Here is a 114977-nt window from a genome sequence, read left to right on the forward strand (position 1 = left end):
GGTATTCCAGATAAAAAGCCTCATCTCTGCCAGGAATATTTTGTAAAATTGGAGTGATTAAAACAGCTCGAAGGTCGCGGTAAAATGAGCAGTAAAATAGGACATGGCCTACAGTCTCTACAGCCCCCTCACAGGGGCACACCCAATCAGTCTAAGGAATTTTTTTAAACCTGCCATCCGACAGTGCCGAAGGTAAGATGTTAAACTTGGCTAGCGTAAACGCTTTCCTAGATTTAGGGATGGTCAGGGTGTCTAAGTAATGGGCGGGAACAAATGGCCTTGTATTACACTTTACAATGCTGTTTGTAAACATCTTGGGATGGAGACACCACTTCATTTCCACTCTGTGAATACTCTGTAGCTTCCTGCTAAAATTCCATAACTTTTTATACCACAAATGTTCCGTTGTTGTTGTTGATTTGTCCCACTATTGTTGTGCTATACTGCAAGAGTGCTCCTTCTGAGTGGCAATAATATAATAACACTGGGAAAGCATCTAGGGATGGGGACAAAATTTGATTCATTTAAAGCCGAATTTGTCAAATCCGCATGAGAACCAAAATTCAGCCATCCTTCAAAATTTGCATTTATCCGAATTTTGTGATGCAGTTCTCCAACTAAGCAATGTTTGCAAAGATGCATATATTAGGGGAAAGTGTGTATAAAAATGTATGTATTTGTGAAAATAGCATACAAAGATGCATTACATTAGGAGAAACTGCTTGCAAAAATGTGTAGATTAGTCAAAACTGCATAGAAAAATGAGTTTAGTAGGAGAAATTCTCACGAAAATGCTGGAGAATTTTCATGAGGATTTTTAGAAAAAGAAATTAACAAATTATTGCAGAAATGTGGAGAACTGAATTTAAGTTTCAAAAAATGAGAAGCTGAGAGAATTGAAATTGACAGATACTTCCATCCCTAGAAGCATCACAGAATGGAATGATGGGTGGGCAGTTCAGTATACATTCACCACCAATGCACTATTATTGTGTCAATTAACATGTTGCAGAATACACCTGCAAAACACACACACACACACACAGAGAGAGAGAGAGAGAGAGAGAGAGTCTGTCTGGAGGGACCCTCAGAGACTTGCATCTGTGCGGCAAGAGTTGTACATTGGAATCATTGTAAAAACTCAGGGAAAGGGTTGTTTCTGACTACATCATACTTGAGGTAGGAGCATCGAAACCAGTGCTTGTGGGCTCCCCATGGGCACCTGGTTGGCTACTGCGAGAGCGGGATGCTGGACTAGATGGGCCATTGGCTTGATCCAGCAGCCAGACTCTTCTTACGTTCTTATCACTTGTTCATGATAATGACCTTGATTCCAGAGATTTCAATAGGCCTATTTTGAGTTTGACTTAGGGCTCATCTACACAGGGAGTTTACTGTGTGTCTGGTGCTACTTGCATCCCCTTTAAATTCACATGGTTCACATGACGTTACTGGCATACAGAAGCTATCACATAGTTTCCCCCCTGTAAATTCATCCTAACCCAATTCTCTGGTCATCCAAAAAGGGAAGGAAAAAATGTCTTCACTCTGTATTTCTAGGGCTTGCAAATGCTGTGCTCCGATGCTTTTAGGTGGGTGTGTCAATCGTTCTCTCCACACCCACTTTCTCCTCCTCCCTTCATTCATTTCATTTCCTGTGGGCTAAAGAGAAACCTTCGCTGCTCTCACGTTTTGTAAGCCTTTTTTATGTTGCTGCAAATGGTGCCTTTCTTTTCTTTTCCCCTCTAACTTGTGTGCAAAATGTACATTAAAACAAAACATCTTTAAAAACATTTCCTAAAAAAGCATTAAAAACATCTTTTTTTAAAAAAAAAATTTAAAACATTTTTTTAAAAAAGATTTAAGAACATATTAAAAGGCAATTCCAACGCAAACGCAGACTGGGATAAGGCCTCAATGGAAAAAAGCTTGTTGAAAGAGGAAGGTCTTCAACATGCGCCAAAAAGATAACAGAGATGGCACCTGTCTAATATTTAAGGGGAGGGAATTCCACAGGGTCTGTTTCCTATGTTGTGCAGAACAGACCTCCTGATGAGATAGTATCTGCAGGAGGCCCTCACCTGCAGAGTGCAGTGATCAACTGGGCATATAAGGGATAAGACGGTCTTTCAGGTATCCTGGTCCCAAGCTGCATAGGGCTTTGTAAACCAAAACTAGAACCTTGAACGTGAATTTATGCTCCCATGTGGATAAGTCCTTAGATACAACTCAAAGAAAGCAGGCAGGAGACTCATTTTCATGACAGTACTGAGAGAGGCATAACAATGTGGATGGTGTTTTTAAAAATAATAATGGGAGAATCTACGTAAGATTTAAAACAATATTTTGGCAGAGCTCTTGTGCCTTTGTTTGTTTGTTTATTACACCTGTATTCCCCCTTTCCTTCAAGGAGCTCAAGGTGGGTCTTCCCCTCCCCACTTTAATCCTCGCAGCAACCCAGTAAGGTAGGTTAGGCTGAGAGACAGCAACCAGCCCACTGACAGAAATTCAACAGTTGCAGACTTCCTACTCACTGCCCTTCTATCTGTTGAATTTTGACAGTTATTACTGTTAAATGTACACAAGATCTTCTGGGAAGTGGGTTATGATCAACAGTGTGAAAAAAATCCTGATCTGTCCCTTTTCCATGGAGAGTGCAATAGTTTCCAACACTAGAGTCAAAGAAAGCTTCTAATCCTGTGGGGTTTTTTACATTAATTCTTCTTTAATTCCATCTCTTGTTCCTTGCACATTTTAGATCTAAGGTCTTTGACCAGGAATCAAAGATGTGGCTGTGTGACATTTGTATGTCTTTGGATCCAATTAACATTCTAAGGACTCTTCCAGATGTACCTTTTCTAAGCACTATCCTTACTATTTTGGGGTGTGAAACTGCAATGGACTTCCTGCACTATCATAATTTTTGTAAACCACCCAGAGAGCTTTGGCTATGGGGCAGTATATAAATGTAATAACTAAATAAATAAAATAATCATTTCATTATTTTTAGAGTGTTGTGCTTTTTCCCTTCCACACAATGACTGGATGAGTCTGGAATGGGGATGGGTGAGAATTTCCATTCAGTTTGCATTTCAAGCCACAGCTGTCTTACTCTTAGCTAGGGATGGAGGAGAAATTTGATTCAGTTAACATTTAAAGTCAAGTTCATCAAATTTGCACTTTCCAAAACAATATGGGAACCAAAACCCAGCCATCCTTTGAAATTTTCACTTATTCAGATTTTGTGATGCAGTTCTCCAAGCAAACAATGTTTTTAAAAATGCATGTATTAGGGGAGAGTATGTATAAAAATGAATATACAAGTGAAAATCACATACAAAAATGCATTATATGATGAGAAATGTTTACATTCATCAAAACTGCCTACAAAAAACATGTTTATTAGGAGGTATACATACAAAAATGCTGGAGAATTTTCATGAGGTTTTTTAAAATAAAAATGACACGCTGCTTCAGAAATGTGGAGAACTGAATTTAAGATTGGAAAAATGCGAAACCAAAAGAACCAAAATTGACAATCTTTCCATCTGTAGTCTGGAATGAGGCTCCTTTCATCATCCCTCTGTCTCCCCCCCCCCCCGCCGCCGCTCATTTGCTCCCACTAGTGAAATTCAGCTTTAGGAATATGCACATACAGGTTATTGACAGCTCTTCGTGCCTTTTAAATATATATATAAATCAGAGCTTGGAAAAGTTACTTTTTTGAACTACCATCAGCCCAATCCAGTGCCCATGCTGGCTGGGGCTGATGGGAGCTGTGGTTCAAAAAAGTAACTTTTGCAAGCTCTGATATAAACCCCCACGTGCTAAAGCCTCTGCTGCTGCACTGCCGTGCCTCTCAGCTGATCGCGATCGCGCCTCCCAGCTGATTTGTGTACCTTAAGTGAAGGTACGAATAGCGGGGTATTCCTGTAAGTGGTTTGCTAGAACATCGCGCTGCATTTCTGGAGAAATAAGTGGAATTGCCAGCCATGTGTATCTCCAGAAACGTAAATATGCGTAAAAGTGGAAACGCATACAGTCAATTTTGCGAAATACCGCAAATACAAACTAACAGAAATACAGGTATTATTGGCATATACAGGCATACCCCGCTTTAACGTTCGCAATGGGACCAGAGAGTATGCTTTAAGTGAAAATCTACTTTAAGTGAAGCAATTGTCTTCACTTGTACTGCACACAATCACCACTAGATGGCAGCAGCATCATGCCAATAAAATGTACGTTATTGCAAAGCGCGCGAACGTTAAGCGGGGTATGGGGACGTATGCAGCATGTACATTATAGCGAGGCAACGTTAAGTGAAGCAACGTTAAGTGGGGTATGCCTGTAAGTGGGTTGCACATTTCTTTTATCAGTGGGAACACCGCAAAGCCTGTGCTGGCCGCTTCAGCGCAGCTTTGCACGGCAGCACTCGGGGCTCTTTTCTGCAATTTTTATATGGATTTATGGGTGGGGGCAGCGAGTTGTGTAACTAGGGCGCCCTCATCATCTGCAGGGATGCTTTGAGCCGCCCTCGCATGAAACTGACTAGCCTGTTCCCTGCTCTCTTGTCAATTTCAGAGGGGAGATTTTTTTGTTTTAAAAAAATCCTTTTTAAAAATCAGCACGTTAACCCCACACAGTCAACATGACAATGGCTTGCCCCATTCTCTCTCTAACCCCCCCAATACCTCGCAGAATTGCCTGGATCTCTCAGGCTTTGCACAGCAGCGTGCAGGGCTCTTTGCCCACATTCCCTGCCCGAGCCAAGAGCGGCCACCCATGGGGGGGTGCTTGCTTCCCTCGGGGGCAGCATTCCTGGGGAGGAGATGGGAGCCACAGCCGAGCGCTGCACTGTAGAAAAGCTCAGCAAAAACACATACATTCGAAAATACAAGAGTGGCGAGTGGCAAGGAACTCCATTACTGACACAGGAAATTCAAACTTTCGCGCTCTTACGTTCACGTGCATGCATGTTGCTGAATGTGGGTGAATGGGCGGAGGAGCACACGTCAGATTTTGCGCACCAATTGGCTGGTAGTGGGTTGTGTCGGAGGCAGAGCTGGGAAAGAGCAAAAAGAATGTGGGGGTTCTCCTGCTGCATGTGCGGGCGAGAAAAAAGCAGTTTTTTTACATCAGGAAAGAGTGAATAACCAGGTGAGTAGGGACTGTCAGATGACAAGGTGGATATGAAAAACTTGGATTATCCTGCTCTGTTTGGATGAGCCCTAAGTTGGAGATGCAATGCCCAGGCTTCGACATTGCCCTCAAGCTTCAGGAGAGAGAACAAAGAGAAAGATGTCTGGTCTCTGTCAGCTGGTCTGAGGAGAAGAAGAACAACAAGAAGAATGGAAGTGAGGTCTGCTACTTGAGAGTATCAGTTTACAACAAAAGGAAGACAGGTAGGGATAGGCAGTCTAGCCAGCTGGAGGACCCTCTCTCTATTTCCCCTTAGGTATGCAAAGAGAACTAATCAGTTGCTCAGGCAACAGCTTGAGCTCCAGGAAGACTCCCAGCTCTGGGCCCCGCCTACCCATCCCTCCTGCTCCTACTCCTCTTCAGATGGCTCACTGGGAAATACTGTTTCGCTGAATACACCTGGAGCAAAGAGGATCCCTCACTGTCCTTCGCTTTTAAGTGCCTGATTACTTGTTCATTTGTTTTGAACCAGTTACTACTTTGGGGTGTGTGTTTAACAGATCAGTTCTGGCTCAAGGAAATCAAGAGATTTTCAGGTTTGACTCCAGTTTAATTTGCTAAAACAAACCACCAACTCCCACACCTCACAAAACTGGTCTTGGGATTTCTATTCAGGCTCAGTTTGACTTCCTGGTCGTTCATGTTATCATGTAACACAGAGAATGCTGCCCCAAGCCGTGTGAAATTTGAAACAAAAGCTCTTGTTACACTTGAGGAAGAGGCGGCCATGGCAACGAGGAGTCCTATGACAGAGTTCTGTGAAGAAGCAACTTGTTCCATCTGCCTGGACTACTTCAAAGATCCAGTGACTATCGACTGTGGGCACAATTTCTGCCAGACCTGCCTTACCCAGTATTGGGGGGAGTCCGACACAGACCCTTCCTGTCCTCAGTGTAGGGGAACGGTTCAGCAACGGATCTTCAGGACAAACCGGCAACTGGCAAACCTTGTTGAGCTTGTCAAGAAGCTTCAGGAGGGGAGAAAAGAAGAAGTCAAGAGGGGAGTATGTGGGAGGCACCAGGAGCCCCTGAAGCTCTTCTGCAAGGACGATCAAGACCCCATCTGTGTAGTGTGTGATAGATCCAAGGAACACAGAGACCACATTGTCTTTCCTATGGAAGAAGCTTCCCAAGAGTACAAGGTAGAAAAGCACCACCGTGGGATGCTCTCCCCAGAGAGGCCTACCCGGCGCCAACCTTGTCATCATTTCAGAGCCAGGCAAAGGCATTTTTGTTTTCCTGGGCATTTGGGCAGCACTAATCATATTATATTGTTAAATCTGTTTTTAATATATTTTTGTAATATTGTTGTATTTTTTCTTATTTACTTGTAAATTTGCTTCAGGCCTTTTTGGTGGGAAGTGATATACGCATTTAATAAACCTTAACCTGATAGAGATTAATCTCCCCAATGTTTCATCACACTACAACATGACCAACATCGGGCAATATGGATGGAGGAGCAGGCATGGGGTCACCAGGAGCAGGTTCTGCCCCCAGGCCAATAATGGTACTTCACAGGACCCACAGAGGTACACTGCACCCCCACAGGGTGTTGCAATATTCAAACCTTTCTATAACATTGATGGGGATTTGGGAGGATGAGAAATAACATGGGTTTCTTTTGGAAGGCTCTGTGTACATTGACAGTTCCTCAGACTCCTATTGTGCATGCATGACGATTTGTGCTCATGATGGCATCATGTATGTAATCCCACTTTCAATATGCTTTGTGCCTGCAGAAATTTTGGGGCAAACACACTGCTTTGCTTCCAATTACTGCACATCCCATAACTTCCTGATGAAATCTGGTAATTTTTTATACCACAGATATTTCAGTTAATTTTTGTCATATTTTTATTGCACAAGAATGTCCCTCCAGTCAACAATAATGCAATAACACTGAGGGAGCGTCAAAGAACAATTTAACAAATGGAACAATGTGTGGACAGTACAGTATAAGTCCACCACCAATGCAGTATTAATGTGTCAATGATTGTATTAATTTGTCGATGTTAAAGAATACACCCACAAAAAACATCAGATTGGGGAGTCCATAGGAGTTTCTGTTGTATAATGTTCCCGGAGACCAATGAACTACATCTGATCCCCCAAGGAAGATTACCAGCTTCCTCCCCAAAATTGTCAACTAGGGATGGGATCCTTTGACCAGTGCCGCTTCAAAAACATTCTGTTGACCTGACAGGTGGTATTGATTTGAGTTCATTCTTTGTTCACTCCATTGCTTTTACTGGTCTGATTTTTTCTCTCCCCAAAATATCAATATTCATATCAATATTTTCAAAGGAACTGTCGATATTTTGAAAGGAACTATTGATAAATGAAAGAAAATATCAATAAAGGAAAGGAAAGCAGCTTTCGTCTCCTCCTCCTCTGCTCTGACTGAGACTGGTCAGTTTTCACATTAGCAAGCAGAAATTGGCTGTTTTCCTTTTGGAAAGGAAAGGAGGAAATCTGCTTTCAGTGCCCCCCTCCCCCACTTCCTCCTCAGCAAGCCTAGAGTACTTAACATAGGCGAGACTCTCTAGCCTCTAGGCTTGCCTTTTAAACATTTAACAGGTTAACACTACAGAGATTAAAAGGCAAACCTAGCCCTAGAGAGTTACTACAGAGTCCTTAACTCTCTTGCCCTTAACATGGGCAAGACTCTGTAAGACTAGGCTTGGCTTTTAATCTCTGTTAGGCTTGGCTTGCCTTTTAATCTCTATTAGGCTTGGCTTGCTTGCTTGCCGCTGGGAGCTTAGGCTATTCAAGTAGAGGGGGGTGGCACAGAGAGAGAGAGAGACAAACAGAGAGAAATGTGTACTGCTGTGCTGTGAGTAAAATCAATTAAAAGACAATACATTCAAGGGAAATTTGAGGGGGGGGGAATCAATGTCAGGGGAAAGCCCTGAAGTTTGGAGCAAGCCAGATCACTCTGCAAAGATGGAGAATGTGTGGACCACTGAAAAATCTAGTGCTAAATCTGAATCAGCTACATTCTCACCAATCCCTATTGTCAACCTCAAGACCAAATAAATATATCAAGGGAGCAGTGGCTGTGGCCATGGAACTTGCTAGCAGTCTTCTCTGGGGAGTATAGCTGGGGTCCTTTAAACCACCAAGCTTTATCCCTTCACCCATATTTGTGCTACAGGGAAATTACTTACTGAACAAGTGTGTAGGAGGACAAATTATCATCAAGTCAAGAGAGGCTGGGGGAAAGAGTCACATAGGAGCATGGTGGTTCTCCTTTTGCAAATTACAGGACACCTTGGAAATAGAAAGTGCCTTTCTTCCTTACATTACCAAAAGCAGACAAGGCTTTTTAAGAAAATTCCTGAGGCATCTGATAGGCTGAACCAGGATAGCAGCCTTTTTTGTTCTTGCAGGAGAAAATCCAGGCCCAGCTGAAGTCTCTGGAGAAGGAGAGAGAAAGGCTTGTGGACTGGAAAATGGCGGAAGAGCAGGGAAGCCAGAAGTGCCTGGTAGGTGGCTCTTGTTATTCTAAAATGATGAGGCTGGGTTTTACGTCATAGATTTTGGGCTTTGATCAACCAGTGAAGCTACAGATATCCCAGTAGCGAGATTGATTGATTGATTGATTGATTGATTGCATTTGTATACCTCCCCATAGCCAAAGCTCTCTGGGCAGTTTACAACATATGGGTTTTCTGGATACATTTTCAGTGTTCTAAATTAAATGTGGGGAACTTTTGGCCCTTTCCAGATGTCCTAAGACTACAACTCCTATCATCCCTGAACTTTGCACATGTTGGTTGAGGCAGATGGGAGTTGGAATCCAGCAACATCTGGAGGGCCATAGACAGGGATGGACAAATCTGTCAGCTTTGGTTTCTCTCCATTCCTCATTATTTCTAATCTTAAGATCAATTTGTCCTATATCCACATCAGTTTGCAAACTTTATAAAAAAAGTCCACATGAAAATTCACATGCATTTTTTGTATTTTACCTAAAACACAGTTTGCAAGCAATTCCACCAATATAATGTATTTTATACATTATTTTCACCAATATATGCATTTTTGTACACACTTGTCCCTAACATTTACTTTTTTGTAATAAAACGAAACTCTCTCCTTTGGGAGAAGCTGTGACTGTTTAAAGTGGGATAATACTGCTTTAAATATAGAGAGCAGATGGGGGCCTCTCTCTCTCTTTCCTTTCTAATGCTTCTTCATCTTTCAACCACGCTTGGAGGACTGTCTTCTGTAAAGCAGGACACATGGCCATCCTACACTGAAATCCATTCAGCAATGCATACACATCCCTCTCAGAATGATCACAGTTTAGAATCCTGTGTGGAACATTCCCTCTCTTAGGGTCATAGAACATAAGGCCATCGAGTCCAACCCGCTGCCCAATGCAAGAATCCAAATTAAAGCATATCCGACAAGTGGCTGTCCAGCTGCCTGTTGAATGCCTCCAGTGCTGGAGAGCTCACCACATTCCTAGGTAATTGGTTCCATTGTCGTACCACTCTAACAGTTAGGACGTTTTTCCTGATGTTCAGTTGAAATCTGGCATCCTGCAACTTGAGCCCATTATTATGTGTTCTGCTCTCTGGGACGATGGAGAAGAGGTCCTGGCCCTCCTCTGTGTGGCAACCTTTAAAATAATAAATAATAAATACTTTAAAAGTGCTCTCGCATCTTCCCTCAGTCTTCTCTTCTCAAGGCTAAACATGCCCAGTTCTTTCAGTCTCTCCTCATAGGGCTTTGTTTCTAGTCCCCTGATCATCCTCATTGCCCTTCTCTGAACCCGTTCCAGTTTGTCTGCATCCTTCTTAAAGTGTGGTGTCCAGAACTCAAGATGAGGCCTAACCAGTGATGAATAAACGGGAACAAATATTTCACATGATTGGGAAACTATACTTTTGTTAATGCAGCCTAAAATAGCACTTGCCTTTTTTGCAGCCACATCACACTATTGGCTCATATTCAGCTTGTGATCAACAACAATCCCAAGATATTTCTTGTATGTAGTATTGCTGAGCCATCTTATAACTGTGCATTTGGTTTCTTTTTCCTAGGTGTAGAACTTTGCACTTATTCCTGTTCACTTTCATTCTGTTGTTTTCAACCTATGAAGATCCCTTTGAATTTTGTATCTGTCTTTCAAGGTATTAGCTATCCCTCTCAATTTTGTATCATCTGCAAATTTGATAAGCATTCCCTGCACCTCCTCATCCAAGTCATTAATAAAAATGTTGAACAGCACCGGGCCCAGCACCGGGCCCAGGACCGAGCCCTGCAGTACCCCCCTCATTACCTCCCCACAGTTTGAGAATAAACCGTTAATAAGCACTCTTTGATCACGATTTTGTAGCCAACTGTGGATCCACCTGATAGTTGTTCCATCCAGTCCACATTTAGCTAGCTTGCTAATCAGAATATCATGGGGCACTTTGTCGAAAGCTTTTCTGAAGCTGAGATATATTATGTCCACAGCATTCCCACAGTCTACCAGGGAGGTTACCTGAAAAAACAAGATAAGATTAGTGTGGCAGGATTTGTTCTTGATAAATCTATGTTGGCTTCTAGTAATCTGCATTGTTTTTGATGTGCTTACAGATTGACCGCTTTATAATCTGCTCCAGAATTTTCCCAGAGATCAATGTCAGGCTGACTGGTCGATAGTTCCCACGTTCCTTCTTTTTGCCCTTTTTGAAGATCGGGACATTAGCCCTCCTCCAGTCATCTGGCACTTCACCCATCCTCCAAGATTTCAAAAAGATAATAGCGGTTCTGAGAGTTCTTCAGATAGTTCCTTCAATGCTCTAGGATGCGGTTCATCGAACCCTAGAGATTTGAGTACCCATTAGACATAATCAATCATTAAAGGGCCATTACAATTCTTTGTTGATGTTAGAGAACTTTCACTGATCCCTTTTTACAAATCCTGAAAGGATCTGCCCTCCCATTCCCAACGTCTGTGTATTTTCCCCCAGACAAAGCTAGAAGAAGAGAAGCAGAAGATCAGATCTGCTTTTGAGCGAATGCAGAAATTTCTTGAGGAAACAAAAGTGCTTTTGGCTGGCCCTCCTAGGTGATCTGGAAAGATTGAGAAAAGACAGGAAGAAAATGCCACCAGACTCTCAGAGATTTTCAGCGTCAGTAGTCTGATTGCAGAAATGGAGAGGAAATGCCAACAGCCCGCCAGTGAATTCCTGCAGGTAAGAAGATTAATATCCCTCCTTGCTCCCTGTATTGTGAACTGCCCTGGAACAGACCTTATGAACGTTGGGAGTAAAGCACCAATGCATGCTATAAGTAACCTGAGCTGGGAGGGGGAGGCAATAAGCAGAAAAGCAATCTATTATCCCCTCTGCTGATTCCTCCTCTAAAGTGTTTGTTGTTTTTACAGGCTTTGCTCCTCCCCTTCCTCCCTTCTCTTCCTGTCTTTGTTCTCAGTCAGTTAGTAATGGCTCCATGAATGGAAGCTGCATGGCTGTTTCAACATCTATGACTTTTTCTTTTAATAAACCTCAAGTTTCTTTATTCTTTCAATTACTAGTCTTAAGAGACCAATCATGTCTGCACTCTACTGCAATAGATATACCAAAAACTCTAACAATGAAGAGTGTTACAGAAGTGCCTTACATACATACAAACACAGAGAGAGAGAAACATGCAAGCTTCCCCTTTGGCCAGATCTTTGGCCTGATCCAGCAGGGCTCTTCTCAAACTTCTCTGAATCCTAACATTTGAAATAAAGAAGATACATTCTTGGATTGGTTTTCACAGAAGGGACAAATTATTTCAGTCTGTACAGCCAGAGCCGGCACTAGCCTGCCCTGGGCCCTGGCACCCACCTGCACACTACACCTACCTTTCCCTTGAAGTTAATGCTGGCCGCACTGTGCGCGCATGCCTGCCATCAATTAAGATGGCAGCTGAGGCTTCCCTAAGGGGCTGATGTGCTACATGTGCGCAGGCCTGCCATCAACCAAGATGGTGGCAGGGGCATCAGCCCCTTACAGTAGCCTCGGCCACCATCTTGGTTGATGGCAGGCATGTGCCCACAGCACAGCCAGTATTTACGTCAAAGGAAAGGCAGGTGAGACATGCAGGCAGGTGTCAACAGCCTGCATGGTAGTAGGGGGATGCTTGAGAGCTCCATCTCTGCAATCCGCAGCAGGGTCAGGAGCCGACACTGCCGCAGATCACAGAAGGGAGTGCTACCCATCCAGCTTAAAGAGGGGCCCTCAACCAGGGCCCAAACTGGCCGCCCTCTGGTGCTGGCCCTGTGTACAGCTAAGACCAACCTTGTTTGTTCTCTCTTTCAGGACATCAGAACCACCTTGAGCAGGTATGTGACTCTTTTTCCCCCAACTACTGTGGAAGAGTTTTGGTCCAGTTTCTTTAAAACACATTTTACAGATTAGAGTCATGAACCCTGCTGGATAACTATTTTTACAGGAGGATTGTTATTCCAGAAGACAATACAAAGGATTCTGAAATTATATTTCCCATGCAGGCTGGGAGCAAGTGCTACTTCCTTAGGGTATGAATCCTTCCGATTTGATAGGAAGATTAGAGGACTTTTACTGCAGCAGTTAAGACTGTGTCATTCTATCTTTATCAGAAATCAAGCACTTTACCTTGTGAAAAATCTGAACAGAGGAAATTACCTTGTACTGTCCATCACACTCCAGGCCCATCTAGCCCAGGACTGTTTACTCCAAGTGGTGACAGCTCTGCAGTGCCAGGGACCGAACATGAGACATTCTATATTAGTCTTGTTCAACCTGGTACCCTCCAGAGAGGCTATTAGAGTACTACTGCTCCCATCATATTCAGTCACAAGTTGAATATGCTTGTGATTGGGCTGCTGTTCCATTGCCTCCCTTGTGACCAAAACTATGAAAGATATCTTTGCCTGGGATTGTGCTGCTGCACTGGTTGAACAAGTCCCTCCCCAAAGAGAGTATGGCAACTACCACGGGGCTAAGGTTCAACAGCCATTTCTGATATTTTGAATTATTGTGAATTTCTATTGAACTATATTAATGGTTTGCTGAATTTGTTTGTTTTCATCCGATTTATATTGTTGCATGTATCCCAATCTCCAAGTGGTGTGAGACTTCCAGGGGTATTTGTGTGCGTTTACCAGGGTTTGGGTTCCTTGGAAAGAAGGTCAGCGGAGACTGTGGTGTCTTTATTATATGTGGTTTATTTTCAGCATTAAGAGTCAATCTTGCTTCCCCATCAGGCTTCCAGGTAGGTTCCCCAGAGACATGGCTTGGGATTCAATACACAGAGCAAGACTCCATTTCCTCTTTAAAGTTCCCAGCTTTTTCTCAGACTGACTCACACACAGAGACTATACCTCTTGGCCCCAGGATGGGGGGGGGGGCTCCAGCCAAGTGTAGGGGAGGAATCACCCTTCTGCCATTGTTCTTATAGCAACAGGATCTTCTCTTAGCCAAGTCCCAACACGTGTTAACACGTGTTAATGGGGGCACTTGACAGACTTTGCTGAATGTATTGGCTTATGAAAGGAACTTGTTTCTGCAGAGCGGGTTTCTTTGCTACAACGCCACTGTACAGCACAGTTGAACAGGAATGTTTGTATCTTGTAGCGGAACGTTTAAAAATGCTGGTTGATTTCAATGGGTCTACTCTGAGTATGACAAACACTGAATACCACTCTAGAACTATTTCATGGCCAAATTTAATGTATATTTGGTGAATTCTTGATTTTGTCTTATTTGATTTTATAGACATGCTTTGTAACAAAATGTTGTATTTTCATACGTTTTTTATTGAGAGTCATTATGACCACAGTCCACTGTGGGAAAAGCAGCATATAAATAAACTAAATTAAACTTTATCCAATTCCAGGTACATAACCTTTCCCCCCTTCCAGGTATGAAAAAGCGCTAGGGAGGCAGCTGATGGAACTTTGTCCTGGACTGGAGGAGACTCTCAGAATTTGTACTCAGAAAAATTCTGCTCTAGAAAAGGCTATTGAAAAATGTGAAGGTATTGGAGACAGCTTGGCAATAAAGAGGAAAAGTCAGTTCCTGTTAAAGAAAAATGACTTTCTCTTCAAGGTCCTTGAGGTGCCTGAACTACGAAAGGGAAAGAACCAACACTTAAACAAAATTCCTCAAAAGACCTCAAGGGTGGGCTTAGCCCAATGCATTTCAAGTCATAAAGTTCTTGTTCAAGTGCCACTAACTGAGAATGCAATCCTATACATGTCTACTCAGAATCAAGTCCCATTGAGTTCAATTGGGCTTATTCCCAGGTACGTTTGTACAGGATTGCAGTCTGTATCTCTTCAAAGAATAGTGAGAACAATCTGGCTTGCTATCTCAGAATTACTTATGACACACAAGATTGTTCTAGCTATGCCCTGAAGATATTTAGCCAGTTGATATCTATCTATCTATCTATCTATCTATCTATCTATCTATCTATCTATCTATCTATCTATCTATCTATCTATCATCTATCTATCATCTATCTATCATCTATCTATCATCTATCTATCTATCTATCTATCATTTATGAATCATTGCTTATGAAATATCCTGAAACATTAACAATAAAAACATATATAAAAACAATGTCTAATCCAGTACAAACACAGCCAGGGATTAAAACATCCACTTAAAAGGCTTGTTGAAAAGAAAGGTCTTCAGTAGGCACCAAAAAGACAATAGAGACAGGGGTGCTTGTCTGATATGTAACAAGAAGGAGTTCCAAAGGGTACCACACTAAAGAACTGATTACTACATCTTATTGAACGGACCTCCTAGTGAGATGGTATCTGCAGGATCCCCCCCCTCTTGCAGACCATAGTGATGGGGGATATAATGGGTTCCTTCCAATTTGCTTCCCTTTCTGATTAAAGCCTTTACTGAAAACATGGATTCCAGATAATAATAATAATAATAATAATAATAATAATAATAATAATAATAATAATAATAATAATAATAATAATAATAATAATATGCTGGTATTCATGAGGAGTTTCATGTAAGCGTAGATGTAATAGCTGCATTGCTACATGTGTGACACACTAAGTAACTAGTCAACCTTTTCTTCCTGTAACAGAGTCTCTGGAACAAGCATTGCACAAAGGTAAATATCTGCAAGGAACTAAAGGAGATGGAAAACATCTGGTGGGAGAGACAGAGAATGAACCGCAGCTTCTCATTCAAGTATTTAATGCGAGTTCATTATGTTGAAAACTGAAACACCTGTTCATTTTATTCACCCAGGAAGTCAGGCACTAACTTGATCTAAGCAGGAGAAAGTTAGTTGGATGATGTGTGGGTGAGAGCTGGTTTAACATACAGAGAATTCCCTTGACTCAAATCACACTTTTGTTGCCAGCTCACAAAGTCCCTCTGAGCAAACCTTTCCCTTTCTCAGCCTCACACAGAATTGCTTCTGCAATGATGGGGATAATAACACTACTCTACTCGGCATGGCAGACACAAAGATTTCCAACATCTAATGCATGATGGGGAAGAAATTCAACTCCGTTTGCATTTCAAGGCCAACCTACTGAATTCACACTTTCCAAAACAATACATATTCTGAAACACAGCCACTCTTTGATATTTGCACTTCTCCGAATTTTGCAATGCAGTTCTCCAGGAAAACAATGTGTACAAAAATGCACATTTTGGTGTAAAGTTATGTGCATATATTAGTGAAAATAACATACAAAAATCCATTATATTTGGAGAAATTGCTTTGCAAATATGTGATGAGGCAAAATAGTATTAAAAAATGTAAACGTTGGGATAAATTTGCACAAAAATGCTGATGAATTTTCATTAAGACTTTCTTTTAAGTGAACTGATGTGGAAATGTGGAGAATTTAAGACTGTAAAAATGAGAAACCAAGATTCGCCCATCTCTGTGGAGACCAAATGCTTTGTACCCATTAGAACACTAAGTAAATGCCTGATGCTGTTATGCCAATCCTATCTTTAAGCAGGAAGTTGAACTCTGTGGCTTTTGCCCCATCCTGAGCAGTCCTAGAATGGTAGAAGGAGCTTCCTCTGGGAGGAAGGGCAGGATATAAATTTAATAAACAGTAATCATAATTTCTGCCAGATTAGGAAGCTGGATATTAATTTGTTTATTATAGTATTTGTAAACTGATCTTCACCAACTGATACCAGGGTGGGAGTACAACCACAATACAACAAACAAATCAATAAAATACTAACCATATATTTGTTGTTGTTATGTGCCTTCAAGTCGATTACGACTTATGGTGACCCTATGAATCAGCGACCTCCAAGAGCATCTGTCACCACCCTGTTCAGATCTTGTAAGTTCAAGTAACCATATATACATAATGGAAAAAAATTAAACATCCCTTTTAAAAAGAGAGCACAATATCAACTAGCAGCAGACAAACAATTTCAAACTGAGTAGTTCGTGACAGTTCTTGGTTCTCACCCCTTTCCAAATATCTGGCAAGCAGGAACATCTTCATCGATTGACCAAAAGGCAGCAGCACCGGTACAAGATGTACCGCTGAGGAAAAGTCATTCCAGAGACAGGGTGCTGCCAGAGAAGGCCCTTTTTTCACATAAGAACTTAAGAAAAATCTGCTGGATCAGGCCAATGGCCCATGCAGTCCAGCATCCTGTTCTCACAGTGGCTAACCAGATGCCCATGGGAAGCCCACAAGCAGGACCTGAGGGCAAGAGCACTCTCCCCTCCTGCAATTCCCATCAACTGGTTCTCAGAAGCATACTTCCTCTGACTATGGTGCCAGAGCACAGCCATCATGGCTAGTAGCCATTGCTAGCCTTATCCTCCATGAATTTGTCTAATCCTCTTTTAAAGCCATCCAAGTTGATGGCCCTCATTGCCTCTTGTGGGAGCGAATTCTTAACTATGGACTGGGTGAAGAATTGCTTTCTTTTGTCTGTCCTGAATCTTCCAACATTCAGCTTCATTGAATGTCCATGAGTTCTAGGTGTTATATGGGAGGGAGAAAAACTTTATTTATTTATTTTTATTTATTTATTTCATTTTTAAACCGCCCATAGCGAATAGCTCTCTGGGCGGTGAACAAAACATGTGCTTTCTCCATGTCATACATAATTTTATACACTTCTATCATGTTGCCTCTGGTCTCCAAAACTGCAGCCAGCAATAGGGACCACAAATAAGGCCTTCCCAATACCTAGGGTTGCCAGGTTCTTGGCCTGAGATTGATCCTGTATCTTTAGGAGAAGAGAAAGTCAGCCAAGTGCAGGTGTTCTTGCAACTCTGCTATGGGAAAAACCACAAGGTGGAATTCTCCCTTCCCCCTGCACAACTTTTGAAGATACAGAAGACCTCTTGGTTGCCAGGCCTGGACTCCAAGAGGTCTTCTGTATCTGACCAAGAGAGGAGGAGGAGCTCTGGTGAGGCTTGGCGGCGCTCTCTGCGAGGGAGAAGGGACTCGGGATTCCTGTCCCTGAAAGACCTGAGAGACTTGGGAGGCAGCTGACCAAGAGAGGAGGAGGAGCTCTGGTGAGGTAAGCAGCTCACCTACATACTTTCTTTCCCACCAGGCTCGGGGGCGCTCTCTGCGAGGGAGAAGGGACAGGTGGATTCACAACTGGTTGGAAAACCGTACTCAAAGAGTGGTCGTCGGTGGCTCTGCTTCAGACTGGAAGGAGGTTTCGAGTGGAGTGCCACAGGGTTCAGTCCTGGGGCTGATACTCTTCAACATTTTTATCAATGACTTAGATGATGGGGTGGAGGGAAGCCTTATGAAGTTTGCGGATGATATGAAACTGGGAGGGATAGCTAACACAATGGAAGACAGGAATAAAATCCAAAGGGACCTGGATAGACTAGGAAATTGGGCTGAAATTAATATAATGACATTCAATAAAGACAAATGCAGGATTCTGCATTTAGGCCACAAAAACAAAATGCACGGGTACAGGATGGGAAATACCCGGCTTAGCAGTAGTGCGTGTGAGAAGGACCTTGGAATTGTAGTGGATCGCAAGTTGAACATGACCCAGCAGTGTGATGCTGCGGCAAAAAAGGCAAACGCGGTTTGGGGCTGCATAAACAGAGCTATAGCTTCCAGGTCGAGGGAAGTAATAGTCCCACTAAATTCTGCATTAGTCAGGCCTCATCTGGAATACTGCGTTCAGTTCTGGGCGCCTCATTTTAAGAAAGATATAGACAAGTTAGAGCGGGTTCAGAAGAGGGCGACGAGGATGATAGCTGGTATGGAGAACAAGTCTTATGAGGAAAGGTTGAAGGAACTTGGCATGTTCAGTCTGGTGAAGAGAAGGCTGAGGGGCGACATGATTGCACTCTTTAAGTACCTGAAGGGCTGTCACATAGAGGAGGGTACAGATTTGTTCTCTGCTGCCCCAGAGGGTAGGACTAGGTCTAATGGTTTTAAATTGCAGGAGCATAGATTCAGATTGGACATTAGAAGGAACTTCTTGACAGTAAGGGCAGTTCGGCAATGGAACCGACTGCCTAAGGAGGTGGTGGGATCCCCTTCGCTGGATGTCTTCAAGCAGAGGCTGGACAGCTATCTGCGGGAGATGCTCTAGCTGTGGATTTCCTGCTGTGAGCAGGGGGTTGGACTCGATGGCCTACAAGGCCCCTTCCAACTCTATGATTCTATGATTTAAAAGTTGTGCAGGGAGAAGGGAGAATTCCACCTTGTGGTTTTTCCCATTACAGGGTGGCAAGAACACCTGCACTTGGCTGACCTTCCCTTCTCCTAAAGATACAGGATCAGTCTCAGGCCATGGACCTGGGAACCCTAACTATCCCAACGAGGCCCTGAGTTCCTCTTGAATCCAATACTGTCCTTAAGGTGTCTCTGAGTGAGGCAGTATCTGCCCTCTCTGTTTTGTTTCCTGGACCTCCTGCCCAGGGGAAACTAGGCCAAAGGAGGTTTTGGGGAGTCACTCCCCAGCAGTCAAGGCTGATCATTTCCCCTGACACCTCCCACCACACAGCGTTTTCCTTCTCACTCTGTCCTGTCCTGCACAGCGAATGTGACCTTGTATCCAGACACAACGCATCCCAATCTCATTCTGTCTGAGGATCTGAAGAGCATCGGATGGGTAGACCAATGCCAGGACCTTCCTGACAACCCTGAGAGATTTGATAAGGAGGCATGTGTGCTGGGCCGTGAGAGATTTACTTCAGGAAAACATTGGTGGGAAGTGGAAGGAGAATGGGCTGAGTGGGCCGTGGGTGTTGCAAGAGAATCTGTCAAGAGGGATGCCAAGATCAATCCTGGTGAGGGGTTCTGGGCTCTGCAGAAGACAATGATTGATACCTTTGGATCGTTCTCAGATTGGCAGCTATCAGCTTTGACGTCCCCTAAGCTGACCATTGTGTACTCAAGAAATGAACTCAGGAAGATCCAAGTGTCCCTGGACTATGAAGAGGGCCATGTGGAATTTTTCGATGGTGACACAAACAACTTGATCTTCACTTTCCTTTCAGCCTTGTTCTCGGGAGAGAGAATTAGCCCTTTTTTCAGTTTGAAGTGGGGAGGCAAACTGAAATGTTGAATCTTAAGGACTATCCCCACCATTTCAAAACTCCTGAAAATGAGGTCACCCTGTAACACTTTCTCTCTAGCCATAAGAGTGCTGGGAAAGGGGCTTCAGTCTGACAGTTTTTAGCAGCACCTCCAGTTCTCAAATGCCCATCTTAGGATCAAAGGTGTGGTATTAAGGATGTTATTGTCCGTTGTCTGTTATTTACTAAGCAACAGGCATTCATGGGAGTGGGGAATCCAGATTGGAACTTCATCTGGGGCAAAAAATCCCCACATGCCCCGGTTCCAGTTTGGATTCTGCTCTTCACATGTGGTAGCTATTTAGTAAATAAGAGCCAAGCACATGACGAGCTAATCACATGCTTAATTCATCTAATTTGGCCCTTAGAATGTTTCACCTCTTAGGTAAAAGTGGTGGAAGTAAACACAACTAGCATAAAAAAAAAAGAATGATCCTATTCCTGTGTTTTGAAATAATCACGCCCTCACCTGGAAAATGTAAAACGGAGTTGGAGAAAAGCATTTTTGGTAGGTCTCTTGTGCCGTTAACCCAGGCATAGGTACTTGTGGCCCTCTGGACGTTGTTGGAATCCTCATCGTGACCATCTTCCATCTGGAAACCTACATCCTCACTGTGGGAGGCTGTGTGGATCCAAAATTGGCCTCCACAGTCACTTACGGACCCACCGTTAAAGACCTTATCTTGGAAGGCAATCTTACTCGGCCACGAGCGATCGCCCATGATGGCCATACCAATAATAGAGCTGCTTTGCGCTTGTGGAACTCTCTTCCAAGGATCATCAGGCATGTCCCGCCTACTTTGTTTCAGATGTTGTATTGAAGTGTTTTTTTCCTTTTACACACAAGCGTTTGCTTATCGAACAATTACAAGTTTTGCCAGTACCTGATACTACTCTGTGATGGAGTTTTTTAGCCGTTATACTTTTTATTTTTCTATGTGCTTTTATACACTTTTGTTCACCACATCAATATTTTATGATCAAGGAGCTTATAAATTTTCATTTAAAAAATAAACACAACATGAAGCCCCAGCTGTGCTTCACAGGCTTCCTCTATTCTGTCCATGTCTTCAGGCTTCTTTCTAGTTCCCCTGAACAAGACTAACTCTGTTATCATTTGGAGCATTCTCAATTTTCTTAAAAAAAGGTGACTGCAGAGGAAATAGCTTGATCTCTTAACCAGAGTCTCCTGTTTTAATGGGATTGTTTCGTTGGACATTTAATTATGGATGTTTGTATGTTAATGTTTGTGTCATTTTTTTATATCCTTCAAAACCTATTTTGGCATTAAGCTATATAATAGGAATTTTAAATTATCGGAGGTGAGGAGGAAGTGGATAGAGAGTTCTTCCTCTCATATGATACCAAATCTTAGGTCACCCAATGAAGATGAATGGTGGGGCAACTCTAAATACAGAGAAGTCAAATGACTTCTCCAAACATCTCACAGTTAATATACAGAATTCACACCACAAAATATGGCAATGCCTGCTGGCTTAGATCGGCTTTTAGAAAGGGAAATGGCCAAATTTATGAAGAGAGACATATGAATGGCTACTAGTCATAATGGCAGTACGCAACCTGAAGGATCAGAGACAGGACAAAGAACAGCTGTCGATTGCCTGCTTGTGAGCTTACCAAAGATATCAGGTTGGCCAGTGTTGAAAATAGGATACTGGATTAGATGGGCCTTGATCTGATGCAGCAAGACTCTTTTCACGCCCAGGGCTCTGGGAGAAATAGTAACACAACAATCCCTACATGTTCACCGCCCAGAGAGCTATTGCTAGTCGGGCGGTATAATAGTCTAATAAATAATAAAATAATAATAATAAAAATGTTTCTCTCTGGCCCAATACAAACTCATGCTTGATCTGTAGTTGTTAAAGACGCTACTGACCATCCCACTCTTCCAGCTCTCTGGTCCAAATGTAGGTGAGGAAAAACATGTATTATGTAAATCAAACTTTATTAAAATGCTGTGTCTTGGCTCCAGCACAAACGGAGCGGCCCTTCTAGGCTGCAGGGGAAAGTTTTTCACTCCCACAGGATAGTCAGCTCAAAACCCTCATTGCTGACTCTCCTGAGGAAGTCATCGTAGTCCGTCTCATGGATGGCCATGCAGCTGTGCAAATCGAGGAAGCTCAGCTGATTGTCTGCAGATAACAGCAGATGGATGGTGCTGCTGGACACTTGGACTTGGAGCAGTGAGAGTCTGCGGAGGTGTACCAAGGCCGTGCCCTGAGGTTTCAGCACCTCCTCAAACACCCCATCCAAGGAGAAAGGCAGGCAGCAGAGACGCAAGATTTCCAGGCATGGTGAATGTTTCAGCAGGGACACAAGGCTTGCTGTAAATACCATCTCTTGCCGAGAAGATATGGGATCAAACCAGTCAGAGTATACCAGGTACACATCAGAAAGGTAGGGAAATTCATGAGGAGCAGAGCTGTTGTCCCACTCCAAGGCCTCAACTACTGGTTTCCCATCCGAGGCGCAGTTTGCTGGGGGAAGGAGGTCAGCCCAGAATTTCTGGAGATTCAAGCAGTGGCCCAGCAAGGTGCAGAAGGACTGCTCATCTTCGTAAGTGAAGCCACTGAATGCAAGGGACTGAAGCTGGGCCTTGAGGCTTGCTACCACCGGCAGGAGCTCCGTCAGGTTCCTGCCACTGCAACAGTCTATAGACAGATGGGCGAGGCTGCGCCACGACACAAAGCTTTGGACTAAGGCAGGCCCACCTCCAAGTAATACAGACACAGTTGCCAACTGTGGGCACACAGCACAAGCCACGGGCAACAAGGAAAACGTCACATGATGCATTTGCTTGAGGGCCAGCCTCACTCTACAGCTCCTTGCCTCCTCTGTGTGGGTGGGGATCCTGCATCTTGCCAGCTCCTCCAGGGAGGGAAACCCAGGGGCAAGCGGGGCAATGCCAAACTGCTGTGCATGAATCAGATATACAGCCTCTGGGACAAAATCAACCTCCAGGAATGTCAGGCTGGGCAAGGCCAGCAGCACAAAGACCACGGGCCAAACCAGGTCTTGGCTGAGAGGCCTGGAATTCACTGCAAGGACTTTCAGCACCTGCAATGCCGGGCAGCAGAGGGAGTCTGTGGCTTGGTCATAGGCCAGGTGGAGGAGGGAACCCGGGGACACCCTGTGGCAGAAAGAGATATCCAGCTCACGAAGCCGCTGGCAGCAGGAGCCCACGGCAGATAACACTTGTGCATTGCACCGGGTCTTCAAGAGGCTCAGTTTTGTGAGACATGGCAAAGCTTTCATCAGGTCAACCAGGGCACCTACAGAAATCCGGCTGCAGCCTTGGAGATCCAACGAGGACAGAATCTACCATGTGGGGGAGGGAGGGAAAAGAACGCACACGATTTGTTTTAGTTTGCATACGACAGTTTTTGCCAACCTGGTGCCCTTCATGTTTTGGACTACAAACCCCATTAACCCCATCCAGCACAGAGGAGGGCACCAAGCTGGCACAGGTCTTTATGCACCTCATCAATTAGAATCTAGCCCACAAAGCATGCCACAATCACCCCAGCAGTGAGAAATCCTTCTCAGCCTGTGGGCCACATTCCTTTCTGGGCAACCTTTCAAGGGCCAGATGTCAGCGGTGGGCAAGGCCAGAGGAAAATTGGGTGATGCAATGCACATAATTTTTACCTTGGTACAGAAGGCTCACTTCCACACATGCACTCAGAAACCCCTCTCTGTCCTCCACCCACACAAGCAAGAGGTATTAGCAGAGCTTAAGGATACATTCCAGCCAGCCAAAATCCTGGGGTGCTAAGCAGGGCCAGTGACAGGGAGGCCTAGAGGGACAAATTTTACCCCCATGTTCTCACCCTGAGATAGTCATTCAGGTGCCATAAACTGGCACAGATTATACAAATTCACTGTAAATAAGGTTGTCAATGCAGGCTTCCCATAGGCCAGTGCAAGAACACAGTGCTAGAGTACATGTGCCATTCAGAGCCGACATCCATTAGGCACAGTGCCTAGGGCCCATAGTACTTTTAGGGGCCCACAAAAATATTTTAATTTCTTTTGAAATCAGAAGAAAAAAAATAGGGTCGAAGAAAATGTTTTTTTTCTCACATCAGAAAAAAATGAAACTTTTAGGGCCCATGAAAATCTATTAAATTTTGCCTAAAACAGAAAAAAATGTTGAAGTATTTAAAGTTATATCAAAAATAATTTTTAATATTGATATTGTTATGGTGGAAGGGGCCCACGAAGACAAAAGTGCCTAGGGCCCATGAAAGTCATAATGCAGCCCCGGGGCCATTGGCCTTATCCAGTAGGCTTTTCTTATGTTCTTACCTTGCAGCGCACCTTGATGATCTGGGCGATGGCCTTGTTGACCACTCTTTTGCACCTCCCTAAGTTCAGCACTGTCAGCTGCGGCACAAGGAGCAAGCGTAGAACAGGGCGGCTCAAGCGCTTCCTTTCCCCTAACAACTGTAGCAGTTCCTCAACAACAACACCAGCTGGGTGGGAAGAAAATACCCAGATATTGACACAAAGCTTTGCATGACTTTCGGCATGTACTCTCAGGCTGTTCAGGGCTGGGAGCCAACTGTGTGCAGGGGGGGGGAATAAAAAACACACCAAGACCATTAGCCAGCCACTTGCATGTTTTCCAGCCAGCTTGAGAAGCCCCCGGCAAGCATGCAACAGTAGTCAGGAATTGTGGAAGTTGTAATGAAACAACATCTGAAAGGCTATACATTCCTCACTCCTGACTAAACGCATGCACATTTTACCTATCCTCCACGGATCTCGAAGGGGAGTACAATGTTGTCACCTGCCGTGCACACACAACTTTATCCTCAGTAACTCTAATGAGGGAGATTAGGCTGGGAGAGGATGACTGGGCCAAGGCCACCCAGTGAGCTTCATAGCAAAGTGGCAATTTTAACCTGGCTTTCCTCCAGTCCTATTCAGAGATTGTAACCACTGCACCTCACTGGGGCAGCTGCGCTTCACAGACTAGGTGCCAATGTCAGGCAGCTTCTGGGTCATTTCTGGCCCTAGAAGCACTGCCTGGATCAGGCCAGTGGCCCATCTAGTCCAGCATCCTATTCTCACAGTAGCCAACCCGATGCCCCAATGGGAAACCTACAAGCAGGACCTGAGCACAAATAGCTCTTTTCCTTCCTGCAGTTTCCAGCAACTAGTAATTGGAAGCAGGCTGCCTCAGACTAAGGAGGCAGAGCATAGCTATCATGGCTAGCAGCCACTGATAGCCTTATCTTTCATGAATTTGTCTAATCCTCTTTTAAAGCTCTCCAAGTTGGTGGTCAACACTACCTCTTGTGGGAGCCAATTCCACAGTTTAACTATGTGCTGTGAGAAGTACTTTCTTTTGTCTGTCCTGAACCTTCCAACATCCAGCCTCTTTGGATGTCCTTGAGTTCTAGCATTGTGAGAGAGAGAAACGTCTCTATCTGCTTTCCCCATACCACGGCCATCCACATTTTTTACACTTCTACCACGTTACCTCTTACTCACCTTGTCTCTAAACTAAAGAGCCCCAAATGCTGCAATCTTTATTTATTTTTATTTATTTTATTTAATTTATATACCGCCCTAAGCCAAAAAGGCCCTCTGGGCAGTGTACATAAAAGATAAAACAAGCAAGATATATAAATACAGTAAATATAACAGAATCAAAAATCAAAACAACAAGCAACAAAAACCAAGCAACATCAAAATATAACAATAATAAGATACTGTTTAAAATAACTATAAAAACAATTATTAAAATACATTTTAAAATGCCTGGGAGAATAAAAAGGTTTTCACCTGGGGCCGAGAAGATAGCAGCGTCGGCGCCAGGCGTACCTCATCGGGGAGACTATTCCACAATTCGGGGGCCACCACCGAGAAGGCCCTGGTTCTGGTCACCACCCTCCGAGCTTCTCGATGGGATGGGACTCGGAGGAGGGCCTTAGATGTCGAGCACAGTGTACGGGTAGGTTCGTATTGGGAGAGGCGTTCCACCGGGTATTGCGGTCCCATGCCGTGTAGGGCTTTATAGGTCAAAACCAGCACTTTGAATTTAGCCCAGAAACAAATAGGAAGCCAGTGCAGACGGGCCAGAACAGGTGTTATATGAGCAGACCTTCTGGTCCGCGTCAGTAGTCTGGCTGCTGCATTCTGGACTAGCTGTAGTTTCCGAACTGTCTTCAAGGGCAGCCCAACGTAGAGCGCATTGCAGTAGTCCAACCTAGAAGTTACCAGAGCGTGAACAACTGAGGCAAGGTCATCACTGTCCAGATAGGGACGTAGCTGGGCTACCAGTCGAAGATGGTAAAAAGCGTTCCGTGCCACCGAGGCCACCTGGGCCTCCAGAGACAAGGAAGGATCGAAAAGAACTCCCAAGCTACGAACCTGTTCCTTCAAGGGGAGTGTAACCCAATCAAGAACAGGATGAACATCCTCCATCTGGGCAGTGAAGGCACTCACCAACAGCGTCTCGGTCTTGTCTGGATTGAGCTTCAGTTTGTTAGCCCCCATCCAGTCCATTATCACGGTCAGGCAACGGTTTAGCACGTTAACAGCCTCACCTGAAGAGGATGAAAAGGAGAAATAGAGTTGCGTGTCATCAGCATACTGATGACAACGCACCCCAAAACTCCTGATGACTGCACCCAGCGGCTGCATGTAGATGTTGAAAAGCATGGGGGACAGTACCGATCCCTGCGGGACTCCACAATGGAGAGTCCAGGGTGTCAAGCAATGTTCCCCAAGCACTACCTTCTGGTGACGACCCACCAAGTAGGAGCGGAGCCACTGCCAAGCAGTACCCCCAACTCCCAACTCCGTGAGTCTCCCCAGAAGGATACCATGGTCGATGGTATCAAAAGCAGCTGAGAGATCAAGGAGAATCAACAGAGTCACACTCCCCCTGTCCCTCTCCCGACAAAGGTCATCATACAGGGCGACCAAGGCTGTTTCGGTGCCAAAACCGGGCCTGAAACCGGATTGAAACGGATCCAGATAACCAGTGTCATCCAAGAGCCCCTGGAGCTTTCTTCATAGGGGAGTCACGTTATCCCCTTGATCATTTTGGTTGCCCTTTTCTGACCCTCTTTTCCTTCTTGAGAGAGTGGTGATGAAAGAAGGTTGCATGAGGTGGGATAGGATAGGAAAGGATAGAAGAGATTGTGCAAAAGGGCACATGGAAACAACTCCCTGCCCTTGCATGCCTCCCACTTTCCACCCACTCCAATGACGAAGCAGCCTAAAACTGGAGTCAGCCAGTGACAGGGGATCCTCTTCTGCTGGTTCACTTCCCTATTCCTCTCCCAGCCTAACCAATCAAAGCTGTGGCTCAGTGGCAAAGCATCTGCTTTGCAGGCAGAAGGTCCCAGGTTCAATTCCAAGCATCTCCAGGTAGGGCTGGGAAAGGTCCTTGACTGAAAACCTGCAGAGCTGCTGCCAGTCAGTGTAGACAATACTGATCTAGATAGATCAATATAACACAGCTTCCTGCGTCCCATACGTTTCCTGCACTGTGGAAAGGAGCAGAGGAAATAGCATTGGCAATCCACAGGGGGAAGGCAGGCTTAGTCCACTCAGTATTCAAAACAGCCTGCCGGTGCAAACATTGGCTGACCAATAGTTCTCAAAGACGTGGGTTTGTTTTTGTATAAAATCTGGATAACCTAGAGATTGTCTGCACAAGTAATTGCATGCACTAAGCTCCTAAGAGCAGCACTGGGGAACCTGGTACCCTCCAGAACTTTCATCACCATTTGGCCATGCTGGCCGGGGCTGATGAGATTGGGAAAGACCGTAGCTCAGGGGCAGAGCATCTGCTTTACATGCAGAAGGTCCCACGTTCAATCCCTGGAATCTCCAGGGAAGACTGGGAGAGACTGCTGTCTGAAATCCTGGAGAGCCGCTGCCAGTCAGTGTAGACAATACTGAGCAAGATGGACTAATGGCCTGACTCAGGATGAGTTGGGAGTCCAACAACACTTGGAGAGCAACTGATTCCCCCAATCCTGCCTTTAAGAAAGGCCTTCCCACCCACCCACCCACCCACCCACTTGGTTTTCCCAGCCAGGTGAGACTGACTGTAAGTTTAACAGACCACCTGCATGGGATGCTATGAGGCACATGGATGAACGCTGCCAATGTCCACATGGCAAACCAGCCACCTGATTGTTTCACAACTTGTCCAGATTGACTTTTGCACTGCAAACAATGCAGTAATGAGCTGGCTACTTCACCACAGCTCCAGGTGCAGCACACACACACACACACACACACACACACACACATGGCTTGGCACCAGTATGTTTTTCTTGTCAGTATATCCTCTGCCTCCCACTTGTCTTATGCCTCTTACGCAGCTCACTGAAGGGCCCCGTAACAGAGTGAAAGTTGTGCTCCTCAGGGTGGTTTTCCACGTAAGCCTTGACCCAGATCTGGTGCATATGCCCAGCCACATTCTCCAGGCACAGCCTTTGCAGCGAGCGGACCCTCGTTTTCTTGGGCATGGAACTCCTGAAGACTGAGAGAAGGATAAGAAAAAGGAATTGACGGGATTCTCATTTATGCTTGAAGATGCTCCTTTGCAAGATATGTTTTCAAGTCAGAATTACAGACATGACCAACAGGTTAAGATCTTTCCAAGCCCTTGTAACTCTTTCCTTTCTCATGACATCCATATGCAAGACCTCACCCCCCTTCAGGCAGGCTCATTTGGTGCTGATGTAATTTCAGAGCCAGATGAACTGGTGCATCTAATTTTATTTGATGTTTAATTTTTTTCTAATCCATTTATTTTGTTGTTTTTAGTGCAACCTTTGTAAGTTTATCTGTTAATGTTTTTGATGGGGAGGAGTACAAACCCGTAAAATGATTTCTAACTCAGCTGCGATTGCCTTCGTTTTTCTTTGGGTTTGAACCTTCATCAATCTTTTCAAAATCTCCATGTGAGCCCACGATTACCCAAATATTCCAAGGGTGAGCAAAAACATAAATCTATTGGTCAATCTCTGGCTGACTTGTCATAGATCAGCAAACGTTTCTGACTTCCAAATGTTTTAATAATAGCAAAAACTATACATGTGTGTATATATATGTCTCACATAACTGAAACAAATAAAACATTGGGGCAGAAGAGACAAGACTTAGGCCACATTCATACCATACATTTATTGCACTACTATAAACAGTTGTGGCTTCTTCCAAAGAATCATGGGAAGTGTAGTTTGTGAAGTGTGCTGAGAGTTGTTAGGAGGCAGAGTGAAATGACATCAGCACCAGATGCCAGTGTGGTGTAGCCGTTAAGAGTGTTGGACTAAGCCCTGGGAGACCAGAGTTCAAATCCCCATTCAGCCATGAAGCTTGTTGGGTGACCTTGGGCCAGTCACATTGTCTCAGCCTAACCTACTTCACAGGGTTGTTGTGAGGATAAAATGGAGGAGGAGAACTATGCATGTTACCCTGACCTTGTTCAAGGAAAGGTAGGATATAAGTGTAATAAATAAATAAATCTTCACCTTAGTGATCTGTAGTAATAATTGAATTTAATGGACACAGAATTTGACCCATCAGCCAAGATAAATTGTATCCTGCATTGAGCAGGGACTCAATGGCCTCACAGCCCCGTCCAACTCTAAGATTCTATGAGTGGTTTAACACAGTGCATCTTCCCAGAGTATTCTGGGGACTGTAACTATGAGGGGAACACAGATCTCCTAACCCTCTCAGCACCCTTCACAAGCTATATTTCTCAGGATTCTTTCAGAAATGCCATGACTGTTTAAAGTGGAATAAATGTGGTCCATGACTAGATTTTTGTGTGAAAAGGCAGCACTGCAAAGCTGGCTTATTTGTAATCGCACTTTCAAGTGTTTTCAGAGTCTTATAAACCACCTAAAGGGGACAGTGTGCAACCTGAAAGGTAGATCAATTTTTTTTAAAATGGGTAAATCCATGGTTTTGCAAATATGTTCACCTGCCTTTAATTTCATTTATTTATTACAAATACGTATAACCCACCCTTCACCACGTGTTCCCAGGGTGGGGGGCATACATAGAGAATCAACATAAACAAATTAAAACAACGGAGCACAAGTCTAACTAAATACCCGAGCCGCTATGCAAACACTGGCCTCCAGTTGGTAGATCTTACAGATCTAAAGGAGGCGCAGAGAGAGAGACCCCGCATACTGGCTACAGAATCACAGTAGCTCGTTGAAGTCATCCCCAGGAATCCAGAAAGGAGAGACGGGGCGTGGAAAGTAGAAAAGGGGCGCGGCTGTTCGGGGAGGCCCACAACCATCTCCCCTACAAGGGCCATTTACAAATGAAACGAGAGCCGTACAAGTGTCTGGGCCGACCCCAGAACCGACACACGCCCCGCGGCCAGAAAACGTACGAGGCGGTTCTTGCGTGGCCACGCTCAGCACTGGATGTGAAGTACTGCACCGAGGGCCGTCAGGGGCCTTCCTCTAACACACCACAGCTTGAAAATACATTCAAAGCGCATTCTTCTCCCCCCCATGCATGAATCCTGGGAACTGTAGTTTATACCTCCCAGAGGTACATTCCCAGCACCTTTAACGAACAACTCCTGCGCAGACAGCCTTAAATCCAAGAAAAACTAAAACACCTCGCCCGTCCAGGGAGGCTTAGAGCCGGGAAGGAGGCAGTTCCGACAAGCAGGGCAAGGACCCCCAAGCTCCCGGCAAAGGGACACCAAACCCTTCTCTCCCTTCCCGGGAGACGCTCTGGAGGACCTCCTGTTCCCGCTCGAGGGCACCAGTTGGCTACCTGTTAACCCTATTGACGGGGGGGGGGTGAAGAGATCTCCTTTCTAAAGCGAGTCTACAGCGTCGAGCTTTCGACGGGGAGGCGGGGGAAGCGGCAACAACCAAAGAGGCGCCCCAGTCATCGCACCCGGCTCCAGCTCCCTCCAGCGAGCGTCTGACTCTGCCTCCCCCAACTCCCCCAGAGTGAACGGCGTCAGGTGCACCCCCCACGCCCTCTCTCTCAGCTCCGCCAGCAGGCCAAGCGGCTGCTTCCAGCCAGCGTCATCCGTGGGAACGAGCCACGCCTACCGCCTGATTTCTTATGCCCCACACCTTCTCCTTCTGCATTGAAATCGGCAATGCGGAGCTTATCCCACAAGCTGTACTATGCAGTGCAAAGCCCCTGTCTGGCCGCTCTCTGCTCTCGTCTGGCCGCTCTCTGCTCTCGCCTGCCCTGCCCCACTGCTTTCAGAGACAGAGCAACCCCAACCCACTCCTTCGCTCCGGAGCCTTGCCTTGCCGCTGCAGCAACTAGGGAAAGCCGACGCAGCAGCCTTTGCAAAACGCCAAAACCCACGTGGCGGTCGAGCACCAAAACACTCCAACAGCAGCTGAGGAGGCGGGGCCCTCTTCAAGGCTCTGCACTCACAAGCCACGCCCCCTCTAGGGTGCGCCCTTTCCCTTGCCGGGTGTAGTTCGGACTTCACCGCCACTGTTAAGCCTGTGCGGTACCGCCTAGTCCACAGGTGTGAACGCTCGCTTAACAGGGTGTGTCAAAGGTGGTAGGTGATGTCTTATCAACTTCTAGAACTCGCGCGCCGGGACTCACTTCGCGTTTGACTCACTTCGCGTGCCCACGTTTTCAGAAAAGAGACGTGGAGGCGTGTTGGAACCAGCGGAATTGTGAGTGTGTTTTTATTGCTAGGGACGGGGAGAGGCGGTTCTGGGATTCTCTATGCTTCGAATGTCAAAATAACGTGGCTGGCATTGATTGCTATAGATTTGCGGTGTTTTTGTGTTACGAATGTGAGATGATGATGATTCTAGGAGATTTTAGTTTTTCTTCTTTTACGTATTTGTAAAGTGCCCTAATGTTGCACGTGAGGAAGGGAGGTTTAAAGTAATATAAGTTCCTTTAAAACTTGAATTGCTTTTCCACATTTTAAGAACTGATTACATTACTGGAAGAACAATGTGCAGTCTGTTTTGGTAAGAAATATAGATTCCAATCTAGGTAATAACTTTGCATGGTCAGAGGCATATTGCTTCTGAATACCAATTGCTGGAAACTGTAGGAGTGCTCTTGCACTCAGGTCCCGCCTGTGGGCTTCCCACAAGCATCTGTTTGGCTACTGTGAGAACAGGATGCTGGAGTAGGTGGGCCATTGGCCTGATCCAGCAGGCTATTTTTATGTTTTCAAATGCATATACAGTATAACCTTCAGGATGATTTGTGCTAGACATATTTAATCTCAGTTGCTGATACTTTTCAAAAAATTGTGAAGTGTCTGCTGATAATTTTTTGGAAATAAATTTTGGTTAAATGTTGAGGTCTTCATTGCATGTATGATATCATATGATCATGCATCTGTACTGTTTTGTCATTTGGTGGTGGTGGTGAACAGTTTTAGCAAATGATTTAGAATTAGCTAATGCATGCTGCCCTGGGCTCCTTCTGAGAGGAAGGGTGGGATATACATTGAGTGAATGAATGCAGTTAGCCCCAGAGTGAAATTCCTCCAGTCACGCATGTTCCTGAAAAAGTTAGCCCTGAGGTGGGGATCCTGTGACCCTCTGCACGTTGTTGGACACCCACCACCCATTAGCTCAGGGGTGGGGAAAGCTTTGACCCTCCACATGTTGCTGAATTACAACACCCTGTAGCCCTAGCTAGCATAACCAGTGCCTGCAAGGGAAGAGGACCATCACTGCCCAGGGAGGGAGAGCCATCTGCCTGCTTTGCTGCTGCTGCTGCTTGGTCAACATCTCTGCTCTCTCCTTCTTGGGCTCCTGCTCTGCACTTGGGCACCTTGCAGGACCAGGCTCCAGGTACTCAGCCAGCTGTGCCTGATACTGTTCCACCTGTCCCTTCTCTGGAGGGGATATATAAGCCGGCTGACTGAGGGGGCTTGGGAGATCCAGTGCCTGCAAGGGAAGAGGACCATCACCGCCCAGGGAGGGAGAGCCATCTGCCTGCTTTGTTGCTGCTGCTTTGCTGGCGTCTTTGCTCTCTCCTTCTTGGGCTCCTGCTCTGCACTTGGGCACCTTGCAGGACCAGGCCCCAGGTGGCGTTTTACGTGGGAAGAAGAACGGTCTTAGAGCTGGCGTTTGGGCGCACAGAATACGGGACTGTGTCTTCTGTGTGGGTTTGAAGTGGATGAATGGGTGTTATATGAGTGTATGTTGTGAGTGAATGTGTATTTTTATGTTTGAGTTTTTTGTATTTATAGTTTATCATGTGCCTCGGGAAGGGATTTTATCATCAAGAGGGGAGACCTGAGGGGGCCCCAATTGCCGTAGTGACGGGTAGAGGGAGGTATGGTGATATGAGAGGGACGTGCTAGGTAAGGAGAACGCAGCCCAGACATGTAGTGGCTGTGCCGCGTTCTGGTCCTTCTCATACCCGCAGGGTTGTTGGTTGTCCTATCAGCCAACTCTCAGATCTCCAGTTGCTGCTTTTAATGCCAGATCGGTACATAATAAAACCTCCCTCGTCCATGATTTGATTGTGGACGAGGTGGCCGATCTGGCATGTATAACCGAGACCTGGGTTGGCGAACAGGGAGGAGTTAGTCTGTCCCAGCTCTGCCCACCGGGGTATCTGGTTCAGCATCATGGTAGATCTGAGGGTCGGGGAGGGGGGGTCGCTGTGGTCTATAAGAGTTCCATCTCACTCACCAAGCACCATGTCCATGCAATCACTGGTCTGGAGTGTTTGCACCTTGTGCTGGGCCAGAGGTACAGACTGGGAATCCTTTTGGTGTACCGCCCACCTTGCTGCCCAATGGCTTCCCTAACTGAGCTGACAGAAGTGGTCTCGGAGATACTGTTGAGATCCCCCAGACTATTAGTACTGGGAGATCTCAACATTCATGCTGAGGCTACTTTGTCTGGGGCAGCTCAGGACTTCATGGCCGCCATGACAACCATGGGGCTGTCTCAATATGTTAGTGGCCCAACACATACATCGGGGCATACTCTTGACCTGGTCTTTGCTACTGGACATGGGGATAGTGATCTGGATGTGGGGAGTTTTACATCTCTCCCGTTGTCATGGACAGATCATTGCTTGCTGAAGTTTAGACTTTCAGTAGCCTTTTCCCTCTGCAAGGGTGGGGGACCTATTAAATTGGTCCGCCCCTGGAGGCTAATGAATTCTGAAGGTTTTCAAAAGGCTCTGGGGGTTTTTCCGGCTGATAAGACTGGCGCTCCTGTCGAAGCCCTGGTCGATCTGTGGAATACAGAGATGACCCGGGCTGTTGACACGATCGCTCCTGCGCGCCCTCTCCTGTGTAGAGCTCATACAGCTCCTTGGTATACTCCGGAGCTGAGAGCGATGAAACAAGACAGGAGGCGGCTTGAGCGGAGATGGAGACGAACTCCCGACGAATGCAATTATGAGCTGGTTCGTGCTTCTACTAAGCTCTATGTAGGAGCGGTGAGGGCGGCAAAAAAACAACATTTCGCCGCCACTATTCAGTCATCTCTCTCACGCCCACAGGAGCTTTTTAAAGTGGTTCGTGGCCTACTTCATCCAGGCCTACAAGATACGGCAGATACATCGGTAGCTCGATGTAATAAATTTGCTGAACACTTCCAGCATAAGATCTCATGCATTCGCCGGGACTTAGACTCCTATTTAATAGCAGTTAATCCTACTGAGGTGTCCAGAGCACAGTCTTGTCATGTTTTGTTGGATGAGTTTCAGTTGGTTCAGCTCGAGGACGTGGACAAGGTGCTTGGACAGGTTCGTGAGACCACTTCGGTACTGGATCCTTGCCCCTCTTGGCTAATTAAAACTAGCAAGGAAGGAACAGTTGGCTGGGCCAAGGAAGTGATTAATGCCTCTTTACGAGAGGGAGTGGTCACTGGCTGTCTGAAGAGGCGGCAGTGAGACCACTCCTGAAAAAACCTTCCTTGGACCCAGAGGATGTCAGCAGCTACAGACCAGTAGCCAATGTTCCGTTCCTGGGCAAGATCCTGGAACGTGTGGTTGCTGACCAGCTCCAGGCGCTATTGGATGAAACCGATTATCTAGATCCATTTCAATCGGGGTTCAGGCCTGGTTTTGGCACTGAGACTGCCTTGGTCGCCCTGTTTGATGACCTATGTCGGGAGAGAGACAGAGGGAGTGTAACTCTGTTGATTCTCCTTGACCTCTCAGCGGCTTTTGACACCATTGACCATGGTATCCTTCTGGAGAGGCTTGCGGAATTGGGAGTTGGAGGCACTGCTTGGCAGTGGTTCCGCTCCTACTTAGCGGGTCGTCTCCAGAAGATAGTGCTTGGGGAACATTGCTCAACACCGTGGGTTCTCCAATGTGGGGTCCCGCAGGGTTCGGTTCTGTCTCCCATGCTTTTTAACATTTATATGAAGCCACTGGGGGCGGTCATCAGGAGTTTTGGAGTGCGTTGTCATCAGTATGCTGATGACACGCAGCTCTACTTCTCCTTTACATCTTCTTCAGGTGAGGCAGTCGACGTGCTGAACCGTTGCCTGGCTGCGACAATGGACTGGATGAGAACTAACAAACTGAGACTCAATCCTGACAAGACTGAGATGCTGTTGGTGGATGGTTTCTCTGATCGGATGGTGGATATATACCCTGTCCTGGATGGGGTTACACTCCCCCTAAAGGAACAGGTGCGTAGTCTGGGAGTCATCTTAGACTCTTCCCTCACACTTGAGGCTCATGTAGCCTCGGTGGCCCGGAATGCGTTCTACCAACTTCGGTTGGTAGCCCAGCTACGTCCCTATCTGAGTAAGGAGGACCTCTCATTAGTGGTACATGCTATGGTAACCTCGCGTCTGGACTACTGCAATGCGCTTTACGTAGGGCTACCTTTGAAGACGATTCGGAAGCTACAGCTAGTGCAAAATGCGGCGGCCAGACTGCTAACAAGAACTAAGCGGTCTGAGCATATAACACCTGTGCTAGCCCGTTTGCACTGGCTTCCAATATGCTTCCGGGCCAGATTCAAAGTGTTGGTACTTACCTATAAAGCCTTGTACGGCGCGGGACCACGATATCTGTCGGAACGCCTCTCCCGATATGAACCGGCCCGTACACTACAGTCTACTACGAAGGCCCTCCTCCGGGTTCCGACTCATAGGGAAGCCCGGAGAGTGGTGACAAGATCTAGGGCCTTCTCAGTGGTGGCCCCCGAACTATGGAATGGTCTCCCTGAGGAGGTGCGCCTGGCGCCGACACTATCATCTTTTCGGCACCAGGTTAAAACCTTTCTCTTCTCTGAGGCATTTTAATTCCTGTTAATTGTAAATTATTATATTTTGATTTTAGACTGTACAGTTTTGTGTACAGTTTTGTGTTATTTTTATTGTATTTTTAATGTTCACCGCCCAGAGAGCTGTTGCTAGTCGGGCGGTATATAAGCTTAATTAAATAAAATAAATAAATAAATAACCAATGGCTAGGGATGGTGGGAGTTGTAGTTCAGCACATCTACAGGGTACCAGGATGATAAAAGCTGCTTTGTAACATCAACTGGTCAGTATTCATAGACAGTTTCTTTGATTCATTACAATTGGAGGAAACTGATTTGAGTGAACTGCCTTGGTATTTATTATAAAAGTTAAAGGCAGTATATATATCATTTTAATAAAACAAAAACAGATGAGGCAAGTCCCTGGTACATTGTCATGCTCAGGATGGAACAGATTACACAGGCACCGCTTGCTTTTGAGGAGAATCCAGGCTTGCGCCTTCTTCAATACTGCCAGGTGGTCTTCATGGCTCAGGAATGCAAGTTAGTCACTATACATTTCTCTTGCTTGCATCCCATCATGCGAACTACAAGAACCACCAGTCTTTTATCCAAGCCAGAAAAAAGTCATAGCTACATATATACCACACCAGTGCAGCCTTTAGCGTGGCTGCACTGTTGTCATGGAACTCTCTTCCACTGATCATCAGGCATCTGCTTTCTACTTAAAGTTTTAGACACTGAAGATCTTTGTTTGTGTTTACATAGGCTTTTACTAATTGAATGGTTATTAGTTTTGCCTGTGACTGACATATTGCGATGCAAGGAAGTTTTTTTTTTAATGCAGTTGTAATACTGCTTTGTTATTGTTTTTCAGTGTCCCAGGAGGGCTTGTCAGGACCCTTCCCCATAATAAGCCCAAGGAAAGTGGAGCAAGAAATATGCCCAAGACTCGCCTCCCAAGAAGGAGGCAAGCTGGGAAGGAGCCAGCTCCGAATGAAAAGGCAAAGCTCTGAGGCTCTCTCCTCCAGGGAGAGGCTCTGAAGACTCATTGAGCTTCATGGTTGAGTGGGGACTCAAACCCAGGTTGCCCCAGTTCAGCACTTAACCACTGACTCCACCACACACACGACAAGCCCAGGGTCTTCAGTGCAGGGTGTACTGAAGGCACCCATGGGCTCACAGGGGCCTACCAGAATGGAGCCTTTGTGGCACAATTGTGCATGGTAATGGCCACTAGCTTCTCTTCTTGGCTCTCCGCTAGCACAGTTTTCTTACCGGGCCATCTCCCATTAAAATTTCTTAGTCCTTTCTATACTGGATGTATTAAGAGCAGTTAAAGGAGGATAACGTGATGGATGATTTTGGATTTGTGATAATGAAAATTATAATTAACACAATTTAATGCATTTTTGTTTGAAATCGGACTGAAAGAGCGTCTAGCTGTTGTGTACAAATCTGTTCTGAAAATTTCATGTTTCTCTTTGATCTCAGAAACATCAGTTGGACAGACAGATGGACGGACAAATGGAATAATTATGCCTCTATTTAAATAAATATGCATAAAGGACATTCAACAGAATTCAGGGACAAAATGTTTCCCATTTTACAAAAGAAATCCCTCAACCTAGATCTGCCCTTGGGGATGGGAACACCAATTGCATTGTTTGCCTCGGGTGCCAGCTGCTAGCATCTCATCTAGGGCCACCCCCGGTCCCAGGTTACTTCTTCCATTCCACAGACTGGGCAAGCAGTTCCACCTATGGGTACCAGCCATGCCTCCTTTCCTTCACCCCTGGCTTTCTCTTGCCCAGGGGCAGGCGAGGTGGAGCTTCTGGTATTGCCCGCTTGTCCAGAAACTGTGCAGTGCCCGGCACGCCAACCCTCTGCTACTCCGCCACTGCATTAGAGGCAGAGCAGTCCTAGCCCGCTCCCTCCCTCTGGAGCCTTGCCACTGCAGTCTAACTTGGAACAGTGAGCACAGCCCTCGCAAAAACCACAAGGTGGATGAGAACCAAAACTATTGCATTTGCTGAGGAGACAGGGCCTCTTCAAGGCTCAGGCATGCACAAACCATGCTCATCTCACATGTGTCCTTTCCCTTAGGGATCCTGAGGAGCACCAGGGGTGAGGCTCTGGACTAGCAACAAGGACTGCAATTGGCTGGGGCTGAAGATTGAAGGACTCTGGCCGGCGCTGAGCTGCTGTGGTCACCTGAGGTGTCTAATTATGGAAATGGACTGCCTTCAAGTCGATCCCAACTTATGGCGACCCTGTGGTGTAGTGGTTAAGGTGTTGGACTATGACCTGGGAGACCAGGGTTCGAATCCCCACACAGCCATGAAGCTCACTGGGTGGCCTTGGGCCAGTCACTGCCTCTCAGCCTCAGAGGAAGGTAATGGTAAAACCACTTCTGAATACCACTTACCATGAAAACCCTATTCATAGGGTCGCCATAAGTCAGAATCGACTTGAAGGCAGTCCACTTCATTTTTTTTGTGAATAGGGATTTCATGGTAAGCTGTATTCAGAGGGGGTTTACCCTTGTCTCCCTCTGAGGCTAGTCCTCCCCAGGCTGGCTAGGGCCTGCTCAGCTTGCCACAGCTGCACAAGCCAGCCCCTTCCTTGTTTGTGTGTTTTTATTGCTAGGAGCGGGGAGAGTTGCTTCTGGAATTTGTGTGCCTCAGGTGTCAAAACTGTAGTGTTACTGCTCTTAATATTTTTTGTAATTCTACTAGCTCTTGTTGCTTGTTTTGTATACTTGTAAACCGCCTTTGGTTCGTACATGCTGAAGTGGTTTAAAGCAATTAAAGTTGGTTTTAAATTAGCATTGTCTTAGCATTCTAAAAAATTATTATGGCTATGGGATCACAATGTTAAAATTCTGGATTGTGTTTTGTTAAGAAAGAAATACTATAGACTTTAACCGCTAGGTATAGATGTTATAAGGAGAGCCTGCTCATCTGTCTGTCTGTGTCTATCTATCTGTATCTATATGTTGTTGTTATGTGCCTTCAAGTCGATTACAACTTATGGCGACCCTATGAATCAGTGACCTCCAACAGCATCTGTCATGAACCACCCTGTTCAGATCTTGTAAGTTCAGGTCTGTGGCTTCCTTTATGGAATCAAACCAACTCTTGTCTGGCCTTCCTCTTTTTCTACTCCCTGTTGTTTTTTCCAGCATTATTGTCTTTTCTAATAATAAATTATATAATAAATAAATTTAATTTCTGTGTCACCTATCTGGCCAATGGCCACTCTAGGCGACGTACAAACAGTTAAAACACAATAAGATAAAATACAATGGTACAATATAAGAACAGTAGAAAAACAATACAGCAGCAGACAATGATATTAAAACAGGGTAGGAGGCAATTCAATCTAGTAATTAACCCTCCCTGGAAATCCCAAAGGCCTGTTGAAAGAGCCAGGTCTTTAAGGCTTTACGAAATGTATTTAGGGAAGAGGCATGCCGGAGATCTTGTGGGAGGGAGTTCCAGAGAGTGGGGGCCGCCACTGAGAATGCCCTCTCTCTAGTACCCGCCAATCTGGCTGTTTTTGTCAGCGGGATTGAGAGAAGGCCCTGTGTGGCTGATCTTGTCGGGCGGCATAATTGGTGGCGTTGAAGGCGCTCCGTAAGATAAACTGGGCCGATTCCGTATAGGGATTTAAAGGTTAATACCAACACCTTGAATTGGGCCCGGAAGACAACTGGAAGCCAGTGTAGATCGAACAACACTGGCGTGATGTGATCCCGGCGGTGACTATTCATAAGTAGTCGAGCCGCCGCATTTTGTATAAGTTGTAGTTTCCGGACCGTTTTCAAGGGTAACCCCACGTAGAGCGCATTACAGTAATCCAAACGAGAGGTGACCAGGGCATGTACTACCAGTGGGAGCTGTTGAACAGGAAGGTAGGGTTGCAGCCTTTGTATGAGGTGTAGTTGATACCAGGCTGCCCGGCTCACTGCTGAAATCTGAGCCTCCATGGACAGCCTGGAATCAAGCACAACCCCAAGGCTGCGGACCTGGTCCTTCAGGGGTAGACTCACCCCATTGAACTTCAGGTCATCATCTCCCAACCTTCTCTTGTCCCTCACGAGTAGCACCTCGGTCTTATCAGGGTTCAGCTTCAGCCTGTTCCTTCCCATCCATCCACTCACGGATTCCAGGCACTTGGACAAGGTCTCCACAGCCGACTCTGGTGAAGATTTAAATGAGAGGTAGAGCTGAGTGTCATCCGCATATTGGTGACACTGCAGCCCAAATCTCCTAATGATTGTCCCCAGCGGCTTCATATAGATATTAAATAGCATGGGAGAGAGGATAGAACCCTGTGGCACACCACAATTGAGAGGCCAAGGGTCTGAAACCTCCTCCCCCAATGCTACCTGTTGAAACCTGTCGGAGAGGAAGGAATGGAACCACTGCAATACAGTACCTCCAATTCCCAATCCCTCCAGGCGATGTAAAAGGATACTGTGGTCGACAGTATCAAAAGCCGCTGAGAGATCGAGGAGGACAAGAAAGGAGAATTCTCCCCTATCTAATGCCCTCCTCAAATCATCTACCAGAGCGACAAAGGCTGTTTCAATTCCGTGACCAGTCCTGAAACCCGATTGGTATGGATCCAAGTAATCCGTTTCATCCAAGTGTGCTGACAACTGGTTGGCCACCACTCGCTCAGTGACCTTGCCCAAAAATGGTAGGTTCGAAATTGGGCGGAAGTTATTAAAAACTTGGGGATCCAAGGAGGGCTTCTTCAAGATGGGCTTTACAATTGCCTCCTTGAAGGCTGATGGCATCACACCCTCTTTCAAGGATGCGTTTACCACCGCTTTGATCCCCTCGCCCAATTTCTCTCTGCAGCTCATAAGGAGCCACGATGGGCAAGGATCAGTTAGACAAGTGGTAGGCTTCACAGTTGTAAGCACCTTGTCCACATCCTCAGAAGGGAGAAGCTGAAACCGATCCCAACCTACCGGCATGCAACCGGCCAACTCTGGTTCATCCACTGTATCCACGGCGCACGGAATCAAGCTCCGTAAGTGTTCGATTTTATCAGCGAAGTGCTTTGCTAATATGTCACAGGAGGCCTTTGACTGTTCCAAGGGTTCCTGAGCAACTGGACCGACCAGGCTTCGGACCACCTGGAACAGCCTCCTGGGACAGCACTCCGCGGACGCAATAGAGGCAGTAAAGAAAGCCTTCTTTCCTGCCTTTATTGCCACCTGGTAGGCAGCTACTGCTGCTCTAACCTGTGTCCGGACATCTTCGGAATGGGATTTCCGCCACCGGCGTTCTAGTCGTCTCACCTCCTGTCTCAGACTACGCAACCGCGGTGTATACCATGGTGCCAGCTGAGTTCTATTCAGGTGGAGAGGATGTTTCGGAGCCACTCGGTCTAATGCCCTGGTGATACCCTCATTCCACTCCTTCACCAGGGTTTCGACCGGGCGACCTTCAGCAGGTTCCAATTCCCCAAGTGCAGTCAGGAATCCATCCGGATCCATCAGGCGCCTGGGGCGTACCATTCTAATAGGTCCTTTACCCCTGCGGAGGGGGCATGGTATCAAGAAGTTCATGTTTACCAGATAGTGATCTGACCATGACACAGGGGTGGAATAAACCACTCCCAACTTCAGACCACTTCTCTCCTCTCCCAGGACAAACACAAGGTCAAGAGTATGACCGGCTACATGGGTGGGCCCAATATTACTAAGGTGCAGTTCCCAGGAAGCCATGGTTTCCAGGAAATCCCGAGGGGCTCCAGTGAGAGTGGTCTCGGCATGCACGTTAAAGTCACCCAGCACTAACAATTCTGGGGACAATGCCCGTACAGCCGAGACCACCTCCAGCACCTCGGCCAGGGAGTCTGCTGTGCAGCGGGGTGGGCGGTACACCAGAAGGATCCCTAAACTGCCCTTCGGGCCCAACCTCCAGTACATACAATCAACGAATTGAGTTCTATGAAGAGGAGGTCTGGCGAAAACTAAGGACTCTCGATAGATGACTGCCACGCCCCCTCCCCGCCTTCCCACCCTCGGCTGCTGTGCATAACGGAAACCTGGTGGACACATGGCCTCAAGAATGGGAGCAGAGGCTTCGTCCAACCAAGTCTCCGTAATGCATGCCAGGTCTGCCCGCCCATCCAAGATCATGTCATGGATGAGTGAGGTCTTCTGCGTTACAGACCTGGCATTACATAGCAGTAGTCGAAGGTCGGTAGGAACCTTGCGTCCCCCAGTTACCATCTGGTTCTGAACAGACCCGGAACATGGGATGGATATAATGCATCTATCCTGTGTTCCCCTATTCCGGCATGGTCTGCCAGCAGCACCCTTTCAGCGCCTGCTGCCCAAACTTTCTATAACTTGGCCCCCCACCTCCCTCCCCGGCTTGCACATGCCTCTATTCCTATCCTAATCAACAGGCCACCCACCCTAGCAAAATTAGTCCAGAGACCCACCTCCGTATCCTATACAGCTGTAATAATTAAAATAAATCAATTTAACTTAAACTAAATCAATATAAATTAATATAAATTACAACCCAATTTCACATTCACATTCACATTCACACATTCATACACACTCCACAAGCCATCCAACTGTGACCAGCCATAATGATGGATCACCCGAACAAACAGTGGCAGTAAAGCTGCGATGACGAGTCCGCAACAGCAAGTGCTTGCTCCGGGTCGTAGCGATGGTATTCCAGACGACACGAGTCGTAACGGTGGTATCCCAGGCGGCATGGGTGGGCATCGGCATCGGCAATGATGACAATGCAGCGGCGGCGGCGACAGCACAAGCTGCACAGACAATGTCCAAGCAGCAGCGCAGCCCGCAACAGTGGGACAACAGCAGCGACGCCCACCCTCCAGAGGGCAAGGGCGACAGCAACAAACAGACAGGTCGCAACGGTGGCCCTCAAGGAACAACCCGTCTGCAACAGCAACGACGGCGCCGGGCCACAGACAGGCGGCAACGATGACGATGACGCAGGGCAGCGGCGCCCGGCAACGGCACACCCAGCAGCGACACAAGGCCCAAGCAGGTAGGGAGCAGCAGCGGCAGCAGAGAAACCAGCCGCAACGGCGAGCCCCGGAAGCGACACGACCCCCAATGGCAGCAGCAAGCAAGCAGGCAGCGATCACAGCGACCCCCAACCACAGCAGCAAGCAACGAGTCGCAGCCCCAGCCCAGGCCGCAGCAGGACCCCGGACTCCAGCAGCCACAGCGCTGGCACAAGCCGGGGGGAGAAACACAACCACAGCGGCAGCAAGAGAGGCACCGGCCACGACGAAAAACGCCAGCCGCAGCAACCCCACCACCAGAGAAAGGTAAGGGCTGTAGGAGATCTTTGTAGAATGGTATCAAAAGGAGGGAGGAAGGCAAAATGCTAGCTCACCTCCTGCACAAGACCAGGGTATTTCAGGATGTTTAGAGATGTTTAGCGATGTTAAGTGATAGATGACGGAGGAGCTTCAATTCCACAACCTCCTACTCCACTGCCATCTTGGTTTTCTAGTGAATCATGTCTTCTCATGATGTGTCCAAAGTATGATAACCTCAGTTTCTTCATTTTAGCTTCTAGTGACAGTTCTGGTTTAATTTGTTCTAACACCCAATTATTTGTCTTTTTTGCGCTTTACAGTAGGCGCAAAGCTCTCCTCCAGCACCACAATTCAAGTGAGCTGATTTTTTTCTTACCTGCTTTTTTCACTGTCCAATTTTCACATCCATACATAGAGATCGGGAATATCATGGTCTGAATGATCCTGACTTTGGTGTTCAGTGATACATCTTTGTATTTGAGGACCTTTAGCTTTACTCTGATTTTCGATACGATCAGTTCATGATCTGTACCGCAGTCTGCTCCTGGTCTTGTTTTTGCAGAAAGTATGGAACTTCTCCATCTTCTGTTTCCAATTATATAATCAATTTGATTCCTATATAGACCATCTGGTGATGTCCACGTGTACAGTCGTCTTTTTGGTTGTTCAAAAAATGTGTTCACAAGAAACAAATCATTGGCTTGACAGAATTCAGTAAGTCTTTCTCTTGCTTCATTTCTGTCACCTAAGCCCCATTTCCCCACAATTCCTAGTTCTTCTCTGTTCCCTACTTTTGCATTCCAGTCCCCCATGATTATCATCATATCTTGTTTTGGTGTGTGATCAATTTCCTCCTGTACTTCTGCGTAAAATCTCTCCGGTTCTTCTGCGTTTGACGTTGGAGCGTAGACTTGGATGATGGTTATGTTAATAGGTTTCCCGTTTAATCTCATTGATATCACTGCTCAGACCTTGCATTGTAGCTCCTAATTGCTTTTGCTACATCACTTCTCACTATTAAAGCAACCTCATTCCTTCTTGATTTCTCATTTCCTGCATAAAATATTTTGTAGTTGTCTGATTGGAAATGTCCCATTCCAGTCCATTTTAATTCACTCATGCCAAGTATTGTAATGTTGATACGCTCCATTTCTTGCTTGACAATTTCTTACTTTTCCTGGTTCATGCTTCTCATATTCCATGTTCCTATTGTGTGCGTTGTACAACTCCGGACTCTCCTTTCGCATCTGTGCTCATCAGCCTCTGGGCTTCCTTTCGGCTTTGACCCAGCTATGTCATTGGGCATAGAGCTGCTCGTACTTGTCCTTTCTTCTTCCCCAGTAGCTCGGTGAGTGCCTTCTGACCTGGGGGGTCTCATCTTCCAGCACTATCTCGTGTTGCATTTTGGATACTCTGTTCATAGGGTTTTCATGGTAAGAGGTATTCAGAGGTGGTTTACCATTGCCTTCCTCTGAGTTTGGATGCATCTTAAGAACATAAGAACATAAGAAGAGCCTGCTGGATCAGGCCAGTGGCCCATCTAGTCCAGCATCCTGTTCTCACAGTGGCCAACCAGGTGCCTGGGGGAAGCCTGCAAGCAGGACCCGAGTGCAAGAACACTCTCCCCTCCTGAGGCTTCCGGCAACTGGTTTTCAGAAGCATGCTGCCTCTGACTAGGGTGGCAGAGCACAGCCATCACGGCTAGTAGCCATTGATAGCCCTGTCCTCCATGAATTTGTCTAATCTTCTTTTAAAGCCATCCAAGCTGGTGGCCATTACTGCATCTTGTGGGAGCAAATTCCATAGTTTAACTATGCGCTGAGTAAAGAAGTACTTCCTTTTGTCTGTCCTGAATCTTCCAACATTCAGCTTCTTTGAATGTCCACGAGTTCTAGTTCTTAGTCTGGTGCCTCAGCTTTGACCATTCCACCTTGGGATACATATATATGTATTGTAGGAGTAGAAAAGGGCAAGGCTGCATCATTTGGCGCTTTTTATTTTAGGGGAAAGGCGAGTAAGAGATGACACGATAGAAGAGTATAAAATTCTGCATGGTGTGGAGAACGTGGCTAGAGAAAAGTTTTTCTCCCTCTCACATACCACTAGAACTCATGGACATCCAATGAAGCTGAAAGTTGGAAGATTCAGGACAGACAAAAGAAAGTCCTTCATACAGCGCAGATTTAAATTAGGGAATTCGAGGCAGTGATGGCCACCAACTTGGATTGCTTTAAAAGAGGATTAGATGAATATATGCAGGATAAAGCTATCAATGACTACTAGCCATGATGGTTATGCTCTGCCTCTATAGTCAGAGGCAGTATGCTTCTGAATACTAGTTTTTGGAAAGTGCAGGTGGGGAGAGTGCTCTTGCACTCAGCTCCTGCTTGCAGGCTTCCCTTGGGCATCTGGTTGGCCACTGAAAACAGGATGCTAGGCTCGTTGGCCACTGGCCTGTTCCAGCAGGCTCTTCTTATGACTGCACAGGGACCAGACAGTGCTCCTCAGGGACCCAGAAATGGCTCAGAGGCTGCCTGTCATTGGCACCTAGTCTGTAAAGCGCAGCTGTCCCAGTGTGGTGTAGTGGTTACAGTCTCTGAATAGGACTTGAGGAAAGCCAGGTTAAAATTGCCACTTTGCTATGAAGCTCACTGGGTGGCCTTGGCCCAGTCATCCTCTCCCAGCCTAACCTCCCTCATAGAGTTATTGTGAGGATAAAATTGTATGTGCACCGCAGGTGGCAACATTGTACTCCCCCTCGAGATCCATGGAGGAAATTTAAAATATGCATGCATTGTCAGGAGTGAGGAATGTATAGCCTTCCAGATGTTGTTGGTGTTTGCTCTGGCAGACATACGCTGGCGTACCCGACCGTAGTCACGCCCTTGCTTTGCACCTTGCCAAGAATAACGCAACTCACGTGTAGAAATATACAGTCTTTTATCAGCAGAATAACATACAGCAGTTCCAGCATCGAATACACGAGTTACACAGTCCGTCTTTCTCCTCTTTACTTCCCCACACACACATCCTTTTCTTTTCCTGTCTTTATAGCCCATCACGGTCATTTAGTCATTAGGTGATTTAGGGTCGGCACCTGTATCGCCTGAGGGTTTTGATTTACTCTTTACTGTCAGTTAACCCTTTCATGGCTGGTTTTCCTTCTTGGTGAAATGTACATGCTAACAGCCCCTCCTCATTTCACACAGAATGAATACATGCACGTCTTATAACGTACATTATACATGCCTAATAGTTGTACAAGTTTGTCATGTTTGTCAGCACACAATGGTTTTGTCAGGACATCTGCTGCCATTTTACCCGTTTCACAATATCGGATATCAACATGGCCTTGTTGTACATAGTCTTTTAGGTGGTGGTATCTAACACTCACATGTTTCGTTTTTCTGGTGCCACCTTCTGCCAACGCCAATCGTATACAGGCTTGATTGTCCTCACACATAACAAATGGTTTCTGTACATTTAGACAGGCATCTCGAAGCAACTGTTCATACCATAATAGTTCATTGCAGGCTGTTGATAGACTTATGTATTCCGCTTCTGTACTTGATATTGCAACAACATTCTGCTTTACGCTACACCAGTCTATCAACGACCCTTGAAACATTATTGCTACTCCTGATGTCAATTTTCTACAAGTCTCATCAGACACATGATCTGCATCGGTATAACATACTATGCCATCCCTTTTGCAGGCGGATAAAAGTAGACACTTGGTGGCGGTGCCTTTTAGATATCTCAGTATTCTTTTTATGCCTTCTCAGTCATGCTGGGTTGGGTGTTCTACCTTTCTGCCTCCCCCTTTACTGTTTTCTTAATTTTATATATCCATTTGCAACCAATGGCTTTCTTATTTGGAGGTAGCTGTGCTAAAGTCCACGTCGCGTTTTTGTTCATGGCGCTTATCTCTTCCTCCATGGCTATTTGCCACTTTTGGGCTTCCTTGGGGGACAGTTTGCTTACATCAGCATAAGAAGAGGGTTCTACCTGAGTACACAACGCTTTTGTCACACCTATTTTAAATCTGTCAGGTGGTTTGCCAAGATTAGCCCTTTCTGACCTCCTCAGCTCTGGTTCTGGGTGAACCTTTTCGTCTGTACCCTCTTGTTCAGACACATCAGCTTCCCCTTCTTCTTCTTCCTGCTTAATGTCAAAACCTTGGTCAGAATCCCTCCCTTTGGGATTGCGTCCACTGTTTCTTGCATTTTGTCACTAAGGGTACTGAGGTTTACGTCTACAAAACGTCCTACGTTCTGCCAATCTTGCTCATGTGTTTTGACACTTCTGCTCACTACCACCCTTCTTTTGGTTGGCAACCACACCCTATAGTAAGCCTTTTCGAATCCTAATAAAATACCCTTTTTTGCTCTGGGTGCTTGCTTTGCTTTTCTTTGTGCTTTTGGCACGTGTACCCAGCACTCAGACCCGAACGCTTTTATGTGCTCTAACCTTGGTTTTACTCCATGGAATCTTTCGAATGGAGTAGACAGCACAGCACTAGAAAACAACCTGTTTTGTATATAATTCGCATAAACAATGCATTCACTCCAAAAAGCCGGAGATAATGGTGAATCATTTAGCATAGCTCTCACCATGTCCTGAATATATCTGTTCCTTCTCTCTGCGGTTCCGTTTTGATGTGGGGAATATGATGCAGTTAACGCATGCTTTATCCCTTTTGTGGTTAGATAGGTTTCAAACTTATGCGAGGTAAACTCGCTTCCTCTATCAGTTAACACCTCGGCTATGCTCGTGTGATATTTTGCCTCAGCTCACCTTACGAAATGCCTGAACTTCTTTTCTGCCTCCCCTTTGTGTTTCAACAAGTACACAAAACAAAAACGGGAATAGTCATCCACGAGCAACATATAAAATCTGGCGCCACCTAGTGTTTTTCGGAATGGACCGGCAAGATCCATATGTACCAGCTCTAAAACTCTTTTAGTGCTGCGTTCACATTTTATGTTGATAGGTGCAACTACTTATTTATGTTCGTGGCATATATCGCAGTCTACAAACGTAGCACAGGGTTTAATCCTTAAATCAGCACTGTATCTCGGCATTTTGCTTATGGTGCTGAAACCTGCATGCCCAAGCCTCCTATGGTATAGATGTATGCATTTATCATGGGGGGGTTTGTTCTCTATAGTGCTTACCACAGCTTCTGAGGTTTGTTTTATAACATATAAAGCATCTTCTAATACGCCTACTGCATATACCTTATCTGCCTTTGTTATTTCACATGTGCCTTTTCTGAACAGTACTGCAAATTCCATTGCATTTAGTGTGGACACAGACATGATGTTATTCTCTAATTGGGGCACAAACAGAATGTTCGTAACAGTTGTTTTTAGGCATTTTACAAATACAGTCCCCTTCCCTTTTACCTCCCTGTGGGTTCCATCAGCAAGTACGACATGTCCACACGTAGGGGACAGTGATTGAAACAACTTCTTGTCTTTTGCTAGAAAATGGGTAGCCCCTGAGTCAACCACCCAGGAAGTTCCAGGTTTCTCCTCTGGTTTCTTAACACTGGCTTTGACTACATGAACAGAGAACGGCTCCTTTCGCTGCCGACCTCTTCCTGCCACATTAAGAGTCCCTCTCATCACTGGGCAATTTTTCTTTATGTGTTTTTCGGACCCACAATGAAAACACCGTCGCGCACCGTATACTCTTGACTCGCCTTTCCTCTGCTTTCCTGGCGTTTCTCCGCTGCGCTACTTGCTTACTGCGGAACAATTCTGCTCTTGTCTTCTATCCCATTCTTGTAAGAGCTTTCCCGTCACATAGTCCAGGGTTAATTCAGTCTCAGTCGTGGCTTCCATTGCGCACACAATAGTGTCCCACGAAGCATCCAAAGAAGACAATATAATATATACCTGCTGCTGGGGCGTATGCTCCACATCTCTTTCCTGCAGTTCTGCGAAAAGCCCTTTCATTGTCTGCAGATGTGCAGGCATAGTTACCCCTTCGCTTAAACGTATTTGATACAGCCGTCTCGCCAAATAAACTCTACTGCCAGCAGTTTTTCTCACGTAAACATTCTTTAGAGCAGACCAGACTTCTTTTGCTGTAACCAGCCCTCTTATCAACAGCAGCTGGTTATTCTCCAAACCCAAAATAATGGTCGCTCTCGCTTTTTCATCTTTGCGAAGCCATTCCAGAGAAGGGGGGTCAGTGGGGGGATCACTTTCGACGGACAACCACAACTCTTCCTGGCATAATAACATCTCCATCTTTACCTTCCAACTCGTATCGTTCATGTCATTCAGCCTTTCCAGTGGCATTGCTGAACTCAGGGATACAGCCATCATGTTCCGGCGTTTACCAAACACGCTGTCCACTTGTGCTTGCCTTGGTCTGGATTCCTCTCTGCACCTCAGCTACTCGCAGTCTGGGCCCATAACCCTTGTTGGTGTTTGCTCTGGCAGACATACGCTGGCATACCCAACCATAGTCACGCCCTTGCTTTGCACCTTGCCAAGAATAACGCAACTCACATGTAGAAATATACAGTCTTTTATCAGCAGAATAACATACAGCAGTTCCAGCATCGAATACGCGAGTTACACAGTCCGTCTTTCTCCTCTTTACTTCCCCACACACACATCCTTTTCTTTTCCTGTCTTTATAGCCCATCACGGTCATTTAGTCATTAGGTGATTTAGGGTCGGCACCTGTATCGCCTGAGGGTTTTGATTTACTCTTTACTGTCAGTTAACCCTTTCATGGCTGGTTTTCCTTCTTGGTGAAATGTACATGCTAACAGATGTTGCTTGAATACAACTTCCACCATTCCTGACTACTGTTGCATGCTTGCTCTGGTTACTCGCACTGAGTTGAACAATGGAATTTGATCCCACAAGAGGCAGTGATGGCCACCAACTGGGCTGGCTTTAAGAGAGGATTAGATAACTGCATGGAGGATGAGGCTATTTATTTTTATTTATTTATTTATTTGTTTGTTTCATTTATAGACCGCCCATAGCGAGTGGCTCTCTGGGCGGTGTACAAAAGATTAAAATACAAAATATCACAATAAAATCAACCTACAAACAATAACACGAGCAGCAACAAAAGAAAATTAAAATTATGACATTAAGCGCGTTAAAATGCCTGGGAGCATAGCCAGGTCTTAACCATGATGGCTGTGTCCTATCTCCACTGCTGGAGGCAGTATCCCTCTGAATACCAGTTGCTGGGGCTTCCCATAGGGCTCCTTTGGGAGGAAGGGTTGGATATAAATTTAATTGTTAATAATAATATTTTTGTTGGTCACTGAGAATAAGATGGAGGACTAAATGGCCCTTTGGTATGATCTGGCAGAACTCTTGTTCATACTTCATACTTTAAACAGACTTTGGAATCATTCTTCTTATCTATGTCATTATTGCTAATAAACATATTTGCAATTGTCTTTTATCAGCAGTGGATGACGTTATGGTACTTTTACCCTTCCAGCTGTATAAAGACTGAGAAATCTCCAGTTGCCAACCAAAGCGGAGACTGCCAAGGACAAGCCAATTGTCAAGACCCCCGGCAGGTAACTCTGAAATTGTGCGCTGGTAGCCTGGCAGTGGACTGAAGACACTGGGATTTAGTAAAGCTAAAATAGTTGGTGCTTTGGGACCTCCACCTTCAATTCTAGTCCTGCTCGGATAGCCTTTCTGCCCCTACATTATGCAACAGAAGCAACAGGGATTGTGTTTTGTGTCTGCATGTGAGAGACCAGAGGGAACAATCTGAGAATTATAATAGGAGTTGGTGGTTTGAGGGGTGCAGGATGTAGAACGGGCTGGGATCTTGGAAGGGGAGAATATTAGTTGCAGTGTAAGACTGGACAAGAATCGGCATGAGTAGCCCCTGAAATGAGTTCTGCGTATGGTGATATTACAAGGAGGAAACAACATATTTGAATCCTAGCTTTATCTGGAGTTTTTTGGAGTTGCAGTATGGTTCTTGGTTGGAAGGGTGCTACTGAAATGTTTCCAGCTGTTATGTTTTATTAGTTTCTTTTATCTTCTATGAACTTTGATATTTTGTTTTGATTTGATTGATGTTCTTTCATATACATGATATTGCCTTTAATGTCACAAGAGATAGAAAGTATATAAATCTTTAAAATAAAATGCTTGTGGAGATATTACAAAGAGTGATTTATCAAGATGATCCTGCAAATACATGTATCATTATGCATAACCAATGTCTGCAGCTCAGTCTCCTTTTGCTGGCAAAAAATGGGCTACTTCTCTGCCCCATGAATTTCCAAGGGGATATTTTGGAATCCAAACCATGTCTGTCCACCACTCATCCCTTTTGGGACTGAGGGTTCTATAAATGAAAATGAATGGACCCATCCTTTCACAAAAGACCTTTGTGCTCTAAGTTCTTACACTAATTTCTTGTTAAAGATTATTCAGTTTACAATCTCTCAAGACCAAATGTATGTTCTTCCTTGCATAACTGCCTCCCAGGTGATCAAAGTTAAACTGCTTTTATTATGCATCCAGAGGAGCTATTTTTATTTATTTAGTTAGACCATTTCTATACTGCTTAATATTTTTTTTAAAAAACCTTAAGCGGTGCACAGAAAACTAAAACATCGACATATGTTACAAAAATACAGTGTTGTGTATACAAATTTGTTCTACACTGCCAAAACACAAAAGCAAAACCCCTTCTGATGTGGAAAGGTCTGGTGAGAACTAAATCTAACAGATCGCGTCATCCTTTGTATTCCCAACTGATCACTGTGCTCTGCAGGAGAGGGCCTCATGCAGATACCATCTCATCAGGAGGTTCATTCCATACCATGTAGGAATTTGCCCTTTAGTGTGTTGATACATGGCACCTACCCTTTGGAACTCCCTCCTGTTACATATTGCTGTGTTGACTGCCTCTTTGGCACCTGCTGAAGAGCTTTCACTTCCAACAAGCCTTTTCAGTGGAGATTTTTATCCCAGTTCTTATTTGTGTTAAGAGTAGAAATTGTTTTTATGCATGTTTTTATTGTTGATGGTTTATTGTTAAATCGCTTCAGGATTTTTAATGGGAAGCGATGAATGAATAAAATAAATGAATAAAATAAAATTAGTTGGTAAGGTAGCTGGGTAAGTCTCTGGTCATATCCACATCATACATTTAAAGCACATGGCTCCTCCCCCACTCCCAAGAATCCTGGGAACTGTAGTTTACCCCTCACAGAGCTACAATTACCAGCACCCTTAACACACTACAGTTCCCAGAATTCTTGGAGGAAAGCCATGTGCTTTAAATGTGCTGTAAGTGTATGCTGTGCATGTGACCTCCCCTGGGAGTGAGTTTCAATAACGGGAAGCCAGGTTACCTTTCTTCCAGGCATATATACAGTTTTGAAAGTAACAAACAGAACTTCACCCAAACTTGCTCTGGATCCCTATAAGGATTCCATTAATCTCCTAAAAATATATAGGTTTTTATTGTACTACCAAAACATTTTGAGTTCCACCTCCATCAGCTGCTAAGAGAGAGAGAGAGAGAGAGAGAGAGAGACTTAGCATTGTTTTCTGGTTTTAAACCTTGTTGATTGTAGTATATTTTACTTTTGTAAGTCACTCTGAGATTGCAGAACGCAACAAGTAAATAAAATAAATAATAACAATCATTAAAAGGTTGGATAATACAGTATATCAGAAACTCTGAAAAGCAGACTTGTGCCCACTGGAATGATTGTGAAATATTTACTGTGTAAGAGTAGACACATTTCATCTCTCTCATTGATTCCCACTCTGGTATAATCCTACAGATTTTGAAGACTACATCTTCTTACAGCAAAATCACAGAGATCCACCTACCATGGCTTCAGCCCCATTATCCGCTGATGTGAGAAAGGAAGCCATGTGCCCCATCTGCACAGAGTATCTGACGGACCCGGTGTCAGTGGACTGTGGCCACAATTTCTGCCGGGACTGCATCACAAAGTACTATGAAATATGGAAAGAAAGTGGGCCAGTGAAATGTCCTCTCTGCAAAGCTAAGATCTGGAAAGGGAATTTCCGGGTAAACTGGCAGCTAAGAAGTATTGCAGAAGCATTCAGACTAGCAAAGGAGAATCTTTGTGTGAAGCATAAGAAGGAACTCAGTCTCTTTTGCAAAGAGGACAGAGAATTAGTGTGCGTAGTCTGTGAACACTCTTCAGAACACAGATCGCATACTACAGTTCTTATAGAAGATGCTCTCCAGGAATATAAGGTAATTAATAATCAACATATTTAACTCTAGATTCCTTGTCCCCTAATATGTCCCAAGGTTCGGCGGCCTACACAACATACATTTAAAGCACATGACTTCCCCCACAGAATGCTGGGAACTGTGGTTTGTTAAGGATGCTGGGAGTTGCAGCTCTGCGAGGGACAAAATGCAGTTCCCAGGGTTCTTTTGAGGAAGCCATGTGCTTTAAGTATATGATATGTAGGTATGCATGCTCAATATAAATCAAATATATGACCTACATTAAAAAATACCTGGGATGGTGGTTGACACCCTTTGGTCACGAACCCATTTTATTCATCCCTAAGGTAGGGACAGCCAATGCAGTACCCTCCAGATGTTGTTGGACTCCATCTCTCAGCCAGCATGTCCAATGATCAAGGACAACGAGGCTGTCGTCTAACACCATCTGGAGGATGTCATATTCAGTTGTCAGTCTTCTTCTATCTCAGTGGTGAAGTAAATGCACTGTGTACCTCCTCAGTGACATCATTCCTACCCCATAGATAAGGAAGTTCCTCTCCTTCCTCCCAGCATAATGATCAGGAGCAAGATCGCTCTCTCTGATTTTCAGACTGATCTCTGAAGAGCAAGGGGGATGAATTCTGTACTATTGTATACTAGGCTGGGCAGAGAGCTTCCTTGCCATCCAGCTCAGCACTACAATACAGAGGAGTTGGATTCCTGCATTGGACTTGATGGCCTTATAGGCCCCTTCCAACTCTACTATTCTATAAGTCTATGAGGAAGATACCCCAGCTCTTCTCTTCCCACATGTGTACTCCCATTGCTGGCAGGTTGGAGCACTCAGGAAACAAGAAGGACTTCCTGTTTCCAGAGAGCGCTCATCTACTAACAGTGGTGGAACGCAATTGGGAGCAGAGCCGCTGTGTTCAGTGCTGTTGTGACCATCTTTGGTTTTACTGCCAACAGTGGTAATTTGGGGGCTGGTGGGCTATGGCCAATGGATTGACAGTACTCATCCGGCTGGAGGGTTCCTTAGTTCTGGTTTAGTCAACAGGAATGCATCCCAAACAACTGAATTGTATCCATGAAGCTCTGATACACTGCAGAGTTTGCCACTATTATAAGCATAATATCTGGGCATTTTGGGTTGGCAAATACGTAGCATAGTTAAGTTGTCATCAGCAAGTCACCCTTGGGCTCCTTGTGGAGCTGACAAACCCATCCTCATTAGAGGAAAGAAGGCATGTATGGAGGAAAATGTCTAGAGGAGTAAATCCCATCTCCCCACTCACCCACCCAATGATCCTGTAGCCCCAAGGATTTTTGGTGGGGGGGTTGGTGGGGGGGTGGGATTTTTCCCATCCCCAGCCATTTTCCTTCATGTACCCCTTCTTGCACGAAGGCAAAGAGCTGCTGAGTTCTGTATCCCCGCTTCACTGAAATTTGGCAACAAAATTTGTGAGTGAGAGAGGTGTGTGTGTGTGTGTGTGTCCAGCTAAATAGATACAAACGTTGGGGGTGGGAATTGGAAAGAGACATCTAAAAGAGATATATTTCATTCTAGATTAGTTGATTCAGATTAGTTTTAATTTGTATTTATTACATCCAAAGTAAATACAGATATTGTCTCTTTCATTTATATTTCACGAATGCACATCTCTAGTGGATACATGGGTGTGATTCAAAGTTCACAGAAAACAGATTACCTTGAGTCACTGAACAAGCCAAGCCCTACATCAGTGGGGACCCATGGTAGTCAATCTGAAAAATTCCACCTTGTTATTCAGTCTTTGAATACCAGTAGCTGGGAAGCACTAGTGGGAAGCGCAGTGTTGCGTTCGTGTCCTGCTTGTGGGTTTCTCATCGGCATCTGCTTGGCCACTGTGAGGACAAGGGTGCTAGATTAGATGGACTGCTCTTGCATTCTTATTCTTGCACATCCCTCATTTCATGAATTGCTCCCAAATCCATTTGTTGCCCTCTGTCCAGGCATCATCCACTGAACTTCAGATGGCAGGAGGACACAGCGATGAGCTGCTGAAGATGGTTGAAAAGTTCAAGCAGGCTCATGTAGAAGATAACCTTTCAGGTACTTTGCTTCCTAGCTATTTAAGGCTTCACAGGTAATTTACCAGCGCCCGTGGGCCTCTTTTAAGAACTGGCGAGATGTGATCCATATAGCTGGTCCTTCATCAGCAGCAGCAGCAGTACTAGTATTTATTAATTGAATTTATATCTTGCCCTTCCTCCCAAAGGAGCCCAGGGCAGCAATGACCTAGTAGCAGTATTTTGTAGTAGCTTGAAGTTTCTGCAAAGGCTTCCCCAAATACAGTGCATTGAAGTACTATAACCAAGAGGTTACTAGTGCATGGATAACTGTGGCCACGCTCTCTCTGTCCAGGAGAGGGACTGCACATGGAGCCTCAGCCTTAAGCTGTTGGATGGCACCAGGTGTCAGAGGCTACTTGAGCCTTCAGTGGCAATGCTGGCTCTGGCAGTACTCCTGGACTTTCATCCTGACCCTTCAGTGGGAGTTTATCCCTATCCAGGACAGGATGATATTTTGGAGCAGCCTCTCAACTGCCTCCTTCAAGGCATGGTACTTCCCACAGACGTGCATTGATGACCTTCAAGACCTAGCCAAGAAATCAATCTCTTTAGCTAGATCAGGAGTAGGGACGGGGGAGAAGTTTAACTCAGCTCGGATTTAAATTGGAATCTATCAAATCTCCAGTTTCCAGAACAATATAACAACAAAAACACAGCCTTCTTTCAAAATTAATACTTATCCGCATTTTGCGATGCAGTTCTCCAACCAAATAATGTTCACAAAAATGCATGTGTTAGGAGAATGCATGCGTGAAAATGAATATGTCAGTGAAAACAACAATACAAAAATGTGTTTATTAGGAGAAATTTGCACTAAAATGCTGGAAAATTTTCATGAGGGTTTTTTTAAAAAAAATCACACATTGCTGCAGAAATGTGGGGAACTGAATTTAAGATTAGAAAAATGTGAAACTGAGGGAACTGAAACTGACTGAAATCAGGAGTGGGGAACCTTTTTGGCTCCACGGGCCAAATCCTTATTTGGATCATCCTTGCAGGCCAAATTAGACAGGTGGGTGGGGACCATCCACCTGTGAATAACACTGTGTCGGTGTAACATCACATGATTGATAGGTGGGCTGTTCCACCCACCTGTCAAAATCCCTTGTGTGGGGTTCCCAAGCACCCAGCAACCAGCTGGCAGCAGCACCAGGGGTGTTGCTAGCTCAGTGCGTTGGGAGATGCTGGTCATAGGCCTGTCTTGAAGCCTGCATTTAAAAAGGCCTTCTTTGGCTGTGCATGCCTGTTCCCTGCTGGGAACAAGCCCACACAGCCAAACTGAGCAGAATTTAACCCCCACTTGTTAGCTGATGTTAGTGGCTAGATGTTAAAAACCCCAAGGGACAAGTGAGAGCAAGTGGTCAGCCACACCCCACAGAACACCTTGTCTGCATCATGAGGCTGCAACAACTGAAATCCATCCAGTAAGATGAGACCGGACAGCACATTGGACCCATTCATACTGGAACAACTGGGATGGAGGCAGTGGAGCCAGCACACTCGTCTCCATTGCTGTCCTCACGAGTTTACTTTTTACTAGAATGTAGAACATTTGAAGGGTGCTTTGGTGTGAGACTGTGTTATTCTCCCCCCCCCAAGTTTTTAAGGATGATCTGATCTTAAATTTGTCGTCATTTCCTCCCTTAGCAGATTCTCTGAAGAATGCAGTGATCAAAGGGGAAAAGGGTAACTATCTAAAAGAAACTTGGTGATGTGGGAGCCTTTTGATGAAGGGTGTCCTCTCCACAGTAGCTTCTCTTTCAATCATAGTCCCAGGCTATGGTCTGAAGGCACATGTGGCCAGTGGGTCAGGTCTGGTCAGTGCCTGGATGGGAGACTGCCTGGGAACCATATGCAAGCCACCTTAGGTTTCAATCATGAAAAAGAAAGGTGGGGTAGAAATGCAATAAATAAATGAATAATCATTTAATCAGGTGGCCAGGCTATGGTGTGAAGGCACATGAGACCCCCACCTTGCTGAAGCTTAGCAGGTCTGGGTCTTGTCAGTGCCTGGATGGGAGTCCACTTGGGAACCACATGTATGCCGCCTTGGGTTCCATGATGAAAGAAAGGTGGGGTATAAATGTCAGAAAATAAATAAATAAGAAAATGACTGAACCAGCCTTCTTTGGGAAAATTTTGTTGATTCCCACCCCACACCCACCACTAAAGACTCAAACAGTAGTGGGGGCTGGAGTGGGACTGGCATGTGAATGAAAGCTGGGGGGTGGGGGTAAGAATGTGAGGTGTTGAATCAAATAAGACCTTTCCCCCAGCTCAGTACAAGCCACTCTGTGTCTTACAGACACACACACACACCCCTCTGTAATATGGGGATAGTGCTGGCCCTCTCTATAGAATTGATGGAAAGATTATTGACATAGGGCTCTATCCAGTATTCTCTGTCAGCTAGTGCAGGGGCTGTTGTGCTGGTGGACAGGTGTTTTAATGTAACACAACCAAGGAATCAAACACAAGAGCTGAATAGGCAGTCATTGGAATTATTCTTCTGTGTTGCTTCTAAAAGGCTCTTTTATGTTGTTGTACACTGCCCCAATGTTTTGTTAGAGGGTGGTATGTAAATACTTTTAAAAATAAATAACAGTTGCGCTAGTGGAAACTTGTTGTGCAACAGATTGTACAACCGATTGTGCAACAAAGTTACCAACAACTTTCTTATGCTTTCTCTTGTGCAACAGTGTTCCACTGGTGTAAAACATTTCAGCAGCAGAACAAGTATGCGAATAAATGACTTTAACTCAGCGCTACATTGCACACACAGCCCAGATTGTATGGATGCAAAGCTGATTGATATCAGGGGTTGTATTCAGCGCAGCCCAAAGGAGATTGTTCCATCAGTGCAAGCATTTGTGCTTGCTGAATGGAATGATCTCCCCTCTTCCGCCTCCCCAGGCACTACTCTGGGAGTTCTCCTGACCCACCAGAGCATATATGTGGAGGGCACAGGGGAATCATAGAATAGTAGAGTTGGAAGGGGCCTATAAGGCCATCAAGTCCAACCCCCTGCTCAATGCAGGAATCCAAATCAAAGCATTCCCGACAGATGGCTGTCAGCTGCCTCTTGAATGCCTCCAGTGTTGGAGAGCCCACTACCTCTCAAGGTAATTGATTCCATTGTCGTATGGCTCTAACAGTTAGGAAGTTTTTCCTGATGTCCAGTTGAAATCTGGCTTCCTGCAACTTGAGCCCATTATTCTGTGTCCTGCACTCTGGGACGATCGAGAAGAGATCCCAGCCCTCCTCTATGTGACAACCTTTCATGTACTTGAAGAGTGCTATTATATCTCCCCTCAGTCTTCTCTTCTCCAGGCTAAACATGCCCAATTCTTTCAGTCTCCCCTCATAGGGCTTTGTTTCTAGTCCCCTGATCATCCTTGTTGCCCTCCTCTGAACCTATTCCAGTTTGTCTGCATCCTTCTTTAAGTGTGAAGACCAGAAGAAGAGGGGAAAGTCCCATTACTTGCCAAAATGGCTTCTAAGTGGTTTTCAAGGTGTAAAACCAATTATGAAAACACAGCCACACATAAAGGCATAAGTAAAATACACAATACAACAGTTTCATTAAAACATTAAAATAACTGTCCACAATTAAAATATACAAGAAAACAAGTCCGTTAAAACAGTGTAACAGTTAAAACAGTTAAAATGCCAATTAAAACAATTTAAGCAGGAGGTTGAAATGGGGAATGGCTGTCAAAATGGGTAGGTCTTCCAGTACCGATAGGGCCTGTCATATTACAGCAGGGAGAGCATTCCACAGCATGGGTACCCCTTCTTGTTATGTTCTTACTACCTTTTTGCACATGGTCTTCAGAGGGCAGTTCTGTCTTGAAAAGTATTTTACGTGCCATTTGAATAAAATGCTGCAATTACTGGGTTGCAATTGCCTTCCTGTCTTGACCTGCTTCTGCTTGAGAGACTGCCTTTGGGCCAGATAGATGCATCTGTGCTTGTTGGACATGCAGTTGCCAGTGTTGGGAGTCAACTGGCAATGGGGTAGGGATGGGTGAGAATTCTGATTCAGTTTGTATTTCAGTCTGAATCTATCAAATTCGCACTTTCCGAAACAGTATGAGACCAAACCCATCCTTTGAAATTTGCACTTACTTGAATTTTGTGATGTGGTTAACAAAAATGCATATATTTGGGGAAAGTGCATAAAAATGAATATATGAGTAAAAATAACATGCAAAAATGCATGATATGATGAGAAATGGCTTGCAAAAATGTGTACCTTTGTCCAAACTGCCTACAAAAATGTGTTTATTAGGAGAAATTTGCAGCAAAATGCTGGAGAACTTTCATGAGGATTTTTTTTAAGCAGATTGCTGCAGAGATGTGTAGAACTAATTTAGGATTAGAAAATTTAGAAACTGGGTGAACCAAAATTGACAGATCTTTCTATCCCTACCATGGTGTTTCCATTTTTTTTTACACATTTGGAGCTTGGCTGCTGCTGCTGCTGCTGTTGTTGTGTGCCTTCAAGTCGACTACGACTTACGGCAACCCTATGAATCAGCGACCTCCAACAGCATCTGTCATGAACCACCCTGTTCAGATCTTATAAGTTCAGGTCTGTGGCTTCCTTTATGGAATCAATCCATCTCTTTTTTGGTCTTCCTCTTTTTCTACTCCTTTCTGTTTTTCCCTTCTGTATAGCATTATTGTCTTTTCTAGTGAATCAGGTCTTCTCATGATGTGTCCAAAGCATGATAACCTCAGTTTCATCATTTTAGCTTCTAGTGACTGTTCTGGTTTAATTTGTTCTAACACCCAATTATTTGTCTTTTTTGCAGTCCATGGTGTGCGCAAAGCTCTCCTCCAACACCACATTTCAAAGGAGTTGATTTTTCTCTTGGCGGGTGATAGCAATATAACTCACTCCTCCCCTGCCTTACTTCCCTCCTCTTAGAAACATAGGAAGCTGCATTATACCAAGTCAGACCCATTATTCCATCTTGCTCTGTATTGTCTACACTAACTGGCAGCAACTCTCCAAGGTTTCAGACAGGGTTCTCTCCCTGCCCAACTTGGAGGTGACTGCTGTAAGACAGTCAGATACACACACACCAGTTGGATCACCTTTATTATCAGAGCCTGTCTGGGAATGAAATTCCTAAAGCAACAGAGCAATATGGTGGCAGATAGGTGCATTTTGCTCCTTTCCCCCTACCATGCATGCCCCTAAATGTAAACCAGGGGTGGGGAACATTTTTCCAACACGAGGGCCACATTTCTTTCTGAACAACCTTCCAGGGGCCACATGCCTGTGGTGGGTGGGGCTAGAGGCAGAGCAATTAGCACAAATTTAACCTTTATGCCATAGGCTAATTTCTACATCCCCTTGCGTACTGTTCTCTGTCCAGGCAAGTAAGAAACATTATGCAAGGACACATTCCAGTCAAGCAAAAGGAAGGTGCAAAGCGGGCCAATGAGGGATGTGGCATGGGGAAAGTCTCAAGGAGCAAACAAAGAGAACCCGAGGGCCGCACTTGGACCCAAGGGCTGAGGTTTCCCATTCCTGATACAAATAAAAACTCCCCTGTTTTATAATCAAACTGATGAGTGTATGTTTAATTAAAGGGTGTACATCATTTTATTTATTTATTTATTGTATTTATATACCACCCCATAGCCGAAGCTCTCTGAGCAGTATACAATAACTAATAACATTAAAAACAAATATACAAAATTAAAAACACATGTTTTAAAAACAATTTAAAATACATGCTAAAATGCATGGGAGAAGAGGAAAGTCTTGACCTGGTGCCGAAAAGATAACAGTGTGGGCGCCAGGCACACCCCATCAGGGAGTTCATTCCATAATTTGGGGGCCACCACCGAGAAGGCCCTCTCCCTTGTTGCCAGACTCTCAGCTTCCTTTGCAGTAGGCACCCGGAGGAGGGCCTTGCACGTTGAGCGTAGTGTACAGGTGGGTTCGTATCGGGAGAGGCGTTCCATCAGGTATTGTGGTCCCAAGCCGTGTAAGGCTTTATAGGTTAAAACCAGCACCTTGACTCTAGCTCAGAAACATACAGTCAGCCAATGCAAGCAGGCCAGAATCGGTTTTATATGTTTGGACCGTCTGGTCCCTGTTACCAATCTGGCCGCTGCATTTTGCACAAGCTGCAGTTTCCGAACCGTCTTCAAAGGTAGCCCCATGTAGAGCGCATTGTAGTAAACTAGCTTGGAGGTTACGAGAGCATGGACAACTGAAGCCAGGTTATCCCTGTCCAGATAGGGCCGCAGCTGGGCCACCAACCGAAGTTGGTAGAAAGCACTTGGTGCCTCAAGTGACAGAGATGGTTCTAGGAGAACCCCCAAGCTACAAACCTGCTCCTTCAGGGGGAGCGCAACCCCATCCAGCACAGGTTGGACATCCACCATCCGGTATAGCTTCTTAGGGTGTGGTGTAATGGTTAGAATGTTGGCCTAAGACCTGTGAGACTAGGGTTCGAATCCCCACACAGCCATGAAGTTGACTGGGTGATCTTGGGCCAGTCACTGCCTCTCACCCTCAGAGGACGGCAATGGTAAACCCCTTCTGCATACTGCTTACCATGAAAACCCTATTGATAGGGTTGCCATAAGTTGGGATCGACTTGAAGGCAGCCCATTTCCATTTCCAGGTTTTTATTACAATGAAAAATACAATCCCTTCTTCCCTCCCTCCACCCCCTTCCCATTTCTGTCATGCCCTTAGGATCAGTCTCACATGCTATGCAGAGTTCAGGTTCATATGCTCAGACAAAGGTCACAACAGATGAACGCCATTGTTTTGCTGGGGTCCTGGATTAACAGCCATTGATCTGGAGGAGTGTCTGCTGTCTAGCCTCTTTCTGCTCTCTGCTGGGTTCCCTGGCTAGATTCAGGTGACACCTGGAAGAAGTGGCTGAGACAGCGATGCTTTCCTGGACCAGCCTCCCTTTTCATTCTCTCCCTCTTGTCTGCCCTGCAGTTAACGTGACTCTGGATCCAGACACGGCACATCCCTGCCTCATACTGTCGGAGGACCTGAAGAGTGTGCGATGGGAACTGAGGAAGCAGGACTTGCCCCCAAGCCCAGAGCGATTTGAAACCAAGCCCTGTGTGCTGGGTCGTGAGCGCTTCACTTCAGGAAGACATTGGTGGGAGGTGGAGGTGGAAGGGAAGGAGACGGCGTGGTGGTCTGTTGGCATTGCTAAAGACACTGTCAGGAGGAAAGGACGTACCAGCTTGAATCCTAGATCAGGGATCTGGGCGGTGGGGAAGGCATTCGGTGACACATCCCCACCATATCAAGTCTTGGTTTTCACTTTGCCTAAGCCAATCAAGTTGAAGTTTCCACATGATCTCAAGAAGATCAGGGTGGTCATGGACTACAAAGAAGGCTGGGTGGATTTTTATGATGCTGATACCGAAAAACGCTTCTACTCTTTTGGTATGGGATCATTTTGTGGGGAAGAAATCCGACCCTTTTTCCAGGTAGGGTGGGATGTCAGTCTGAAGTGCTGAAGCTTGTGGAGAGCCTTCAGTCCTGCTCAAAGCTTGGAAAAGTGACTTTTTTGAACTACAACTCCCATCAGCCCAATCCAGTGGCTATGCTGGCTGGGGCTGATGGGAGTTGTAGTTCAAAAAAGTCACTTTTCCAAGCTCTGGTCCTGCTTTCCTAAAAGAAGGTGACACAACCTTCCTCGAATGCTGGACTCAAGCCCCCGTCATCCCCAGCCAGCGTGGCCAGTGGTCAGAACTGATGGGAGTTGTAGGCACGACTGAACATCCACTAAGGCTGCAAAGGAGCCAGACAAAGGGCTACGTTCTTAAGTTTTCAAGCAGGATTTTCTGGTTGCGGATCTTAGATTCCTCTATTGGCAAAAAATGCAAATAAAGCCGGAAAGGTTAGAAGCTATAGATTGAAGAATTGGGCATGTCAATCCTATGCCTTTAAAGCAGGTATGGGGAACCTTTGGCCCTTCAGAGGTTGCTGTAGTACAACTCCCATCAGCCTCAGCAAGCATGGCCAATAACCAAGGATGATGGGAGCTGTAGTACTGTAACCTCTGGAGGGCAAAGGTTCCCCACACTTTCTTTAAACACATTGCTACCTTAATGATGGGCTGAGCAGCTAATTCCATGCCCTTTTGGTTTTGCTAGCGCTCAGTCATAGGTCCATTCTGTTCATTATATGTTGCTCCATTCCACTGTGCTCATTTTGTGCACACATTTAATATAAAATATGTTGGAAGTGTGACAAGAGCAACTCTTGTTTGGTTCCATTTGCATTCTTAAGGGGAGATAGAGAGAGAGTCCTCTAGCTGGCTAGACTGTCTATCCCTACCTGATTTCCTCTACTGGTCTTTCTTCCATTGTAAACTGATACTCTCAGGGTGCTGACCTCAGTTCCATGCTTTTTTTCCTCCTTCTCAGACCAGGCAAGGAAGAGGAGACATATTCCCTTTGCCTCTCTCCTCTAGCATGGGGGCAATGACTAAGCTTGGCCATTATGCCTCCAACTTGGTTAGTTTGGCAGAACTAGAGCCTTTCCTATCAAGTATATATTTCTATTAATAAAGTCTCATCTTAATCTTGAAACCAAAGCTAAGGCTGTAAACACACTAGTCACTGGAGCAAAGTGTTTCCATTAGCCACACCTCGAGGGGGAACAGGTTGATCTGGTGATCAGTTGCAAAATCTTTTTGAAGCTGCTCCCACAGGTTTTACAGTAAAAAGACAGTTTCGCTAGCTTTGCATGTCCCCATTTTCAGAAGAGAGGTGGAGTCGCACTGGAACTAGCAAAACAGTGAGTCAGTTTCTACCTTAAATCTCAGTGATTCTAAGCAAGGTAAAAGCTTGCTTTCTGTCAGGTGAATTGCACACAGTAACACTGCACAGAACGCTGAGCAAGCTACACTCAGCTAAACTCTGCAAGTGTAATTTAATTTTGCCAATACTCCAAAACAATACAGATTTTTCAATGTTTTTCAATAAATTCACCTGTGAAGTACACGTTATATACTCGTCCTCTGTATAACGTGTATTTTTGTGCATACTTTTTTGCACACCAAAAATGATTTGCAATATCTGAAGAAGTGTGTCATCTGACTGGGTATTACTGTTCTTATCTGCAAGCAATTTCAGGAGCATCGGATCGGGACAGTCCACTGTGAAAAGCAGACCAAATGGATTCCTCCCCCATCCCTAGGCTGCCTGCCTGTGTGAGAGAAATTCAGCAGATTCGGGCTTTGTTATTGCTGCAACCTGTATATGGGTTTTTGTGGAGCCCTAACAGGAAGAAAATAATGCTTATCTACCTTCCTTTTAAATTATTTATAATGAAATGATTCTTTCAAAACTAGTGCTGGGCTGAAACTTGACTGGTCATTTTTGTACCATTTAAAGGGTGGGGTAAACAGTTACGCCAGTTGCTGGAACTGCAAGAGGGGGAGAGTGCTGTTGCACTCAGGTCCTGCTTGCAGACGTGCCAGAAGAGACATCTGGCTGGCCACAGGGAGAACAGGATGTTGAACTAGATGGGCCGCTGGCCTGATCCAACAGGGCCCGTCTATTCTTATTGAGGCCTACTAGCCGTGATATCTATGTTCTACTTCCGCTGTCAGAGACTGAATTCCAGTTCAGTGGGGAGAGCAATCATCCTCTGTGGGTTTGTCTAATCCTCTTTTAAAGCCATCCAAGTTGGTGGCCATCAGTGCCTCCCATGGAAAAAATTTCCATAGTTTCACTCTGTTTTGCATGAGGAAGTACGGTTATCTCTTGAAGCAGAAGGCAGCGCCCGTGAGACGCGAGCTGTGAATATGACATGTGCTAATGCAAGCACCCAAGATATGTCCTAACACACATACTGCAAAGTTGCAGCACCACCCATATCTGTCTGTTGGAGCAAAAATAGCAAAGAGTGGTGGCACCTTTAAGGACATAGAAAGCTGCTAAGTCAGACCATTGGCCCATCAAACGCAGGCTTGACGACATTGACTGGCCGTGGCTCTCCAGGGTTCTCTTCAGGAATCTCTGCCTGGCCTAGAGATGTCTGGGATTGAACCTGGGACCTTCTGCATGCAAACCAGGTGCTTTACCATGCACAAATTTATACTACCACATGCTTTAGTGAAAAAAAAATCATTTCGCTTGCACTTAAAAACAAACCTTAATTCACATATCCTAAAACAATTTTGCAAACTGAAATGAAAGCATCCTTTGAAATTTTGAATTTTGTAACGTGTACAAAAATGCATATATTAGTGAAGATTGCATACGAAAATACATTAGCTTAGTGAAAATGGCTTTGCAAAAATGTATATGCTGGGCAAAATTGCATACAAAAATGTGTATTTTAGGAGAAACTTGCTCTAAAGTGCTGGCAACCTTTCATGAGAAGATAGTTTTTTAAAAATATGCAAACTGCTGCGGAAGTAAGAACTGATGTTAAGATTGGAAAAATGAGACATGGAGAGAAACTGAAATTGACAGATTTGCTCATCCTTAGTTCTCCTGAATCCTTTAAGCAGGGCCAGCACCAGACTGCAGGGGCTCTCAGCGGTGGTGGAAGCACTACTGCCGGGGGCTTAAATAGGCCTGGCTGCGTCATGGATTAGCATGCTGTGTGCACACGTCTGCCATCACCCAAGATAGTGGTGGCATGTCGATGCCCCTGCCATCTTCAGTGATGGGAAGCATGCACGTGCAGTACACTGACACAATACTGTAGTGCCGTAGGAAGTTGCACAGCCGGCCCATGCTGGTAGCAGGGTGGGGATGCCTGGGAGGGTGGCTGCAGCTCCGTGATCTACCTCAGCATTGGGTCACTGGACACGTGCTTAGCGACCTGATGCTAGCACGGACCGCAGAACAGCCCTAGTAGCAGGGACCCCTCTCAGCAGCAGGGGCCCTTGGCCAGTGCCCAACCAGGTTGCCCACTGGAGCTGTGCCTGCCTTTAAGTATCTAGCAACACCCCTGCTTCCAGACCCATTTCAGGACAGAATGATCCTTGGTTGTCTCGTGGTGGTTTTCTTTTCATTGTTGTTGCTGTGTTTATACAATGAATCCATATAAAATGAGATAAAAAGAGCAGGCTGGGGATTAATACAGACAAAGACAACAGAGACAGCATCCTCTTCGCCTTAATGGTACCTTTCCTGATCTGTGGAATACTCCCCAGCTAAGCTTCCAATACTGTGTTTTAAAAGCAACTCCCGAGCATTTTGGAGTGATTTGACCTTCTGGGCTTTGCTTTCCAACTTTCTTTTTACCAATTCCTTCATTTTTGGGTCGTTTCCGCTTTTGAAGTTAAAGTAACTGTGTTGGATTTTCTTGGCAATTGCCTGTTTACATATATGTTTAATTTAATAGAGCAATGGTCACTGCTACCAATCAGTTTGACAAGGCTTACATCTCGTGCCAGGTTCTGGGTGCCACTTAAAATTAAATCCACAGTTGCAGCCCCTCTGGTGTCCTAGGGCACAGTCATTTAGGGTGTCTAGAAATTTTACCTCTTTATCAGACACTCCGGTTCACCCAACTTGGCTCTGAGGCTTCTAGCATTAGCTTGTAAGTTGGATTCCTGCACTGAGCAGGGGGTTGGACTCGGGGGCCTTTTAGGCCCCTTCCAGCTCTACTCTTCTATAAGACATCCCTCTTTTCTGTTTTTCCTGGCCTTGGAGATGGGGGACTGATGCTTTTGTTGAGGAGGAAAGAGAGGAGTTGTGGAAAGCTTTCGGTCATATGTCTCCATTTCTTGGGAAAAGGGGCAGACTTGTGACTCCTTTAAAAGAATCAAAGGAGGGATGGGAAGAGAAGGAACTTCATTGAAAGCAAAAGGAACCATTGCATCGCCCAACCCATAATAAAGACAAAGGTGGGGGAGAACATCATGAACACTGAGCTTTCCTTTGTTGTCCTCAGTGCCATGACTATAGTCTTGTTTGTTCCAAGGTTTACCCTTCCTTGACGCAGAGCCAGGAAAGTAATCTTCCTGTCGTTAAGTGCAATCAAAAACGAAACCAAGGCTGTTGCTTTGCAGAGAGAGAGAGAGAGGCAGCCATGGCAGCTGAGCACCCTGAGAAGGACCTCTGCGAAGAAGTGACTTGTTCCATCTGCCTGGAGTACTTCAGAGATCCAGTGACCACAGACTGCGATCACAATTTCTGCCGAGGCTGCCTGAAGAGATGCTGGGGGAGGGCGAATGGCAGGCTGGCATCTTGCCCTCAGTGCAGAGCGACGATTAAGCATAAGAATCTCAGGCGAAACCAAAAACTGGCAAATATTGTTGAAATAATCAGGAAAATCGAGGAGGAGAAAAATGTTGAAGACAAGGCAGGAGTATGTAGGGAGCCCATGAAACTCTTTTGCAAGGATGATCAGGCCCTCATCTGTGTTGTCTGCAACAGATCCAAGGACCACAGAGATCATGATGTTGTTCCTGTAGAAGAGGCAGCCCGGGAGTATAAGGTAAGGAATCACCACGATTAGAGTGTCCAGGTGGACAGAGAGACTTTTTTCTCCCTCTCTTATCATACTAGAACCCAGGGCCATCCAACAAAGCTGAATGTTAGAAGATTCAGGACAGGCAAAAGGAGTTAAGTTGTTGATCATTTATTTCTTGCATTTCTATCCCACCTTTTCTCCAAGGAGTTCAAGGTGGTGTGCATGCTTCTCCCCACTCCATTTTATCCTCGCAACAACTCTGTGAGGTAGGTTAGGCTGAGAGACAGTGACTGGCCCAAGGTCACCTAGTCAGCCACATGACTGAGTGGGGATTCAAACCCTGGTCTCCCAGCTAACAGTCCAACACTCTAGCCAATACTCCGCAGTGAAATTTGTTCCCACAAGAGGTAGTGATGGCCACCGACTTGGATGGCTTTGAATGAGGATTAGACAAATTCATGGAGGGTAAGGCTGTCAGTGGCTACTGTGTTCTGCTTCCACTATTGAGGGCTGTTTGCCTCTGAACACAAATTGCTGTGAGTCACAAGTGAAAAGAGCCCTGTGCCACTCATGCATGTCCCAGAGGCATGTGGTTGGCCACTGTGAAAACAGGACATTGGATGAGCCTTTGGCCAATTCAGCAAGACTTTTCTTATGTCCTTATGTTATGTTAAGATTATGTTATGTTGAAAGCCAGTGTGGTGTAGTGGTTAAGGTGTTGGACTACGACCTGAGAAACCAGGGTTCAAATCCCCACATAGCCATGAAGCTCACTGGGTGACTTGGGCCAGTCACTGCCTTTCAGCCTCAGAGGAAGGCAGTGGTTCTTCTTGGCGATCACTTGTGATCGAGTAAGATTGTCTTCCAAAATATAGTCTTTAACAATGGATCCGTCTGAATCTGTATCCACCGCTGATGTACCCAGACCATGACTTGGAGCTTCTGGATTTCACAGTCCTGCCCCCGTCGCCATTTGCCAATCGCCATGGGACTTTTGTTATGGAAGACGCCTGTGTGTGAATTTGTTTTATGTGGGGAGATCGGTGCATGACGATCAACACACAATCTTGACAGAAAAAGTCTTTGATCCAATGGCATGGGTACCATGACGATTGGAAGTCCTTTATCTGCTGCAGCCTTCATCTGCCTTCACAGCCGTTGTAACGTACACATTGTTATCCTCCGCCTGTTCTGCCGTTGAGGACTTTCTTGGATCGTTCTTTGTCTGGTTCCTCTCCCTTGACCTTACCACCATGGGTGACCCTGCTGAGAGTACATGACTCCCGACGTCATTGCTCACAGGGTTCATTGGAACACGAAAGCCCACTCACCACTACAAGGTGATGCTTGAATACTGCTTACCATGAAAATTCTATTCATAGGGTTGCCATAAGTCGGAATCGACTTGAAGGCAGTCCATTTTATGTTATGTTCCCTCTGCTGCCCAACTAGTAAAGGTGCAGGGGTCCTGTCCTCTCTTTCATTAGTCCACCCTACCTTCAGCTGAAGTATGTTTGTTTTATACTCTGCTATCACTATGGCAGTGATGTCTCTCCAGGTATAGCAGATGAGTAAGGAATGGAAACAGAAACAAAGGTAAAAGGCTGAATAGGACAGGACCGTGCTCATCAGATAGGGGTTGGGACCACAGACATCTGGGCTTTATTGGGAAAAGGGGCCAAGGCCACCCTGACCATTAAACAGAGTGAAGCAGCTGCCTCAGATGGCAGTGGGCAGGGTGTTGGTAGAACAGGGAGGGGGAGGGGAGGCCTGCCTTGCAGGTTCCTTAAGCTAGCCTGTCGCCCTCGGGTCCAGTGGAGGCTGCTGTCTCATTCCAAGGGTCAAAGTAAGATTCAGCTGCCTTTTCAATTGGCTTTTGTACCTGGAATATACAAGATGGTGATGCCCTCTCGTCCTGTGTCTCAGGCACTAAAATCCCTTGGACCCCAGGCCTAACATGGTTTGACAGATGTGTTCCAACTCACCATTGGTCAGAGAAGAGGCAGGGTCAGCAGGCGTGGCCAGTGTGATGGGGGACAGGGTGAGCGGGTGGGGAGGGCGAGCGAGCGGGTGGGGGAGGGCGAGCGAGCGAGCGGGTGGGGGAGGGCGAGCGAGCGAGCGGGTGGGGGAGGGCGAGCGAGCGAGCGGGTGGGGGAGGGCGAGCGAGCGGGTGGGGGAGGGCGAGCGAGCGAGCGGGTGGGGGAGGGCGAGTGAGCGGGCAGGGGAATGGGCAGGTGGGGAGAGTGATCGAGCGGACAGGCAGCTCCCTCCCTGCGATCCATGGCAGGGAGCCTGCCGTGGAAGAGGAACACTACTCCCCCACCATAACCAGGGGCCCTTCAGGGGGCCCTTTGGGCCGTGGAGCCCTCAGCCAGGGCCCCACCGGGCCATCCTTTGGAGTTGGCCATCTATAGTCCATCCAATCAGATAAAGCTTTCTAGGACCATTGCTGGCAAATGTTGGGTTGGCTGACTTTCTCCTGTTTGTGTAGGAAAAAATCCAGGCCCAAATGCAGCCCTTGCAGAAAAAGAGAGAGAATATTGTGCAACGGAAGCTGGTAGAAGAGCAGAAGAAGCAGAAATGTTTGGTAGGCATTTGCTGTTCTGGAGAAAGAGAATGAACTAGGAGACTCCTGGGGAGACCACAGACATGTTAGTGTTCACTGTGAGCACATCTTGTTCCTTGGTGTCTTACATGCTGGCCCACACAGGCAAGTTCATAACTTGACAGCTCTAGTGCTGAATGATGCCTTGCGAGTGTGGATGAGTGCTAGGGCTACAGAGAATTCATTCAGAATTCATGCATTCATTTGTTTATTTATATACTGCTTTTTGGCCCAAAGGTCCCCATGCCTGAATGAATCCATTCATTCATTCATTCATTCCAAATTCATTTATTCATTCCCTCGCTCACTCACTCACTCACTCATTCACTCTGGTTTATTTATATATCGCTTTTTGGGCCCCATGCAACCCAGCAGTCAGTTCACACATTCAGCAGCAAGTTTTCCATTGCTACCTAACTGTGGTGAGAGATCAAGTGACCTGCAGGCTTGGATTGATTCTCCAAAAGGGCTTATAAAATAATTCTAACATCCAAAGCTCAAAGATACAAAATCTGAAAAGAATAAAATAAGATTTCCTACTAAAGATCCAAGTACTAAAATATTTCATAAGATCATATATAGGAGGTTGTATACCATTGTTGGCATATGCTAATGAAGCAAGACCACAAATACGTTGCCGCAGTTATCAGCTTGCATTTATATTGCACTAAATCACAGCTCGGATAGCAGCAAGTTCCCCTCCCCTTTACTACGTACATGTTTTGAGAGGGAAGAATGGCATTAATCAGGCCAAAGCATGTCCACATTTATGTTCAGATCACTGATCCTGACTGACTCAAGGCCTCGTCTTGAGTACTGCATCCAGTTCTGGACACCGCACTTCAAGAAGGATGCAGACAGACTGGAATAGGTTCAGAGGAGGGCAACAAGGTGTTACGGTTTTGAAAACCTCTTTTCCCACAAAGAGTCAGGATACACGTATCTGTGCTATAAGCAGTCGTTTACTCAGACGTGGCACACAATAAACAGAAGACCAGCAAACAGTGTTGCTAACAAAAACATACAGTCGAAGTCTATTTACAGAATTCTCACAGTAGCCGCCGAGAGATTCTTTGTGCATTCGTCTTACTTTCGTTTTCCCAGCAGCACGACCAGTCCTTATCAGGCTGCGGCATTCATACAGAGCAGTCCGTGGGTGTAGGAAAGAGAGCAGCAGCATTAACACTGTGCTGCTTTATTGCTCCAGCACTCAGGATGACTGAGCGGTTTCTTGCCCTTAATCAAGTACAGCTGTTGTCTTATCTCAGCTTCTGTAGCTATTAACCTTTCAAGTTCCGTTGATGGTCAGGGGACTGGAAACAAAGCCCTATGAGGAGAGGCTGAAAGAACTGGGCATGTTTAGCCTTGAGAAGAGAAGGCTGAGGGAAGATATATCACTGTTCAAGGACTTGAAAGGTTGTCACATGGAGGGCCGGGATCTCCAGTGGATTGCACACTATAGCTGACAGGGATCAGCTGTAGCGTGCGATCAGCTGTAGGGTGGGGAGGTCATGCACTACAGCTGAGTAGGGCCCCACTTTTTGGCAGTTTTCACTTTTCGGCGGGGGCCTGGAATGGAACCTGCTGTATGAGTGGGGCCCTACCATAGAATCAGAACCACTGTAAAACAGTGCCTCCGATACCCATCTCACCAAGTTGACCCAGAAGGATACCAGGGTCAACGGTATCAAAAGCTGCTGAGAGATCAAGTAAGAGTAACAGGGTCACACTCCCCCTGTCCTTTTCCCAATAAAGGTCATCCATCAGGGTGACCAAGGCCAATTCAGTCCCATATTTATTTTATTTATTTATTATTTCAATTTATATACCGCCCTTAGCAGAATAGCTCTCAGGGCGGTGAACAAACAAGATATAATACAATATATCATAGTAAAAAATCACAAAAACATGTACAAACAAACAACAGAAAGCACAACAAAAACAAAATACAACACAAATTAAGAAGGATACATGTTAAAAGTAGAAAGATTAAGAAAATTAAAAGATTAAAATGCCTGGGAGCATAAAAAAGTCTTTACCTGGCGCCGGAAAGATAGAAGTGTAGGCGCCAGGCGTACCTCTTCAGGGAGGCTGTTCCACAACTCAGGGGCCACCACAGAAAAGGCCCTAGATCTAGTAACCACCCTCCGGACTTCCCGATGAGCTGGTACCCGGAGAAGGGCCTTAGATTCTGAACGAAGTGAACGGGTAGGTTCATAGCGAGAGAGGCGTTCCACAAGGTATTGAGGTCCCACGCCGTGTAAGGCTTTATAGGTCAAAACCAGCACCTTGAATCTCGCCCGGAAGCAAATAGGAAGCCAGTGCAGACGCGCCAGAATAGGTGTTATATGCGAAGACCGACTGGTCCTCGTCAATAGTCTGGCAGCCGCGTTCTGCACCAGCTGAAGCTTCCGAACTGTCTTCAAGGGCAGCCCTACGTAGAGCGCATTACAGTAATCCAATCTTGAAGTTACCAGAGCATGAACAACGGAGGCGAGGTCGTCCCTGTCCAGATACGGGCGTAGTTGGGCTACCAGACGAAGATGGTAAAATGCATTCCATGCCACCGAGGCCACTTGGGCCTCGAGAGACAAGGAAGAATCGAAAAGAACCCCCAAACTACGTACCTGTTCTTTCAGGGGGAGTGTAACCCCATCCAGAACAGGGTGAACATCCACCATCTGAGCAGGGAAGGCGTTCACCAGCAGTGTCTCGGTCTTGTCTGGATTGAGTCTCAGTTTATTAGCTCTCATCCAGTCCATTATCGCGGTCAGGCAACGGTTCAGCACATCAACAGACTCACCTGAAGAAGATGAAAAGGAGAAATAGAGCTGTGTGTCATCAGCATATTGATGGCAACGCACTCCAAAACTCCTGATGACCACACCCAGCGGCTGCATGTAGATGTTGAAAAGCATGGGGGACAAGACCGACCCCTGAGGGACTCCACAATGGAGAGTCCATGGTGTCGAGTGATGTTCCCCAAGCACTACCTTCTGGTGACGGTCCGCGAAGTAGGAGCGGAACCACTGCCAAGCAGTGCCCCTGACACCCAACTCCGCGAGTCTCCCCAGAAGGATACCATGGTTGATGGTATCAAACGCCGCTGAGAGATCAAGGAGAATCAACAGAGTCACACTCCCCCTGTCCCTCTCCCGACAAAGGTCATCATACAGGGCGACCAAGGCTGTTTCGGTGCCAAAACCGGGCCTGAAACCGGATTGAAACGGATCTAGATAATCGGTTTCATCCAAGAGCGCCTGGAGCTGGCCGGCAACCAGTTGGCCAAAAACATAACCAGGCCTGAACCCAGACTGGGATGGGTCAAGATGATCTGTTTCATCCAAGAGTACCTGCAATTGCTGTGCCACAACCCTCTCAATCACGTTCCCTAAAAAGGGGGTATTTGCAAACAGTAAGTAATTGTTGCAGACCAATGGGTCCAGGGTGGGCTTTTTCAGGAGCGGTTGGATCACCACCTCTTTCAGGGCAGCTGGAACCATTCCCTCCTGCAATGATGCATTGACCACACCTGGATCCACACCCTTCCCCTAAATGCCTTAGATTTGGGATGGAACAGGCACATGGCCACTTCTCCCCCATGTGAACAGATTGCCACATGAGAAAAGTGTCAGAAATAGGCCCACACACTGAATTCCAGTTGGCCAAAAACAGGTTATCGCATACGCATTCCACGTCACATTCAGAACGTTCCCAAACCTCTTGGTCTTTTCAAATGATTGAATGATTCAGTATGCAAGTCAAAACAAATGGTAGTTTAACTATCATAGATAAATGTTTTTTGGGGGAAAGGGAGCAGGGTGTTGAAGCATGTCCGGCAAACACCTAAGAGAAAAAGTGGGTAAGGATCTTGTGGAAACAGCCCTATCTTCAGTACTCCCAAGAGAAAAAGAAGCATTATGTGCCAAATTCATTCATTGCTGCAGTGACAGGCTCTTGCTGATTTGAATGGGTTGTATCCTTCCTTTCTTCCCCCATGTGCCCCCAAAGTCTGCTTTGGAGGGTTCCTCAACACCTTGGACCAGATTGTGAGGGTAATGAGAGCTGCAGGGGGGCGGAAAGGGAATTTCTGTTCTGCTAAGAGAAGTGTGTTGCACAAGTGGATCAGCACAGCACTGGATAGAATTAGAACCCAATGACGGAGTCTCATGGTTGACTTCTGCCCTTTTCCCAATTTCTTTGGTCCTCCCCCCATCTAGACACAGGTAGGAGCAGAGAAACACGGTGTCAGGTTTGCTTTTAAGCAAATGCAGAAGTTTCTGAAGGAAAATGAGCGCCGTTGGTTGGCCCAGCTAGAAGATCTGCAGAGAGAGATTGAGAAGAGATGGAAAGACAATGTCACCAGCCTCTCAGAGGAGTCTTCCTGTCTGGGTGGGCTGATCGCAGAGATGGAGGGGAAATGTCAGCAGCCAGCTAGTGAATTCCTACAGGTGAGACTTAAGACAATGACAACTCCCAGTTATTTGGGAGTAAAGAAGACATATTTTTAACATGTTTTTAAACCTTTTCTTTTTTTAAAGAAAGATATTTTTAAAGCCTTTTTTAAAATGTTTTAAAGATGTTTTGTTTTAATATATTTTAAAGTCTGTTTTTATTGTGTTTTAAAGTGTTTTTAGTGCTTTTGTTTGCTGCCCTGGGCACCTACTAGGAGGAAGGGTGGGATATAAATCAAATAATAAATAAATATTTCCAATGAGTAATGATTGTTTTCCCCCAGACAAGGAAGGGAAAAGGGAATCCCCAATCGAAGTAGCCCAGCATGTGTTTTGTCTCTGCCCCTGAGAGCCATTTCTGTTTTTCTTTCAGGACATCAAATGCACTTTGAGCAGGTAGGTGGCTCTTTTTCTCTCCCCTTTCTATTTCTCCTGGTTTTCTTTTTCCTGGAAATAAAACTTCAGGAAACTTCAATCCCTTTTGAAACAAACTGCAAAATAGGGCCGCAACATCTGTGCAATCAATCATTAGACCAGGAATGAAGAACTTGTGGTCCTCCGGATATGGCTGGATTAAAACTGCCGTGACCGTTGGCCATGCTGCCTGGGGTTGATGGGAGTTGGGAGTCCAACAACATCTGGAAAGCTGCACATTCCCTAGACCTGCATTAGAAGCTGTTTATTCTGGGGGACAGTATGAAGGAGCCTGAAATTAAATTTCCTGTGCACAGTGGGAACTGCCCAGGCCCTTAACGTCTGATATCCATCAGTTTCTTGAGGAAAGCTAGATGCTAGGACTGTGCACAGTGCCCTCCCCACCCTTGATTCACCCCAGGGCCCTGATCCAATCTCCCCACCCATCAGGCAGACCCAGTCCCAACTGACGCAAGGACCACCCGCTTAACCCCAGATCTGGTCCCGAATTAGTTTGGGGGCAGGTCTGGTGTTTAATTAGGATTCTCTGCAGGGAAGCTGTTTGCAAAGGAGCACCCTGCACCCAACAGAACTGATGCCTCCCCTCAACAGCTGTTGCCCAGAGCCATTGATTCTGCAGGGTGCTGGTTCACAAGCAGCTTCCTTGCAGAGAATCATAATTAATCTTTTGCAGCAAAAACAATAAAGGGTCTTGTGCCGTCTTAAAGGCAAACAAATTTATTACAGCATAAGCTTTCATGGATTGCAGTCTGCTTCATCAGGTGCATGATGTGATAATCATGCGTTTCAGCAACATGCATACATGTTTGAGAGAGGGAGGCAGAATTGTAAATGCTGAGGTCAGAAGGAAAAGAAGTGCAGATTTTTTTAGCAGTACCTGTTTACACAAAAACAAACATCATTTTGGGATTAGAACTTCTGCCCCAAGATGATTGATTAAGGAATCTTTCTATGAGTGAGTAAGTATCCAGCCTGCCATTCCATATTGCAACAGGGATGGGGAACCTGTGCCCCTTCTATTGTTGTTGGACTCCAGCTCCCATCATCTCGGACCGCTGGCCAGGCTGGCTGGGGCTGATGGGAGTTGGAGTCCAACAACATCTGTAGGGCCATAGGTTGGACTGGGGGAGAAATTTGATTCAGTTTGGAATAAAAAACAGTCATCAAATTTGCGCTTTCCAAAACAATATGAGAATCAAAACACAGCATCCTTGAAAGTTTGCCTGTAACTGAATTTTGCAATCCAGTTCTCCAACCAAAGAATATTTACGAAAATGCAACTATTAGGGGAAAATGCGTATGGAAATATTAGTGAAAATAGCATACAAAAATCCATTATATTTGGAGAAATTGCTTCAAAAATATATACGTTAGTCAAAACTACATACAAAAATGTGTTTATTTTAGGAAATTCAGACTAAAATATTCTGGATGATTAAAAAAATGCAAATGTTTTCTTGTAGCGCGATCAGCTGTAGGAATTGAATTTAACGTTGGAAAATTTAGAAAATGAGAGTCTCAAAATTGACATATCCTTCCATCTGTAACCACAGGCTCTCTGTCCCTGCGCTGCAGGTTTTCAGGGGGCTAGGGCATTTTAACCATTCTTGAAACCTATTTTTCCTCATCCTTCCAGGTGTCAGGAGGGGCAACTGAGGAAGGTGGTGGAAATTTTTTCCGGGCCAGAGGAAGGACTCAGAAGCTACTCTCAGAAAAGCCTGGTTCTCAAAAAAGTCATGGAAAAATTTGAAGGTATTTGGGGAACAGCTCTAGGAGGGGGATGGATCCAAGTCTCTGGGAGTATTCCATTTCCAGGTGGGTTGCATGGACAGTGAGTGCCTTGGTAAGGGTGGACCGGCTTTCTCTGCAGTGTTCCTGGAGCTGCCATCCGACTTCGTCCCCTCTGCCCATTTCTACAATGGGGCTCAGGTTGTCTTCGATTTCAGTACCCTCCCTTATCAAAGTTTCCAGTTACGGAGGATCCACCCTACGCCATGGATTCAGCCTACAACCACTCTTTTTCCACTGTGTTCTTCTGCCTGTAAATGGTCTTACCTGTTTTTAATGTTGTAGTTTTACATTGCAGTAACTCGCCCTGGGACCCTATGGTGAAGGGTGGGTAAGAAATAAAATAAATAAATAGATATCTCACGCAGCCTTCCCCCACCCTGGCGCATGGCTTGCTGAGACCAATGGGAGCTGCAGTCCAAAACAGCTGGAAAGCACCAGGTTGGCAACGGCTGTTGTACTGAATCTCTTGTCCTGCCCCTCCTTACCTCCATTCTCTGCCAGTAGGCCTGTTTGTGAGTAAGTGTTCCTTCCAGCTGGGTGCTTCCTCACAAGTAAGGCCCATGCTGCACAGATAAAGCGCCCCTGCTGGCCTCAGCCGTTTGTGTTCAAGTCACTTCCAGATTGGATCCATGCAATTTACCTTACATGAGTCTGCCTGTCAAGACAGTCTGGATACTTCAGCTGGCAAAAAATGTGGCTGCCTGAGTTGTGTCTTAAATCCACAGGTTATACAGATTACACATTGTACGGATTCTTTGTCAACTTCATTGGTTGCTAATCTATCCCCAGGCTCAGTTCACAGTATTAGCTTTGACTGTTAAAGACCTATTTGCTTTTGAGCCGAATTCAAGGTGCTGGTGCTTATGTTTAAAACCCTAAATGGTCTGGGACTAGGGATATAAGGAGGCAGTGATTTCTGTTCCATCCTGGATTAGTCGCAATCAGCACTGTTTCCATTCTGCTACAGCTCAGCTTCTGCCAAAACCTACATTCTTCTTCTTGCTATGCACAGTGGCCAAAATTAATGTAATTAATTAAAATAACTAATTAAATGTTCTTAGCAAATACCATTTGAATTCACTTGTGTGATTTCCATTCCTGGGCTCGAACATGCAAATCATGGCAATTCCTAAAAATTATCTAGCATCCCTATCTGGGACCCAATACCTGAAGGAGGGACCCCTATACCAGGGGTCAACAGTGTGGCACCAGTGAGCTCACCTGTGGCCACTGTTGGCAGAAAAATATGAACACGCAGCTGAGGTACAAACAAGAAATGTTTATGAACAACAATTTTATAACAAAGAGGGGGAAAGAACATAAACATCAAGCTAGCAAGACAGCAACTTAATTGTCATCTTGTAACTGTCACGACCGACTAGCAGATGGAATGTTCAGGTGATCTGGACTAGGAGTGGAAAGATCTGTCAGTTTCCGCTTTTTCCATTTCTCATTTCTCCAGTCTTAAATTCAGTTCTCCACATTTCTTCAGCAATTTGCAATTTTTTTAAAAAAAAACATCCTCATGAAAAAATCCTTGCCTCTTGTTTTAGGACAATCCAGGTTTGAATAAAATTTGCATATGCTAAATTGGGAATAGCCAATGTGGTGCTCTCCAGATGTTGTTGGATTACAGTTCCCATCACCCCTGACCGTTGCCCATGCTCGCTGGGGCTGATGGGAGTTGGACTCTGAAGCAGAACTTGGATGGATTTAAAAGAGGATTAGACAAATTCATGGAGGAAAAGGCTGTCAGTGGTTACTTGCCATGATAGCTATGCTCTGCCCCCATAGGTGGAAGCTTTTTATGAAATATTTGGTTCATGCTTCTGTGGGCTCCCAAAACTGACTAGGCCTCTGGTTCTAGCAAAATAGCAAGATTATTAATAGAACTGCTGAAACTGCTTCTGCAAGGCTCATAAAGGAAGTAAGAACTGCGGTGCTTGCCAAGATGCAGTTAGGAAATGGGGTGTAGGTATTCAGGGAAATGGTTACTTTGTGGGAAAGAAAGTTGTTTTGACATGAGGATGTCTAGATATAGAATTGCTGATGCCAACATTATTCCTATACATATGCCTTTTGTTGTTGGACTGTGTAACAGTTGTGTCATCGATTTACGTCATTAAGGGTATATATACCCCCTGCGTGGAGGCATTCGGGGGACTTACACTGAGACTTTATCTCTGTGTGGTTCTGCAAGCAATTGCTGGTCTTTGAATAAAGAATCTGATTAAAGTGCCAATCCTTGGTCTTGAGAGTATTGATTAGGGCCTCCCAGGATCAGACTTGGCAGGTATATGCCACGTTTTGGCGCCTGCAACAGGGAGAGAGCTCTTTGCACTCAGGTCCTGCTTGTGGGCTTCCCATGGGGGCAACTGATTGGTCACTGTGAGAACAGGATGCTGGACTAGATGGGCCACTGGCCTGATCCAGCAGGCTCTTCTTGTGTTCTTATGGAGGGCACCACATTGGCTACCCCTGTGTGAATTGGTACATATAGGGGCAGTTTTAGAAATGCATGGTTGCTCACTCTGATTAATATGATTTTGTGAATGACATACTGCTGTATGCAGTGTCTGAGTAAATTTATCAATTTTTCTTCCCCTCAACAGAGTCTTTGGAGGAAGCACTGAACAAAGGTAATTTTGTGACACTGAATGGGAAGCAAAACTTTGATGAAGGAAGGTGGGAGGAGCCCTCTTTTAACTCTTGGAAGCCACATTCAACCCCCACCCCCAAAATTAATTAATTCAATATAGCGCTACTTATGTTTGAGGAAGGGCCATAGCTCAGTGGTAAAGCACATGCTTTGCATGCAGAAGCCCACATGTTCAGTCCCCGGCATCTACAGACGGGGACAGGAGAGACTCCTGTTTGAAACCCTGCCAGTCCGGGAGAACCGCTGACAGTCAGTGTCAACAATATTGGGTTAGATGAACTAACAGTTTGATTTGGTACAAGGCTGCTTCCTGTGTTCCTAATTACTGTACTTGTCTCAAACAATATCATATTACATGAGAGCTCCTTTTTTACAACATAAAGTGACATATATGCTACAAGTATGTTGGTCTGGCTTTAAATTTGTCACATTTTCTTCCACATAAACAGGGCCGCTGAAGGAAACGCGGAGCAAAGGTAACTCTTAGCAAGAAACTGAAGGAGATGAGAAACTCTTGATGGGCAAGGAAGGCTCAAATAGCTGGTTGCATCTGGCAGGCGATTCCACACTCCTCTCTTTAATAATAATAATAATAATAATAATAATAATGTAGTAATAGGCTCCTGCTGGGAGGAAAGGTAGGATATAAATCAAATAATAATAATAGTAGTAGTAGTACAATAAGAATTATTTCTTTCCTGCCTTTCCTCCCAAAGAAGACCAGGGTGACAAACACCATAGCAGTAAAAAACCCTTATTTAACATTCAAAAACAACTAAGTACTTCTAAAAACATTAAGAACATTTAAAATTTTAGCAGCCCACAATCACTACTTTCAATTGCAAGTGGAATAGCAACTCTGCTTCCAGACTTCTGGAGTCCAAACCACATTCTGCAGTCACGTGGGTAGTCAGCTCCGAATGTTGTGGAAGGAGCAGTTTTCGTTGGGACCGTGGTGTGTGTGTATGTGGGGGACAGGGTTAAATCCTCCCTCTCTGAACCCCGAACTGTGATTCCTGCTCCCCAGAGGCAATGGGGGTGTGTGTGGGAAGACACTGACATAAAGGCAGTAGTATTGGAAAGGGGAGGATTAAATTGATAGAGCTGATTTCTAGAGAGAAGAGACAGATCATAGAGAAGGGAATGATTAGAGCAAACTAGCAAATGGATGAAACTGAGATTATCCTACTTTGGACACATCATGAGAAGACATGATTCACTAGAAAAGACAATAATGCTGGGAAAAACAGAAGGGAGTAGAAGAAGAGGAAGGCCAAACAAGAGATGGATTGATTCCATAAAGGAAGCCACAGACCTGAACTTACAAGATCTGAACAGGGTGGTTCATGACAGATGCTCTTCGAGGTCACTGATTCATAGGGTCGCCATAAGTCGTAATTGACTTGAATGCACATAACAACAACAAGCAAATGGCTAGCTAGAGCAATTTATACAGGCGAGAATAGCATTGTCACAAGCCATTTACACCTGGGGAAATTGCGCAACAGTTCCATTATGTTTTTAAAGTAATTGGCTTGCTGTTTATTTCAAGAGTCAGTACAAGCTTCTTGTTTTAACTTTTAAAGCTTTACATGATCTGGCTCCTCATTTCTCATTATAGCCGTGCTGGGGATCTCCGCCCCTCAAACTTTGTGCTTCTTACCCATCCCAGGGTGGTTTGCTCTTTAGTTCAACTACATCCATTTTCTCTTGCTGCTCCATATTCCTGGAATTGTCTCCCGGACCACTTGCAAACTGCTCCCTCCGTTTCAGTTTTTAAGTCTTATCTAAAAACCTTGCTTTTTTCCAAAGCTTTGGAATTTTGGTTTAGGTTTTTTATTTTTATCATTTGTATACCTACAGGACATGTATTTGCAGTCCTTGCTTTGTCCTCTATTTGTTTCCCCTCCCATCCTTTGTTGTCCTCATTTTATTTTTAGATTGTCCACCTTTTGGGGCAGACACTGTTGGTGTTTGCGGATGTTTGCGTGATCAGCGCAGCTTACACTTGAGATTGAGACAGTCAAGAAACTCCAGAGGCAAGAGATAGTTTAAGAGTCCTTTACTCGGACATTAAGGAATGAACGCTTACAAAGCAGTTTCACTTTCCTCCTAACAAGAAACACTCAGTAACAGAACTCCACAGAAAGCCGCTTCTTCTCCTTGAGCAAAACCCTCACAGAAATCAAACCCCCACAGAAAGCTGGCAAAAGCTTCTCCAGCCTTTATCTCACACAGTGAGATAAAGGCTGGAGAAGCTTTTTCTTCTTTTTTTATCCTCCAACTCAGCGAATAGACACTTGATTGTTTTATTTTATGTACAGTGCCATGTGCATTTGATAAATTGATGATGATGATAATAAAGCATCTACCATGCATGCAGGAGGCCCCAGACTCAATCCCCAGCATCTCCAGGTAGGACAGGGAAAGATTCCCTGCCCGAAACTCTAGAGAGCTGCTGCCAGTCAGTAAGGCCAATATTGAGCTAGATGGACCAATGACTCAGTATAAGGCAGCTTGCTGTGTTGCTCTTAGGAAGGAACACAAAAGGCTTCTGTAGAGCTCTGCTTCCCACCACCACCACCTTGCTCTGAGAACTTAAAATTTCAACCAAAGTTTAAACAAAACTTCTTGGCTACCTGCTCTGTCAGCCACCTTGCCCAGAATGCATTGCTCTGAGGAACTGTTACTCCCTGGTCCTTTCTCAGTGGGTGGCAGGGAGGAGGGAGAGCTAACGGTCACTGCTGCAGCGCAAAACAGAACAAGAAAAGACCAATGAGGCCGCCACCAGTATCAACGGTGAGGCAAGGGGTGGCAAGGCGGCACCTGCCCTGTGGAATTCCCTCCCCTTTAATATTAGGCAGGCACCATCTCTGCTGTCTTTTTGGTGCCTATTGAAGACCTTCCTCTTTCAACAATCCTTTTAAGGTGAGACCTATCCCAGTCTGCGTCTGTGTTGGAATTGCTGTTTAATATGTTCTTAAGCCTTCTTTTTAAAATGTTTTTAATCTTAGAAGATGTTTTGAAAGCTTTTTTTAAGAAACCTTTTAAAGATGTTTTAATGTGTTTTAAAGTTTGTTTTTATGATGTTTTTAGAGTGTTTTTAGTTTATTTATTTTTTATTTTATTTAATTTATATACCGCCCTAAGCCCGAAGGCTCTCTGGGCGGTGTACATAGAAGATAAAAACAAGTACAATGTATAAATACAATAAATACAATGAATCAAAAACCAAAAACAGACAAACAATACAAAAACCAAACAACGTCAAGAATACAAAATAATGCTAAAATACTGTAAAGTACACTTTAAAATGCATGGGAGTATAAAAAGGTCTTCACCTGGCGCCAAAAAGACAGCAGCGTCGGCGCCAGGCGCACCTCATCAACAACACCATTCCATAGTTCGGGAGCCACAACTGAAAAGGCCCTATTTCTAGTCACCACCCTCCGAGCTTCTCGATGAGATGGTACTCGGAGGAGGGCCTTAGATGTTGAGCGCAGTGTACGGGTAGTTTCATATTGGGAGAGGCGCTCCGCCAGGTATTGCGGTCCCATGCCGTGTAAGGCTTTATAGGTCAAAACCAGCACTTTGAATTTAGCCCGGAAACAAATAGGAAGCCAGTGCAGATGGGCCAGAACAGGTGTTATATGAGCAGACCTTCTGGTCCGCGTCAACAATCTGGCCGCTGCATTCTGGACTAACTGTAGTTTCCGAACTATCTTCAAGGGCAGCCCAACGTAGAGCGCATTGCAGTAGTCCAATCTAGAAGTTACCAGAGCATGAACGACTGAGGTGAGGTCATCACTGTCCAGATAGGGACGTAGCTGGGCTACCAATCGAAGATGGTAAAAAGCATTCCGTGCCACTGAGGCTATCTGAGCCTCGAGAGACAGGGAAGAGTCAAAAAGAACTCCCAAGCTACAAACCTGTTCTTTCAAGGGGAGTGTAACCCCATCCAGAACAGGGTGAACATCCACCATCTGGGCAGAGAAGGCACTCACTAACAGCGTCTCGGTCTTTTCTGGATTAAGCTTCAGTCTGTTAGCTCCCATCCAATCCATTATCGCGGCCAGGCAACGGTTTAGTACGTTAACAGCCTCACCTGAGGAAGATGAAAAGGAGAAATAGAGTTGCGTGTCATCAGCGTACTGGTGACAACGCACTCCAAAACTCCTGATGACCACACCCAGCGGCTTCATATAGATGTTAAAAAGCATGGGGGACAGGACCGATCCCTGTGGGACTCCACAATGGAGAGTCCAGGGTGTCGAGCAGTGTTCCCCAAGCACTACCTTCTGTTGACGACCCACCAAGTAGGAGCGGAGCCACTGCCAAGCAATACCCCCAACTCCGTGAGCCTTCCCAGAAGGATACCATGGTCGATGGTATCAAAAGCAGCTGAGAGATCAAGGAGAATCAACAGGGTCACACTCCCCCTGTCCCTCTCCCGACAAAGGTCATCATACAGGGCGACCAAGGCTGTTTCGGTACCAAACCCAGGCCTAAAACCGGATTGAAACGGATCGAGATAATCAGTGTCATCCAAGAGCCCCTGGAGCTGGCCGGCCACCACCCGTTCCAGAACCTTGCCCAGGAACGGAACATTCGCCACAGGTCTATAATTGTTCAAGTTATCTGGGTCCAAGGAGGTTTTTTTCAGGAGTGGTCTCACCACCACCGCTTTTAGGCAGTCAGGGACCACTCCCTCTTGCAAAGAGGCATTGATTACCTCCTTGGCCCAGCCGGCGGTTCCGGTCCTGCCAGCTTTCACCAGCCAAGAGGGGCAAGGATCCAGCACAGACGTGGTCGCACGCACCAGTCCAAGAATCTTGTCAACATCCTCAAGCTGCACCAACTGAAACTCATCCAATAAAAAAGGACAAGACCGTGATCAGGATGCTTCATTGGATCCAACTGCTGTAATATTGGAATCTAAGTCCCGACGAATGCAAGCGATCTTATTTTGGAAGTGTCCAGCGAACTCATCACAGCGGGCTACAGATGAGTCTATAGTATCCTGAGGGCCAAGATGTAAAAGCCCTCGTACAGTTTTAAAAAGCTCCGCTGGGCGGGAGAGTGATGCCTTAATACTGACAGCAAAATATCTCTTTTTTGCTGCCCTCACCGCTGCTGTATATCGCTTAGAGCAGGCACTTACCAAGGCATAATTGCATTCGTCGGGAGTCCGCCTCCATCTGCACTCAAGCCTCCTCCTCTCTTGCTTCATCGCACTCAGCTCCAAGGTATACCATGGGGCTGTATGAGCTCTACAAAGGAGGGGGCACATGGGAGCGATCGTGTCAACCGCCCGGGTCATCTCCGTATTCCACAATTCAACCAGGGCTTCAACAGGAGCGCCAGTCTTCTCAGTCGGAAAATCCCCCAGAGCCCTTTGGAAACCCTCAGGATCCATTAGTCTCCGGGGGCGGACCAATTTAATAGGTCCCCCACCCTTGCAGAGGGAAAGGGTCGCCGTAAGCCTAAACCTCAGCAAGCGGTGATCTGTCCATGACAATGGGGTAGATGAAAAACACCCCACCACCAGATCACCATCTCCATGTCCAGTGGCGAAGATCAAATCAAGGGTATGTCCCGACACATGCGTCGGGCCAGTAACAAACTGAGACAGCCCCATGGTTGTCATGGACGCCATGAAGTCCTGAGCCGCCCCAGATAAAGCAGTCTCGGCATGGACGATGAAGTCCCCCAGTACCAACAGTCTAGGGGACTGCAACAATACCTCCGAGACTACCTCTGTCAGCTCAGTTAGGGAATTTGTTGAGCAGCAGGGCGGGCGGTACACCAACAAAATTCCCAACCTGTCTTTCTGGCCCAGCACAAGGTGGAGACACTCCAAACCAGTCGTCACCTGTACAGGGTGCTTGGTGAGTGAGAAAGAACTCCTATAGACCACAGCAACCCCACCTCCCCGACCTTCGGCTCTACCATAATGCTGAACCATATACCCAGGTGGGCAAAGCTGGGAAAGGGCAACTCCTCCCATATCACCCACCCAGGTCTCGGTTATGCACGCCAGGTTGGCCGCCTCGTCCACAATTAAATCATGAACAAGGGAGATCTTATGCTGTACCGACCTGGCGTTTAACAACAGCATATGGAGATCCGAAGGCTGACTAGGACAACCAGCAGTCCTGGGGATGTGAGGAGAACCGGAACGGGTCACAGACACTACTTGTCTGGGACGGGTTCCCCTTACCTGGCCTGCTCTCCTCACAACACCATACCTCCCATTACCCGTCACTATGCTAATTGCGGCCCCCGAAGGCCTCCCCGATTGATGTATAATACTCTCTCCCAGGCACATATTAAAACAGATAAAAGCACCAATACACACACACCTGATCACATTCATGCCAAATAATCAACACACTTAATCAATAATACAATACAATAAACATGTACTCATACACTCAAACAATATTAAAACTACAACGCAATTCCAACTAAAGACTCACATACATTAACAGCTCAATCATTCACAAAACATAAAACACATTCAAGCCTATTCATTACATCCAGGTGGCAGCAATGAGTTAAAATGTTGCAATCTCAGTGCCGCAACTATGTTAACAACACTGGCCGTTCTTAAAGAGGCCGTAATAGCAGCAACACACTGATGACACAATGGCGATGGGACAGAAAGAGCAAAACCACAGCAATATCCCAAAATAAGAAAAATTGACATTCGCGTCCCAAAACAAACGGCGGTCCACTCCGTCTCCGATAACAGAACAGCGAAGACAATGATGGTAGAGACGACCAAGCAACCAACAAACAGCAACGATGATCGACAACGCAGCAAGGCGGAGAGCACACGAACGACGACAGGGCAGAGCAGAGCGCAAGCGGCAACAACAGCACCCACAATGACAGCAGCCCGAAGCAGCAACGCCACAGCGACCAAGAGCCAGCGACCCGAAGAAGGAGCAACGACTCCAACGGCGAAAGACGCCCCGCGGCGACAGCAAGCGGCAGCAAGCAGCAACCAGCAAGCGGCGAAACAGCAAGCGGCAGCAAGCAGCAAGCGGCGAAACGGCAGCACCCAAGCCGCCCGAGCGCAACACAACAGCCCGGGCCACAGCACAACGGCAGCGGGGTCAGAGCCGTTCGAAGCCACGGCGTCCCAAGGTGAAGGCCGCAACGTTGGTAGACTAACTCGTACTCGCCCTCCGTCAAGAATAAAAATAACAGTGGTTGTTTGGATACATCAAAATCTATCCAGAGTCCTGGGATAACAGGTAGTGCTTTTGTTTGCCACCTTGGGCTCCTGCCAGGAGGAAGGGGGAGATATGAATCTAATAATAATAATAATAATAATAACAATAATAATAATAATAATAAAGGGGGGAAAGAGAGAGAAATGGGTGGCAGCAGCTCTCTCGTGCCTCGGAAAGTAGACACTTTCACACAGACCCTGGTTTCCTTGCTGCAGCAGCTGAAGCCAATCCTTTAAAAAAAAAAATCCCATTCACCATCTATCTGTTCTTTCTTTCTCTCTCTTTTGTCCTGCAGTGAACGTGATTCTGGATCCTAACACGGCACATCCTTTCATCGTTCTCACTGAGGATCTGACAAGCATGAGATGGGAAGACGGATACCGGGTCCTGCCCGACAACAACCTAAGGAGATTTGATAGGGAATTCTGTGTGCTGGGCTGTGAGAGCTTCACTTCAGGAAGCCATTGGTGGGAGGTGGAGGTGGAAGAGGAGGACGGGGCAATGTGGGCTTTAGGGGTTGCACGAGAGTCTGTCAGGAGGAAGGGAATTTTCAGGTTTAGTCCGAATGAAGGGATCTGGGCTGTGGGGAGGAGAACGCATGATTCATCCTGGCGTCAGATATATGCTTTAACTTCCCCAGAGTGGACCCCTTTGGTCTTGAGCCATAAGCTCAGGAAGATCCAGGTGTCCCTGGACTATGAAGAAGGCCATGTAGAATTTTTTGATGCTGATACAAACGATTTGATCTTCACTTTCTCTTCAGCCTCATTCTCTGGAGAGACAATCCGGCCCTTTTTCCAGGTGGTGTCAGGTGTCAGAATGAATTGCTGAATCTTGAGGAGAATCCTCATCTACGCACCTCTCAGAACAGAGGTGACACCCATTGGAAATATTGGGATGCAACTCAGTTTGTATTGAGAGGCTGGTGGGTTTGCATGGGGAAGGGTGGGTAGAGTCTCTTTGCTTTGTAAACCACAGTTCTTCAACTTTGGGTCCCCAGATGTAGTCAGACTACAACTCCCATCAGCCCGAGCCAGCATAATCCATGGCCAAGGATAATGGGAGTTGTAGTTCAACATCTGAGGACCCACAGCTGAAGAACAAACACTGTCTTGGACTGTTTTTTGACCTAACATCTGCTGATCTTCCATCAGGTGCTTGACTGATACTCTTAGGGGTTGCTGACTTCATTTCCTGCTATTCCCTTCTTCATTATCCCACCTTGGGAGAAGAGAATCTTTCCTTTATCTCTGTCTCCTGAAGAGATGAAAGTGCAAGCATGTCTCTTTGCATCTCCAGCTATAGTTAGCTAGAACTAGGACCTTTCCTATCTGTTATTTCCTATAATAAATGAAAGCTTTATTGTTTTCTTAAAGCCAGAGTCTCAGTGTGATTGTATCCAGGATAAAGTGTGCCTGCTAAAGTTCTCTACAGTGAGGTGGGGAACCTGGAGCCCTTCCAGATGCAGTTGGAGTACAACTCCCATCCTTGTAACACTGGCCATTCAGGTTAGGGCTGATGGGAGTGGGACCAACATCTGGAAGGCCATAGGTTCTCCTCCCCCCAGTTCTATACCTTTCTCAGAACCAGACAAGAGGCTGCAGACTTTGGACCCCTCCAGATCACCTGTTTATTGAGCATTTATCTGCATTTGCTTGTATAATGCTTATATGGATTTTATCCACTTTTTATTTATTCTTTCTGATTTGTTTGTGTGGCAGCTATACAACAATAAACACCTGTTCTATATACATCCTACATTTATGCACATCTTGGTTGGATGGGGAAGAAAAACCCTTGTTAATTAATTATTGTATTTTAACTGATTAACTTGATATTTGTTTTATTTTTGTACTTCAACCTTTTGTTAGTTGCTTTGTGACTTTCTGGCTGTTAAAAATGATGAATGAGTGAATAATAAATAAATTAAAATCCTGAATTACTTGAAGGGTGTTTATACATCTCCCTGTTAATTTATCCCCCACTTTTTCAATGCCTTTCCCTATCATGTTCCAAGCACCAAAAAAGTCCTGTTTTATTTTATATTTTAAAGTGGATTTGTTGTGCAAGGCGGACAGAGCCCTTTAATCCATTTTAAATGTGCAAACATACAGTGCCGGTGTATATGCTTGAATCTCTGCCACAAAAGTGACTGTCTGGAGGCATTCTTGGGGATTTTCAGGTAGGAATCGTCCCCATCCTCTTCACTTGATTTCTAGAAAGGCAACACTGGGACTAAGGAGAAGGAAGCTGACAGCCAAAGCCACTCACTGGACAGGTTGTAAATAACAAGGCAGGCAGGACAAGGACTGAGCAGGCATTGAGCAGGGGGTTGGACTTGATGGCCTTGTTAGGCCCCTTCTAACTCTACTATGATTCTATGACTGTCTGAGGGCAGACTGAGGCTGGCGGCGCAGTGCCCCATTCACTCTAATGGAAAAACCTCCACTGTTGGCCTCCCTGCCTTCCATCCTGCCAGTGTGAATGTGCTTTTTGGCTCTTTCTTGCCAGGGTACTGTACCAGGCTACTGACAACTGCCTGCCTGTCAGTGCTTTGACACCCCAGTACAGCAGCAACAGCTTTTCTACCCACCAGCTTGCCTAGCTGATGTTGTTGATGCTGCACAGATCAGCTGCTGTCAGGCAGCTGACCTGGAGGCAGCACCCCCTTGTGGGTGTGCTAAGTGACACACCAGGTATATTGAATTAATGTGAAGAAAGTGGATAGGGAAATCGTGCCTCCTTGTAATGGTCAAACTTGGAGATCATCCAATGAAACTGATTAGCAAGAGATGAAGGACAGACAAACTTAGTTTACCACACAATGCATACTTAATTTATGGAATTAGCTGCCACAAGATGGGCTCAAGTTGCAGGAAGCCAGATTTAGACTGAACATCAGGAAAAACATCCTAACAGAGTGATGACAATGGAACCAATTCTGTAGTGTGGGCTCCCCAACGCTGGAGGCCTTCAAGAGGCAGCTGGACAGCTACCTGTCAGGTATGCTCTAATTTGGATTCCTGCATTGAGCAGGGGGTTGGACTTCTATAATAAGATGGCTTTAAATGGGAATTGAACAAATACACTGAAGATATGTCTATCAACAGTTATTAGCCATGTTACAGCTTGGGACCAAGATATTTAAAAGAATGTCTTGCCCCTTTTATATACAAGCCATCACTATATTCTGCACAAGTGTGCATCCAGATACTATTTCATCAGTTTCCCCTTTTAAAAGTTGTGGAGGGGGAAGGGAGAATTCCACCTTGTCGTTTTTCTCATTACAGTGTTGCAGAACACCTGCACTTGGCTGACTTTCTCATCTCCTAAAGATACAGGATCAGTCTCAGGCCATGAACCTGGCAACCTTATTTGGAGACCATACCAGTTGCTGAACAGCAACAGTTGGGGAGGGCTGCTCTGCTTGTGGGCTTCCTTACAGGATCTGATTGGTCACTGTGGGAAGCAATAGGGTGCACCTTTCATCTCATCCAGTAGTAGGCAACTTCTTACGGTATGTACTGGCCTCGAATAATGCATGCATGCGTACAATCACTTGGTGGTATGGAACTTCAGAATTATTTGCAATGGCTGTAAATCAGAGATGGGAAACCTGTGGCCCTCCAGATATCACAGACAACTCCCATCAGCACCAGTCAGCAATATGGCCAATAGGGGCAGGGTGATGGGAATTGGAGTACAGGAAGAAATTCCCACGTGTAAAGCCAGAACAAGAGCCAGCCTCTTGTTTTATTTTTAAAGTGATTTCCTACTAGGAACTGTCCAATTACATCGTGTTTCTTCTGTTGATGCGTGGATAGCTTGAATGCTAATTGTTTGCTGTCTAATGCCTTTTTAACATCTGGTTTGGAAATGTCCTTTTCAGGTTGTCTTCCATTTTGTCACCTTTCTTGTGCAAGAAGAGAGCATTGCTTGCTCTGTGCCTAGAGTCTGTAGATTTATAGGTTATAGACAGTCAATGTGCAGAAAGGTTTAACCATGTGACAGTTGCCTAGGAATAAAGAACCAGGCAGGAAATATGAAATTGTACGGGGGCGGGGGTGACAGGCAAATCTACCTGAAAGGCAAAGCAACAAAATGGGGATGGATGTCTGCCTTTCAAGAAGTGGGTTTCCACTTTAAAATCCTGAGGGAGAGCTATTTTGGAGGATCAGGGGGCTTAAGCCTGCTGAATCCAATAGAGTAGGGGGTTCCAAAACTGGTCTGCAAACCTCAAGTTCCATTTCAGATGGTCTGCTGTGTGTCTGTGGATTTGTGACTGAAGGTGGGAGGCGGCACACCCATTGCCTGAAGTATTCATATTGATTTTAATTGTCTTTTTACTGCTTTTTTATTTCTTATATTTTATTCTGTTCCATAGAATTAACAGTATTCTTTTCCATAGAATTCGAATGGTAATAGATACAATCTGTAAGAAATAAAGGAATCAGTAAAACACAATATCATACAGCATCTCGCACAGTGCATTACAATTGCTGCAATAGGATAAAAAAGTATTAAGTGGTCCACCAAGAGGGACCCTTATCAATTTTCAAGTGGTCCCTGGGGGACCCGCTGCAACAGAGCTTACTTCCAAGCAGTGGTGTAGTCATCTGGGGATTCGGGGGTGTGTGTCTTAGACCCTTTACTTTTATGGGTCCCAGCAAGCATCCTATGAGCCAATCAGCACGAAAGGGGAATGTGTTAGCCACTGAGAAGTATAGGGCCCAACGTCCTATAGGAGCCTGCAGAGAGTTGCATAGCGGAACTGAGAGTTTTGAGCGAGCTTGTGTGTGTGTGTTTGAATCTTTGCTAAGATTCTACCTTCCCTGCAAATTAGTCAGACAGAGATTTTAAGCTTTAAAATAAGAAATAACTACTTTATTCTGGAAGTACATGTTTGATAGGAAAGAGTCCTATATCTAGCTAACTCGCTATGTTGAAGCAATGAGCACTGAGCCCAGTACTCGCCCTCATGCTGGTGGAGAGGGAGAGACAAAGGAAAGATGTCTGCTCCCCTCTCGAGAAAGAAGAAGACTGGGAAGGAGGGAAGGAACTGGGATCAACATCCTCTGTATATCAGTCTAGCAGGAAGGAAGAGACACCAGGAGTTCAAAGGACAGGTGAAGCCTAGCAACCAAGAGGTCTCCTCTCTAGCTACCCTTTTTAGCCCCATGCAGCCTCAACCCACAAGTTGGAGTTGAACCTCATACATTCCAACAAGAAGAGTCTTCTAAAATGCTTCCTCATCCTTTCCTGCTGATTGGAGCCAATCAGAGTGAAAGGAGGTCAGTTGGCCCCTGAGAAGACTGTCTTCAGTAGCTGACACTCTCTTTCATGCTGATTGGCTCCTAGGGGTATCTGTTGTTGTGGGAGAAGGCATTAACAAGAATCATAGAATCATAGAGTTGGAAGGGGCCTTGTAGGCCATCGAGTCCAACCCCCTGCTCACAGCAGGAAATCCACAGCTAGAGCATCTCCCGCAGATAGCTGTCCAGCCTCTGCTTGAAGACATCCAGCGAAGGGGATCCCACCACCTCCCTAGGCAGTCGGTTCCATTGCCGAACTGCCCTTACTGTCAAGAAGTTCCTTCTAATGTCCAATCTGAATCTACGCTCCTGCAACTTAAAACCATTAGATCTAGTCCTACCCTCTGGGGCAGCAGAGAACAAATCTGTACCCTCCTCTATGTGACAGCCCTTCAGGTACTTAAAGAGTGCAATCATGTCACCCCTCAGCCTTCTCTTCACCAGACTGAACATGCCAAGTTCCTTCAACCTTTCCTCATAAGACTTGTTCTCCATACCGGCTATCATCCTCGTCGCCCTCTTCTGAACCCACTCCAACTTGTCTATATCTTTCTTAAAATGAGGCGCCCAGATTCTTAACCCACAGCAAAAAAGGGGGGGAGCATGTGGCTGTGACTATCATGGAGGAACCCTGCATTTCTGAATTTGCCACCACACTACTGCTTTCGAGCAGACATGATTAGGAAGGTTTGTGCTGTTAATCAGCAACTTCTTTCTGGATCCCTTATTGCCTTTCCAAGTAGGTTTGGTACTGGAATGAGCTGATGTAAATCTTCCAAGAAGCCAAGCCCTTGTTCTAAAAATGCCCCCCCCAATATTATGGGCAGTAATATAAAACCTCTTTTTAAACCAGTTTATAAAAACTCTTCCAGCTTCTCCCATGCGGTTGATCGCCGCTTCGTGAGGAATTAGGATCCTCCCCTGTTCTTTTCATGTCTAGGAAAGGAAACTCCGAGGCGGTCTTTAAAATCAGAAACGAAACTGAACACGGCGAGTCAGGCAGCGATGGCAGCTGAGGCCGGTCCTATGGAAGGGCTCTGCGGGGAAGCGACCTGCCCCCTCTGCCTGGATTTCTTCAAGGATCCGGTGACTCTCGACTGCGGGCACAATTTCTGCCAAGGCTGCCTCACCAGCTGCTGGGGAGAGTCCGACGGAGACTCTTCTTGCCCCGAATGCCAGGAAACGGTTCCGCAAAGGAACTTCAGGCCGAACCGGCAGCTGGCCAATGTGGCGGAGCTGGTCAAGAAACTTCAGGACGGGAAAGGAGGCGCGGCGGCGGTGGCGCAGGAGACGTGGCGAATGTGCGAGAGGCACCAGGAGCCCCTGAAGCTCTTCTGTAAGGACGATCAAGTCCCCATCTGCGTGGTGTGCGACAGGTCCAAGGAGCACAGGGCGCACAGCGTGTTTCCCATGGAAGAGGCTTCCCAGGAGTACAAGGTGGGGAATCGCTATTATGGGGAAGGGGCGTGTCGCCAACCCCTAACTTTCGTTTGGTTTTTTTGTAGGGTCCCTCTGTGTGAGTCACTCCTATGAGGTTTCTCGTGAGCTGGGGGTTCTCCAGTAGCGCTGCTGGGCGCCTCCCTCCTGGTTTTTCACAGTCTTCTTTGTAAAAATTGGGCGCTGGGAACTGTAGCACTGGCTCCCAGCTGCCAACCAGGGGTGTAGTCATTTGGGGGTCTTAGACCCCTTAATGTTTTTGGGAGCAGGGTCCCCACATAGTCCCTATGTCTCCAGCATCCTATCATCATGAAAGGGGAGTGTGTTAGCCACTGAGAGGAGTCTTCTATCATGCTTCCTTGTCTTTTCCTGCTGATTGGAGCCAATCAGAGTAAAAGGAGGAGCCAATCAGAGTGAAAGGAGGTGATTTAGCTTACTGAGAAGACTCTTCTCAGTATGCTAACCTTCCCCTTCCTGCTGTTTGGCTCCTAGGGATGTCTGTTGTGGGAGGAGGCATTAACAAGGATCTGGTTCTCAACCCAGCAGCCAAAAGGGGGGGATGTGGCTGTGACTGGGATGAAGGGCCACTCCACTTCTGAATTTGCAGAGCTTGGCAAAGTTACTTTTTTGAACTACAACTCCCATCAGCCCAATCCAGTGGCCATGCTGATGGGAGTTGTAGTTTAAAAAAGGAAATTTGCCAAGCTCTGTAATTTGCAACTATGGTACTGCTGCCAAAGTAGGGTTGCCAGGTTCAAGGCCTGAGACTGATCCTGTATCTTTAGGAGAAGAGAAAGTCAGCCAAATGCAGGTGTTCTTGCAACCCTGTAATGGGAAAAACCACAAGGTGGAATTCTCCCTTCCCCCTACACAACTTTATCTTTAAAGTTAGATGGACTGATCTCCTGACAAAGCAAAATCCTTTTCTATTTCTTTAGGAAAAAATCAACGCCCACCTGGAGTCTCTGAAAGACGAGAGGGAACAGCTTGTGGAGCAGAAGTTGGCTGAAGAGTTAAGAAGGCAGAAGTGTGGGGTACGTTCTTTGTTGTTACTTGACGCGCATGTTGGAGCTCTGTGTACGGCTCCCTATTCCATCACTGGAGGAAAATAACCTGTGTTTTTTGAAGTGCATGTCTGTGGTGGGGGCTATAGCCTATTTCAAACATGCAAGATCATTATTTCACCTCTGAAGCATCAAAATGGTGCCTGCCACGTGTGTTCTGCTCATGCAGAATTCAGAAGGGCCTTTCCAAACAATCGAAGTCTCAAGTTCTGGAGGTGCCAATATGCCTGCAGCTGCCTTGGCACCCCCAGACACCCTCTCTGGTTTTCCCCATGGCCTCCTGCACCTCCTGTTTTTTTATATATTTATTGGGGAGGGATTGAGGATCTAATCTTTCTCTTTTTTTTAGCCTTTCGCAAGGCAAACTGGCTTCCAGCCATCTTTTGCGTTCTTCTCCCCAAGCATGTCTATTTGTCATTTAGACAGTGGTGGCTGGTGCAGAAGGCAGGGAGCCCAAACAGCAGGCGGAGCTGGAGCCAAGAACAGGCAGAGCCAACTAATTTTAGTTTTGTCCCCATCCTCTTCTCTGCTGAGTTCCACACCGGCAGCACTGAGACAAAGGCCACGTCCACACCATACATTTATCCCACTATAAATGGTCCTGGCTTTTCCCCACAAAGAAGTATAGTTTGTGAAGGGTGCAGAGTGTTATTTGGAGACTCCTATTCCCTTGACAGAGCTCCAGCGGTCAGAGAAGTTTAACAGTCAGCCTCTTTTCCCAGAGAATTCTGGGAACTGGAACTCTGTGAGGGAAATAACAGTCTCCTAACAGCTCTCAGCACCTTTCACAAGCTATACTTCCCAGAATTCTTTGAGGGAAGGCATGACTGTTTAACATGGAATAAATGTCTGGTGTGGATGTGGCCTAAGGAAGAGGAAGCTAACAGGTGGTTCCCCCTCCTCCCCCCCCAGCTGGTTGTAAGTAAAAAGAAAGGTAGGTTGGGCGTGACTGATGGTAGAGAGAAGGTTGGTGGGGCAGCGTCCCACTTGCTCTCATGGATCAGCCTCCAGTGAATTTAGAATAGGAAATGAAGAGGGTGGGGCAGCTGAAGCTGCTGGTTCCCTTTCTAGCATGCCCAGCCAGGTTGCTTCTTGTTCCTTTTTAAGAAAATGGTCACAACCTACCTTATTTATTTATTTACTTACTTACTTACTTACTTACTTACTCACTTACTTACTCACTTACTTATAAGCCACACTTTTCATAAAGGTGCATCGAGGCAGCTTACAATGTACAAAGACTGTACAAAATTGGAATATATATGTTTAATAAAAACATCATTAAAAACATCAACAAATACTGCATTGGTTGGAAGGGAAAAAATCATGTTACAAAGGCCGGTATAAAAAGTTCGGCTTTCAAGAGACACCTGAAGGAAAGAAGGGAGGGTTCCTGCTGAACCTCTATTGGTAAGGCGTTCCACAGGGCAGGGCCTGCCACCCTAAAGGCTCAGACCCTGGTGGAGGCCAACCAAATCTCAAGGGCATGGGGAACCACCAAAAGTGCCCCATCAGAAGTTCTCACTGATCAAGATGGAATGAACACAGGGAGTCAGGTGGTCTTTAAGGTGCCATGCGCCCAAGTTGTTTAGGGCTTTGTGAATTAACACAAATACCTTGGACCTGGCCCAGTAGCCACTACAGCTCTTTCAGCAGCAGCTAACTTGTTGCCAGTAATCTGTTCCTGTAAGCAGTCTGGCTGCTGCATTCTGCACTAGTTGCAGCTTCCAGACCAGATACAAGGGCAGCCCCACATAAAGTATGTTACAGTAATCGAGTCTTGAGGTTACCAATGCACAGACCACTGTGGTCAGACTTCCACAGTCCAGGAACGGTCATAGTTGGTGTATTAGTCAAATCTGGCAGAAAGGCTTATTTGAGCCTCTAGTGACCGAGAAGGATCAAGGAGTACTCCCAAACTGTGTACCTACTCCTTCAGAGGGAATGCAACCCCCATCCAGGCTATCTCCTGGACACAGGAACCACCTGCCCACAGGCCTCCACCTTTCCAGGATTCAAATTCAGTTTATTGACCTTCATCCAGTCCACCACCATATCTAGGCACTGGTCCAGAACTTGCACAGCCTCTCCTGATTCAGATGTAAAATAGTATTGATGGCACCTTGCTCCAAGGCTCTGGATGACCACTCCCGAAGGTGCCATGCTGATGTTAAAAAGTACTGGGGACAAGATAGTACCCTGTGGCACTCCATAGTGTAAACACCAGGGGGCCGAGGAGCACTCTCCCAATACTACTCTCTGGACATGACCCTGCATATATGAACAGAGCCACCACAGTACAGGTGCCACCAATGCCCATCCCACAGAGGCGGTCCAGAAGGATACCATGGTCAGTGGTATCAAAATCCATGGAGAGATTGAGTAGGAAGAGCAGGGTTGTACTTCCCTTGTCTCTGTAAAGGTCATCCGTCAGAGCGACCAAGGCTGATTTGGTCCCAGGCCCAGGCCTGAACCCAGAATGGAATGGATGCAGATAATCAGTCTCATCCAGGAATGTCTGCAGCTGTTCTGCCACAACCCTCTCAGTCACCTGTCCCAGGAAGGGAATATTTGCAACAGAGTGATAGTTGTTACAATCCATTTGTCAGGTACGCATTCCAATTTGCAGATACATTCAAGCCACTTGTCCCCCACCCGATAGCAATTTGTATATGTTGGGCATCTATGGGTTGGTGAACAACAAAAGGCCCAGTTTCCATGGCCTGGGTCTCCCTCTTGCCATGACAAAAAAAATCACAACCGCCAGCAAAGCTTGGCTGGGGACAGGCAGTTACATCACTTCACACCTCCCCAGTGAGGGTCCTCTCCCGGTCCCTGGGGAACTTAGGCTGAGGCCCGCCCGCTGCCGCCTTCCAGCCCCGCCCGCTGCCGCCTTCCAGCCCCGCCCGCTGCCGCCTTCCAGCCCCTGAAGGTCTCTGGCAGTCCCTTCTCCTTCTCAGGTTGCCCCCCCCGCTTCAGTCAGACTTTCTCTTATATGGGCTTCTGCAGGCTTCCTAGCCACAGCTGAGTTTCTCCCCAGCTGTTCCTTATTTGGCTTGTCTCCCAACCCTTCTTCCTCAGCCAGTTCAGTTGAGTGGGGACCTGATTCTGCCTCCACACTGGACTGGAGCCAAGGGGGCAGTGGGGCAGTCCCTGGTGGTCCTTCACAGTATGTCACCCGGAAAAACCATTGTTATTGGATGACTGATAAAAACCTCAAGAGAGCCTGCTGGATCAGGTCAGTGGCCCATCTAGTCCAGCATCCTGGACAAGATGCCGCTGGGAAGCCTGCAAGCAGCACCTGAGTGCAACAACTCTCCCCACTTGCAGTTCCAAGAAAATAGTATTCAAAGGCATACTGCCTCCAACGATGGTGGTAGAACGTAGCCATCAGTGGCAGGTAGCCACTGACAGCCTTACCTTCCATGAAGTTGCCTAATCCTCTTTTAAAGCCATCATTGCCGCTTATGGGAGCAAATGCCATACTTTAACTATGCACAGTGTGATGAAGTACTTTCTTTTGCTTTTTCCTCAATTTTCCAAAATTTGACTTTGTTAGGTCCAAACTTAACACGCGAGCTGTCTCTATCTCCTCAACTCGCATTCACCCGGGAGGGGGTGTGGAGATGAGTGCAATTTTAACCCACTATCAGAGATCAAGTGAGCGCAACACAATTCCTTTGCAAAGGGGAACCCAATACTTACAAGCCAAAAGGCAGGTCAGCGTGGGAACCATGTTTATTGTTAAGCCAGAGAATATATAGTTTCTTCCCCGAAGGTTACAATATTGGGGAGCAGCGTCACAATTACAAAGAAACACTTTGATTGTCACTATAACCTAAAGATATGTAAAAGGAGGCAAAGGGGTATAGAGGGAGAACATAAGTGGAAACATCAAAATATCTTTTACACTATGGGTCTGCGTATTTCACATGTCCTTGAGATAAGTGCTCTGCGACTCTGGGAACAAAAGAGATACTGAGCAGGAGCCCCTAGCTGCAACCAGGCGCCCCTCAAGTGACGACAGATTAATATTGCTAGACTTACATGAGAAGATTGTGGGGTAGTTGGGGAGCTTTAACATTTCTATACATGTTATGATTTGCAACTATATGTGAGGTAATAAATTTCAATGGGATACAAGTGTCAAGGATGTGAGGGGAGGGAGGTTTCCAGCTTAAACCGGCCTTTATTCACTGAGCCACTGGAATGCAAAAGGGTCGGGTCATTAGGAAATATACCGACATTTTATATCGAAAGTCAATTAGAAGCCACTCTGGTGCTACTCCTAATATTGCTAGTGTCACTTTAAGCAAGACAGAAGGCATAACCAAAATGTTAAATGCACCTTTTAAATTTTTACCTAACAGTCCCCCCTTTCAGCCCTGAGAGAATAACTATTCTCTCAGGTAGCTGGATTCCCTTGATTTGTGTCCCACAATGGTCTTAACACTAATTCCATGAGGTTGGCTTTGGTCCCTTAAAAACTAAACTCAGAGACCTATTCACGCATATAGACATTAACTGAATAACATTAGGAATACATTGCAAGTAACAACATCCAGCAATAAAGAAAACTATCACTATAATCACATAAAACAATATCTCATGCCAGCTAGACCAATTGCACAAAGTCACCAAGGGCCAGCAGGCATTTGGCGGCCCGTTAAGCCCAGTAGGAAAAAGAACAAGTCAGTGATCAAAGAAAAGCAAATGCAACAAATGCTACCCTCTCAAAAGTCATGTTGCCTTACCCCTTACCAAACCGCTTATCACCAAGCCCCCCTCTACCTCCTTCAAGCTGTCGCAGGAAGCAAAGGAAACGTACTCCTTTAGTAACAAAGGGGACTCCCGCTTATCCATGTGGTGAACTGTGTGTTCCTTGCTTTGGTTGCCCCTGTCTCCTGTAAAGTCCAGGCCAATGGGGGGGGGTCTCAATATAAGAGGACCCCCTACGTATGTATATATATTCCTGCATGCGTGCTTCTATAGAAAAAATACCTAATGCTATTTCTAACGAACAATGGGATTCCCTGTGGGTGGGGGGGTGTTTGCCAAGGAATAAGATGACATTTATGCTGTAGCTTTAGTTTTGTATCTTAATTTCTGCCCTTGTTACTCTTCGCACAAAACCTCGTGGGAAAGCATAACCAGCCATACCATTAGGTAGGGGTGTGGGGTGGGAATTGTAGTTTAGCAGGCTCCATGGCCCTGTCTCATAACAATCTCCCCCCGTTGGAAAGCATCTGTATATACTTATTCAGATGTCTTTTCACACCTTAGACTTCCTAGTCTTGCCCTTGGCTCTAATGCTTACTTCCCTCTGGTATCTGTGCCATTTGGGATCGGATCCATATTACAAGGGCCATTAAGACGAAGACCAGAATTATTTGAAATATCAAAATAAGGGTTACAGTCTCCTTTGGCGTCCTCACCCCAGGCCAAACAGGGAATTCCACCATCCATGTGTCTCTATCTGTGAGAGCTTATCTATAATGTGAGTGACTGTATGGTAATCATATGCTATCTAGAGTGTAGCTTGCACTCCCATTTATTTAACTGCTTCTAATTGTTTCTGTAACATAGGATGAGAAAGTAACTTCTGGAGATCAGCTAGGTCTGGATTCACTAATATTCTCTGGATGGTCCATACAGGGACTTTAAATGAAAAATCACATCCTACTATTTTCTTAATACCACAAGGCATCTATTAAAATATGTTAGCATGGGTTGTATATAGTACTTATCAATAACAACATAATCACAAAATATTCTAAGGCACACGCACCCATAGCATGAAAGAGGAATAAGATACAGTCATCATTTTGACAGCAAAGCAATCTTGATGGGATTCCAAATAAACAAATCCTGGATTGTTATGGCAGAGTGAGAAAGTAAACAAATGGGCCAAAACTCTATACTTGATGAACCTCACATCTGAAATAATCAAATTCTGTAAACCCCTATTACTCAAAGGGATGTGGAAAGCAAAAACATCTAAAGAACAAAATAGCCATAACATATAAAATTATGATAGAGAAAGAAACAACAACAACAATAGACAAACATCCTCAAAGAATAATGCATAAATAATTACATTCAATATTATAATGTACATGAAACAAGTATCATTGTTGAAACATGCTGTGGGATGGCTTGGGCACAGTTCATCCTCTGGTAACCAACTGGCCATGTTCAGTGGAAGCTGTAACTGAACTTGTGTGTCTTTCGTCAATGCTAGGCAAAGAAACTGGAATAATGAAAAGTATCTTCATTCCCCCCTCCCCCCGAGTGACTGTATGAAAAGATTGCAAACTTGCACAAGGTGTCCATTTCAGGTTGATGGCCAAAATAGGCCCGAAAATAGTTATGTGGTTGGGTAGAATGAAGCAGGCCCCTATGCTGTTTATCCATGTTCTGGTCCTGGAGCAATTCAAGGATCTAGTAGACAAATGCCTTAAATAAAATCTTATCTGATGCACACGCAAAAAGAAAACGTTCCTTGGAGAGAAAACGCTTCAGCGCAGGAAGGAAAATATATATATAAAAAAAACTTCCATGGCCAGTAATGAGACTTCTGATCAAAAGTGGGTAAAAACCAAAATATTGTTGTTGCAACAGACAGACAAAACACATAACAGTACAACACATTTTAACTTCTGAGTTTCCCCAGCCTCTGGCCATGTACAGAGCTTTGCTCATGAAAGTAGTCACGGAAAGCAGCCTGTGAGAAGAAGGGGAATTAATGTCAAATGGCAAGGGCTGAAATAAGAAATTATATTTAATAAGTTACAATCACATAACAGACAACACAATAAGTAATAAGGCCCTTCCTCTTCTCCTTAGGATGTGGCCTGGCTGGAATCAATTGGAACAGGTAGCCACTGACAGCCTTACCTTCCATGAAGTTGCCTAATCCTCTTTTAAAGCCATCATTGCCGCTTATGGGAGCAAATTCCATACTTTAACTATGCACAGTGTGATGAAGTACTTTCTTTTGCTTTTTCCTCAATTTTCCAAAATTTGACTTCATTGGATGTCCTCAAGTTCTAGTGTTGTGAGTGCAGGAGAAAAACTTTTCTCTATCCATTTCTGCGCACCATAAAACACCTCTATGATGCCTCCTCTTATTCGCCTTTTCTCTAAATAATTTGCCTTATCCAAGTCTGCGTCTTATCCCAGTCTGCACCTGTGCTGGAATTGCTTTTTAATATCTTTTTAAATATGTTTTTAAGATGTTTTGTTTTAATATGTTTTAAAGTATTTCATTTTTAAGATGTTTTAAGGTGCTTTTAGTGTTCTTGTTTGCCGCCCTGGGCTCCTCCTGAGAGGGAGGGTGTGACGTCCTTCCCTGGTTCTCCCTGTCAGGTTCCCACCTGCTTGTGGCTACTGCCTTTCACTAGGCACCACCAGGGACACCACCAGTCAGGACCGTCCTTTATATGGTTTCTCACTCCGCTCTAGCACAGATCTCTCTAGGTCCCACTGCTAGGCAGCACCACCAGTCACGTCCTGTAACCAATACTCCCAGAGACTTTGCCTGAGTCTCTCTCTAGCTGGTTACTTTTGTGACTGAGTGCTTATGCTGTTCCCAACCCCCTTGTATCTTTATATAAAAAGCATACAACTCTGGGTTGCTCTGGATACTTGACTTGTTACAATCTCTCCCTTCACCGCTGCCACCATTAGATACTGTTTCTGTTCAGCCTTGGTAATTACCTTGCCCTCCCTTCTGGTCTGTATATTCCCCAGCCAAGGATCAGGCCTTTGGTAAACCAAATAAGTATTTATTTACTAATAACAGGAAATAACAAGATTACTTTAGGAATGTTTCACAAGCGTATGGTTTCATATATGGTCACTCTTTATGTTTCTGTTCATATATATCCTCTTTAAATATCAGCCAAATCCAATCCAAACTTCCCTCAGAACTCTGCCAACCAACTCAACAACCTCTCTCCAACCGACTCTCTAACCGACCTTCCAACTGACCCTCTAACCGACCTCCACTCATCACTCACAAACCTCCATTTATACCTTCAGCCAACCAGCCACCCAGCCAATCATCATCCAGCACTTCAGCTTCTCACCCATGTACTCCCCCTTTCTCTCTCAGTCAATTACCATAGATCACCCAATAGACCCGCACTTACCATATTTACAGATGCTAACTTACAGGAACATCACAGAGGGCAGGATATAAATTTAGTTAGTTAGTTAGTTAATAACCCTGAGTGAATGAATGATAAACTTCCAAGGACATATGGGATCGAATCAGAGCTTGGAAAAGTTACTTGTTTGAACTACAACTCCCATCAGCCCAATCCAGTGGCCACGCTGGCTGGGGCTGATGGGAGCTGAACTTCAAAAAAGTAACTTTTCCAAGCTCTGGATGGAATGTGTCCAACGTGTTTGCACCTGAGAGAATGTGGTAAGATGAGTGGGCAAAGTGCCCCTGTTCCTTTATCCACAAACTATACATGAGCTTTGTGAACAATTGAGCCATTCAAAAGTCCCAGACTTCTAGCTGACTTCTTTGACTGAGCCCACGTGTTCTACCTTTGCAACTTTCCAAATGCCTTGTATCTCTCCCCCACAACAGACAGAATTAGAAATGGAGAAGCAGAAGATCCAATCTGCCTTTGAGAGAATGCAGGAGTTCCTCAGGAAGAAATTGAACCTCTGGCTAGATCAGCTATGTGATCTGGAGGAAGAGGTGGAGAAGATTCAGGAAGAAAGCATCTCCAAACTCTCCGAAGAGATTTCCCGACTCGATGAGCTGATTACAGTGGTGGAAGAGAAGAGCCTGCAGCCAGCAAGTGTATTCCTGCAGGTGAGACTTAACACAAAGATGCCTTGGCATAAAGAACACATGATGAGACTTTTGTTTCCTGCAGTCAAAGAAAAGGCAAAGGAATCCCTATTAGGGCAACAAGAAGTCCAGAAGGGCGGGATAGAAATATTTTAAATAAATAAATAAAAATCTCTCCCTCTTTTGTTTTCAGGACATCGGAAATGCTTTAAACAGGTATGTGGCTCTTCCCCTTTTCTGCTTCCGCTACTTTTCAGGTGGAAGAGCTTTGGTTCTCTTGGGGTGCTTTGGAAAACAAATGTTACTATCTATGAATTTGGAAGAGAGCCAGTGTGGTGTAGTGGTTAAGGTGTTGGACTAGGACCTGGAGACCAGGGTTCAAATCCCCACACAGCCATGAAGCTCCCTGGGTGACCTTGGGCCAGTCACTGCCTCTCAGCCTCAGAGGGAGGCAATGGTAAACCCCCTCTGAATACCGCTTACCACGAAAACCCCATTCATAGGGTCGCCATAAGTCGGAATCGACTTGAAGGCAGTCCATTTCCATTTCATGAATTTGGAACCCATTTTAACATGGAGTTGGTGCTGCCCTGATTTTTTTCCTGCTCTTTCTCACTTTTTCAGCTTCTGCCCCATAAAAAATAAAATATATCTGTAACCTTGCTCCTGTTTCTCAATCTCTCTGAGGTTTTGGATACCACTGACCACAGTATCCTTCTGGAGTAGCTCGGGAAGTGGGGGCACCATGTTACGGTGATTCCAGTTTTACCTACAGGACTAAGTCCAGAGAGTAGCATTGGGTGATTGTCTTTTGGCCTCCTGGCAATTGTCCTGTGAGGTGCCGCAGGGTACTTTCTTATCCCTGATGCTGTTTAATATCTATATGAAGCTGTTGGGAGTGGTCATCAGGAGTTCCAGGGCAAGGTGTCATCAGTATGCTGATGACACTCAGCTCTATTTCTCCATAACATCCAAATCAGGAGAGACTGTGCAGGCCCGGGACTGGTGCCTGGACACAGTGGTGGAATGGACAAAGGAAAATAAGTTGAGCTTGAATCCTGGCAAGACAGAGGTACTGTGAGTGAATGGTTCCCGTGGCCAAGAAATTGGTCAATGTCATGCCTTGGAAGAGGGTGTATGCCCCATGAAGGAGCAGGTACGCAGTTTAGGGGTACTTCTGGATCCAGCTCTATCACTGGAGGTCCAGGTAGCCTCAGTGGCTAGAAGTGCCTTTCATCAGCTGCACTTGGCAAGATAACCACAACCATTCCTGGACTGGAAGAGCTTGACCACAGTAGTTCAGGCACTGGTGATTTGAAGACTGGGTTACTGAAATGCACTGTATGTGGGGCTTCCCTTGTCGTTGACCTGAAAACTGCAATTAATGCAGAATGCTGCAGCCAGATTGCTGACAGGACTGAAACCCTTTCAGCATATAACAGCTCTACTCAGGGATCTGCGCTTCTGACCAATTTGCTTGTGGAATTTCCTTACCCCTTATGTGCCCACTCAAGCACTTCAATCTGCAGAACAGGCCGTTACAGGGGCCACATAATACTCACTCTGCACTTGTAAGAAGTGCAGAACTCCCTGCCTATTGACCTTCAATGTAGTCTTTTCGGTGCCTGCTTAAAACTTTTTTGTTTAGGCAAACCTATCCAGACACATAAATATTGATGTGTCTTAATCTCTTTAATCTGTTGCTGTTCCAATTGTTTGAAAAATGTGTTTAATTACTTGTGTTTAATTGTTTTATCAATAATTTTAATGTGTTTTGTAAACCACCTAGAGGTTTTTTACTCAGGCCTTTGGCTGAGTGGATGCCCTCCCTCCTCCTGCTTGCTGTCCACTGCTTTTCTGTGTGGCTGTTTTGTTATTCCCACATTGGATGTTTTTGTGGTTTTATTTTACCATTTTAATTGCACACATTTTTTATAGCCCATCCTGGAAACACTTGATGAAGGTGGGCTATAAGTACAAATAATTTCATTAAAAGAGGGAAGTTTTAGCATGCTTGGGGAACCCCAAGTTATATAGAAGTACAAAAAAATTGAGAAAAAAGGGGGAAGCCATCCCAAAACAGCCCCAAGTGGAATGCTGACTGATTGTTGGAGGAGGGGGGACATCTGGAGGGAGTGAGAATGGGAGGGATGTCTGGAATCCTCAACAGGAGAACTCTACACTGCAACATTTTGTTGCAGGACCTCTCCTGATGTCTTATTACTCTTGGTCATATTCCCTTCCAGGAATGAGAAGAATTCAGCCCAGCACATGATAGACCTTTCCCTCAAGTTGGAAGAGATATTCAGAATTGTATCTGTTGAAAACTCCACTTTAGAAAAGGCTTTGGAGAACTATCAAGGTAATTTGAATAACTTAAGGTGGGGAATGGACAAAGCTCACAAAATAATCCATACTGGTTTCAAACGGAGTAAGAAACATTACCCTGTCCATACCCCATTACTAGTTCTTTTGAGATGCAGAAAAGTTGCATCAAAGGAAAGCTCCTGTTGTCCCTCTCCTTAGAAGGATGTATGGAGTGGGGAAGAGAGAGGGAGAAGCAGCTTCTTCTTTTCCAACTGTTAGAGTTTTTGGTAGATATATACTGTTGTGGAGTGCAGAAATAGCTAGTCTGTTAAGACTGGTAGTTAGAAGAATAAAGAAACTTACGGTTTATTACTACAAAGAGGTAAAGCCATACATGCTGAAGCAGCCATGCAACTTCCAATTCAGGAAGCCATTACTAACAGACTGAAAACAAAAAGAGGAAGGGGAGGAGCAAAGCCTGCAAAAACAGCAAACACTCTATAGAGGGAGGAATCAGCAGAGGGAAGAATAGATTGCCTTTCTGTCACTCTCCCACTGCGTCAGCTTGCTTGTAACATGCATTGGTGCTTTACTCCCAATACCAACACCATCTGATCCTGTACATTTCTGAAGAAGAATGGCTATTTGACACAACTGTCCTGCTTATCAAAGAACTCACCAATGGGAAGATTCCCTAGTGCTAGGAGTCCTTCACTTCCCTCACTTCCTCCACCATATCATAATGCACAGTTGTAATGCACACACAAGAAGGTCCCACGTAGAATACTCAGGGGCCCTTGGGAAGAAAAGCACTATATAAATTTTATTAATAGGATCTCCCCAGTTCTGTTCCATTCCTCCCATTTTGCCCCTTTCTATTTAGGAGGAGGAACTATTTCAGAGTCGATGCCCACCTTCTTCTGCAAGATGCTATATTAGACTGGAGCATTTCTCCTAGGGAACAAGAGATGAAGTCAATATCATTGGTCTTGGGCATCTTCATAAGTATAAATGAATGAACATCCCATCTGTTCATGCTCCAATTAACACAAAGTCTCAAAGTGGACCAGTTCAAATGGAAGGTGCCTCCTGTCCTACCTTAGAGGCCTCCTTTCACATAGCTACTCAATGGTCTCATTGTTGACAAACTCCAGATTTAAACATCAAAGTTTTATTGCATGCAGTACAATCTCGCTTTAAATACTACTTTTGCGGGTGCTGATGTTTTTTTCTTTATTAAACATGCTTGTGTATGATGATCTTTTTTTTTATCCCTTCTGTGTAACAGAATCTCTGGACCAAGCTCTGAACAAAGGTAATTTTTGGGGACTGAATTGGAAGGGATAATTTGAAGGGAGATGATACTTGGCTGAGGCTAGAGGTGAATGAATCTGTCATTTTTGGTTTCTCTCAGTGTTTAATTTTTCCAGTCTTAAGCCAAGTTCTCTACATCAGTTAGTGATATTCTTTTTAAAGTCTTCATGAAAATTCATCAGCATTTTACTGTGAATTTCTGCTAAAATACACATTTTTGTATGCAATTTTGCCTAATATACACATTTTTGCAAAGCAATTTTCTCTTACAATGCATTTTGTATGTTATTTTCACCACTATATGCATTTTCATGGACGCTTTACTTTTGTACACATTATTTGGCTGGACAACTGCATTGCAAAATTCAAAGAAGTGTAAATTTCCAAACATTGCTGTGTTTCGGTTCACATATTATTTCAGAAAGTGAGAATTCACCTTTAAATGCAAACTGAATTGAATTTCTCCCCCACCCCTAGTCAGGGAGGCAGAGTCAGTAAGTGCTGAACGAAGGTGACTGTGTTGAAGAAATTCTCTGTGGGGATCACATATGAAAAGAATGAATCTATTCAATAGTATCCTAATTTAAATGCTCAACCTAAGGATCCACTTAGTGTAAGAGGGTTGTGGGGCGTTTCCTTTGTCAATGATGTTCTGACTTTAAAAATTTGTCATCCTTTCCTCTTCGTAACAGATTCTCTGAAGCAAGCCCTGAGCAGAGGTAACAAGGGTCACTTCAGTTCCAGACTATTTGTTTACCAAGGGGAAGGGTTGCTGGGCCTCCTGACTAGATTCAGGTGAAGCCTGGAGAGAAAGGAGGTTTCAAGTGAGTGACTCTCCAGCAGCTGAGGCTATCCTTTCCCTGAGGGCATCATCCACCATCATCTTGTCTCCTCTCTCTTTCTGTCTCTCCTGCAGTGAGTGTGACTCTGGATCCAGACACAGCATCCCCAAAACTCTTTCTGTCTGAAGACCTGAAGAGCGTGAGAAGGGCAGAAAAGAAGCAGGACCTGCCTGACAACCCAGAGAGATTCGACAGTATGCCCTTTGTGCTGGGCCGTGAGGGATTCACTTCAGGAAGACATTGGTGGGATGTGGAGATTGAGATGGTAGAGAAGGCTATGTGGGCTGTGGGTGCTGCAAAAGACTCTGTCAGGAGGAAGGGTCCATTCAGACTTAATCCTAATGAGGGAATATGGGCTCTGAAGAAGCAGTTTGGTGACTCTTCACCTTTTGAACTCGTGGCTTTGAACTGCCCTGAGCCAATAACATTGGCTATGAGGCAACAGCTCAAGAAAATTCGGGTGGCCGTGGATTACGAAGGGGGTCTGGTGGAATTTCTTGATGCTGATACCAACAGATTTATCTTCACTTTCTATTCAGGATCATTCTGTGGGGAGAAAATCCGCCCCTTTTTCCATTTGGGGTTGGGAGTCAATCTGAAGTGCTGAATCTTGTGAGGGGAGAAGCACCACCAGCCCTAGTCCCACCGCTCTGAGAGGAGGTGACATTCTAGAACTTTCTCTGTGGTTGCAGAAGGGCCAGTCAAAGGGCTAGATAGCCTCAAATGGTTTTCAAGTGGGATTTCCAGATATTAGAATCTTCCACCTGCAAAAAATAAATAAATAAATAAATAAATGCAGGGTTAGAGAATACCTTTAGTTGTACCTTGAAATAATTGTTTGTTCTATCCCAAGAAGTTAAAAAGATGCAACAGTACATTGATAAATTTGGGGTATTGATCCAATACCTGCCAGAGAGAGAGAAATCAACAGGTTCAGGCATTGCCATCACTGCATCTCCATCTTTTGATTTTTACCTGTCATGGTGACTCATGAGACTTTTAAAGGCACTTAAAGCCCTGCCTGAAGAACAGATGTAAACCTTAAACAGGGGAAAAGTGGCCCTTATCATTTAAACTTTTTTTTTGGGGGGGGACATGATTATATTGCAATGAAGTTTCTAGCCCTGCTTGTTTTGGGTTTTTTACACTGATTCTATTTCCATCTTTATCTACTTATGAAAGAATCTATAACTCCCTGCACCCCATAGATGAGCCTCCCACTGCTCTCCTTCAATATCTGCAAAAGTAGAGCTCCAAGCTGCTCACATGTAAAAAGGCATTCCATGCAATGGGAACAATTGTGCAACTGGGGTCCTGATTCCAGAGTGCCTATATTTGAGCAGATGCCCTCACGTGTCACCGTCCCTTTGCAGATGTCAAGGGGTTAGTGGGACAGCCCCTGCCCATCATCTTTACTCATAGCACTTTGTCTGCCGCCCTGGGCTCCTGCTGGGAGGAAGGGCGGGATATAAATTAAATAATAAATAAATAAATGGTCCTAGGCTCTGGTCTGAAAGCACATGAGGCCAGCTTCCTGCTGTAGCTATGCAGGATCAGATCTGGTCAGTGCCTGGATGGGAGACTGCCGGGGAAACATATGTAAGCCGCCTTGGGTTTCATGAAACAAAAGGTGGGGTATAAATGTAACAAATAAATAAATAAAAATAAATGGAGCCCTTTCAAGTGTATATTGTCTGAATGACGCTTTGATCTGAATTGGGGAATATCAGCTGTAAAGAACTCACTCTCTTTCAGGAATATCTTTTGGGGCCAGATGTCTTGTGAGACCAGAAATCAAGTGTGGGGCCTCCCAAGTAGTGGAAGATATTGTAAGAGGAGCAAGTGAAATACCTGGCCCAGAGCTGGGGATGAAGGATAGAATGAGGATGGGGTTAGACAAGCAAAGAAATAATGCAAGACATCTAGAGTCATTTGATAGTTAATGAGAAGATGTGTCCATGTTTATATCTGAAATAAGGTTCAATATTTCAAACATCAGTAGAAGCAACCAACATATTTGCAAAGAGAAATGCCTCTAATCAATGTCTTTCCAAGTTAAAGATTATTTGTTTGCTCTTAAACAGTCATGGGAAAATAAAGTTTGTCTTCTCATTTGTTGTCTCTCTCACTTTCCTCATATGGAGACAGAGCATTGAGATCCCAAAGAGCTGAATTGCTTTCAGAAGCTTTACTGTTTATGATCATCCCAAATCAAGGATTTTTAAAAAAAAATTCAGTCTTTCCCAAAGTAGTAACAATGTGTCACGAAAAAAAAAAGATAATGGCAAGTGTTGGCCCAAGATATTTTGGTGATCTGAACTGGAATATCCTATTAGCACCTATTAGGGAATGATCAGCCTTCTCCTTTATCAGCCTCATTGAAAGGAATGAAGGAAAAAGAACACTGCAATTCTCCTTCCACGTGTCCCATACATTGTAATCATGCTCTTTGTTAATCATGCTTTGTGGGTTTGATGAGTCTCTGCTGCTTTTAATGGCATCTGAAGTCTGATCTCTGAAACGATCACCTAATTTGTTCACCTGGCAGAGTTACCTCTATGAATATCCTCCATTCAAATTTAGGCTCTGATGAGGGACAGGTTTATTTCTTTACAGAAGCTTTTTCTCTCCCTCCCTCCCTGATTTATACAGAGTCCAATGCTGATTTCTCAAGAATACTCACTGACAGACTCATAGTCGGGGGGCACCCCCTGAAATTTTCTGCCCCCTATTTATTTTTACAAAAAATAATTAAATTTATTTCAGAAACAAATCCCCCCCATACTTTTTTGGGTTCCCCCCCCCACCTTTTAGGCTGGCTTCTGGCCTGCTCATAGATAATAGCGTTTTACTATGACATTCTGTCTAGGGATAGGAGATTCAGTTCACATTTAAAGGTGGACCTACATAATTCACACTTTCTGAAATACATAAACTGAAACACAGCATGTAGAGTATTCTTTTTCCAAAAGGATGGGTCAGCTGGAAGTCAGCCAGACTGGAATGGACTTCTTAGATGCACAAAAGGTAGTGTGAAATTGGCCCCTTGAAGTGAATCTAGAGTACATCAAACAGCATAGTTCAATATTTTAGTGGGACCTCCTCCATGAACATTTAAGTTTGCAAGATGATAGGGTGATTGGCCAAGAAAGCATTGGGAGTGTTAGATTTAATTTTATACCACGTTTAGACCAAAAATGACCCCCAAAATTGCTGATAATACACAGGACTCTGAGCTCCTCCAGATGACCCATTTATTGAGCATTCATCCTAATTTATTTGCACAAAGCTTACATGGAGGTTAGGTTGCATTTGGTCTTTATTGAGCATTCAGTCTGATTTGTGGTAGGGATGGATGGACACATTAAGGTAGGAACCACCCTAGCTTGCCATGAGGAGAGGATAAGGTTCCTTGCCTGCTGCTTTGAATTAGGCTTCTGAGCAAGTCCCCACCTGGGATTGACAGGACATGATGATGTGCGTCACTCTCAGATGCAACTGTATGGCACAAACATGCCTGCCCCCTATTTGTACATCCCTGCATCTCTGTTCTGCCTATGTTCTCCCTTCTGGTAATAATGCCTGAAGGGAGCTAATGTTCAAGGAAGATGCAGTTTGACTGAGATCATATCCACACCATAAAAGCGCTCTATACCACTTTTACAGTTGTGGCTCCCGCCTCCCCCCCCCAACAATCCTGGGAACTATAGTTTTCTAAGATTGTAGTTCTGTTGATGGGGAATTTTGTAGTTCGTTGGACTGAGGGTCCTTGAGGGAATTGAAGATACAGGCTTGCTGCACAAAGATAGGCCTTTATTGGATGAATAGTGTACGCTTGGTCAGTCTCCCTCTGAGTGAGTGGAGAACGGTAACTTGGCACTGCTTGCCAGGGGTTTTTAATACTTTTCAGAACAAAGAAATTAGCATCTCCCAATCAGGAGGCTTCAACTAAGCATTACATAGGCATTACATAGACATTGCATAGTATTACATAGGCATTGATTGATGGATTGACTGATTGGGTTTATTTATACGCCGCCTTTCCACAGTGAGCTGTGCCCAAAGTGGCTTGCAACAAACATTCAAAATATCAAAATACAAAACATTGAGGTAGGGGAAAGAAGTCAGTTTACAAAACAACCAGTGCATTTGTAAAGGACAAAAACAAACAATTTAGCAAACATTCAGTATTACAAAAGAAATAATCTAGACTGTAAAACATAAGTACAAAGCAAAAAGAAAGCTAGCAGACATTAGAGGTTCAGGTGCTCATCCTGCTGCACTTGAAGGAGCCTCAGCAGCCTGTCTTGAATACAGTTCAGAGTGGAAGGGTCCTCTCACCAGCTAGATGGCTTACAGTTGGCTGCCTTTTATCTCCTCCAGAAGAGACCAACAGCAGCAACAGGGAAATGCTGAGGAGGGCAGTGATGACAAGCCCTCCTTCCCAGCCTCCTGGAAACTCCAACTGCTGGTGCAGATTTTATTCCTCCACAGTTCTTCATGTCCATTCTGCTGCTGCCTCTGTGTCATCCAGCTCCTTTCTCCCTCCATTCTTCTCCACCACCACCCGATAGTTGGCTCCATGCTGTTGTCACCACAGGGGCATCTGCAGTAGAACCATAGGAGCAGGACTTCTATGCTTGCTTTGGACTCTTTCTCCCCCCCTTCCTGAAATCTCTTTGCTACCCCCTCCCCAAACCCTGAAATGAAAATTGCATAGTCATTCCACATCGTTTAGATAGTTTGGTAGACAGTGCTGGGAACGAGTCAGTGGTCGTGGTGCACGTTGGCACCAACGACATGGGGAAATGCAGCCGTGAGGTTCTGGAAACAAAATTTAGGTTGCTAGGTAGGATGCTAGGTAGGATGCTGAAAGCCAGGACCTCCAAGGTGGCTTTCTCTGAAATGCTACCGGTTCCACGCGCAGGACCAGCCAGACAGGCCCAGCTTCGCAGGCACGCAGTCTCAATGCGTGGATGAGACGATGGTGTCGGGTGGAAGGGTTTGGATTTGTTAGGCACTGGGGAACAGTTTGGGACAAGCCAGGCCTGTACAAAAGGGACGGGCTCCACTTGAACCAGAATGGAACCAGACTGCTGGCACTTAAAATTAAAAAGGTGGCAGAGCAGCTTTTAAACTGACTGAGGGGGGAAACCCGACAGGAGCTGAGAAAGGTCCGGTTCGGAATAAACCTCCCCCCTGGGATAAAAACCAAAGAAATGATGAAATTTTAAAAGGGGTAGGCCTAGAAGTAGGCATTGTGAGAGCAGGGGCACAGGATATAAATTCAGAAGAGCAAAATTACCACAGGCCTAACCACACGTGCCAAAGACACTTGAAGAGAGACACTGCTTACAAGTGCCTGTACGCTAATGCTAGGAGCCTGCAAACCAAGATGGGAGAACTGGAGTGCTTGGTCTTAGAGGAGAGCATTGATATAGTGAGCATAACGGAGACCTGGTGGAATGGAGAAAACCAGTGGGATACGGTTATCCCTGGATATAAACTATATCGGAAGGACAGGGAAGGATGTATTGGTGGCGGAGTCGCTCTATACGTGAAAGAAGGCATTGAATCCAGCAAGCTCGAAACCCCAAAAGAGGCAGACTCCTCCACAGAATCGTTGTGGGTGGTGATACCATGCCACAGGAGCGACTTAATACTGGGAACGATCTATCATCCCCCTGATCAAAATGCTCAGGGAGACCTGGAGATGAGATATGAAATTGAGGAAGCATCCAAACTAGGAAATGTGGTAGTAATGGGTGACTTCAACTACCCCGCCATAGACTGGCTGCATATGTGTTCCAGTCATGACAAAGAAGCAAAGTTTCTAGATATTCTAAATGACTATTCCCTAGACCAGTTGGTCATGGAACCGACCAGAGGGACGGCAACCCTGGACTTAATCCTCAGTGGGGACCGGGACCTGGTGTGAGATGTAAGTGTTGTTGAACCGATTGGGAGCAGTGACCACAGTGCTATTAAATTAAACATACATGTAACTGGCCAATTGCCAAGAAAATCCAACACGGTCACATTTGACTTCAAAAGAGGAAACTTCACAAAAATGAGGGGATTGGTAAAAAGAAAGCTGAAAAACAAAGTCCAGAGGGTCACATCACTGGAAAATGCTTGGAAGTTGTTTAAAAACATTATATTAGAAGCTCAACTGGAGTGCATACTGCAGATCAGAAAAGGTACCGCCAGGGCCAAGAAGTTGCCAGCATGGTTAACGAGCAAAGTCAAGGAAGCTCTTAGAGGCAAAAAGTCTTCCTTCAAAAAATGGAAGTCTTGTCCAAATGAAGAAAATAAAAAAGAACACAAACTCTGGCAAAAGAAATGCAAGAAGACAATAAGGGATGCTAAAAAAGAATTTGAGGAGCACATTGCTAAGAACATAAAAACCAACAACAACAAATTCTATAAATACATTCAAAGCAGGAGACCATCTAGGGAGACGATTGGACCCTTGGATGATAAGGGAGTCAAAGGTGTACTAAAGAACGATAAGGAGATTGCAGAGAAGCTAAATGAATTCTTTGCATCTGTCTTCACAGTGGAAGATATAGGGCAGATCCC

The 114977-nt window shown here is 45.4% G+C and overlaps 5 protein-coding genes across 8 annotated transcripts; 4 read left to right on the forward strand and 1 right to left on the reverse strand.

The window, feature by feature from the left end:
* Window positions 1–5593: 5593 nt before the first annotated feature.
* On the forward strand, window positions 5594–19756 carry LOC133378852 (E3 ubiquitin-protein ligase TRIM39-like). The gene is given in 6 exon segments (XM_061613465.1): window positions 5594–6343; window positions 8594–8689; window positions 11174–11398; window positions 12512–12534; window positions 14095–14210; window positions 19227–19756. Coding segments are annotated over 6 exon segments (1491 nt in total). The 5' UTR covers window positions 5594–5842.
* Window positions 19757–21716: 1960 nt separating this feature from the next.
* LOC133380990 (uncharacterized) lies at window positions 21717–31254 on the reverse strand. Of its 2 annotated transcripts, none has more exons than XM_061619309.1 (4): window positions 31066–31254; window positions 28138–28302; window positions 24099–24265; window positions 21717–23108 (listed from the first exon to the last, which is right to left on the reverse strand). In XM_061619309.1, the coding sequence occupies exons 2-4, from the start codon at window positions 28286–28288 to the stop codon at window positions 21804–21806; spliced, it is 1623 nt and encodes a 540-aa protein (XP_061475293.1). In that variant the 5' UTR covers window positions 28289–28302; window positions 31066–31254; the 3' UTR covers window positions 21717–21803. The 2 variants fall into 2 exon arrangements, with proteins under 2 accessions (XP_061475293.1, XP_061475294.1); XM_061619310.1 differs by lacking the exon at window positions 31066–31254 and adding an exon at window positions 30573–30766.
* Window positions 31228–64157, forward strand: LOC133378853 (E3 ubiquitin-protein ligase TRIM39-like). The gene is made up of 7 exons (XM_061613466.1): window positions 31228–31453; window positions 50821–50902; window positions 53144–53589; window positions 55564–55663; window positions 57331–57369; window positions 62663–63124; window positions 64111–64157. Exons 3-7 carry the CDS (start codon window positions 53194–53196, stop codon window positions 64155–64157), a joined length of 1044 nt encoding a protein of 347 aa, XP_061469450.1. The 5' UTR covers window positions 31228–31453; window positions 50821–50902; window positions 53144–53193.
* On the forward strand, window positions 63359–89238 carry LOC133380991 (zinc finger protein RFP-like). Of its 2 annotated transcripts, none has more exons than XM_061619312.1 (9): window positions 63359–64483; window positions 67631–68146; window positions 70614–70709; window positions 74948–75178; window positions 75555–75577; window positions 77253–77368; window positions 80020–80046; window positions 80516–80542; window positions 82007–82269. In XM_061619312.1, the coding sequence occupies exons 1-9, from the start codon at window positions 64433–64435 to the stop codon at window positions 82114–82116; spliced, it is 1197 nt and encodes a 398-aa protein (XP_061475296.1). In that variant the 5' UTR covers window positions 63359–64432; the 3' UTR covers window positions 82117–82269. The 2 variants fall into 2 exon arrangements, with proteins under 2 accessions (XP_061475296.1, XP_061475295.1); XM_061619311.1 differs by lacking the exons at window positions 63359–64483; window positions 82007–82269 and adding exons at window positions 65394–65765; window positions 87603–89238.
* A 4332-nt stretch (window positions 89239–93570) lies between these two features.
* LOC133380992 (zinc finger protein RFP-like) lies at window positions 93571–110507 on the forward strand. Of its 2 annotated transcripts, XM_061619313.1 has the most exons (8): window positions 93571–94056; window positions 94995–95090; window positions 103723–103953; window positions 104126–104148; window positions 106179–106294; window positions 107528–107554; window positions 108246–108272; window positions 108470–110507. In XM_061619313.1, the coding sequence occupies exons 1-8, from the start codon at window positions 93625–93627 to the stop codon at window positions 109000–109002; spliced, it is 1485 nt and encodes a 494-aa protein (XP_061475297.1). In that variant the 5' UTR covers window positions 93571–93624; the 3' UTR covers window positions 109003–110507. The 2 variants fall into 2 exon arrangements, with proteins under 2 accessions (XP_061475297.1, XP_061475298.1); XM_061619314.1 differs by lacking the exon at window positions 108246–108272.
* The last annotated feature ends 4470 nt before the right edge of the window (window positions 110508–114977 follow it).

The sequence above is a fragment of the Rhineura floridana genome, chromosome 3 (assembly GCF_030035675.1).
Source record: "Rhineura floridana isolate rRhiFlo1 chromosome 3, rRhiFlo1.hap2, whole genome shotgun sequence".
NCBI classification, from domain to species: Eukaryota; Metazoa; Chordata; class Lepidosauria; order Squamata; family Rhineuridae; genus Rhineura; species Rhineura floridana.

Excerpts from the sequence above, each read along its gene's own strand:
- LOC133380990 (XM_061619309.1), bottom strand. The coding sequence starts at position 28,288 with ATGCCCAAGAAAACGAGGGTCCGCTCGCTGCAAAGGCTGTGCCTGGAG. Across the intron at positions 24,266-28,137 it reads GGGGCCCTTCAGTGAGCTGC|CTGGTGTTGTTGTTGAGGAA; the intron begins GTAAGAGGCATA and ends CTTCCCACCCAG. Across the intron at positions 23,109-24,098 it reads TCATCAAGGTGCGCTGCAAG|ATTCTGTCCTCGTTGGATCT; the intron begins GTAAGAACATAA and ends CCCACATGGTAG.
- LOC133378853 (XM_061613466.1), top strand. The coding sequence starts at position 53,194 with ATGGCTTCAGCCCCATTATCCGCTGATGTGAGAAAGGAAGCCATGTGC. Across the intron at positions 57,370-62,662 it reads AGTGATCAAAGGGGAAAAGG|TTAACGTGACTCTGGATCCA; the intron begins GTAACTATCTAA and ends TCTGCCCTGCAG. Across the intron at positions 63,125-64,110 it reads AAAACGCTTCTACTCTTTTG|ACCAGGCAAGGAAGAGGAGA; the intron begins GTATGGGATCAT and ends CCTCCTTCTCAG.
- LOC133380991 (XM_061619311.1), top strand. The coding sequence starts at position 67,739 with ATGGCAGCTGAGCACCCTGAGAAGGACCTCTGCGAAGAAGTGACTTGT. Across the intron at positions 68,147-70,613 it reads AGGCAGCCCGGGAGTATAAG|GAAAAAATCCAGGCCCAAAT; the intron begins GTAAGGAATCAC and ends CTGTTTGTGTAG. Across the intron at positions 80,047-80,515 it reads GGAGGAAGCACTGAACAAAG|GGCCGCTGAAGGAAACGCGG; the intron begins GTAATTTTGTGA and ends CCACATAAACAG.
- LOC133380992 (XM_061619313.1), top strand. The coding sequence starts at position 93,625 with ATGGCAGCTGAGGCCGGTCCTATGGAAGGGCTCTGCGGGGAAGCGACC. Across the intron at positions 95,091-103,722 it reads TAAGAAGGCAGAAGTGTGGG|ACAGAATTAGAAATGGAGAA; the intron begins GTACGTTCTTTG and ends CCCCCACAACAG. Across the intron at positions 107,555-108,245 it reads GGACCAAGCTCTGAACAAAG|ATTCTCTGAAGCAAGCCCTG; the intron begins GTAATTTTTGGG and ends TCTTCGTAACAG.